The sequence below is a fragment of the Mirounga leonina genome, unplaced genomic scaffold, assembly GCF_011800145.1.
Source record: "Mirounga leonina isolate KUSES-001 unplaced genomic scaffold, KU_Mleo_1.0 Mir_53, whole genome shotgun sequence".
NCBI lineage: Eukaryota > Metazoa > Chordata > Mammalia > Carnivora > Phocidae > Mirounga > Mirounga leonina.
This window is the reverse complement of record NW_023270807.1, coordinates 97,918,490-98,024,311: the sequence shown is the minus strand read 5'-3', so window position 1 is coordinate 98,024,311 and position 105,822 is coordinate 97,918,490. Positions and strand designations below refer to the sequence as shown.

The 105,822-nt window shown below is 40.4% G+C and overlaps 1 protein-coding gene across 2 annotated transcripts; it reads right to left on the bottom strand.

Annotated features, from left to right (window-relative positions):
• Positions 1-9,015: 9,015 nt before the first annotated feature.
• SAMD5 (sterile alpha motif domain containing 5) lies at positions 9,016-70,414 on the bottom strand. Of its 2 annotated transcripts, XR_004676611.1 has the most exons (3): positions 69,817-70,414; positions 13,696-13,925; positions 9,016-12,871 (listed from the first exon to the last, which is right to left on the bottom strand). XR_004676611.1 is itself a non-coding variant. In XM_034990963.1 (2 exons), the coding sequence occupies exons 1-2, from the start codon at positions 70,270-70,272 to the stop codon at positions 13,863-13,865; spliced, it is 519 nt and encodes a 172-aa protein (XP_034846854.1). In that variant the 5' UTR covers positions 70,273-70,414; the 3' UTR covers positions 13,049-13,862. The 2 variants fall into 2 exon arrangements, 1 of the variants encoding a protein (XP_034846854.1); XM_034990963.1 differs by lacking the exon at positions 9,016-12,871 and having other exon boundaries at positions 13,049-13,925.
• Positions 70,415-105,822: the final 35,408 nt, after the last annotated feature.

Sequence of the window (105,822 nt, the reverse complement as noted above, 5' to 3'; positions counted from 1 at the left end):
AAGGAAGGAAGGAAGGAAGGAAGGAAGGAAGGAAGGAAGGAAGGAAGGAAGGAAGGAAGGGAGGAAGGAAGGAAGGAAGGAAGAAAAGGAGAGAGGGAGGGAGGGAGGGAGGAAGGGCTCCATAGTTTGAGGCAGCAATTCTAATGTTTCTCAAAACTCTACCTTCATCAATTATATCCATCAAGTTATTGACTGAACTTCTTTGTCTTAATACATATATAAGTATTACCCTATTTTGTATTTAGTGAAGGCAATGTAATAATCTTCCAAAGGGAATATGTCTAATGCAGACACTGGGATTCTATTCAGATCAGACTATTACAAGTTATGGTTTGTTATGTATCCAACTGGATGATTATGATTTTTAAAAGTACAGAATATATTAGGTTGTCTCACTCAGAGGTCCACTAAAAAATATTTGGCCACTAAATTCCTTTAGTTTAGTCATCATGGAGAATATTTCCAGGCAGCAGGAAGTATTAGGCATTGGTATGAATCTGCCTACTGGTTTTTCTAATTAAAAAAAAAAGAAAACAAAAAAACTTTTTTTTTTCTCTTTCATTACTTGTTTTTTTTCTTTTTTTATTATGTTATGTTAATCACCATATATTACATCATTAGTTTTTGATGTAGTGTTCCATGAAAAAAAAAAAAACAACTTTTAAACATTATCAATCATTTAAGACAAAACAGGGAGATTCAATTTGTGTAACAGATATTGATTGGGGGTGGGGGGTTTTCAAAAATTCCAAAATGTTAATTTTCCTCTTGGAATCTATAAGGCAATTTCAAATGGCAATTTAATACTCATTAGAGAAGGGAAGAAGAAAAAGTAATTTAAAATCAGTGTGATAAAAATTGGTTTCCATTTCCAGCACCTGATATATGCAATATGCTATATCTATAATATTGCTGATACCCATGGCAAGTCTACCTCTTACAATTATAAAGACACCTAGGATAACAGAGGTGAAGTCAACTTATACGGGATTTATACTTTGAGCCTTAGTTCCTTACCTGTAAAATGGAGTAGTAACAGTAATACATGAAATGTGTATAGAACTTGCTCTGACTTGTGAATGTACTTAGTATTTTTTTTTTTTTTTACCAAGGCCACCTAGTAGTGAGGAGTATAGAATTTCTTTCTTACTGGTCTCAAGGGCCCACCCTCTTTCCACTATACCACACATACTCTGAGCACAAGGAATGGGAGCCTCACTCCTGAAGACATTTAGAAACTTCAAATACCTTAACAAGGATTCCAATATTTAAAGGCCAAATAATAAATTTTTAGCTGTCCCTTGGAATTCTAATTACATTATAGAGTTTCTCTTACCCTAAAGCACTAGTGACAATTAATTCCTGCTTCCAACACTGGGCAGGTATACTGGTGCTCTGTGATCAGGCATCATTATTAAAAATTAAAATACCTAACACATGCATGCATGCACGCATGCATGAGCGTGCACACACACACACACACACAGAGGAATATTACACAGCCATAAAAATGAGATCTTGACATTTACAAAAATATGGATAGACTTAGAGGGTATTATGCTAAATGAAATAAGTCATACTGAGAAAGACGAATATCATATGATTTCACTCATAGGTAGAATCTAAAAAACAAATGAATAAACAAATAAAAAGCAGAATCAAGCCTGTAAACACAGAGAACAAACTGACAATTGCCAGAGGGAAGGGGTTAAAGTAATGGGCGAAACGGTTGGAGGAGACTGAAAGATACAGGCTTCCAATTATGGAATGAATAAGTCACAGGAATAAAGGCACAGCATAAGGAAGATAGCCAATGATATTAAAAAACCATTGTATGGTGACAGATGGTAGCTACACTTGTGCTGAGCATTGCATACATATAGAGAAATTGAATCACTATGTTGAATCACCTGAAACTAATGTAACACCGTGTGTCAACTATACTCAAATATAATTTTTTTTAATTAAAATACCAAAATAAATTATTATCATTTGCTGGGGCAAGGGGCTAAATTCTATAAAATAATATTTAAATCATTGTTTAAAGACTCTCCACAAGCCAGGGATCTCCATGAAAGACAGAATACAGTGAGCCAAGTATTACCAATATGTAATATGTGTCTAAGGGATAAATCATGTCAGAGACCCACTGGAGGATAATGCTAGCACAAACTCACCCACAAAAAGAAACAAAACAAATTCTTATTCTGAGTCCAAGGTGGTTGGAGACAAAATTACTACTACATAATTATCAACAAAGTAGAAGGACAGAAGGTAAAATGAGATGGGTGGCCCCAACTTCCTTGTAACTTGACAGGCAAGCATATTTCATGGATTTGAATGCACACATTTTTACATCTAAACACATGTGAAACCAGGGTGGAGAACAAGAGGTGGAGAAATACAGTTGAATTTGACTGACAGCCAGTGATGTTGTTACCATGCGTGTACGTGTGCAAATGTGGCTGCCATTATGGTGGCAAATGTGGCTGCCATTCCTGGTGGCAGGACGGCTGAGCTGCAAGCCCACAACATTGCAGCTAACAAACCACGTCACGACCATTTGAAGAAAGAATGAGTTCCTGCCTGAAAACCTGCAGACAACTTCAGGTAAGACCCGGAAAACGCCAGCATCCAAACTCACAGAAGGGTTTGGATGAGATCCAGAGATGAGGAGGTGCTCTGGGACCACTGCATTAGCAGTGGTCCTGCTGGCCAGATGGTGACACCTTGGGGACCACAGGAGCAGGGATGAGAGGGACTGGAGTCGAAAGTGATTCAGAAGACTCTGCCTAAAACAAATCATAGGATTACCTCACGTTTACTTAGTGTTCTTTTATTTTTATGTATGTCTGAGTGATAAATCATAAACACCTGTATATAAATACATCAAAGATAGTTCTTTCGAGAAGTTGAAAACAAGAATCCTAATTGAAAACCATGTTGTATAAGAGTTGAATTGGAAGCATTCTTCATGCTCACTGGTGGTTTTGCCCTCTAGGGTCTCTTAGACTTGATGGAATGGAATATATTTCATGCTCTGCTGACCTCTCAAGCCCTCTTTTAGGACAAACCCTACCCTTGTCAATCTGTCCTCTCCTACTTCTTTTTTTAAAATTTTTATTTAATTTTTTTTACTTATTTTTTTTCTTTATTAACAAATAATGTATTATTTGTTTCAGGGGTACAGGTCTGTGATTCATCAGTCTTACACAATTTATCAGTGCTCACCATAGCACATACCCTCCCCAATGTCCATCACCCAGCCACCTCATCCCTCCCACCCCACCTCTGCTCCGGCAACCCTCAGTTTGTTTCCTGAGATTAAGAGTCTCTTATGGTTTGTCTCCCTCTCTGGTTTCGTCTTGTTTCATTTTTCCCTCCCCTCCCCTATGATCCTCTGTCTTGTTTCTCAAATTCCTTATATCAGTGAGATCATATGATACTTGTCTTTCTCTGATTGACTTATTTCACTTAGCATAATACCTTCTAGTTCCATCCACGTTGTTGCAAATGGCAAGATTTCATTTTTTGATGGCTGCATAATATTCCATTATATATATACACTACATCTTTATCCATTCATCTGTTAATGAACATCTAGGTTCTTTCCATAATTTGGCTATTGTGGACATCGCTGCTATAAACATTGGGGTACATGTGCCCATTCGGATCACTACATTTGTATCTTTGGGGTAAATACCCAGTAGTGCAATTGGTGGGTCATATGGTAGCTCTATTTTCAACTCTTTGAGGAACCTCCATACTGTTTTCCAGAGTGGCTGCACCAGCTTGCTTTCCCACCAACAGTGTAGGAGGGTTCCCCTTTCTCCTCATCCTCGCCAACATCTGTCGTTTCCGGACTTGTGAATTTTAGCCATTATGACTAGTGTGAGGTGGTATCTCATTCAGGTTTTGATTTGGATTTCCCTGATGCCAAGTGACGTTGAGCACTTTTTCATGTGTCTGTTGGCCATTTGGATGTCTTCTTTGGAAAACTGTCTGTTCATGTCTTCTGCCCATTTCTTGATTGGATTATTTGTTCTTTGGGTGTTGAGTTTGATAAGTTCTTTATAGATTTTGGATACTAGCCCTTTATCTGATATGTCATTTGCAAATATCTTCTCCCATTCTGTCAGCTGTCTTTTGGTTGTGTTGACTGTTTCCTTTGCTGAGCAAAAGCTTTTTATCTTGATGAAGTCCCAATAGTTCATTTTTGCCCTTGCTTCCCTTGCCTTTGGCAATGTTTCTAGGAAGAAGTTGCTGCGGCTGAGGTCAAAGAGGTTGCTGCCTGTGTTCTCATTCAAGGATTTTGAAGGATTCCTGTCTCACATTTTGGTCTTTCATCCATTTTGAGTCTCTTTTTGTGTGTGGTGTAAGGAAATGGTCCAGTCTCATTCTGCTGCATGTGCTGTCCAATTTTCCCAACACCATTTGTTGAAGAGACTGTCTTTTTTCCATTGGACATTCTTTCCTGCTTTGTTGAAGATAAGTTGGTCATAGAGTTGAGGGTCCATTTCTGGGCTCTCTATTCTGTTCCATTGATCTATGTGTCTGTTTTTGTGCCAGTACCATACTGTCTTGATGATTATAGCTTTGTAATAGAGCTTGAAGTCCGGAATTGTGATTCCACCAGCTTTGCTTTTCTTTTTCAACATTCCTCTGGCTTTTCTGGTTCCATACAAATTTTAGGATTATTTGTTCCATTTCTTTGAAAAAAGTGGATGGTATTTTGATAGGGATTGCATTAAATGTGTAGATTGCTCTAGGTAGCATTGACATCTTCACAATATTTGTTCTTCCAATCCTTGAGCATGGAACGTTTTTCCATTTCTTTGTGTCTTCCTCAATTTCTTTCATGAGTATTTTATAGTTTTCTGAGTACAGATTCTTTGCCTCTTTGGTTAATTTATTCCTAGGTATCTTATGGTTTTGGGTGCAACTGTAAATGGGATCGACTCTTTAATTTCTCTTTCTTCTATCTTGTTGTTGGTGTATAGAAATGCAACTGATTTCTGTGCATTGATTTTATATCCTGCCACTTTGCTGAATTCCTGTATGAGTTCTAGCAGTTTTGGGGTGGAGTCTTTTGGGTATTCCACATACAGTATCATATCATCTGCAAAGAATGAGAGTTTGACTTCTTTGCCAATTTGGATGCCTTTTACTTCTTTTTGTTGTCTGATTGCTGAGGCTAGGACTTCTAGTGCCCTCTCCTACTTCTTAATTTGTGATCCTTATGTTTGGTCCCATATTGAGTTTGGCCCCATAAAAAGGAAATACATGTTAAGAGAACAGGCTTGGGGCACCTGGGTGGCTCAGTGGGTTAAGCATCTGCCTTTGGCTCAGGTCCGTGACCTCAGGGTCCTGGGATGGAATCCCACAATGGGCTCCCTGCTCAGTGGGGAGTCTGCTTCTCCCTCGCCCTTACCCCTCCTCCCGCTCCTGCTCTCTCTTTCCCTCTCTCTCAAATAAATAAACATCTTAAAAAAAAAAGAAAGAGGACAGTCTTAAAGTTATACTGTTGAGATTCAAGTTCCAGCTTCCCTGATTAATGGCTGCATGGCCTTGGGTCAATCAACAAAACCCATTTTCACCTCAGCTTCCTCATCTGTAGAATGGAAAGAATGATGGCCTCTCCCTCACAGGGTTATTTTGAAGATTAAATGAGAAAAATACATGTAAAGTATCTTAAACAGCCCCGGGCACACATTAAATGTCTTTTTAAGCATTGGCAACTCTACTTTTTAATATTGTTGTTTTGTAATCCATTCAGGAAGGTCAGCTTTTTTCCTAACATATCTTGAAAACAAATCAAGCTCATGAGTCCCAAACCTGTCCCCTCTGCCCCATCCCTCCCCTTCCATCCTGCCCATATTGCCTAGCTGATATGTGGGAAGAACTCCTGTTGCTCCAACTTATATAAGACCCTCTGGGTTATCTTACTTGTTAGTGTGTTCAACTTCCACAAGATTTCTTCAAGGGGGTGTCTAAGGTCACTATGCCAGGTGGTGGGGGTTGGGATTTGCATTCCAGATTCTGGGAGTTCGGATAAGGCATGCATATCAGCAGAACTAAAGAAAGACAAGGCATGTAATCACCACATGCTTGCCAGTTTCCTCATGTCAAGCCATCATGGCAACACTCAGCAGCCCTGTGGGATTGCAACCCAGGTCTGAACACCTTGGACAGACATTTCTTCATTTCTCCACTCTTTTTTTGCCATTGCTTTGGTTAGAAAGTGGAATTATTTCTTTAAGAAGAAATAAGTATTTCCAGGGACAAAATCATGGGTTCATATATTTATATTAAAAATATCTAAAAGGGAGTGTGTCTAAAATGCAATCAAAGAGAGAAGTTAATGTTTGTGTAGGGAGTGTATCCAAATATGTTTGTATTTTGTCAGGCAGCATTACCATCTGCCAGCATGTATGCCATAAATACATTAATCATAGTTTGATTAGTTTTAATTACAGGAATTGATTGCTATTTTATTAGCTTTAATTGCAGGAATAGATGAAATCCCTCTCACAATTCAGATGAGGAAAATATGGCCAAAAGAAAATTGTAATTCAAATAAGTGTATCATTTTAGTATTTTCATGTGCCTTCACAAATTACATTTAATACAATCCTGTAAAAGAAAACCTACATGAGTATGTAAACTTTTATTTTATAAATTATTTGCATTTATAGTTTTATACGAAAGACAACAGAAAAGTCAGAGGACCTGACTAACAACACAACCATGTCCCAAGGTGATATTCTGATCAAGAGAAACCTGGTTGGCAGGGTTTTGAGATGAAAAGCACAAACATAAAAGCCACAGCATTCCTCCGGGTTCTCTGAAACCAGGAAATGCCTTGCTAGAACCAACTCACACAACTTCAGGGTTCGGCTTCCTCAGGCATGTGAGAAAGTTCACTTAGTCCTTCACTCATTCGACAATATTACAGAGTCAGAAAATGCACCAGGAATTAGGGAAGGACTAAGTGGGGAACCAAATGAGTGGGGGCAAACCACATGGGCTCAGGGCCTCGTGTGAGTCACAGTAAAAACCAGACCATAGCACTCTGTGATTTTCTTCTGGAGAAGGTGAAGTTACTCAGATTCGGTTGCCCAAGCCTTTCCCAGGTGTGTCTAGACAATGCTGTGCACTGGTCACATTCACAAACAGGACAGCCCCGAAGGTGTAAAAGTGCATGACCAGACAGCTACTCACCAGGAAAGCCGAGCCTGCCTTGAGGGCTTCTGATTTATAGGTCAGACTTTAGAAAAAATTAAATGTATACTAAAAAAAAAAAAAAAAAAAAAAAATTAAATGTATACTCTTCACTCAGAATGGCTCTTTTTATAAAGGTGGTTATGTAGATTGATTAATTTCCAAAGTTGAAGTTAAATTGATGGAGCTCAATGGATGTGAAAGAATGCACTCTGACTATATACAGTTTGCAATCGGTGCTCATTATTCAACAGGGAAACAGATGACATTATGCAGACATCCTGTTAATGGTACATGGATATATTTTAAAGTGGAGGAGGTTGGCCAAAAAAGTGTCCATAATTACACGAATACACTCTGTCCTCAGGGTAACTCCAGGAGGGGGAAAAGGTTAAGTTTTTCATTTAAAATTGTTCAAGAGTCCTCTTTTAAAATTAAAAAATCCTCAGTGGAGCAGCATATGGTCTGGAATGAGACTGGAAGGTATTCATTTTCCAGATTCAGATGAAAGACTTTAAAAGCTGCCTTACGTGAAGTGATTTTATTAATGATATAAACCATCCCATTCCTTATCAAACACTCCTCTCTCTACTTCATGCATGCAACTCCCCATTTTAAAAAATACATTTTAGTGCTGCCTGCCAATATCATTGACTTTTCTAAATATGCTTGATAGATCAAGGAAGACTTAAAGCATCAGATCTCCAGGCTGAAAGCGGAGGTTTTCAGCGTGTGCTGTGGGCTCGTGCAGAGCCCCCGGGCTGCTTGGAGTTTCAGGGTATGAATCAGCCTTCTGAGGCTGTGACTCGAAAACCATGGATCTAAGTTGAAATTAAGGCCGGACCAGAAAGATGGGTCTCTTTTGAAAAATGCCACAAATCCCGTTCGGTATACTTTCTAGAATCTGAGACAAAAAGCCGGGATTTAGAGAGTCTGTCACAATCCAGCGTGTGATTGCGGGCACGCCACAAACTCTTGGCCGCTCAGTGTCTTAACTACACAATTTCTGAATCAGATTATGTTTCCCAGGGTACCTTTTTACTTCTAAAGTCCTCACTTGTACATATTTCTTCCTAATATTTACTCTACATCTTTCTTGCTTTAAATTTATGTTCTGCTCACCTTGAATTCGGTGAGAGTAAAAACAACCTTTCGTCATCACCAAACATATCATACGGGATGCCATTTACGCAGAACCCGCAACATTACTACAAAACTGTTTTGAATTAATTTTGGGGGGCTGATTAGCCTGGGCTAATTATTGTGCTAAGGTCAATATTTATTTATTCCATTTGCTCAAGGTCCAGAAGCCAGAAAGTGGTGAGGCCAGCATGTGAATCCAGTAGATTCCAGATCTAGTGACCCCTGAGATGCCGCTTATCTGTAGACAAATCACAACCACGTTTGAGTGATGGATATTCAAGGCTGCGGGAGCCACGGCAGAAACTCCACATGTGACCCCGCCTATCACCTAATATATCTCACCACCCCCACCTCCCGCTCTGCGAGCAGCAATTACTGGCACAAAATTACAGCCTATCACCCTCGGGAGGACTTTTTAGTCAGAAGTGGGGTGGGCTGGAGAGGAGAAAGCCACAACATACACATGTAACAATCACATGAAAGCATCCAAGCACACATCGTAATGATTTATTTGCATTTTGCATGGAGTGTGGGGAGACTTGCCTTCTCCTTTCTTTCAAGTTGGAACTCTGATTTCCCATGTTAACCATAATGCTCCATTACTATAAACATTTATACATCGTCAATTTAAACAACACACATACTCTATGCCATTCATCGGAATGGAAAACGATCACAAAAGAGGCCAAGGTGGAACCGCTGTGAAAGCTGTAACATTTATTGAAGAGCGGACATATGTTTGCAAATCACAGCGCTGCATGGGAGTACGATGTTCGTAATACTGTTCCAAGTAAGCTTTTAATAGAGCCTTCTCATATAGTCCCTTTTAAAAACAATTAATGAAAGGGGGGGAAAAGGTGTCAGTTGCAATTACATTTACAAAAAACCAAACTGCAGCTTTTATTTAGAATGAATCTGTGCTCGGCTACTTAGATGTACACATGTTAATTATTTGGACCTATGCACACGTCTCTGTAAGGCAGAACTTTTCCATTAATGATGACTTTAGGAACCCAAAGAGTATCTCAGAATAGTCTCAAGCTTAGAGAACAGGGCAACAACTGCAATAGAATTTCTACCATTTGCCCCAATTACTATACCACTTTGCCCTCAAGATATTCAATTCAGCATTTTATTTTCGGAGCAATAAAGGAAAATTCATCAGACAAAGGGCATGATACAGAATGCTTCTATAAAAGACACATCTCATCTTAATGCTGAAAAGTTGACTTTCTTTTGTTCCAATGGAAGAAATGCTGGCCAAATTGTCAAAAAAAATACCACCCAGCTCTTAATGTGGAATTTAACCTCCCATTTTCCTCTAAAAGTTATCTTTTAACAGCAACAATAAAAAAACCAAAACGTCATTGCAGGCATTTAAACAACTTAAAGGAAAATTTCTGTGTTGGTAAGCAAAAAGAAAGAAAGTTATGTTATTCATTTTTCTGAACTACTGTGGGTTTTTTGTTTTGTTTTGTTTTGCTTTGTTTTGTTTGCCTTTCACGGACATATCTAAAACAGTGATCCTGGAGTAGAAATTTGATTTTATATTCTTAGAGATTAATAATATGAAGCTAAAGAGTATTTTCCAAAGAATCTAATAGTGTAAAACATATGATGTAGGAATATCTAACCAATGACCACAGAGACTGCTAAGAGTAAAATTAGAAGATTCTAGAAGAGAAAACCTAGCTGATTTGCTTTGCTCTGCACAACTTCCTTTGTTTCATATGGCATCTAGTATAGCTTTATTCAAAGCACAAGTTGTCAGCTGACTTCTAAGCATCCCCTGAACTTGGCCCTTGGTCTGAACAGAGAACTGGCAATTTCGTCAGATTCTTGCTCATGTCTTGTATATGTCTCTGGACATATTATTCTATTCTTTATCCTTTATTTACTTGAAATTCAGAAATCTTCTACCTGCCTGAACATGGTGTTTTGATACCTAATTTAATATTACATGTAAAAAGTTTTATGAATCAAATATTTTGTCTAAAAATGTAATTCTCTTTAACCTCTCTTTTTCTTATTCTTCAATGCCCACGCAAGGAACCTGTTTACGGTGCTCGACTCTTCACAGAGAACAATCCAGATATGCTCATCTCAGTTTTCTGGCAGGTGCTTCCTAGTCACTGGTACATCTGGTTTCTCTTCACATAGAAAAGTTTGCTGATCCACCATCATCCGCTTGGTATCTTGGCTGGATTTATTGCAGAAGAACCTATGCGGGAATGCCGACTTGCACTCCTAATTTGTAAATCACAGTCATAAAATCCGATGAAAATGCACATATGCTACTCACTAATTTGTACACCAAGTTTTATCAATCTAAAGCTGTAAGAAAGAAGAAAGTTGAAGAAATACCTTCATATGTATCTGTGTGACTATTTCCCCAGCCTTGAAAAGTGCTGGCTTTACACATTTGCTCATTGTTTTTAAAAATCACATTCCTTTCATTCAACCAATAAACATTTAGAGCGTTGGTGGTATAGTGGTGAGCATAGCTGCCTTCCAATAAACATTTAGCGAACTCCTGCTGAAAGTGGCCACTGTAACCTTTCTATCCTTTCTAAAAGAAAGCAAAGGGGCTTTATTTAGTGGGTTTAAGGCAGCAATAACGACACGTCAATTTATGCTTGAGTTTTCTAGTCAGTTTTAAGGTAATCTCTTTCATGTAGGAGGAAAGAAAGAAGGTCATGGTAAAGAAGGGAAGGAAGGAAGGCGCGTGGCACCTACTATGTGTCAAGCACCAGGCCAAGAACTCTGTGGCTGTTTGATGTAGTTTGATGCAGAACTATAGGAAGTATTCATTTTCCCCGTTTAATGGGCAAGGATAAAAAGCTTTTGATGAGTTCAACAACTGTTCAAGACCATTCCCCATGCTACATTATAGCTTATGTCTAAACAGATTCACTACCTGAAGAGGCAATCGACATGATTCCAAAATTTGGACTTAGATCCGGAAGCCAGGACTCAAGGTTTACTGTTTTTGTCGTTGATTTCACACCACCAAGATGCTGTAAATTTCTTGGGACTGAGAAACTGCTTGAGTACAGCTATTCTAATTTGCTTCAATTCCCTTGGTGGGAAGGAGCCCTTGCATTGCCTGAACCAAGAAATATTTTATGTAAAGAAAATCTTTCTTTCCTCACCCCCAAAATTTTGTTAAAAGATGAACTGAAGAAAAATTTTGCTATACTCCTCCAAATTCCTCAGTGTTATGAAGTAAAAATCTCTACTTAATGTCTCTTGAAGTTCTAGGAAATACAAATCAAGATACTCCTCTAGTTCTGATAACATACTTGTTCCTTAGCTACTTCCTTTACCTTTACCTATTAAGGATATTATGAATGTTAGATAAAATTTTAGAATACTATAAAAAAATTACTCATCCTAAGAGTAACTGTCTTCAGATACAATTCATGGTAAGACTACTTCCTTTCTCTTATATTCTAAGCTCTTACCTGACCTTGATTTAATGCAAAAGAATTAGGGGTTCCTTTAATACCTCTCTGCTTAAAGCTTTCTCTCTCTGGCTTTAGGTAAGAAGTCTTTCAAGTCCTTTGGCTTTCTCACTATTCTAGATTGTGACTCTTAACTTAAGTAGGATATCATTATTTTCAAATTCATATAGCAGACACCAAGAAATTTAAATTCAGCAAGCTAACTGAAGTTAGACATTACACAAGTAGAAAATAAAACTTGAAATGACCATAGTCCCTTTTTTTTGGTTGCAGTAGATTACATTATAATGCCAATGGTGAAATAATAGATTTTTCAGACATTGGGTTCTTTCTAGCAACAGTTCAACAAATGCATGGAAATGCACATCTGTGAAATAAATCTGCCTCAGATGCTGCATCTGGAAATGAGGTCTTGAACAGGAAGCCATTTATTATCACAATAAATTCGATCTGTAATCTATCCAGACCCCCCACTCCTTAAGAAAAATCTAGCTTGGAAATTTGAAAGACTCTGGTTCACTTGGGAAAAAAAAAAATGATGAAAGGTTGATTGGAGTCTAATCCTTACTTATCTGCAAGCTACATATAGTTTAAAGGACAATTTATACATGCTCACAAGCTTAATTTCCTTGCATTTGCATTTAAGAATGAGACTGATTTTACAGTATCGAAATTAATCTCTAGAAGTAGATAAACTATGTAAACCTTAGATTTTTAAAGCAGTATTGTAATAAAATTGCCCTTGGAGACCTTAACTGCTCACCTGGGGACCGGCATGCACCAGGAAGAAAATGCACATAAACTGCTTTTCCTTTGAGAGTTTCCTACTCTTGAGCATCACAATGCTGAGGCAAACTTTAGCAGATCCTGTGTACTTCCAAGTAGTGCAGGAAAGATTCTGTAACAGGACTGACGGCTCATGGGCTCTCAGAAGCTGCCTGCCCCCGAAGCCTGTGGCAGACTTGGACCTTCTTTGATAATTTCCTTTCAATTAAGTGTTTGGTCCCATCAACTTGGTTGTATTTTCTAAGCAGGAAATAAAACTACCCGCAGCCAAAGGCAAGAACAGTAAGAATTAGAAAGACTCCAGATGTGTCTTGATTTCCTTCCCCCACTCTAACCTACTCTCCTTTTGGGCTGTGGTTATATAAGGTTTGTAATGGTCGCTGCCACTGCCAACTTCCCTGCTCCCACGGGCCTGACATCAGAATCTTGGCGGGGGGGGGAGGTGGGATCCGGCACAGCACTGGCCAAGACAGTCCCCAGGGAGTGAGAAAAACTAGAGATCAAGTTACACAGCAGATCTTGCTCAGTTGACAGTGAGAGCAAGACACCCTTCCTGGTGCTAACACTACACTTCAGCCAGGTTAAATTAAACATGAGAAATTAGAAAAAACTCTCTCCCCTTGCTGATGTTCCTCAAATTCATCAGCTTTATGATCCTACCTATATACGAAATAACTATGAAAGCACCTTAAAATAAGGAAATTCCATCACCAAACTATTCTATAGAGAATTATATAAAATATCTCAGCCCATAAAAACATGGTCCCATATGAAGTGAAAAAAAAAAAAAAGATGTATCCTAAAATATTAAATTAAAGCTCCTAATTCTCAAGTTAAAGGCTCCTATGGAAATGATGTAATGATGAGCTAATGCCAGAAACCCGCTTTTTGTCTTGTATTACACTTAAAATTAGTTATCACCCAAATGCCTCGGCCAACCTCATTTATTTTCATCAAGAATTCAGAGAATGGAGGGGAGGATCCCCAAAATAGGCACGAGACCTGATCTCAAAACCAGACTCAGTACTTCTTTATGTATGATGTTTCACTGCCTCGTTTCTAGCTATTATAAGTTAGTTACCCAGTGTACTAAGTTGATTATTCCAGAATTTTTCCAAGAAAAAAGTTAAGCTGATGAGTATTTCCAGGGTCATCATCCATTTCCCTTTGTGAAAGAAGGTTCTAAATATGCCCATTTCCAGTCTTCAGGCACCTCATGAGTCCTCCACGAGTTCTCAAAAATGATATCTAGCGGTTCTGTGATGACTTCGGCCAATTCATTAAGTACTCTAGGATGCCAGCCATTGGGACCTGTGGATTTGAACATATCGGGGTTATTGAGGTTCTCCTTTACCCATTCTTCCCCTAGTCCATCATGGATTCCTGCTCCTATTTTTTTTTTAAGTAAACGCGACTCCCAATGTGGGGCTCGAATTCACGACCCTGAGATCAAGAGTCACATGCTCTACCAACTGCTGCTCCTATTTTTAAGTCACAATTTTCCTTTTCTGGTTACCACATGGACTTCTGAAAAAAATATCTTTTTAAAAGATTTTATTTATTTATTTGTCAGAGAGAGAGAGAGAGAGAACAAGCAGGGGGAGCGGCAGGCAGAGGGAGAAGCAGGCTCCCCGCTGAGGAAGGAGCCTGATGCGGGGCTCGATCCCAGGACCCTGAGATCATGACCTGAGCTGAAGGCTTAACCAACTGAGTCACCCAGGTGTCCCTGAAAAAATACCTTTAAGTCTCTGCTTTTTATCTATCCATTTTTTCCTTGAAGCTACTAAATGAAAAATGTATTTTATTCTTCTCCAGCCTGTCTTGTTTAAAAACGTTCTGTTTTTCCTTTTAGTTTCTTGTAAGAACAGGTAAAAAAAAAAAAAATAATGAAAGTATATCTTGCAACAGTTTGTCTCCCTAAATCACACCACTCCCTACCACCCTTGAGCATCCTTCATAACAGAGTAACAGTCGACACACTTGGAGACATTCTACAGGCCACCCATCTGGTGCTCAGAGGGTAGAGATCTATGCAACTTGTATCTGCAAGTGCTAATTCAAAAAGCGCTTTCTGAAATAAAAAAGATTCACAATCATCTTTACCCAGAATCATCCGTATGCACAAACAGTAGCTTTCTTCACATAGGCATTTAAAAAACATAGCTGTGCCTGAGCTGGAAGAGATGAAGGATTCTCTACGAAGCAGGACCCCAGTAGAATTCATCTACTGTGGTGTGGTCATCTGTGCCAATGTTCTGGGACTGCTATTACACTAATTATCGCCGAACTCTGATAGGTGTTGACAGTTTTAACCCCTTCATTGTCACAGTGATGCCTCTGAAACTGAAAGCCAGCCACAGATTACAGTTTCCTGCCCATACGTCGCCGTCTGCCCCAAATCCCCTGACAGATCTACAATAGACAGAGGGGAGGAAGAAAGAGAGACAGCGCAAAGGAAGAAGGAGGGCCCCCGAGTCTTCTGTGTGATTTCTGATCTGACAGACCGACTGTGCCACTTGGATTCAACTGTTGACTTGTTTCGTTTTGTTTATCAATTCAAAAAGCTTTTGGTAAAGGTTGAATCAATTTTGTTGTCTTTTATTTTGTTTTTCTCAGTCTCTATCTCTCCAGCCTTACCCCCAGTTTCATCTCTCAAAGCTGCGTTAAGTAAAAAAAAAAAAAATCATGTTGCACACATCATTAAAAAACTCTTTTAAAAAATAATTCTGCACATTTCTCTAGGGTACAACAATTTGTTTTAGCACATGCCATTTTCATCCCTGCTCAAATAGCCACCTGCTGATGGCAATATGTTAACTAATGTGTCACTATTAATTAGTTTGGATAATATCATCCAACAATTACATCTAAATGGAGAAAGAGTGCTACTATCCATGTTCAGGAAGTTTCTTTCTCCAGGGAATCAAGCTCTTTCTGGGCCTTTTTTTTTTTTTCTATATTACTAAATAATAATATTGTACCACTAATTATTAAATGCAAATAGTCCCTCGAATAAACTCATATCTAAGCCAATGCCTCTATTTAAATCGCCTTCTGTTACAAACTGTGGAAAAGTAATGTTCAATCTGTTTTGACAAACTAACTTTTTTGGTGGGGAAGTTTGTAGAGGAGGGAAGTCACGCTAATATAAAGAAGGTAAGACTATTTTTTTACGATTTATTTATTTATTTATTTATTTATTTATTTATTTATTTATTTGAGAGAAACAGAAAGGGCATACAAGCAAGGGGAGGGGCAGAGGAAGAGGGGGGGAGAGAGAGAGAGAGAGAGAGAGAGAGAGAGAGAGAGAGACTCCACACTGAGTGCAGAGCCTGATGCAGTACTCGATCCCACACCCCTGAGATCATGACCTGAGCCAAAATCAAGAGTCAGAGGTTTCACCCACTGAGCCACCCAAGCACCCCAAGACAGTTTGGTTTCTAATGCTGAAACAGGTGAATGAATGAAAAGGCATTCCACCAAAAACTATATTGACTATATAGTGCAAGAGAATGCATTTCAAACTGAAAAAGCAGAAAGTGCCTCAGGTTACAGCGTTACAGGTTTCTGAGATGGTGGGCGGACCACAGCCAGGCTCAAGGAAGAGTCACAGAGGGAAGGAGGAGGCTGCATCGTGAGGACATTCTTATTAGAACGGAAGATTCTCACATGCCTGCCCATGCTAGATACAGCTCTGCAAGTCAGAGAGATGGCCTCACCTACCTTTTAAAGGTCATTTTTATTCAAGGAACCTCTGAAAGTAAAGAAAATGCCTTTGGACAGGTTATCACCTGCACGCTCAGGCACCGGCCGTATTAAACGCCTCCAAGATGTGGAGCACGGCATCATTCACAAATCTAGCATCACGCTGACAGCCTCCGAAACCTCCTGTGCCTTTGGTTCAACAAAAACAAATCACATTCGTGAAACAAGCCCAGCCTTGCAGTTTGCTATTTTCCGTTCTTTGGGGGAGAAGCTAGGAGGCAGACAAACGGGATTGCTGCCACCGGGTCACGGAGAGTTTCCCGACGCGAGCCGCCACGGAGAGCCAGGCTTAGCCCAACACGGTGCCTTCACGCTCGCAAGGGAACATCGCGGAGCTCCCCGTTACAAACGCGGCTTCCTGCTCCGGCAGACGACATGCATCGTGGCATCCCTGCTCCTGCTGCGAGATCCCACTCCTCGTGTCAAATAGAAATGAACAGACTTCTAAAGTTCTGGCCAGCTTTAAGGAGAAAGCGGCTGTAACGCCTACATCCAGTCACTGTATCCTTTTAAGATGAGGACAGCACACAGGCATCACCAGTCTGGCCTCATTTCGCAGAGCTGCTCTCCCCCCACCACGCTTTTTTCGTATTTCCCTTCCCCCCTAAATTATCTGGCATATGCCTACTCTTTCTTCACTACACCAAGAAAAAGAATAATCTGCTTATATGTGTCTATCGGCTTCTTTGGAGACAGGGCTAGGTTGACAAAAAAATCATGCATGGCATTGTCTCAACTCTGGTCCTTTCTCGAAAATCATGAAAGCCAACCTCGGGTACAATAAATAGCAGGTTATATTTTTGTTTCTATTAATGCTCCTGGAGTTTTGCTATTACTATGTGAAAAATGAAAGCCAGTCATTTGCTTGTAATGTGCCAAATTATATCTCCCTATTTCTAGGGAAACACTGCTGAAACAAACCAAAAAAAGGTGTCTTAGTTGGCCTAATTCTCCCCCTCCCTGCCTTTGATCAAGACCAGTCTCAATCAGAGTTCTTACATTAGAGCCACATAAATCTAATTCTTGAACTGAACTGTGACTTTCTCAGTTTTATTTGTTTTAGGCTCTTATGGGGAATGGGAAGGGTAGGGGGAAAGTCTTTCATTTCACAGATATTTGGCAATTCTCATCTATGTTACAGTTCCAATCTGAGAAACAGAGAGGGGCAGCAAAAGTTATTGAATGAATAAAGAGACTCTTGTCCTGTGGTTAAAAATGAAGATTTATGAGATTACATTTTTTTTCTCAGTTGATTATTCTGAGTTTTAACTGATTTCAAGTCTGTTACTCTTTTTAGCTTGTGATTTTTCCCCCCTAATTAAAGCCAATCAGAGTTATATGGAAGCTACCCCATATAAAAATTATTTCTCTGTTGTGTTATTATTCTAAAGGATATAGCTCCATTGCAGATATAGAATCAAGAGACAGAAAATCTCTACATTTGGTTGCTGGGATAAACACACAGAACTAATGAGTGTACATTAATAGCCCACATAATTCCTTACAATGGGGGGTGGGGGTGTGGACAACTGTCTTATAGGGAAAAGCCACATCTCTTCATGGTACAAATACTACCTTCTCTCCTTCTGGATGACACAAGGGGCACGAAGCTGAATCTATGGGTGGTCCGGTGACAAGATAAAAAGGGTTTTTAGGTCATGACTTTCTCAAGCTAAGCTTACCAACATTCAGCCACATCACATTGTCTCTCATTATGGAATGGTTAGAATTTGCTTTAGAGAGAGGTTAGAATTTCCTTTAGAGAGAGGGGGCTTAAATTCAGCCTCATTTTAACTGTAAACTTCTCCAAGGGCAGAAACCACATTTCATACTTCTTTGTATCTCCAGTGGGAATACACACACACACACACACGCACATACACACACACACACATAGTTGCATATACTACTACTGCTGATTGACTGAATCATCCACAGTATAATTTTTACATATAATTTCTCAGTAAAATAAGTTCCTATTGGAAAATATTAGTCTAGCAAGTCAGCTGGGAGTATATTTTCCTTTGCCTATCCAACAGAGAAAAACTTTTCAATATATATCCACTCTACCAGTATGAATCCTAACGGTCACCTTTCAGTTCCTCAAAAGGCTTCTGAGGGTCCCTTAGGGAAGGCCAAGGCTGCCTCCCAGACCCCAATAAGCTAGAGGATGCACTCTGATGTTATAAAATTAGCTGGCATCCATGTCCTTTTTCTGCTAAAGGAGTCTTACAGGGCAGATTTCCCAGGGACTTTTGTCTAAGACGAAAAAAATGTTTGACCTACTCCAGAATGATCTACGTATATTTTCTTTTTTTGACTTTAAACACCAACACCCAAATGCTATATAAACTCTTCTGTACAGTTCTCCTGTCTGTCTTCATCTGTGGTGTGTCCTTGCGAAGAACCGATTTACCATCTAGCCCCTGGAAAAAATTCAGTGGGATACAATAAACTGCACAAGCATGCTTCTCACTTCCTCCACTGGACCCACATGGGTTCTAAACTTCACTCAGGACTTATCCGCAGGTTTTCAGCAAATGGGAAGTATGCCAGAGAGGCTTGAAATTTTCTTACCTGCTTATTAGTCGGCAAACTCTCAGGAACAAATTCAGAGGTTAAAACACAAAAGTGTCTTTGTTTATCCTATCCTCAGGGCATTACCGATTTTATAATTTTTCCAACAGAACAGCTACGTAAATTCCCAATTTCTTTCTTTCTTTTTTTTTTTTTTTCAAAGATTTTTATTTATTTATTCATGAGAGACAGAGAGAGAGAGAGAGGCAGAGGGAGAAGCAGGCTCCCAAGGAGCAGAGAGCCCGATGCGGGACTCGATCCCAGGACCCCGGGATCATGACCTGAGCCGAAGGCAGACGCTTAACCATCTGAGCCACCCAGGTGCCCAAATTCCCAATTTCTTAAAAGCACTTTGTGAGACTCATCACTGAATATTCTGAATATGCTAAATTCCCACACTGAGAACAACCCCCAGGGTTGTGGTCTGCAGGGTGGTAGCACGCCCCAGAGACTAGGTGCAGAGGCTCTAGACCTCCTCACTGCTTAGAGATGGAGCCACATCTTATCTCTACCAGGAAGAAATTATCAAGATTTAACTATTGGGAGTTCTGTATTGTTCTTTCAATAATTTTATAATCATTAACAGCTATCACAACATGCAGCTGGGGCTAGGTCACTGCACTTTGAAGAGGTTGACTAGTACAGTTAAAGAAGGAGAAATGGTGGCTGGAGGGGACAGTGTTTTTAAGAACAAAGAGGGAGCTTAGGCATATTTACAGACTGCGTAGAAGGATTCCATGGAGAGAGACCAAATGCCCGAAAACAAAAGGATAATTATGGATCAAAATTATTACTTGGGATAAGAGTAGATACCCAGGGGAGGGATTAGTCTTAGAGGGGAGAGGGGTCACTCATCAGAAATAGAGGGAAAGAACAGATGGGCAAAGATGCCAGTACATTCTGATGGGAAGAACAGCAAGGGAAGGCGCTCACGTGCAGATGGACTACTAGTTCTCAGGAAGGACCAAGCCAAGGCTATCTGAGGAGCAAGGGGTGAGGGGGCAAGGGTAGGGCTGTAAGGAGAGGGGAGAAGTCAGAGAAAGCCACCAGGGGGACTGTGACATGGGGTCAGCATGATAGCTGCAGGAGGGCAGGCTCAGCGGGATTGGACTATATATGGAATTAGAGTAAAACAGGCTTTTAGAATTTTTCTGTTTATGCTTCAAAGTCTCCAAATATCACCCCAAATAGTGATCAAGACACAGGCCTAGAAATGAGTGATACAAATCCAGAACAGAAATAAGGATAAATGCTAGAATGTGCTGAATATCAGCATTCTGTCCTCCAGTGCAGCTCTTCCAAACACATTTGGTGGGTCTTTTTTTTTTAGATTTTATTTATTTATTTGACAGAGAGAGAGAAAGGGGGGGAGAACACAAGCAGGGGGAGCAGCAGGCAGAGGAAGAAGGAGAAGCAGGCTCCCCGCTGAGCAGGGAGCCCGAAGCGGGGCTGGATTCCAGGACCCCAGGATCATGACCTGAGCTGAAAGCAGACGCTTAGCTGACTAAGTCACCCAGTTGCCCCTTTGGTGGGTCTCTTGATGAAAGTCCTGTTGATGACTGTTTCAGTCCGAGTGGGCCGATAGGACAGAATACCAGAGACTGGGTAGTTCATAAACAAAAGAAATTTCTCACACTTCTAGAGGCTAGAAAGTGCAAGAGCAAGGCGCCCACAGATTCAGTATCTGGTGAAGGCCCTCTTCTTGGTTCACAGACACCATCTTCTTGCCATGGCCTCACATGGCAGAAGGGGTGAGGGAACATTATGGGGGACCTTTTATAAAGGCACCCATCCCATCATAGGTGCTTTACCCTCATCACCCAACGACCTCCCAAAGGCCCCACCTCCAAATACCATCATACTGGTTATTAGGTTTCAGCACAGGAATTTTGGAGAACATATTCAGTCTACAGTAATATCTGTCTCTAACCAAACTTAGAGCTGCTCTTTTAAGGGTTCTCATCTCTCTGTCTCTCTCTCCTGTCTCTCTCTCTCTCTCTCATCTACCATGTCACAGTAAAATCATCCATGATTATGTACTGATGGTCTTTGAAGACACCATTAGCTATAATCTGCTAACCCTTTTACAATTAACACCAATATAGTTGCCCTTAACAGTATGTTTATAGTAAATACTATGATTATTATTACCTTCCTGTCCTGGCAACAGTGAGCAACTACTAATATTTATTAAGTGACTTTCCTCTGTGCCAGGCACTGTGCTGAGAACATTAGGCATGATCTCCATTACTTCTCATCATAAGCCAATGTGATGCCTAACATGGACCCAGTTTTTTATAGATGAGGAATCTGAGGCTTTAAAGTGTAGATAACCTGGCAGGGTCAAAAGGCTCATTGGTGGCAGATGGGGTCTGTCCAACAGCAAAGCCTCCCCTTATCAAAGTATGTCTGAATTCCCCATCACTTTTGATTAGGAATGTGTAATAAATGAATAGTGTTCCCCAAAGTTCACATCACTCAGACCATGAACTGAGAAATATGGCCTCTACAGAAAGTTCGGGCTCGCAAGATATAATCATCCTGGATTTAGGGTGGACCCTACATCCAGTCACTGTGTCCTTTTAAGATGAGGATAGTACACAGAGCGACATCAGAGGAGAAGCTCATGTGAAGACAGAGGCAGAGAACAGACTTCCGCAGCCATAAACCAAGTCACGCCAGGAGCCACCTGAAGCCAGAAGGGGTGAGGACGGATTCTCTCCTAGAGGCTTTGCAGGGAGCATGGCCCCACCATGACCTTGATGTCATTCTTCTGGACTCCAGAACAATGAGAGAATAAACTTCTGTTGATTTAAGCCACTCTGTTTCTGGCACTTCATAGCAGTTCTCAGAAACTAACAGAGAACCCTTTTGCAGAAATACATAATTTCTCAAATGTTCTCAGGAATATTCTTAATCACTTCATTGTTTTTGGCATTACATGCAAATGTGACTTTAGGCAAAAGGTATTTTTATTCAGAATATTACACGCTGTGCAGATTGCTTACTTAGATGTTATATTTAATGTCATTCATAATATATAAGGAAAATTTTACTTCTTCATGTTAAATAAATGATGCAAAGTATTTAAATTAATTATGTAAGAAAAATAGGACTTACAAAAAATACATTAAAAACTATACACCGTGTTTATACATGGACTCCGTATATATTAAAGAGCAGACTGAGATTTAACCATTGTTTGTTACAGCATCAAAAATAGAAAATAATCAGAATTTGAAACGGTTGCTTTCCTTTTGCTTAATGTCCAAGACTTTTTTATTATTTATTTGAATATTTATGATTTGCTTTAAATTACAGGACAAGAGAAGGTTTCAGTGGCTATTTGCAACCATTTCTCTACTAATAACACACTATGTATGTGGATATTTGTAATTCTAGTAAGTTCAAATTGAATATAATTGCCCATGTTTTTCTGTTTTGATATCAGTTATTGATGAATGAGAATTTAATGTGCAAGGTAAGCATATTTGATCTCTACGAGGTTTTCATTTAAAGGGAAAGATAGTTAAATAATTTTCATCAATACATTTTTTTTAAAGATTTTATTTATTCGACAGAGAGAGACATAGTGAGAGAGGGAACACAAGCAGAGAGAGAGGGAGAGGGAGAAGCAGGCTTCCCGCCAAGCGTGGAGCCCGATGTGGGGCTCGATCCCAGGGCCCCAGGATTATGACCTGAGCCAAAGGCGGACACTTAACCGACTGAGCCCCCCAGGTGCCCCTCATCAATACATTTAAAGATATATGATGAAACAATCACTATTCCTAACCTACAAGACTTTTGACTCCTCTGACAGCTCAAAACTCTTTAGCTGGAAAACACTACAATATTCTATATTAGCAGTTCTCAGAACATTTGGTTCTAGGATCCATTTGCAATTTAAAAAACCATTGAGGAGGAGGAGAGCAAGATGGCGGCGAAGTAGGAGACCTAAATTTTGTCTGGTCCCAGGAATTCAGCTAGATAGGGATCAAACCATTCTAAACACCTATGAACTCAACAGGAGATCAAAGAAAAGAATAGCAGCAACTCTCTGAGCAGAAAAGTGACCACTTTCTGGAAGAGTCATATTCTATCCCTTCATTGTAGTTAACCTTATTTTTGGTATATATATAAGTTGTTCCCTCTTTAAAATTTTGGGATAGAGTTTCTTATAACATACCAAAATATACCCTAAATCTCTAGGGTGTGGCTTTGTTCTACTCTCCTGCCTTATCACATTCTCTCTCTCTTTTTTTTTAATTTCTCTTCTTTCTTTTTTCAACCAACTTCTTATCAATTCCTTTTATAAAATCTTTTATAATTTTCATCTTTGATCTTTACAGTCATATTCCATCCCTTCATCATATTTACCCTTATTTTTGTACATATAGAAGCTTTTCTTTCTTTAAAATTTTGGGAGGCACTTTCTTCTAACAGACCAAAATATGCCCAAAATCTAGTGTGTGGCACTGATCTATTCACCAGCCTGATCACATTGATCATATCCTTTTTTTTCTTTTTTCTTTTCTTTTTTCTTTCTTTTGCTTTCTTTTCCCCCAGTTTCGGGTCTCTTCTGATTTCTTTAGTGTATATTTTTCTGGGGTCATTGTTACCCTGTTAGCATTTTGTTCTCTGATTCATCTATTCTCCTCTGGACAAAATGACAAGACGGAAAAAATCACCTCAAAAAAAAAGAACAAGAGGCAGTACCGACTGCCAGGGACCTAATCAATACAGACATTAGTAAGATGTCAGACCTAGAGTTCAGAATGACAATTTTAAAGATACTAGCTGGGCTTGAAAGAAGCATGGAAGATATTAGAGAAACCCTTTCTGGAGAAATAAAAGAACTAAAATCTAACCAAGTTGAAATCAAAAAGGCTATTAATGAGGTGCAATAAAAAATGGAGGCTCTAACTGCTAGGATAAATGAGGCAGAAGAGAGAATTAGTGACATAGAAGACCAAATGATGGTCTTCCATAAATAAGCTGAGAAAAAGAGAGATAAAAAACTACTGGATCACAAGGGCAGACTTCGAGAGATAAGTGATACCATAAGATGAAACAATATATTGGAAACAATATTAGAATAATTGGGATCTCAGAAGAAGAAGAAGAAAGAGAGAGAGGGTCAGAAGGTATATTGGAGCAAATTATAGCAGAGAACTTCCCTAATTTGGGGAAGGAAACAGGCATCAAAATCCAGGAGGCACAGAGACCCCCCTCAAAATCAATAAAAATAGGTCAATACCCCGACATCTAATAGTAAAACTTACGAGTCTCAGAGACAAAGAGAAAATCCTGAAAGCAGCATGGGAGAAGAGATCTTTGACCTACAATGGTAGAAACATTAGATTGGCAACAGACCTATCCACAGAGACCTGGCAGGCCAGAAAGGACTGGCATGATATATTCAGAGCACTAAACAAGCAGCCAAGAATACTATATCCAGCTAGGCTGTCATTGAAAAGAGAAGGAGAGATAAAGAGCTTCCAGGACAAACAAAAACTAAAGGAATTTGTAAACACGAAACCAGTCCTACAAGAAATATTGAAAGGGGTCCTCTAAGCAAAGAGAGAGCCTAAAAGTAACATAGACCAGAAAGGAACAGAGACAATATACAGTAACAGTCACCTTACAGGCAATACAATGGCACTAAATTCATATCTTTCAATAGTTACCCTGAATGTAAATGGTCTAAATGCCCCAATCAAAAGACACAAGGTATCAGACTGGATAAAAAAACAAGACCCATCGATATGCTGTCTGCAAGAGACTCATTTTAGACCTAAAGACACCCCCAGATTGAAAGTGAGGTAGTGGAAAACCATTTACCATGCTAATGGACACCAAAAGAAAGCTGGGGTGGCAATCCTTTTATCAGACAAATTAGATTTTAAACCAAAGACTATAATAAGAGATGAGGAAGGACACTATATCCTACTTAAAGGGTCTGTCAAACAAGAAGATCTAACACTTTTAAATATCTATGCCCCTAGCATGGGAGCAGCCAATTATATAAGGCAATTAATAACAAAAGCAAAGAAACACATTGACAACAATACAATAATAGTGGGGGACTTTAACACTTCCCTCACTGAAATGGACAGATCATCTAAGCAAAAGATCAACAAGGAAATAAAGACTTTAAATGACACACTGGACCAAATGGACTTCACAGATATTTTGAGAACATTCCATCCCAAAGCAGCAGAATACACATTCTTCTCTAGTGCCCATGGAACATTCTCCAGAATAGATCACATCCTAGGTCACAAATCAGGTCTCAACGGGTACCAAAAGATTGGGATCATTCCCTGCATATTTTCAGACCACAATGCTTTGAAACTAGAACTCAATCACAAGAGGAAAGTCAGAAAAAACTCAAATACATGTAGGCTAAAGAGCATCATACTAAAGAATGAATGGGTCAACCAGAAAATTAAAGAAGAATTAAAAAAAATTCATGGAAACAAATGAAAATGAAAACACAACTGTTCAAAATCTTTGGGATACAGCAAAGGCGGTCCTGAGAGGAAAGTATATAGCAATACAAGCCTTTCTCAAGAAACAAGAAAAGTCTCAAATACACAACCTAAATCTACACCTAAAGGAGCTGGAGAAAGAACAGCAAATAAAGCCTAAACCCAGCAGGAGAAGAGAAATAGTAAAGATCAGAGCAGAAATCAATGAAATAGAAACCAAAAGAACAGTAGAACAGATCAATGAAACTAGGAGCTGGTTCTTTGAAAGAATTAATAAGACTGATAAACCCCTGGCTAGACTTATCAAAAAGAAAAGAGAAATGACCCAAATAAATAAAATCATGAATGAAAGAGGAAAGATCACAACCAACACCAAAGAAATACAAACAATTATGAGAACATATTATGAGCAACTATATGCCAGCAAGTTAGATAATCTGGAAGAAATGGATGCATTCCTAGAGATGTATCAACTACCAAAACTGAACCAGGAAGAACTAGAAAACCTGAACAGACCCATAACCACTAAGGAAATTGAAGCAGTCATCAAAAATCTCCCAACAAACAAGAGCCCAGGGCCAGATGGCTTCCCAGGGGAATTCTACCAAACATAATACCTATTCTTCTGAAACTGTTCCAAAAAGTAGAAATGGAAGGAAAACTTCCAAACTCGTTTTATGAGGCCACCATTACCTTGATCCCAAAACCAGACAAAGACCCCATCAAAAAGGAGAATTAATTACAGACCAATATCCTTGATGAACATGGATGCAAAAATTCTCACCAAAATACTAGCCAATAGGATCCAACAGTATATTAAAAGGATTATTCACCATGACCAAATGGGATTTATCCCTGGGCTGCAAGGTTGGTTCAATATCTGCAAATCAATCAATGCGATATAATACATTAATAAAAGAAAGAACAAGAACCATATGATCCTCTCAATAGATGCAGAAAAAGCATTTGACAAAGTACAGCATCCTTTCTTGATCAAAACTCTTCAGAGTATAGGGATCGAGGGTACATACCTAAATATCATAAAAGCCATCTATGAAAAACCCACAGTGAATATCATTCTCAATGGGGAACAACTGAGACCTTTCCCCCTAAGGTCAGGAACATGGCAGGGATGTGCACTATCACTCCTGCTATTCAACATAGTACTAGAAGTCCTAGCCACAGCAATCAGACAACAAAAAGAAATAAAAGGCATCCGAATCGGCAAAAAAGAAGTCAAACTCTCACTCTTTGCAGATGATAGGATACTTTATGTGGAAAACCCAAAAGATTCCACCCCCAAACTGCTAGAACTCATACAGGAATTCAGTAAAGTGGCAGGATATAAAATTAATGCACAGAAATCAGTGGCATTCCTACACACCAACAACAAGACAGAAGAAAGACAAATTAAGGAGTTGATCCCATTTACAATTGCACCCAAACCATAAGATACCTAGGAACAAATTAACTAAAGAGGCAAAGAATCTGTACTCAGAAAACTATAAAATACTCATGAAAGAAATTGAGGAAGACACAAAGAAATGGAAAAACGTTCCATGCTCAAGGATTGGAAGAACAAATATTGTGAAGATGTCAATGCTACCTAGAGCAATCTACACATTTAATGCAATCCCTATCAAAATACCATCCACTTTTTTCAAAGAAATGGAACAAATAATCCTAAAATTTGTATGGAACCAGAAAAGTCAGAGGAACGTTGAAAAAGAAAAGCAAAGCTGGCGGCATCACAATTCCGGATTTCAAGCTCTGCTACAAAGCTATAATCATCAAGACAGTATGGTACTGGCACAAAAACAGACACATAGATCAATGGAACAGAATAGAGAGCCCAGAAATGGACCCTCAACTCTATGATCAACTTATCTTCAACAAAGCAGGAAAGAATGTCCAATGGAAAAAAGACAGTCTCTTCAACAAATGGTGTTGGGAAAATTGGACAGCCACATGCAGCAGAATGAAACTGGACCATTTTCTTACATCACACACAAAAATAGACTCAAAATGGAGGAAAGACCTAAATGTGAGACAGGAGTCCATCAAAATCCTAGAGGAGAACACAGGCAGCAACCTCTTCAACCTCAGCCGCAGCAACTTCTTCCTAGAAACATTGCCAAAGGCAAGGGAAGCAAGAGCAAAAATGAACTATTGGGACTTCATCAAGATAAAAAGCTTTTGCACAGCAAAGGAAACAGTCAAACAAAACCAAAAGACAACCGACAGAATGGGAGAAGATATTTGCAAATGACATATCAGATAAAGGGCTAGTATCCAAAATCTATAAAGAACTTATCAAACTCAACACCCAAAGAACAAATGATCCAATCAAGAAATGGGCAGAAGACATGAACAGATATTTTTCCGAAGAAGACATCCAAATGGCCAATAGACACATGAAAAAGTGCTCGACATCACTTGGCATCAGGGAAATCCAAATCAAAACCTCAATGAGATACCACTTCACACCAGTCAGAATGGCTAAAAATAACAAGTCAGGAAATGACAGATGTTGGCGGAGATGCGGAGAAAGGGGAACCCTCCTACACTGTTGGTGGGAAAGCAAGCTGGTGCAGCCACTCTGGAAAACAGTATGGAGGTTCCTCAAAAAGTTGAAAATAGAGCTACCCAATATGATCCAGCAATTGCACTACTGGGTATTTACCCCAAAGATACAAATGTAGGGATCCGAAGGGGTATGTGCACCCCGATGTTTACAGCAGCAATGTCCGCAATAGCCAAACTATGGAAAGAGCCAAGATGCCCATCGACAGATGAATGGTAAAAGAAGATGTGGTATGTACACACACACACACACACACACACACACACACACACACACACACAATGGAATATTATGCAGCCATCAAAAGGAATGAAATCTTGCCATTTACAATGACGTGGATGGAACTGGAGGGTATTATGCTGAGCGAAATAAGTCAATCAGAGAAAGACATGTATCATATGATCTCACTGATATGAAGAATTCTTAATCTCAGGAAACAAACTGAGGGTTGCTGGAGTGGTGGGGGGTGGGAGGGATGGGGTGGCTGGGTGATAGACATTGGGGGGATGGTAAGTGCTATGGTGAGCACTGTTAATTGTTTAAGACTGATGAATCACAGACCTGTACCTCTGAAACAAATAATACATTATATGTTTAAAAAAAAAAAAAAGATAGTAGGAAGGGGGAAATGAAGGGGGGGAAATCGGAGTGGGAGACGAACCATGAGAGACTATGGACTCTGAGAAACAAACTGAGGGTTCTAGAAGGGAGGGGTTGGGGGGATGGTTTAGCCTGGTGATGGGTATTAAAGAGGGCACGTATTGAATGGAGCTGGGTGTTATACACAAACAATGAATCATGGAACACTACATCAAAAAAAAATAATAATAATTAAAAAAAAAAACCATTGAGGATTCCAAAGAGCTTTTGTTTATGGGGTATAACTATTGATGTTTACTGTATTTGAGATAACTGAGAAATGTTTAAAATATTTAATTCATTTATAAATAAAAATAGTAAATGCATTACATGTTAACCTATGTAAGATTTTTATGAAAAATACATTCCCCTCCCCCCAAATTAATAAGAAGCATGGCATTATTTTACATTTTGGATACTTCTTTAATGGCTGGTTTGACAGACTACTGGATTCCCACGTCTTCCACATTTGATCTGTGGCAATGTTTTTTTAGGTGAGGTATCTACACAAAATCTAGCATCACACAGATGTGTCATCAGAAAAAGGAAGATTATTTTCATAGTTTTAGAAAGATAATTGTAGGTATTACTTTTGATGACATGCAAAACTTGACAATAGATAGTTGTCAAGCAACTTGAAAGTCAGTTGCAGTGTGAAATCTGAAACCACATCAACGAACTTTTTGTACTCTGTCTCCTACATTAACATCCCTGGTCTATTTTCTATTAACGGATCTCTTCCCACATATGATTTTCCCACATCATGCACTGGTCATTTGGAAAATGGAGGGGTCCCGGGTTACGCAGATCTTCCAAACGTTAACACATTGCATTATTCGATATCAAAAAAGCAAATTTGTTAATGTCACTGCCCGTGTCACCAAAAAAAGCCTTCAGGTACTGGGAAACTGTCAACCTCACTATAACAGATACAGGTTTTCCAAAAGGGAATTTTTACTTGAATATTCAAATTTTATCATTAACAACAAATATTCTTCAAGAAGCTGTCTGCTAAATACCCAAGTCAGATGTGGTTTGCAAAGAGACAAGGTTCACGCACACTTGCATCTGCAGAAGAAGCCTTTATAGGTATCGAGGGGAGAGAAAATAAATTTCCCCCTACCCTCTAGGTTCTTGGCTGAGAAACCCCCTGTAATAAAAGAGAGACTAACGAGAGAAAAACTAATTTAACTTAATTTTGTGTGTATGAAGGCCCCAAAGATATGAGACCCAAAGAAGTGACAAAAGCAGGCAGCTTTTATACCTTTTAGACAAAGAAACAATAAATGTGTAAAGAATTGACAAGGAAAGAAGTTTGGGCTTAGGGTAGAAACTTAGTAAAGAAGTAACAAGGTTTGTTTATAGAGCCTCTTGGCCTTGAACTCCCAATCTCTGGTGATAAGGATGGCTCTTTTCCTCCTGCCACAGAGAGGGGACCATTCACATGGAGATTTATTTTCTGCTTTCAGAGAGACAAAGGACACTCAGAGCATCCTTCTTGCATCAGCTGTTTCTTATGGAACTTTAATTCAAAGTAATCAATATATCAACACGGTACTATTTTGAGGCACTTTGCAATCAAACAGTTCTCCTTTTGTTACACGGAATATTTAAAAAAAAATGTACTCAGAGAGTGTGATTTAATAAACTTGTTAATTTCTATGGCTTCATCAAAGACATTTTAAGGAAAAAGGGCTTTTTGGGGGTACGTATAGGCAAGGAACACAATAAACCCTAATAATACTGCTTGGTGCCCCTGCCTTGATTGGCACTAATGTGCCAGCATTTTTACTCACTCTTGCTTTTGTGTTACTGGTACAAGGTGAAAAGGACAAAGATGGTCACAGTGTTGCTTTGAAATAATTATTACCTCGCAGACACCTAAAAGGGTCTCGGAGACCCCTTGGGGTCTGTGGGCCACACTTTGAGAACCACTGTTCTATACCACTTACAGATGCAAGAGACAAGGCAGATATCACAAAATCAGCACCGGCAAATCTCTGACCAACTCAGCAATCTGGAATCGAATTCCGCCCTTTGAAATAAAAGCTCCTTCCTAATAATTGCTCCGTTTTTATCCTCCTGGCTCATTGGCCTCAGCGCCATGAAACTGGAAAGACCGGAGCCTTCCTGCCATGAAAGCAAGTTGACTTTCCTCTCCTGTCTGGTGAGAGAGATGGCAAAGATAACTGGCCCGAGGGGGCGGGGGGGGGGGGGCGTCTCTAAGGGACTGTGCCTGCCAGCTTTCACCACAAGAGCTTTTGAAGTGACTTGGGCAATCGTGAATACAGCCAGCCTGCCGCATCAAAATAACTGCGGTCTCCTGGCATCCCATCCCGGCTTCCCGAACACTGAAGCGTGCCGTCCACTGGGCCCTGACCTCACCTGCCAAATTGGAATGGGCAGGGAAGCAAGGCAATTGTCATAATCCTCTTTAGCAATTCCTTGCAAAGCATATTTGCATGTTTAGTGGCAGCCAGAAGGAAGGACTACCCAGGGCATCTGTGCGGTTTGCTATTGCTCTACCTCTCCTCTGGTTTTGGCAAAGGAAAAGAGGGATGCTTTCAAATATCTCACAAAGGCCACATGCTCTGATGCCATCATTCAGAGTCTCCGTGACCATCAGCTGATTGCTTTAAAGGAACAGGACTTATAAAGTCATCGGAATAATCCTCAAGATGCTGGCCTTGTCCAAATGAACTCTGAAGACACATATAAACGGGTTACCTGACGCAGCAGAATATGTCAACAGGACTGAGTTCCATCATACACTGGAGGTCTTTTACCACAACATACTTGCTATGTGAAGTGATAGTTGCAGAAGGTTTGGGAACAAAGCCCAGATCAAAGGACCTCACAGTTATAGTACAAGGTAGCCTAATGTCTCTGTGTCCAGCAAGCCCAGGTGGCTGTGTATGTGTGTGTGTGTGTGTGTGTGATGTTGAGGGTTAGGGATGGGGAATGGAGAACACACGAGAGTATCCTACCTCAAACCAAACCAGCCTGCCCTTCAGGTATTCCTCAGTAGCCATCTTTCCCTTTCTTCCAGGAAAGAAGTGACATCTTCTGTGGGAGCGGGGTGGGGGTAGGGGAGGGAAATAGTGCAGGACCAGAGTCAGAACCTGAAATGAAACCCCAGGTTTGCTAACTTCCTGGATGGGTGGCCTTGGGCACAGAACCTAACCACTCTGTGCTTCAGTTTCCCTTCTATAAAATGGGAACAACAGTACCTAAAGCTCAGAGTATTGTTATAAGCATTAAACAAACTAATATTTTAAGATGATTTCAGAACAGTATCTGGCACAATGTAAGCCCATATAAGTGCCTGGGTGTTTTTTCTAACACCTACCTCATAAAAGGCATGGAATTCTATTTCTCCATTTAATCACTGAGTCATATAAACCCACCCCTAAGGAGGCACAGATACTTAGGCACATCTCCAGGAAAAAAACAGAATGGATGTGTGGTGGCATTAAGTTAGTCATCCACAAATGTTATTAGAATAAATCATGAATAATGTGTATGCTTTAAGCACTGTCTAGCCATTAACTTTTAAATATTTCATTTAGCTTTGTGAAGCATGCCCTATAGAACATAACTACCATAGTAGTAGTTCTTAGCTTGTTCAAGCATAAAGACATCTTTAATTATTTTAAAAACATAATACCCCCCACACACAAGGCATGTGAATAAAAAAAGAGTAATCTTACTGTTATATTTTTCTTAGTTTCCTACTACCTTTTGAGAAAAAATATTGCTTTAAAAGTGACCAAGAATTTAAGAACACCTTCAAATACATCTAAACAAAACATATTATTTATGTAGAGATCCACTGAGAATGTTTGGTACCCAAAGAGGTCCCAAGACTCTTGTATTAATTCCTCAAGGGTGTGCGTTCTTCGAATCAGGAGCCACTTAGAATCATTAGAAACTAAAATCGCATTCTTGAGAAGATTCAAATATATTAGAATGAAAATTGGCGAACCAAAGGAAAGTCAAACCCCAGAAACCCAACTTCAGTATAACACTGGTGGTCACCACATTCTTGCCTCGGTTACCATATGCCAGGCAAGACTATAGAGCAGTATTTCAAGAAGGGAAAAGGGCAACATTTTTTATGTCTTAAATCAGAATAGCTTGCTTTCCTCTCCACACAATCTGCCACAGTTGGGCCTTACAATTTTTCATTGTTTACTCCTTCAGGAATCCAACCCACTGCAGCAAAGACGTTCAACAGAGAAACAGATAATCCCATGTAGTTTCTGCAGGAACCGTGCCTGTTTCCAGAGATAATAGAAAGGACCCAAATTTCCTGGAACTAATACAGTTCCATGGAAACATCCCCAAGCAAAAACACAGAGGCTCAATGGATTGGATATTTTTCAGAAAACTCAAAACCAGGATAACAGGGGATTTTAGTATTCCCTCTCCCCCTTTGCTGATAGGAGTTTCCCCTACATGACCCGGAATGCAAGTCCAAGAGCTGAATTTTGTCCCCCAGATAAAAACAGTATTTAAAATAGACATACACATCTGCTGAAATCATGTTTAGGAACAGCTTCTTTTCTTATGTGCTGCTCATTCTCTTTGAGACCAAATGGAAAATAACCTTTCACATTACTGCATTTTGCTATCACTTTAAAGGAGGAGTTGTTTTTTTATTTTAGGACATAATGTGCAAAATCATGCTATTTAACACTACATTATATTCACAGATCATGAAAGTTAAATAAAGACACCTTGCTGATTTCTTAATATAGATTCAGCTAAGATTAGTTATGCATCTGCCACCTTAACATTCAGATTGGGGGGAAAAAAAGCCTTAGTTAAAAATCACACTTGCATTGTAAGTGCTTGGATTTTCATGGTTCATTTAAGAGCATCACAATCAAGAATTTAATTATGTCAAAAAAAAGAATGGTATCTTTTTTTTCTTTAAAGATTTTATTTATTTATTTGACAGAGAGAGAGATAGTGAGAGAGGGAACACAAGCAGGGGGAGTGGGAGAGGGAGAAGCAGGCCTCCCGCAGAGCAGGGAGCCCGATGTGGGGCTCGATCCCAGGACTCTGGGATCATGACCTGAGCCGAAGGCAGATGCTTAACGACTGAGCCACCCAGGCGCCCCAAGAATGGTATCTTCTTAACAGGCAAGATTATATTCCCCTCCATTTCTCCCCACCCCCCAACCAAAATGGATCATTTTCCTTAACCTCTATGGACTTGTTTTCTGACCTATTTGGTTAGATGATTTTAAGATAGCCTCTGGTTCTATCAGGCTGTAATTTTAAGATTTATAAGGAATAGGCTGATAAGGAGGCCAAGAGGAAACAGCCAACATGCTATGGGAAACCTGGCCAGTTTGATTCCTAAACAAGGTGATATTTCTCCTGATGCCAGACAAATGTCCCACAGGGCACCGTCAGGGGACTGAACCCAGGCTGAAGGGCAATACGGCCCCCCGAGAACAAGAGAGACCCCCAAACCTTAACTCTCTTTTACCACTTAAACATTTGCCTCACGATATGCTATTCCACAAATCACCAAGTCTCAAAAAAACACGGATTCCTCCCAACCAAGACCTGCATGTTACGGCACCTGGGTGGACTGAGAACTAATAACAAGAGGTTAATCTGGGGGGAGGGGAAGGTCTTATTTTTGGATCAGCAAATCTAACAATAACTTCCAGGCTGAGTAACAAAGTGTTTGTGCCTTGCAAGTCTCTATAAATGCACAGTATAACCCTTTACACTGCTGAATTACTTAAATAATTCAATCCGGTGGTGGACAGTGTTCTGATTGGTTCGATTAAATGAAGGTCTGACGGGTGAGGAGTCCTGTTCCCCCACCAAACAGAGCCTGACACAAAGGCTTGCAAGCTGGTAGTTTATTTGGGAATGTGATTCCCGGAGAGTAGAAGAGCCAGGGGAAAGGGAAATAAAGGAAGGAAAGCCAACAGGAGGATTCATCATGGAGCAGGCCGCTTAGGTTCAGTTCTGCAATGGAAATGCATCTCAGAACCATGCATGTTGAGAAGAAAGAGGGAAACGTTCATCCCGCAGAGTTTATTGGTCGTTTGTCAAGGTTTGCCTCGTGGGTGTTCATTTCCCTGCAATTCCTGTCTCTACACATGAGTCCTGAGTCAGCTCCCACAGCAGTGCATGACAAAACCAGAGGAGTCCCTGGACATACAGGAAGATGCTCAGGCTTCAGCCACTGAGCCGTCAGGCTGCACCAAAGTGCTGCTAGCAGAAGCCTGGGCAGAACTGCTTGCTTAGCAGTGCCTGGAATGCACACTCAGGCCAAGATGATGGGAACTGGCGCACACAAGTATCAGGCACGTGTATCAGTCAGGTGGGGCCAGTTACGCTACGATAAAATGACCCCACCATTTCCATGGCTTACAACAACAAAGGCTTATTTTTCAGCCATGCCACAAATCCAATGTGGGCCTGCTATGGTTCTGTACCATGTTCTTCGCTCCAGGCCAGAAAGATTACATTTGTGAACCATGCACTGCTTTGTAAAGCTTCTGCCTACAAGAGATCCACCTTCTACTCACCTTTCATTGACCCAAACAGGTCATATGCCTGTGCCCAGTTCAGAGGGCTGGAGTATGTAATACTCCTGTGGGGCGGGGGGGGGATGATTTAGAGTAGAGTAATACAATCTCTCATACTCTGCTTTCATTTTCATGGGAGAAAAGCCAGAGGTAGGAGGAGGAAACCACTTCAGGGAACCCTATGCAAATTCTCTTACACACCATCTTTTCTTCGAGCATATGGCCAGCCAGTATTTAGAAATGCTAAGTCCCAATCAAAGAAAGCACATTTTTTACCAATGAGAGAGAGAGGGGAAAAAGAGGATGGGTGATTCCTCAGGGGGAAGCATTAGAAATCCTCGACTTCTTATGCCATAAATTTTTTTTTTTTTTTCATTTCATAGAGGCTGAGATGGGTCAGCTCTCAGAAATCACAAATGAAGTGACTTCTGAGCAGCTTAATGACAGAGCTGAGACTAGGCCTCAGTTATCCATATTCCCTTTTCAGGGCAAAGTTGGTAGGAAACATTATGGCTATAACTTTATATTCAAGTTCCCTGAAAAGCATATATATTTCACAGAAAATATCTTTTTTTTTTCAAATTTAACAACCTAGCCTAAACAATGAGACAATTTTAAATAGCTAGGTTAGCACTCCACTGACAAGACAAAGTCCAGCTTACTTTATGAAGAAGTATTACTGTGAGTTTGCATCTTAGAGCGCTTATCTACCAGCCTGCTGACCAGAGACATCAAGTTCTTGGCAGACACTCAAGAAACATCAGAATTGTGTCAGATGAAATGACCAAGAGGGAAAAGGTTAGATGGGCCTCAATGAAATAAAGGGAGTCCATATTTGGGAAAGAAAAATGTAACCCTCCAGGTCTCCCCTAACTTGATCCACCTCACAGGCCAATGAGGAAAAGGGGGCAAACCACTGCATTCCTGTATTTAATCAGTCCACGCTGAGTGCCCACCACATGCACGGCATAGTTCTAGCCACTGGGCTGGGAAATCAGAGGCATCCAACGTCCCCCCCTCCACCCCTCACAGAGTGTGCCCTTTAGGGAAAGGTAGGGAGAGCAGAGGTTAGACAATTAGACATGCAAATAAACAAGATGATTACAAATTGCGACATGTCTGTAAATATAATAAAGCAGTGACACAGTAGTGAGGTCTGGGGTGCCAAGCTGTTAAATGATGTTCTCTCTGAGCAGGCAGTATGTAAGAAAATTATGAAATCATTTACATAAAATCACAACATGGTTTTCAGAAGGAGTTAGCAGCATTATCCCATAAGGGCTATTGTTACTCTATTAAGATCCTTGAATGAATTTTACCTTCTGTGCTTTCTCTCCACTTCCCATTCCCCACCAAAGCTCTCACTTAATTGGCCATTACTCTATTTTTTCTTGTTGTATTTATTAAATGCAATTTTATGATTATCGTGTTCTTAATTTAAAAATTAAGCAAGTGCGTTTTTTATGTGCCCATTATCTAAATTAAGTTGCTTTTTAAGTATTTTCTGTATATCACAAAGCCTTTGAAAGAAAATTCATCCTCTCTCCTCATAAACTCCCCCCCACCCCCTTCCCCAGCCCGCATCTAATTCTTGTTGTAGAAAGATTTCTTACCTTTCAAAACAGTAGTTGGGCAAAAATACAGGTTCTGCTAAACAAAAACGTCCTTTCTAACCTCCCCTGGGCAAAACACATAAGAGGACACAGAATTCTAAGAAGGACTCCGATGACCCATGCCTTTGTCCAGTGCCCTCCTTTCCAAGTATGGGTGGACCCTGTGCATACATGGGAGGTCACTCCCATGATTAGGTTACATTATAAGACAAAAGGCAGATGCTTCGGGTTGGCCTAATCTAATCCTAGTGTTTTCAAAGCACAGTGTTTTTCTGGCTGGAAGAGAGGAAGTCAGAGAGATTGAGCCCAAGAAGGCCCCCGAGCCACCACCACTGGCTTGAAGATGGAGAGGCTACCTGAAAAGAAAAGCACTTAGCCTCTCGATGCCGAGTGGTCCACGCTTAACAGCCAGCAAAAAAAAAAAAAAAAAAAAAAATGGGGACCTTGGATCTACCGCTGCAAGGAACTGAATTCTCTCAACAACTTAACTAAGCTTAGAAACAGATTCTCCCCCAAATCTTCCAGAGAGGGGCCCAGGCTGGCTGCTACCTTGACTGGCCTTATAAGATCCTGGGCAGAGAACCCAGTGCAGCTTGCAGAACTGTTGATCTACAGAACTCTGGGATAATAAAAGTGTGTTATTTTTAGCCTTTAAGTTTGTGGTAATTGGTCACACAGCAATAGGAAACTAATATCCAGATTTATCAGCTGAAGTGTTCTACTGATAAACAGCTGCATGACTTGTCCAGCCTTCAGGATGGGTACAGTTCATTCAACTAAAAGGAAGGGAATTCTCTGGGAGAAAAGAGGAGGAGGGTCAGTGATGGAAAACCAGAATCCAAAGCAGAACAGACCAATGGAAAACATTGTATCATTCTACCTGCCCAGTTGCGTGCTACACTTCTGCCCGGCCCACCGACTACCCTCAAGGAAGGAAAGGGGTAGAGCAACAGGATAAACTAAAATGCACCAAACCACAGGTGATAGGGATTTGGACACAACCAACTGATTTTCTTTCCAATTCTTAGCACATGGGGTGGAGGAGAGAGGGGAGATCCTGACATCGTTTACCATGACATCTTTGTCATGCCTTTATGGCATTTTTCCAATTATAAATTCACATGATTACATGCAAAGAGTTCAAAAGCATTTACACAATGCAGCAGGGGAAACGCTGAGTGTTCACCTAATACCCTCTTATCTTCCCTTTTCTTGGCACAAAGGAAGGCTATCGTGCTCAGGGTCCCCTACAAATAGGCGGGAGGCATCTGATGGCCTTCTGGCCAATGGGATGGAAGTAGAGATAACAGAAGTCATCTCCAGGCCACACTTTTAAAACAAGATCGTGAGTCAATATCCAGTTCTCTTGTCCCCGAAGAGGCCATGTGTTGAGGTGATAGGTCAGGAGATGGAGGGAGCCTGGATCTCGGAATCACCGCATGGAAAAAAGCCTCCACCAACATACACTGGACTTTGCAGGAGCCAGAAATAAGTATTGGTTATATTCAGGTTTTGAGATTTGGGGGGAGAGGAGGGGTATTTTCTTATTACGGCATAGCTTAATAATACAGCAGTGCCTCTATCCATTATGGGGATGTGGTCTCCCCCTCTCTCTCATGGGACCTTATTCTACTGTGCTCACTCATCTTGTGATGAAGTGAGATGCTACAATGCCTGCGTGAGGAGGCGAAGTGAGGGGCATGACAAAGGCACTGTGACACAGCTGTTAAGTGGCTACTGACCTCCCGAAGCTACGTCCGAAGGAGGATCAACTGCCTCCAGACCGTGGTTAACCTTGGGTAACTGAAACCGCAGAAAGCAAAGCCACAGGTAAGGGGAAGACTACTGTCTTAACTCACCCCGAATAATACACGTATATTTTCTCACTTGATTCGATTTAACAGGTCTATACAGAGTCTCTTTATCTTAGACTTTTTCTTGATTTGGTACAACACTCAAGCATTACACAAGAATGTTAACACAGGAATTTGAATATCATATTTGATTACTGTAACAAGAGATTCATATTCTGACACATCTGATATTTACACTGGATGATTTCTGTCTTACATAGGACTATAATGAGAACCATATAAATCCTGATCTTTTGTATATATGTGTGTAAATTGACACAGGTGTATACACATACATAAATTTACACATTTACAAGAATTATTAAAGATAGGAATAATGGAATAACAATAGAAACAATGATGAACTCCTTGCAATGCCAAATGAAAGTGAGCTCATCCAGGGGTGCGTGGGTGGCTCAGTCGTTAAGCATCTGCCTTCGGCCCACGTCATAATCCCAGGGTCCTGGGATCGAGCCCCGCGTCGGGCTCCCTGCTCCGCGGGGTGTCTGCTTCTCCCTCTCCCACTCCCCCCTGCTTGTGTTCCCTCTCTTGCTGTGTGTCTGTCAAATGAATAAATAAAAAAAAAAAAAAGAAAGAAAGAAAGTGAGCTCATCCTTAACTACCTCGTTGTCTCCCATGGCTCCCACCCCCCCAATCCGGAGAGGGGCCTACCTCTTTGATCTTTTCAGATTAATTTCAGCAACGTAAACCAGGAACAAGGACGAGTTTAAAATGAACACAAACATTTGTTTCGCAGGGAGGAGGACTCACAATGAGAAGTAAAAATTCTTCCTTAACATTCAGAAAAGTGTTAACTATTTATACACCAGGAAGCAGAAGTGAATACACCAGGCTGTCCAACCCAATCACCCATTTCTCCACTTACTTGAAATGAATTTCAAAAGACCTAGGAAGTGACAAAGGGCTAATACATATTCTTTAATGTACAAGATTATAATTAACCTAACGTCTGTTTCAAATTTACTATTATCTATTAAAGAATAAATAATTTTACAGCCCTCTAATGTAGTTCTCAAGCTTTAAATCACTGACCATAACTAATAAGTAGCTTAATAGCAAGAATACCCTAAATAGAACCATAGACCGCAATTTCACTGAGCATAAATCATCATCATTTTTAATGCAAAGGCAACAGCAAATCTCTGTAATTACTGGGTGCATTCTGAATCACTTTTATTATTACTGCACTAGCCCCATTAAAAATCCAAAACACTGAACTGAATGGAATATAAAACTGGAATTATGATACCCTACAAACTCTAATTGAAATCCATAAATTTTCTACTAGTATTCAGAATTATTTTGTTGCCAAAGAATTTCAGCTATTCAGAATTAACTTTGAAAGCATTTGCTTTATCTAGAGCAATAAGTAAGAGCATTTTACACTGCTAAATCTGGGAGGTCAGTTCTGAAGCAAAACTCTGTGGATGCTTTCCTAATCATTCAGGATTTTACATTTCTTGAGCAAACCATAATATGCCAAGAAAAAAAAAGAGTAGAAAAATAAAATAGAATACACCATCCACAAAAAAATATTAATTAGTGCCACACCCACCTTCAGCCAATGAAACACTCCCCCGATGGGACAACGGGGATTATAACAGACCCTGCAACATCAGCATTAATCTCCTTACTAAAAATGACAAAGGTATGTCACTAAATTCATGAAAGGGTAATAATGGCAACATTATCTGTGTGCATATGAGAAATGAACACAGGATGGACCACTAGCCATTGTGAGGGGTGAAAATACTATGCACCTAACTTTCTGTGTAAGATTAATGGCTAATGATGTAATAACTGCCTCTTTTATGTTCCATATGTATTCAAGTTCACGTGAATATAGGTATGCAGATATTTACTATTTACATCACCTGGCTGAACACACAATGTAAACATCCTATTAACATCAAATTTTCTATATATTGACTCTTACTAATTTGCCTGATGTCCACAATAGAGGTTACAGCCCTGAAAAACCAACAATTTCCTTATAACAAGGTTGTGCCACCATAGGGAGTCTTTCTGTAAATTATATGTCTTATAATTTTCTATTCACAGTATGCTGGCATCTTAAGGGTCTTAATCTCCTTTAAGTATCTGAATTTTAAATATTCCTTTCCTATTACTTTTAGAAAGAGAGGATTTCACTCCTTTGAACATTCCCATCCCACTCTGCAGGTGTGCTTACATTTTATACTCTGCAGCTTGCCTCCACTGCACCTCCCCACTCAAATCTACCTCTGACTCAAATTCCACACTTTCTGTTATAATGCCTAGATCTCCCCAATCCTAAAAAATTCATTCTCCTTATTCTAAAGATTTTTTATTTTTTAATTATCTCCACACCCAACATGGGGCTTGAACTCACAACCCCGAGATCAAGAGTCACATGCTCTACCAACTGACAGTCAGATGACGCCCATTCTCCTTATTCTAAACTTTTCATTTAACAACCATCCTGATGCCCCGTCCTTGCTGCCTTAAGCTCTCTTTTGACTTATGCATTTAATATTTCACAAATTTCTCTCTTTCCTCGTCAATTATAAGTTCATCAACAGAGACCATATCTTTGTATCAAAATATTAAAAAAAAATGTCCATACTACTACTAACACTTGCATAATTTCAGAACTAAGTATCCTTTCTCAAGTTATTTAGACCTAACTATTGTGTATTCTGGTCATTAGACCCAATTTGGCTCCAGAGAAATCAAACACACCAACACCAGTACAAAGATGTAGAGAGTAACTTTTAAAAATTAAAATTTTCTTGCTTCCATATAAGTTCAATTAATGTCTTTAATTCAGATTTCGCTGCATTAGAACTTTCTCCAGAGCAGGCTTCTCTGCCATGAGTTCTCATTTGAAACTGCAAAAATGTTTCTAGATGTTAAAATGTATGCATGTGTTAAAGCAAAGCAATGCAAGCGAGGGCAAACTATACCTTTCAATGGAGAAAAACAATTTTGCAGCCAGAAGCAATGTGACTTCAAATCTTGCTTTTGTCATTCTATGATCTTGGGACACTGGTTCATTGGCTTAAAGAACCCGGATGGGAGATCAGGGTTAGAATCAAAATCGATGATTCTCACACCTGCTGGAGGTGGGGGGGGGGGGCAGTGAAAGGGGGAGAGAAGGTGGTTCCTGTTGCTTGTCCTCACCAGTCACTCAGACAAGCTCCTTCTAACTCTGTTTTCAAGGTTGAGATTCCTTGTGAGATTCTGCCTCAAAAAACTTATCTACGGGAAAAAAAACACAAACAAACTGAAAAGTCCAGTCTTTTCACCTCTGACATGCATGTCTCTGCAAATGCTCTCATTTTACATAGCACAAAACCCAGGCTGGAAAAGTAAAAGGGCTCATCTCCCTCAGGACCCAAAATTAAAGTAGCCAATGGCAGAGCAGGGACCTGACCACCATACTCCGCCTACAGTCCTTCTCCTCCATTCTGGGGGCAGCAGGGCACCTCCACAGTGTGGCAGGAGCTGAGCTGCCCCCCTAGCCCTTTGTCATGGTCTAGGCAGAGAACTTGCCCTCAGGCTTGTGATGGTTAATTCTATGTATCAACTTGGCTTGACTATGGTGCCCAGGTTTTTGGTCAAAAAACAGTTGACAGATGTTGACAAAAACAGATGTTGCTGTGAAGGTATTTTTTGCATATGGGTGGGCCTTATCCAATTAGTTGAAGGCCTGAAGAGCAAAGACTGAAGAGGGAAAAGGGAGGGATTCTGCCTCTGGACAGCATTTGGAGACAAAACTTAAATATCACCTCTTCCCTGGGCCTCCAGCTTGCTGGCCTGCCCTGCAGATTTCAGACTTGCCAGCCCCCACAGTGATGTGAGCCTATTTCTTAAAATCAATCAGTCAATCTCTCTTCTTACCTTTCTTTCTCTCTCTACTGGTTCTGTTTCTGCAATAAGGGCCCTCCCTCCTGCTGGATTCACTGTGACTCCCTCACAGTCTTTTGCCACCACTGATGTTCCTGAGAATCCTGCTGGTCTGTCTTCCCATCTCGGTCTGCAAGCTTGGTCTCTTAAATGCTCTGTTTCCTTGATCAAAGTCAGATCTGTCATGAAGTTGAAGCCTCAGGGCTTCTTACCTGGGTTCTCTCAGGCCGTGTGCCTCACTGCGTACTCTGTTCCTTAAACAGGGCTCCCTCAATTTACAAGCTTCATCTCCGTAAGACCTGGCTCCACCACTGGGCTCAGTGGCTGGATGTGGGCTCTTACACTGGCGTCTGAGCTATGAACGGGACAAACTTGCCTTTGGCAGTGCTGCTGGATTCCTTCCCTGCCCGAGGCCTGACCATTCCTGGGGCCAAGCTCTACTGCAGATGCATACAGCAAGGAGAATAAAATAAGATCGCTCCTTTGAATTTCAGCTCAGAAGAACGAAAGTTAACCTTTACGACCCAAAATCCTAGAAGTAACTATAATAATAAGACCTCCTCAGTGGGGCACTGCTAAATATTTGAAAACTGACTTGCTGAGGGAGGGGGTATACGCACACATACATGTTCACATACTTACAAATTTTACTGATATAAAGGGTGTGTAACACACATTTGACAAAACATATAATAAACTACAGAATACCCTTTATTGTGAAATCCATATCGCCAACTGATTCCCACAGAGTGCTTTTGTTGATCTGGGCTGAACTCTTGTATTAGAAGCCAACCTCTATGATAATGAGAATAGTTGTGACATGAATATTGGTTGATATGTTTGTTCACACTAACGAGCAAGATGAAAACGGACACAAGTGTCCTCTTAGTATACATTCCACTCAGTGTGACACTCATGGGGTGTCTGCCAAGTATCAGGCATGGTGTCTGGCCTTGAAACTGAAGAGATGAAGGAGACCTGGGCCTGCCTTCACATCTTAAGGAACTAAGAAGACTTAAAAAAGCAATTATCCTGCTAATAATCTAAGATTATAATTACCTGCAATTTCAGGCAGAATATTACAAATGCTTGGCCAAATTCACTCCTCTAATTTACATGATCATAACTGACTATTATGACTTTAGTGTAGATCTCACATGTGGACTGAACTTTATTCACATAAACAAGAATTATTTTTCTAAGACATTAGAACAAAATGAATTGAGCATTTTAGAGCCTAAAGATCCTCTTTGAGCTCTAAAATTGAAGGATGGAAGGAAGGAAGGAAAGAAGAGAGAGAGAGAGAAAGAAAGGAAGAAAGAAAGAAAATTATTTTTAAATCCCTCAAAGTTTCAATGTCTGGGATAATTGAAATATATATTCTGGTTTTCTTACATAGACTTCTCAAGCCAGAAATGATCTACAGCAGGAAAAGAAAAAAGGCCCATGTGTTATAAACAGAGCACTATTTAATGTGCCGTAGTCAAGACAGTTTACAATTTTAAATAAGACTAATTCTGGATGAAAGTAGGCCAAGTTCAGAGGTTAACTTGGATTAACTTGGATCTGTGTGCCATGACTTTGTAGTTCTCGGAATAACAGATTAAGACATCACATAGCAGAAAACTGCAAAGAAGGCTGATGATGCAAAACGCCCAGGGCTCCGAGCCCAGAACCTGACGCTTCTCCCAGTGTTTGGGAACCACTGGGCTGGCCTGCACCTCACTAAGACCTCACCTCCACCCAAACACTTGGCACGCCTACTCTCTGCCTTTCAGTTGGTCCTTCTCGGCATTCACAGCAAGGCCTTGGTCTGCAAGGTTTGCATCTCACTGGCTGTTCTGCTTATTAAATTGATTACGCGATCCTCAATAATAACCACAGGGATTTTAAGACAAAACAAAAACAAAACCGCAAGCCAGTTGTGGTTGAGGAGGCAGGGGCTGGGGCTCCATGGCATGCGTGGAAGATCCCAGCTAGAGGAAGGAGTTGCCTGCGCCACAGGGCACCGTGGGCTGCTTCACTTTGGACTTCCCTACGGAAAGGAAATGAGAGCTGACATGCCCTATCACTTAGAAAAAGCTGTCTGCACCTGCCTCCTCCCACTGCACACAGGCCCTGCTCCCAGGTAAATGCCGACAAGTCAGCTGTGCGTGCGTGCGTGCGCGTGCGTGTGTGCGTGCGCGCGTGTGTGCGTGCGCGTGCGCGCGTGTGCACACGGCACGGTAGTAAGTGACTGCATCACCAACAAACATTCCTCCGCTGGTATTAATGCGATTCCTGTCCATGACGCCGCTATGTATAATTAAAATTCTTTTTTTTTTTTAAAGATTTTATTTATTTATTTGAGACAGAGAGCATGAGAGGGAGGAGGGTCAGAGGGAGAAGCAGACTCCCCGCCGAGCAGGGAGCCCGATGCGGGACTCGATCCCGGGACTCCAGGATCACGACCTGAGCCGAAGGTAGTCGCTTAACCGACTGAGCCACCCAGGCGCCCTATAATTAAAATTCTAAGGTTAATTCTGACTAGAGAGAACTCTCGAATACAAACAACAAAGATTTCCCTTCCTGCAGCAAAACTTCTTAATATGCTTGATAGGTCTGTCTGTAGTTTTTTGAACAGAACCTAAATATTGGAAAAATATCTTCCCCGTATATGTAAAAACTAAACCACTTCAAAGAAAAAAAAAGACCACAGTAAGAAAAAATGCTGAAAAATCCCAACGGTATATATTTTTAAATGTCCTCTCAACCCAACTCTAATAAACCTTTTTTTTTTTTTTTTTTTTACTAACTTTATTCCTTTAAACGGGGCAAGATAAATCATATTTCAGCTACCATGTGCATTGTATAAACTGGCAAACCCTGAAAGAATTAGTTTATGACAATATGCAAACAACCTTATATTACAAAGTGTTTCTAAGTGCCCAATTTGGTTTTTTTTTTTTTTAAGATTTTATTTATTTATTTGACAGAGAGAGAGACAGGAGAGAGGGAACACAAGTAGGGGGAGTGGGAGAGGGAGAAGCAGGCTTCCCGTGGAGCAGGGAGCCCAATGCGGGGCTCCATCCCAGGACCCTGGGATCATGACCTGAGCCAAAGGCAGCCGCTTAACTGACTGAGCTACCCAGGTGCCCCTCTAAGTGCCCAATTTGGTTTTATTGGATACTTCAAAATATTCTAAAATGAGCATTAATACTAGCAAAATGGTAAGGAAAGCACTGATAATAAATCGTTTTATTCAAGGTAGAGATGGAATAGGCAGAAAGCACAAAAGGTCCAATAAAATCATTACTGATGAATTTATTCAGCATTTTCTACGAATGCTACCCCGTTTTTATAGGAAACTCTTGTCAGGCTTCCTAAGAGTTATCTGCAGTGAAGCAATAATGGCTTCCAAACACTCCATCTTGACACAAAGAAGTTAACTTTGATACAAAGTTAACACCTCATAAGACAGTTAAAGTTTATACCATTAAGAGAATAAAATGTTCAATTCTAGAAGATAAATCCACCTAAATTACATTTAAATTGCTATTCATCAAACTGTTGGGTTAAGGTGGAGGAAAGTATTCTTGAATATTACTGGGGTGTACACAGGAATAAAAAGTATACTTTATTTGATAAGGCTATAGAATAGCCTTACAAAATAAACTAGAGGAATAGTTATGATATTTTTTAAACACCTAGAATATATGATTGACAACTTGAGAAAAATTATTTCTTCAATTTGCAGCAACGTAACTGCCAAAGATTAATACTTTGCTATAGTTCTATAGCTAACATGATTGTGAACAGATCTACCATTTTGTCTTTAATAGCCAACACTGAATACATATTAGATTAGTTAATTTACTGAGTGCTTACTATGTATTATGCACTGTGGATTTTCTCATTTAATACTCAGAACAATCCTATGAGGTAGAAAGCATTATTATCTTCGATTTAAAGATAAGTGAAGAGTGGCAGAGAAGGGTTAAGCCACCTGCCCGAGGTCATACCGATCAAAAGTGATGGAGCCGGGGGCATCTGACTAGAGAGCCTGAGATCCCATGAATCATACTTGTTTAGTTGGTTATTCTCTAGCAGATGTCATACAACTATGCTATGCATTTGTGTTCATCATTTCCAAACTTACTTCATACTAGTATAATAGACTGCTCCTGGATTTGGTAGAGACTGGGGTTTTCAGAAGGGACCACCTTCACTAGGCAACAATCTAGTTTCATCAATTTCTGAGCAACTAGCCCCCTTAAGTCTTAGATTCAAGCTCAGATTCCAACCATATGTAACCCCCACTGGCTTAAAACCCAACCTCATGACTTCTTGCCCGGTGATACAGCATGAAATTAACTCACTGGGTCACTGTAATGGGCTGAATTGTGTCCCCTCCAAAATTAATAGGTTGCGATCCTAAGACCTGGTGCCTCAGAATGTGACTGTATTGGAGACATGGCCTTAAATAGGTACTTATGGTAAAATAAGGTCATATGGGTAGGTCCTAATACAATATGTCTAGCATCTTTCTAAAAAGAAGAAATTAGGAGATTAGGACACAGACCACACAGACTGAGGGGCAACCATGTGAGTACAGAGCAAGAAAATGGTCATCCATAACTGAGGAGAGAGACCTCAAGAAACCAGATCTGCTGATACCTTGATCTCAGACTTCCAGCCTCCAGAACAAGGAGAAAATAAATTTCTGTTGCTTATGCAACCTAGACTATGGTATTTTGTTATGGCTGCCCTAGCAGACTAATACGGTCAGCAAGTAAATCCACATTCAACCTTTGCAGGATACCCTCTTCTTGAGTACATGTTCTTGACCAATAAAAACTTTGATTACCACTGGAGCAACGTACCAAAGTTTTATAAACCAAAGCCAGAAGATGGTGGGTGGGGTGGGACACAATAAATGGGGTATCTGTGAAAAAAAAAAGAGATTAGGAACTCCCGAGGAGAGAACGGGAAAGAATTCAAAGGACATGAAAAGTATGAAGGAGCTTGGTAAAATAAGTAGGATGAAGTAACTCTCCAGGTCAAATATATCTGACAGGTCCCAGTGAGTGGAGAAAATTCTAAACCCCTAGCACCACAGGAACATTCCTCAATAATTCAGCCCAACCATATGCTTCACTCTACACCATATAACCACTGGCCCCCAACCTACTACCACCCACGGTGGACCACTCACCAATCCATATCATATACTTTCTTTACTCCGAGACTTGTTTATGCTGTCTCCTGTATTCATTCGTTCAACAAATACTTGCAGCAAGGTACCAAATATATTATAAAAATAGACAAAAATAAAAAAAAAACAAAACAGACAAGATCCTTGTAGAACTCAATCCAGTTCCCTCAGCTTCTAGTTCCTAGCCCACACTGTGGCTCTGCCTAGTGAAATCCTACTGATCCCTCCCTTTCTAGTTGTTCTCCAAAGTTCCTCCAAACCCCCAATCAAAACAAATAGTCTTCTCGCTGGTGCTCCCATAGAATTCTGTCTATATCTCACTTTGGCATTCACTCCATATTAAAATGTTATGTATACTTACTTAATTACATATTTATTATGTATGGATCTGTGAATGTATTTGTGTGTGTGCACCCATGTGTCTAGATACTGAAACTGATAAAGATCTCCCTCCAGATTATAAATTCCATTAGGACATAATTATACTTTAGTTATCTTTAAACTCCCTATGTAACACCTAACCTTTGTGGTCAATAAGTATTTGCTGAATGTAATTAGTAATATTAATTAAGAATAAGCAGTAATATGCTAAGGTGCAGAACTAGACAAAAATATGAAACTCCCCAAATCTAAGCCTAAACATTTCTCTTTTTTTCTTAAGATTTTATTTATTTGAGAGAGAGAGGGAGAACATGAATCGGGGTAGGGGCAGAGGGAGAGGGAGAAGCAGACTCCCCACTGAGCGGGGAGCCTAACTTGGGGCTCCACCCCAGGACCCCAGGATCAGGACCTGAGCCAAAGGTAGAGGCTTAACCAACTGAGCCACCCAAATGCCCCTAAGCCTAAACACTTCTAAGTTTACAATGTTTTCTCTGCAAAACACTGTCCCCCATTCTTTCTGCAATTGTTCATGCTTTTCAGCTGAACTGCACCAAGCCTATATCATCACACTTGAACTCTGCCCCAGGAATTCATTTCTAGCAGGCCATTTGAAGAGTGTGGTGTGTAGGTGACACAAATGAAATGTCAAAAAGCAGCCAGGTGCGGTCTCTGTGGTATATCCAAGAATAACGGCCAGAAGGTTGGACCTGTATCTGCTTGTTGGGAACTTAAGATTGGTTTAGAGATTGATGTGTTATCGCCATCATAAAACCATCTAGCTTTCCAGAAGGCATGCCGGCTTTCTCCATCGTGTTTTCTTCTACCTGTAGAGAAGCGTATCAACAGATGGATCCTGCCAAGAAGCAGAATTTGTGGAGCACATTCAGGGACACTGACAGTCACCAGTGCTTCTCTCTAACACAGTCTGGCAGATGTTTCTGTCTTCATCAGACTGTGACACAGGGACTGGCTGATTTTGCCTCCATAGGAACCAACCATGGTGGTTCACACCTCAATTAAAATCTTAACGGCTCTCTTTAGGAGGTTGATGGCTGTGGTTTAAGTTTGACCTTTCCACTGTGACTAACAACAATGCCAAGTCACAAATGGGAAAAAGTTAGAGTCATATCCCTTGGAACCTCTAGCTACCTGTACTTTGTATATCAACTGAGTAAGAGATGAAATACTATTTACACAGATTCAGGGGGCTTCTTTAGGGTTTTTGTTTTTTCCCTTTTGTTTTAATGTTCCATGGACTTTAAAAAATGTATTCCCAATCCAAACAGGCCAAACTGATAGCCAACTTGCCTCCAACACACACTCCTTAGGGTTCAGCCACATCGTCACCTCCCCCATAAAATCTTTCCTCCAGATCAGATGCCTATCCCATAGACTCCCATTACATGCTCCCACGCCTACCCATGCTGTTTATCACAGTCTGTGCATTATAATCCCCTACTGCTTGGTCTGTCTTCACAATAACTTCCCGAGGGCACAGACTGAGTCTTATTTAAGGTAATTCCACCTCTTAACACACTGTCTGACATACAAAGAGTGCTTAATAAAAAATTTTTTAAAAACGCTTTTTTTTAATTTGAACTTTGAATGATTGCAGAAGTGATTCTATGCAATGGTACAAGCAAACATCAATTTTGAAGTAAAATACTAACATGCATCTAAGTTTTTAGTTCAGGTCATCAACAACGCAGGGAGCCCCGGCATCTCACTCAGCCCACTCATACACACAGAAGCTATAAAGCAACATCCACATCATCACAGAGAGCATCATTTGAGTACTTGCCAAATTCTGGGAATTTTTCTAAGGCCTGTAAGTGTACTATTTAATTAATGCTCTCAAAAAAATTCAACCAAGATGTAGGACTGGTATCTCATTTTATAGATAGGAAAATAAAGCACTAATAAGTGAAGTCACTTATTCGAGGTCACTCAGAGAGGACAGCATTATCCGAGATTGTCAAAGTTTTTAAAATTCCATTTTAAATCATTTTCTGAAAGCCTACTATATATTTTCATAGTATGTTTTGGACGGGTTTGTTGACATAATTTGCACACAGTAATTTGCTGGTTTTATCTCAATGAGATTTGACAAATGTATATATTCATGTAACCATAATCACAATCAAGATATATAACATTTACAGCTCAAAAATTTTCCACCTGCCCTTCTGCAGTCAGTCCCCTCTCTCTAGCCTAGCCCATGGCAATCAACAGATCTTTTCTGTTACTACAGTTTTGTCTTTTCTAGAATATCTTGTAACTGGACTCATATCCCATGTATTCTTTTGTGTCTAGCTTCTTTCATTTTGCACAATGCTTTTGAGGTTCATCCACATTAGGTAAATATCAGTGATTTGTTCCCCTTTTTTGCTCCATAGTATTTCATAGTATGGCAATATGACAATCTGTTTTTCCATTCACAAGTAGATGGAGGTTTGAGTCGTTTCCAGTTTGGGGCTGTTTTAAGTAAAACTGCGATGTATATACACATCAAGTCTTTGTAGCGACATCTATTTTAGTGTCTCTTGGGTAGACAGCCATGAGTGGGGCACCTTGGTTGCCTAGGTAAGTTTATGTTCACCTTTATAAGAAGGTCCCAAACTGTTTTCCAAAGTGGTCGGATCATCCTGCAACCACACTAGAAACGTGTGAGAGTTCCACTTGCTTTCTATTCTTAACAGTACTTAGTTTTAACAGGCTTTTTAATTCTAGTGATTCTAATGATATCTCATTGTGGTTTTAATTTATGTTTCTCTAATGACTAATGATGTTGAGTGTCTTGTGCACAACTGAGATCCATGAATCTTCTTTGATGAAGGTCCAAATGTTTGTCCATTTTCCTGTGGACCTGGTTTTCTTCTTATTAGTAAACTGTAAGAGTTCTCCATATATTTTAGTTACCAGTCCTTTATCAGATATGTGCTTTAGCAAATTCTTTCTCCAGGTCTCTGGCTTGACCTTTTATTTCCTTAACTATATATTTTAAACGTATCCCTTAACAAAAGTTTTAAAATAAACTTTATTTTTCAAAACAGTTTTAGATTTAATTGAAAAGATAGTACAGAGGATTCCCTTATAATCCCTCACCCAGTTTCTCCTACTATTAACATCTCACATTAGTAGGGTATACTTCTTTATAATTCATAGCCATTGTTTAAGTTTCTGTCTGGCAGTTTCAACATCCTAGCCATTCCTGGGTCTAGTTCTATTGACTGCTTTTTCTCTTGGTAGGTCAACTGTTGTTTTTTTGTTTGTTTGTTTGTTTCCTTTTTCTTTTGCATGTCTTGTAATTTTTTTATTAAATACAAAACACCATATGTAAATGGACAGCCAAGACTGAGGTAAACTGAATTTACTTCTGGAATGGGCATATCCCTTCTGCTGTCAGGCTATTTTTGTGAGTGGTTGAGTCAAAATAAAAGTAGTTGAGGTAGCTTTGGATTTCGTGGTTGCTATAGTAATCTTCAGTTCAGCAAACGCCATGAATTCATCTAGCAGTGGATACCAGCTTGTGTTCTGTGTGAAGCCTGGAGTGACAGAGGGTTTTTCTTAGTGTTCCTCCTCCACACTTATAGCACAGAGGGGGCCTCTCCCAGTGCCCATGTCCTTCCCTCAGCTTTAGATTTTTACTCCATGCAAGTCACATAGTTGGGTCAGAGAGGTTTTCTTTATTCTGCTGCAGCCTCTGTCTTTGATAGACCTCATGGACCTGAGCTTCAGCAGTAAGGCTTTCTCAGCATTCTTACCTCATTCAAGCATGAATGACAGCCAGTCTCTACCTAGTATTGTTGGTGGGTGTTGGGCTCAAGCCCGCTCCTCCCCAGTTACAGCAGATCACTGGGTATATCAGTTCAGATCCCAGGCATAAGTGATTTCTCACCCCTCCCCTGGTACAGATGGGATTTATCTAGTGTCAATGCAGGGTGCAATAGCATGTTTTCTATTGCAATCCCAACAGCTGACAACCTTTGCCTGGATCCAGGTGTCTGGGCAGGTTTCTTGCCCGCCCCCTGTCTGTGACAGCCTCTGTGTCCTATGACAGAAGTTCTGGGACACTAGCAGATTGTGTGCCTACCTCCCAAAGGTAGTTGTCATCATGAGTCAGTCTGTGCCACTGAGGGGCTCTCTCTGGCTTCCTATTCCACTTCTAATCTCTTTCATGAGCATCTAATGGAGGCCTGTGGTCAAGAGCTGATAAGTGGATACAGACCCTCGTTATGTCTGGGGTTCCTAAAAATTTGAAATGATCATGCCAGTCCATACTTGGCCTTTAAAAAGTCACAAAAAATTTTTAGTTGTTTTCCTTATATTTGTTTTAATGGTTGCTAACCCTCCCTCACCTGGGCTCTGCCAAAGATAAAACAACGATGTGTCCCTTCTCTCCTTGGAATTTGGATCACCTGCCCCTTTTAGACCTCAGGTCTTTGATGGGATGAAAAAGGCAACATATTGTAGGTTAAAGTGGGAGCAATGTCTTCTTATGGCTTTCTACACCCTATGCGAAAGGAGAATTACAGAGTTCAAGATCATTTAAAACAAGGATCCTATAGGAATTATTGATTCTATAGAACATTACAGTCTAACCAAATACTTTCTCATTATTTTGAAACTCCCCTTTCCTTTCTTCCCAACACAATGAAGCCACTATTCAGCGTATGACCTTTTTGTTCACACTCAGATGATCTAAAGATATCCTAGACACAGTTCCACTAAAACCCACATGATGTTCATAGATGTAACATGGGCCTCCATCTTACTGGAACTGTACAATATGGCAACTAATTCTTCAGAACAGGGTTACTCCCCCTCTCACAATTAAGGCCTAGAAGGGAAAGTGTGTCCCAGGTTTATATTTGCTAGCCACTGAATTTCAAATATTTATTCTCAATTTTAATAGCAAAATAAGACCATTCAAAGGAGATACTTATTACAAAAGGTTAAGTAGTTTTTTTAAGCAAACAAATCAAGACTTATTTGCCAAAAAAGTATCTCTAAAAGTACTTTTTGTTGGGAGACTATGCTTATTACAACAGTGAAACCACCTACATGATCAAGATATTAATGAACCACCTCCCCCTGGAAATGCCCACTTCTAAGAAAACTAGCCTTATCACTTTGTAACCATATTTTTGTTTTATTTTTCTTTGCCTGTTTGGGATGTGGCACTAAAAACAGGACTACACACGAGCTATCATCTATCAAAATGACTTTCAACTGTTTCCAAATCTTACCTCAAACACCAAATATGCCATTATAGATACTGAAAAACTGCTGGAGGCTAAGGAAGCAACCCCAATTAGCTTCTAGAAGTAGTCTGTGTAAGAAAAAGAACCACTCAGTTAAATGCCTGGTTCCCATATTATTCTCCTCTCCATCTAAAAGATAGAAAGCTTTAGATATTAAGAAGTTATCTTAAACTAAAGTTGCAAGGTATGGAGTTAGCAAAGACATTAAAATGGTAAAAACTCCTGAGGAGCTGAACCACAGAGAACCAGTATTTGTTTGCACCCTGCAACACAAGCAGCAATCACACACAGTTGATGGTTGCTAATCACTTTGTCATCCTATAAGAGAATACAGGACAAGACGCTGGATACCCAAGTTTAACAGGAACTTTTTTCACCAAATTGGTGTGACTTAATCTACATATGACCTTCTTTCCAGTCTCCTTCTGTTGATGACTATTTGTAATACATGTTGAAAGAATGAAGGAATTCTCTTTGACTTAAATCAGATATAAAACATGGATTCATTCTAGCATAACGTCTTTGAAATCTACACTAATCGGTATGCCATTAAGTTTAAAAAAATAAAAATCTCAAGACATACCCACTCCCTACCCCACAGCTGTTTTTCACCAACTGAAAGACAGCTGCCAAATCCCCAAAGCAAGGTTTGAGGCAGAATGGCACAGTGATGATGATGATGGGCCCTGGGGTCAGTACACCTGGTTTCCAGATAAGATGTGCTAGCTGTGACTTTGGACAAGTTACATAAGCTCTTTAGGCCTCATTTTCCTCATCTGTAAATCGGAGATGCCAAAAACATGACCACAGAGGGTTGTAATGAGGACTGAATGAAATGCTATGGTAAAGCACTCAACAAAAATAATAAATAGCGACCATGATCAGTCATTATTATTAGTCTGTGTATTTCAAAGCTGTTTCTTTATGTTCTATCTGAAAAAGTTACCAACAGCAAGAAGCTTATCCTAAGTTGGGGAAGTCTGACTGAACAAGTAAGGTAGGATGGAAGATTATGTTTTAGCTTTCTGAACTCCACGGGGAGAATGAGGGAGGAGGTTTAAATAAGAAGTCTCCTCCAGATGTGAAGAGTAAAATCAAAATATCCATAACTAATGACCATATGGTTGGATTAAGAATAAATCTAATTTTCACAATTAATGAAATCAAAGCACAATGAAAAGGTTTTCAGAGTATGGATTGAATTCACTACCTTAGGACCTCTTGCTTTTTTCCATTTTCCTGCCTTCAGAGGAACAACATCACTCCCCCTCTTTCCTCAGAAATCATTTTTAATATAATTTAGCATGTTCATCCCACAATACTGGGGGTGACAAAGAATGTTGTACTTCCTGTCAGAGAGAGGGACTGATAGGGCTCAGTAGGCAAAGCATGTTACTGTCTTAGTGTTTTAATAAATGATCAGAAAAAGATCACAGGATTCGGTTCACCACCATTTTCAAGATAAGTATATCAGTATAACGGGTCATATTAACAGAGATAATATACACTGGTCCAAACTGCTGTGTCAAGAAGTGGCAGTAAAAACTCTGATTGAGGGCGCCTGGGTGGCTCAGTCGGTTGGGCGACTGCCTTCGGCTCAGGTCATGATCCTGGAGTCCCTGGATCGAGTCCCACATCGGGCTTCCTGCTCGGCGGGGAGTCTGCTTCTCCCTCTGACCCTCTCATGCTCTATCTCATTCTCTGTCTCAAATAAATAAATAAAATCTTAAGAAAAAAAAAAAAAAGAAAAACTCTGATTGAAAATGACACAGCAATAAAACTCAAAGTTAATGCCACCGACCTAACTCCAACTCTCTACCACCTCTCAGTAATGAAGTAGATCTCAAAAGAGTAAAATTACTTTGCATACCCTTTGGCACAACTCTAATCTATAATGGATGCAATACGCATTTCTTGAATTTTCTCCCACTATATAAACCTAATCAAGCAGAGATACAGTGGATTTGTGTGATCCCAGATAGCACCTAATATCATCTTTTCTTGAGATGACTTATAAATGTCACGGACTAGAGCACCAACCTTGGATGCAATTAACAACTTATCAAATTACCAGTTTTTTTCTTTCACATTTAGGTAGAGCTACTTTTCGCCTGAGCAGGATACCACAGGAAGCAAGTCTTGAGATTGTGTGGCAGTTCTTTATGTAAAATATTTTCTCTTCATAAATATTATCTATAGCTTTATTACTTTCTGGCCATGAAAATATTGCTATTACTTAATGCAGCACTACTTTTGTCAATCAAGAATGTCCCAGAAGAGCATTTCATCACATAGCAGTGTTCCATTCTGTGTTGATACATGGTTACTTTAAAGTGGCTCTATCTTTATTGTGAGATTGATGGCTAGCTTGGGAAGTGCTGGGTGGCTCCATTTCTGCAAACCCAGCTGAATTCAGCACCTGATAGAGGTATTTTCTCCAGAAACATTACATTCCTGTACTGCACTGTTAATTCTTGCTTCAATGACCTTTCAAAAAAATCCTTCTATTTGACCTGTCAAGGAATGTTTAAATGTAAATCAAGGACTTGTTACAATATTTCTTATTGCATCTTCCCATTGTATCTTTGTTACACATGGGGCTGTTGTTTCTATGCAAAGTCAAAGACTCAAATTAAAATGAATGCCACAGAAATTTCTTTTATAAGGGTTTTCAATTTAACATGGCATCTGGCAAGCAGCCTTCATTTGTATTTCACACTAAAAGGCCTGGTGTGGGCGGGGGTGGGGGGGCGCAGGAAGGGAGCAGGTGCCTTGTGTCGGGGTGGGGGGGCCGGTGAATAGACAAGGGGAGAACTCTTCAAAAACAGTAAAATCAATAAGGATTTGAGTTAAACCCCACCCCCCCACACCGTCCTCAGAGTCTCTACCCTGTGGTTCAAACATAAAGTGTCTACACAAACCAGAAGATGGAGTAGATCTAGTCTTCACAGCTATGTGGTTGCGACCTACTGAGCCACAGGTCTGCGCTGCTCGTCCCACGTCTCCCCACTGTGGCCACCTCCTGTGCTTATGTAGCCAGAGACCACAACTCCCACAAAGCTACGGGCACAAAGTCCATGTAATAATGTCATGACAATAACCGTCGGAGGGGTTACCAAACTGCAGGTAAATGTCAACCGTTGTTCATGAGAGAAAAGATATGGAATGTAAAAGAATGTCATCATACACTGGGAGTAAGATGACATGATCCCTCCTCTCAAACTCTGGTTGCTTCGGAAGACATCGCTTCACAATTTCCTGCATCTCAGCGACGTAAGGATGGTGCACTATTAGGAAGTCTCTTAACTCAGTACTGCACCATTAAGCCCAGGAAGAAGAGCGCTCTCAGTTACTTTTAAGTCGTTGAAAAGATATTTACTAGAATCAGATATCCATTCCCAGTAAAAATTCCCACAAAATTAGAAAAACGAAGGTGATTTTTTAACATCATGAGGAGTATCTTAGACTGACAGCCAGTGGCAGTGTAACAGCAAAATACCTGCAGCATTTCCGTTAAATTTTGGAATAAGACAAGATGCAGAAATAGAAGCTGGAGTTCCTGTAAAGCACATAACTGTCATGTATGATTACGTAGAGCATTAGAGCTCTACCTTATGCCATGTGCCAAAATAAATTTTCAGGTGGGTGAGAGAGCGAAATGCAGAAATGAAACAAACAAGAAAAGAATAATGGGAGATATAGGTAAATATGAACTGATTTTGGACTCAAGAAAGGGATTTATAAGGATAAAAGTGATCACAAAAATAGAGATTAACTCTATTTCTCTATTTTAAAAAAAGGAAAACCTAAAAAGCAAACGATAAATTGAGCAAAATATTTTTTTTAAAGATTTTATTTATTTATTTGACAGAGACAGAGACAGCGAGAGCAGGAACACAAGCAGGGGGAGTGGGAGAGGGAGAAGCAAGCCTCCCGCCGAGCGGGGAGCCCGATGTGGGGCTCAATCCCAGGACTCTGGGATCATGACCTGAGCCGAAGGCAGCCGCTTAACGACTGAGCCACCAGGCGCCCCATTGAGCAAAATATTCTTGATGGTGATAGCAGGCAAACAAATTACATCTGTTGTGGTGATTTAAAGAAATTAAAAAAGAACATTTAGCCTCAACAGAATGCTAAGGATGTGAACTAACAATCTAAGATAAGATCTTCGTCCTGAGAAGAACGTAATAATCATAAGGTTAAGAAGTAGGTAATATTACACTCATTTTATAGATGAGACAACTCAGGTTTAGAATGATTAAATAACTTGTCCAAGTAAATGGTAAAAAATAATTCAAACAATTCTGACTTTGTACCTTTTTATTCCTCCAGTCTGAAAGAAATTGCTAAAATTATTGATAAGGTAGAATATATAAGGGTTTTAAAATTCGGTGCATACAAAAAACCCAAAACAAAATTCTAAGGTAAACCACACTCTGGGAAAAATCTCTGCAACCTCTGCAATCATGATTATTTTCTTTAATCTATAAAGAGCTCTTGCAAAGCAACTGGGAGTAGACTGAGACCACAGGAAAAAAACAGGCAAGCACCATGAACAGGCAATACATAATTATAAATATTAAAAGCCACAAATATGAAATTATGTAACCTGGTAATCTAAGAAATCTAATTCAAAGAATGATGAAATACTATTCCTCAAACATGACATTTTCAAATGATAAAAAATTATAATAATCAATAATAATATGGGTAAGGTTTCAACCCAATAAGAAATGATTAGAAGTTAAATTGTGGTGCTAAACTAAGATAGACTATGTCTTAGTATTAAAATCATTTTTCTTTTTTTTTTTTAAGATTTTATTTATTTATTTGACAGAGAGAGACACAGTTAGAGAGGGAACACAAGCAGCGGGTGTGGGAGAGGGAGAAGCAGGCCTCCCAAGGAGCAGGGAGCCCAATGCGCTTCTCCATCCGAGGACCCTGGGATCATGACCTGAGCTGAAGGCAGACGCTTAATGACTGAGCCACCCAGGCACCCCTAAAATCATTTTTCAAGTGATACTTGAGACTTAGGAACAGCCTTCTTCCCCTTACTCACTAACAGTATACTACGAGATTTGTGCACATGCACAAAACAAATATTCTTACGTATAAATTATTTTTAAAAAAATACATTGAAGCATTAGAAATTGTAATGTAGACCATTTTCAATTTCTTCTAGATCTGCTTCAGTGTTCTCCAAATTTGCTCAATTCAGTATGATTGATTTTCAGTCAGAAATGTTTTCAAAGTTTTATGATAAGCATAATGACTTATCCACTATCAATAAGAATACCTTAAATCTATAAAGTTGTTTTAGAACTTATGAAACCACTTGATAAATATGATCCCATTTCATTCATTCTACAACCCTGTGAGAGAGATGTCAGCACCACTTTACAGAAGAAATAGCTTTTCTTAAACTAAAATGATCACATTTCTTTATGTCTTCCAGGGCAGGGCAGAGGAAATGGTTCACCCCAGTTGCAGGCAATAAAAAGGTCCCTAAAAACAAAATAAGCCTTTTAATTATAAACATGCCCTACAGACAATTCTAAATAACATGACTGGTAAGACCCTCCTCCCTAAAAAAAATCATTGGTCTAAATTGTGGATGCTGTAGTTACTTACTGCTGAGTTTTAATGGTATGTGTATTCACTTCTAATTATCTTGTTATTACCTGTCCTTTTAATAAGCACTGTGTTCTGCACGAGAGTTAATTCAGAGAACTCATGGTTACACAGTTGGCACCAACCCACAGACTTGGTTTACAAGAGTCCTTTCCTAGAATAAGTTTGTGAAAGTTGTCACATCTTTCTTATAGTATAATATATTCCTAGTAAACAGTAGGTTTGAAATAAACAATGACAGAACCATGATTTACAAAAAACAAACAAAACTTGAAGTACTTCAGTTTTATTATTCTTTTGTGACCACTTTGAGTTTTTATTTGTGTTGAAAATTCAAAAACAGTGAGACAGCACAAACTGCAAAGTATGATACTTTAGTTTGGTTAAGTGCAAATTTTATGTCATAGATAAAATACGTTTACTAAGTTTGAATACTTTAATATTAAAATGTATTCCTTATTTTCATTGTTAATTGCTTTAAAACTAAAGAAGTAATCAAGAAAATATTTATTGTATTTTATCCCATGACCATTACTTAAGAAAATATTGTCAAATAGAAGGGGGGTATTAAAAATTATACACTCTGCATGTCAAACAGAGTAGGTATACCTCTAGTCTTATTATAGAATTATAAGTTCTAGGGAAAACATCTTAAAACTTAGAAGTGCTATTTGTTATGATTTGGGCAAACAAAAAATACATACCAATTGTCTTCTTTATCTTTCAAACATGTTCCAAATGAAGTAGGTCTTATTCCGTTTGTATTTATAACTTTATGGAAACCCAACAGTAAAGTTTTTGGAGCTCATCAGACCATTTATTTCAATTAGCAGCAGTAATGAAATCTCTTTAAACTATTAGATGTCATTTAGTCTCTATGTAAGACAGATTGTATCCTTAATGCCTTTTGGCATGACCCACGGTTATTTACCCTTAATAGCTTTTATATTGACTGAAAACGAGAATTTCCTTCCTATCCCTCCCAGGCCTTCCAAGTCCGAATCGGCAGTTGATCTGAAATAACATTTTTTCATAAAACTTAGAAATTAACTGTTAAAAAACCATCAACTCAAGCTCAGGCAGTAGCAGTAATAAGACAAGAACTCAATGCTGCTTCTAACTCTAAACAGGCTATACCCTTGAGAGGCTATGACTATCATGGTTTCTGGTGAACTTGTCCTCGCTATGGGCAATGTTGTTAGGACCTATTTCGAGGACCAGCTCTGGTCAAGTCCATGTCATCTGACTCATCTTATTTTAAGAAAATTCATTTCAGAACATACTTCCAATGAACTGAAATCTGAGCAGTTCTATAATCTAAAAAGAATGGCATTTTTATCAAAACTTAATTCTTCTTTCTTTGTCATATATACCTTAGACAACTACTGAAGTGCATACAAGGTTCATGAGGGCATTCGTAACACTGGTATTCCTGCCTTTAGCATCTTTTTTCACTCAAGCGTGAGAGGGGAAATGAGGACTCTGACTTCTCTAAGACTTGAGAAGGCAGCGTAGAGCAGAGCTTTCTAAGAACAGCAGAAGAAGCAAAGGAAAAGCTGTAAGAACACCAAGAGACCACCCAAATCCAGATTAACCCATCGAGTGCTGCAGTTTACTAATATCTATGCCCAGTTTACTTAAGTCCTGCCCTATAGGGCCATAAGCACCTTTACACTAATTATCTATTGGGAGAGTCCATGACTAGTGCCTTACTCTTTGCAGATACGTAGGGAATTGACTTTTGTGTTTTGTTGAGGCATTCCATACGGATGACGTAAATACACAGTAAGAGCCTATTTTCAAGGATTCAAAAGTAGGAAAAGAGTGATAAATATCACAAAACTTAAAACCACTTTAGAAGTCATACCAAGAAAAAAATATCCATTTTCTTGTCAGATTCTGTCTTCCATTTCATATTTTATTGACTGTCATTAGTCATAATTCTCAGATTTGATTCCAAATCACTTTAGGTGTTTACCCCAAACCAGGTCTACCTTAGAAGAATGAAGGCTCGTCCCCACTATGTTCTAAAGAGTGTTCTGCAGGCACTAGACCTTCAGAAATGTTTTGAGTAACGGAAACGCTGTGATCTACCAAGTGACTGTTTTGAAGATTACAACATAATTTTGAATGTTTAAATTCTGAAGTGTTTATATTTTTATTTATTTTTTTATTTTTAAAAATTATTTTCATTATTGTATCCTCTGGCAAGAAATGACTGGGCATCATTTGTAGTAAAAATCTGCCACTGACTGGGGCACCTGGGTTCAGGCTGTGTCAGTTAAGCGTTGGCTTTTGGCTCCGCTCATGATCCCAGGGTCATGGGATCCAGCCCCACACTGGGCTCCCTGCTCAGTAGGGAGCCTGCTTTTCCCTCTCCCTCTGCCACTCCCCCTGCTTGTGTGCTCTCTCTCTGTCAAATAAATAAAATCTTAAAAAAAAAAAAATTTGCCACTGATTAATTACTAAACACCCCTATCATCAGGAATGAAACCTGAGCCAATGGACTTTTCTATACAAAGCTGATGTAAGACTACTCTGATGGAGGCTGAAATATCTGAACACGATTAGGTATGGCGTAATAGGAGCTAACACAGGTGAGCACTTACCATGAGCCAGGTTGTATATCTGGCCAGTGCTATTTCCTCGATGTCTCAATATGCACCAAGCAAGGCCAGCAGCATACCTTCACTGTCCTACCTCCAGGGGGTATATCAACTCTCCAGCCTATGTCATAATTTAGTTCAGAGGCTTCTTGATCACCTTTCCCTTTCACTGGTTCATTACATTGACATTATGCTGCTTGGACCTAGTGAACAAGAAGTAACAACTACGCTAGACTTAATGGTAAGGACTTTGCATGTCAGAAGGTGAGACATCTGACACAAGCTGAGGGGTCTTCTACCTCGATGAAATTTTCAGGGATCCTGTGGTGGGGACCATATTGAGATACCCTTTCCTAAGTGAGGATAAGTTGTTGAATCTGCCCCCCCCAACCCAAAAAAGAGGCACAACGCCTAAATGGGCCTCTTTGGACTTTGGAGGCAACCTATCCCTCATTGGGATGTGCTACCCCAGCCCATTTACCAAGACACTAGAAAAGCTGCTAGTTTTGAGTGCGGCCCAGAACCAGAGAAGGCTTTGTAACAGCCGTGCGGCCACGTGGACCATACGCCCCAGCAGACCCCGGGGTGCCTGAAGTGGCAGGTGCAGATACAGAGATGGCCTTTGGAGGTTTTGGTGGCCCCTACTGGTAAATCACAGTGCAGACCCTTGGCATCTTGGCGCAAGACCCTACCAACACCTTAAGTTGCAACTTGCAGCCTCCAGAACTGTGAGAGAATACGTTTCTGTTGTTTTATATACCTACCTCATGGTACGTGAGGACAGTAGCCCCAGAGATCTGATACAAATTATAGCCTAGGAAGTTCCCAGCTCATCTCATCTCCATAAGGACCTTATAAAGCAGTCCCTAGCGTTGTCCGCTTTGGGCAGAGGGGCCCGAGGTGCCCTAGCATGGAGCAGAGCTGGGACCTGCACCCCGCAGTATACCCAGGTGAAGAGCCTGGGCTCTTCACTGCCGCCGCACGGGGTCGGCAGACGGGACTCGTCCGGATGCACAGAGCTGTCCCACCTGGAGGAGCTCCCCGAGCTGCCATAATGCACAGAAAAGCATGCCGGCCTCGTGGGGGAGCCTGGCCCGTTTCCGCCCACAGCACACGGCTGCTGCCGACAGGGCTGACGCGTGGCAAGGGACTGCTAGTGTGTGATCGGAGGGCTGTTGGCAATGCCCGCGAATACCTGACAGTTCACGATGATGGATTTATTGCGTCAATGGCAGCCGGCCCACGAGCAGGGCCCAGACTTGCACACTCCCGACGAGGAGCACCTTCTTAAATCTTGCACCCCAGTTCTGGCCCTGCTTCAGAGGTCTGCTTTAAGATTTTACTTATATTCTTTTATTTGACAGAGAGAGAGGAGGGGGGAGAGAGCGAGCGAGCATGAGCAGGAGGGAGGGGCAGAGGGAGAAGGAGAATCAGACTCCCCTGTGAGCCGGGAGTCCGATGCGGGGCTCGATCCCAAGACCCTGGGATCGTGACCTGACCTGAAGGCAGCCACTTAACTGACTGAGCCACCCAGGCGCCCCCCAGAGGTCTGCTTATTAAATGACCTGCCCAACTAGCATTTTCATTCCCAGTTCTTCGATAATACTTAATGAATAAACATACTTTGATTTTAAATTTTATCACTGGTAATCTTCATTCCAGTTTTGACCGAAGTTGATCTTTTTTTAACATTTGAAACAAACACAAGTGCAAAATTCACCAATCCTCGGCATCTGTTCAAACAACATTCAATTGTTTTGTTTGTTTCGAAGGGCAGACTGCCAGGTGCAGCACCTCATTTGGATGTGTCTGGAGTCTTGGAAGCTTGAGTACCCTACTTTCTCCTACAAATGGACCTTGAGAGCTTGTTTGGAGGTTCTAGCAGGGGAGTGCAGCTTTTTGTATACACTCGACCAAAGAACGGTTCTCCTTTATCTATCAGGAAAGGTCATCCTCTTAGACCAAGTGCGGGTGGCTTTAGGAGGGACGCACGCGGAGCAGTGAGTGGGGGAGGGGACACCCGCCTCACCAGCCAGAGCGACCGAATCAACCCTGGCGATCAATGGGGTGACATGTTGCAGCCAGATCACCTTCACATCCTACATTCAACTTTTATATGACACTCCTCCTGTACATCAGATGCGGGGTTAGGCCCTCCGCATACACATCCATTAACTGTAAGCAGGAACCACATCTGTCTGGTTCATCTGTCTGATTTGTCTGTCTGGTTCGCTGTGGTTATGCAAGGGTCTAGCTGTTGAAGAAGGTCAGTGAGGGGACCAGTTGACCCAAGAGCTGGACCCTAGCCATCAGGGGCTCCTCACCCCCTCCCCTATCCTTGGAATGAGTATTACTCCCACTGTTCCCACAGGGGGAGGCACTTCGAGAACGCAGCCTTGAGAGCCTAATGTGATACCGAGATCATCTGAATGACAATCGGGACTATACCCGGTTAAAACCTCTCTATAAACCTTTAAGATTCTGGCAGGCAGGTGCAGAGAGCTCTTCACTGTGCAGCCGCCCCAAACAAGCCTCCCACGTCAGTTCCCTTGCTTACCAAACCTGCCACCTGTCAGCCTGGCCTGGTCTGCCTCTCTCTCTGGTCTCTCTCTGCCCTCGGTGGACAGGGGCCAGTTTCCAATTTCTCCTGGCAATTCTGGAGGCTGTAAACCAACATGGGCACATGGTGCCCAGTGTTCCAGAAGTAGGTGGATGGGCTAAGAGTCTGCATGTTGGAAACTCTCCAGAAAGTCAACTACAAAGAGCATGAGGAAAGTCGCCTCCTTCCAGGCCCTTTCTTTCCACCATGTTCCAATCAGGGACTAAGAACCACAAAAGCCTAGAAGGATCTTCATTTGCCTAGGCTGAGGATGCTTGAGGATGATTTGAGTTGGGAGAACTGAACTTTGCCAGCTTCCTATCTGTCCCTGATAACTCCCTGAAGGCAGAGGAATTCTGGGGGAGGAATATTTATTGTCATTTCAGCTCTGCCAGAACCCACGGCAAAACTCAAAAGTTTTCTTCCCCAACTTCTGTTTTTCTAAATACTTCTATATCCTCACCCTGGCACAGACATAGAAGCCCTCGTGCCACCTCTGTCTCCATATTCCTTCATCCTGTGTCTCCCGAACACCCATTCCCAGACCTATTACCACGGGAGTCTTGTCACATAATTAGATTCACGCGGAGGTGGAAATGAGGCCTAACACTCTTACAGTGTTATTAAATAAGGTTATACTAACTCAAACAATGTTAACTGGTAATGTATGGCAAGGAGATACGTTTCAAGTGAAAAAGTCGAGAAGCCTGCCCCATCCACTATCCACCCTAAGGGCTGCTTTTGGCTTTGCCAAGTCTGCTAGTGAACAGAATACCTTTATAGCCCTCTAGCATTCCCACCCAGCACAAGCTCATGCACAGCCTGTCACCTGCACCCCGTACATATGAACAACAAGGGCGCCATCTCCATTCGTGCACTTACGTATACCCTATAAACACTACTGTGTGATGTTTATGTTTATGCAGAGCCATAAGCACCAGATCAGAGCACCCAATATCTGCATATGAACACAACCTTCTCCATAAACCTCTAATCCCTCCACTTTACCCCTCCTCACTGGTATCAGATGGTCAAACAGACAAACGAGGGCTCCTCAATGTCACCCCCACCTCAGCCATCCTTCCTCTGCTCTCTCCTACTATGGAGGAGGCACCCCCTCCCCCTCAAAGCAAATCCACCTTCTCCTTCCAGTGCTTTCGGCGCAATTCCCTCCCACCTCCTCCAAGACCTTGACCTGTGGGACGCCTCCCTATCTCTGGTTCCCCACCACCAACACTCAGACATGTTTCATCTCCTCTCATCCTTAAAAAACAAAACAAAACAAAAAAAACACATAATCCCGCAAAACCCTTCCCTGACTTAGTCTCCCTTCTCCATTGCCTTAGTTCTGTCTTCTCAGCCGTACTTCATTAGAAGGCTGTCAGTGGTACATCCAGACAATGGAATGTTATTCAGCACTCAGAGAAATGAGCTGTCAAGCCAGAAGGAAACATGCAAGAACCTTAAATGCACATCACCAAGGGAAAGAAGCATACTATATGCTTCCAACGGTGGGATGTTCTAGAAAAGACAAATCTATTGAAACAGGAGAAAGATCAGTGGTTGCCAGGGGTTTTGGGGGAGTTTGAATAGGTGGAGCCAGGAGGATTTTTAAGGGAGTGAAAATGCTCTGTATGTTTATACCCGAAGGCAAAATCTTTCTCCCTAAACGTGCTCTTCTTTCGGGTCCCCTACCTCGTCAGGGAACAGCATCGTAATCCTAACCCAGAAATCTGAAGGTCACCCCAAGCTCTCCCCTCGCACCCCTGGCAGCCAGAGAGTCATCAGTTACCTCCACTGCTCCTCCCCCACTGTCACCACCCAGTCCCTGCCACCAGCAAATCTCCCCACACTCTGCAACAACCTAATTGTTCACCCTGTCTCTGCTCAGGATCCATCAATAGCCCCCCTCTCAAGATACACTCCAAATTCCTAAATAGGAGTTCAAGGCCATCCAGAACCAGCCACTGCCTGTCTCTCCATCTCTTGCCTTTTCCTCCGAGCATTCTGTGCTCCAGCCAGACTGAATTCCCTTCAATTCCTGTTGCCCTCTTGCATGCTCAACTTCCTGCCTTCCGGGCCTTTGCACATACTGTTCTGTCTAGAACATTCTTCCCCTTAGGACCCTGCTCTTCCTCAGGCCAAACCCTCCCAACCTTTGGTTCTCTGACCAAACGCCAGTTCTGGAAAGCCTGCCCCGACCCACCTCCCTGCAAATGAAGTTGGATGCACCTGTCCATGGCATTCTGCGCTCCCCACCGAAGTAATCATCACACTTTAGTATGACTGTTTGTTCCCCTTTAGGTCTTCCCTGAGGGCAGGGCTTCTGCATCTTGCCAAGCACAGCAACCTGGAGCCTAGGGGCTTGTAGGGAAGCCTGGTGAAGTACTGAGATCTCATGTATAAAGCTATATCTAAGTCCCACCCTATGAGAACATATCCCATCCCACTAAGGCAGAAATCACAGCAGTCACAGAAGTTAAATACAGGACAGAAGAGGGACTCCTCCAATGCTTTTTGATTTCAAGCAGTGTTCTTTCCAGGCTCCTGGTTTTCCAAAGCTGCAGACTTGCTTTGGAAAACAAAGGGAAACTTACTTTGAACTTACATTTTAATTACTTTCTTTGGAAAAACAAAGGGAAACTTACTTTGAACTTATATTTTAATTACTGTCTTTGGAAAACAAAGAGAAACTTACCTTTTACTTACACTGCAACTCACCTAAGAGGGGAAGGTGGCAGCAGTCGGTAAGATGAAGCCAGAACAGCACCCCAAACATTAACTGTTCCTGAAGCAAATCCTACAATCCTGAAGCCCTTTCTGGTATTCTTAGGAAAACTCCTCAATTTATTTTCCTCTATAAAAGATTTGCTATTCCTGCCTTGACCATCCATGGTATAAACTCGCTTTCAAGCCATCTTACATTCTTACCAATATACCAAAAAAAAAAAAATCACAGGGATCAATGATGCAAAGGACTATAAAGGAGACGTGAGGCTCGCTCCAATAAGCAGAATCCCAAATGCACATAATGAACACCTACGCATTCTGATCATGACAGAGCCAAGGAACCTGGAGATATTATAACGTGGATCACATTTTAAAGAAAAGTCCTAGCACTATCTGCACAGAAACTAGCTGCGTCAGAAGACAATTCTCAAATAATTTAAAACCCAAAACTTTAGAGGCAATGTACACATAAGCAACAAATTCAGAATGACCAGCGTGATCTGGCACTATACACTGAGATGCTCCGTTTGGGATACAGTCATTATATTTCAGTTCCTATTGTGTGTTTTTCTTGTAACAAATATATAAAAATACAGGAATAGAACTTTTTCTTTACAATTTAATTTGTCATCTCTGTTTTTCTGGTTCACAGGCGGAGTATCAATGGAGGTACAAAAACACTTCTGCCCCCACTCTGTTCTTTCATCAGTTCAAGAACCAGAATTAAATGTGTATGGGAAGTGAATGGGATGTATCTTCATTCTCAAACATTGTTAGAGGATTTATATAGGAGTTGACTGAAGTAATCATTTACACAGAAAGTAAACAGTATTACGACATAAGGTGAAACTGTCTTCTGTAAATCACACTTGCTCAAACGCACTACCATATCCCACACTGATCTAGGTCTGAAACCTACACCCACACATTTCATGTCCACACAAGAATCTTTCTCAGCCTCTAAAGTTTGATATCTATGCCTGTGTTTTTAAGTATCAGAACCAAAATATGATACTTCCTGCACACCACTCTCCCCTCCAACCCACCCTCTCCTCTACCCTCTTGTCTGGACGCAGCTCTGTTCCTGAAGAATAAGCAAGCCCTAGGGACACACCTTATTCTCGGTAGCCCTTTCTGGCCAGACCTTGACCTTCACCCTCACTGCGTGCCCACGTGCTCACATCTTCTCAGCTCACACCCAATTCACTTCCTGGGATGTAAATTGAAAAGTCTGACCCGACTGAACTCCTCTGACCCGCTATCTCCAGGAATGAGCCTTTATACTAATGGTCCAGTCCATCTATCCACACCAAACAGGACTAATGCTACCTGCCTGGGAAAAGTGTGCTTTCCTCTCTATTCCTCTGTCTGGGGCACACATCGGTAACACAGCGTGGGTAACCGAAATATGTGTTTAATTTGAGGCAAACTGTCCTTCAGACCTGCCTTATAAAACAAATTTATACTCCCAAGCACGTTATCTGAATTGCCTATCTTTCTTGCAAGATAACCTACGGACAATATTAAACCCTTCATTCTCATCTACCTATCCACTTTTTAAGAAAGTTTTCGCTTGCCCTTCCTTAAATCCAGACATCATGATCTTTACTTAAAAATATAAAGCAACTCAAGTGACTAAGATGAGCACAAAACATTTAGATAACCCATATTTCTCTGTTCAGGTGCTGTTTACAGCTGTCCCCCACCCCCACCCCCAGCTGCAGCTTCTTCACCACCTTTTCCCTCTGGGCTTCTCTACATGATTTCCAGCTGAGGGGCTCCTTTTCTTGGGTAACTCCACGCAGGCTTGGGGATTACCTGTGCTGCCTACTTCTCCCTTTCAAGGCAGGACCCTCTACTTGGATGGCTCCAGAAACCTAAACTGAACACTCGGCTGGAGGGACAGACCTTGTACGAAAACAAGACTTTGTTACTTAGTTATTCCACGCCCAAGTCCATATTTCAGCTTTCCGCACATGGTCCTTTCCATAACCTCCCAGCTCCTTCCCTGTGATGTCTCCCTGGGGATTCCTCACTGGCCACTGAAAATCACACTTCCTTGGGCTGTGCTCTCTCCTCCCAAACAGGAGTCCACTCGGACTTTCTAGAACCCTTAGTTGTACCTCCTTCGTCTCATCTGGATTAAGAGTAAACTAAACTGATGACCCAGCAAAGACCTCAGCAGAACACCCTCACTGGCCCCATTACCTCCAATGTCTTTAGCACCGATTCCCTCTCTGCACTTAAGTTGAAGAAACTCATCCCAAGGACTGACATTTAACTTTTCCCCCAGAATGGCCATGTCAGTGGTTCACTTTTCAAATGTGCAGCAGTGAAGGCATTCGACTGTATGGAACTGAGAGCAACAGGGCGTGATTTCCCACTCTTTAAAGAGTTAGCCAATTTCCCTTTGGACGTTTCTCAGAAAGAGAGGGAACCCACGTGGCATTGACATTCTGGTACCCTTCCGACCTAATTACTACTACCGGGGGTATCAGGAGCTGCCCTCTGCTCCTGGAGAAGGGCCGCTCATCCAGGTCTTGACAGGAGAGCACCAGGCACTAAGCGGAGACTTGGTCCTAGTTTAGAACTGACATCGGGGTGTGGGATCTCGTCTTACCAACCGCTGGTGACACCAGGAAAGAAGGAATAAAGAGCGAATGCAGAAAGAACAGAGTAGAGAATCCCAAATACCCAAAGCATCCTCGCCTCCCCGTCGTCACCGGGAACGGGCCGCAGCGGTGGGGCCGAGTCCCCTCCCGCCGCGCGCCGCGCGCCCCGCGCGGTCCGGGCGGCGCCCGCTTACCTTGCGGGAGTACGGGGGCTTGCTCAGGTGGATGCCGTCGCGGACGAGCTTGTCCCTGATCATGATCTTCAGCTTCAGTCTGGGGTAGCTCACCAGCTCCCTGCTGCGGGGGGCGGTCGTCTGGCCGCGGGGGTCCCCGCGGGTGCCCGGGGCCGGGCTGCCACACGGCTCCCCCCGGCGGCCGGTGGGGACGGCGACCGCGGGCGGCGCGGGCGGCGGCTGCGGCTCGAGCGTGAAGTAGAGGCCGGCGGCGGCGGCGTCCTGCTCCCGCAGCCGGCGCACGGCCTCCAGGATGCGGCGGCGGTGCGCGGGCAACAGCACCCCGATGGCGTCCAGGTCCGGGTCCCCGATCTGCTTGCACACCTCCAGATCATCGTAGCCGTTATCCACGAAGGACTCCGCGTACTGCGGGAGCTGCAGCGCTTTCAGCCACTCGTAAACTATGTTGGTGCACATGGTGGGACCCGAGCCCCCCCGGCGAGCACCGTCCCAGCGCCCGAGCCGCACGGGCGGCACCAGTTCTGGGAACTTTTAATCCTCTCCTCCAAGGGGAAAAAAATAGCAGCGAAGTTTTCCGTACAGAGGAAAGGAGAGGGCCGGAGCCAGGGAGCCACCAGGAGAAGCCCGGGAGGGAGAAGCGGAGAAGCGGCGAAGTGAAGTCCCCAAGCAGCCTGGAGCTCGCAGGCACTGGCGGCTGGGCTAGCCTCTCCGCGCCGCCCCTGGATGCGCCGCCGCCGCCGCCGCCGCCGCCGCGGGGAGGGGCGCGCACGGGCGCGGGAGGGGGCGGAGGCGGGCGGGGCCGGCACAGCCCTCGGACTCGCGCGGGGTCAGCGGCGCGCGGGGCGCGCCCGGAGTTTGCCGGGCCGGGGCCGGCCGGGAGCCGCGCGCCACATCTCGGCTTCTGGCCGCCGCCGGCGTCTGATGCGCGCCCCACGCTGAGGAGGCGGCTCTTCCGCGCAGACCCGCGGCCGCCCGGGAGCGCCTCGTCTTCGCGAGCGCCAGTCGCCGCCGTCCTGGTGCGCAGGGGGGTGGCTTCTAAGCGGCCGGGCTCGCGCGGTGGCCTTGGATCGCTTTGTACATTTCTTTTTAATCCGAATCATCTAGCGCGTGGACATCTCTGCGCTCACTTCTTCCCGAGCCTCCCCGACTTCAGCCGGCGGGCTCGCTCGCCGCCCCAGGGCACGTCCCCCCCCGACCTGGTCGGGCGAGGCTGCGAGGCCAAGTTTCCCTCCTCCTGGCCCAAGCCGAGTTGCAGCCCCTTCCTCGGAGCCGCCGCGCAGGCCGAGCGGTCTGGCTGCTTCTGTGCAGGCCGGCCCCGAGCCCCGCGCGGGGGCACTTGAGCCCGGCGGGTGGGCGCGACCAGGGACCGCCCGCGTCCAGCCGGCGCTGCGTGCCGCCCCTTCTCGCTGCAGCTGGGCGCGCCGGGCGGTGGAAGAAGCTGGTGCTTCTGCCTGGCTCTTCCTTCGTAGGGCCCCAGAGTCTGCGAAAGTTTGGGATGGGTCACACTTTCCCCTCGGCTGGCGCGTTCCACCCGGCCCCCCACCCTACTATCGGCCGGGTTCTTTCTCCCTAGTCTCCACTGTGCTTCCACGCCGGTCCGCCCACCGTGAATTCTGCCCGAGCTCGCCGGGCAGCTGTCCCCAGGGTCGCTTCCAGGCGCTCCGTCCCGGAGCCTGGGAAGCAGAGCTCACTCCTCCCGCCCGGGATCGCGGGGACATGGATGCTCCACCACCCAGCTCGCTTTAGAGGAGACGCTCGGACATCTCTGCCCGCGGCACCTTCTCTCTAGGGAACGGGATCAATCGAGTTTCTCCGTCTTGCCGGTGCCTGGCTGGGGAAACGCCTGGGGGTGGGGACCCGAGCGGCAGGGGGACAGATCGAGTACATGGCCTAAATTTCCTTAATCATCTGACTCTTCTTGGGGCTGAGAGAATTTTGGTCCAGGTACCTGGTGGGGCAAGTTCACCGTCTTCTCCCCTTTCGCAGAAGGGCGATTCAACTTCGCAGCTGAGGTATTTCAGGACCTAAATTGGGCGCTGTTCCTGAAGGAGTCCCGGTGGGGAGTGCCATCCGCTGGCCCGGACCTTGGCCACAGACAACTGGTGATTTCAAAGTCGTTTCCAGAACCGCGCAGTTGGCCTTTTTTTTTTTTTTTTTTGGTTTTAGGGAGAGGAGGTCCTCTTTTCCTAAATCAGAAGAGCTTAACCCCTTTAGGGACACAGACCCCTTAAAGAATCAAACGACAAACAGCTTTGACTCCTTTTGCTTAGCAAAACACCCGACGCAGGTACACCCCAAATGTTCCCTACAGTTTGGGGGGTGGCAGAGGAAGGGTGTCTGGCTTCCCAAGCTCAGGCACTAGCGGATCCCACATCAAGAACAGCTAGCCGCTAGGAAGAACCTGCCAGGAAGGAACCTGTTGCGGAGTGGGAGGGGAACGAGCGCGTAGAGCTGTCGGGCTACCTGTAGCCCCCTCGTCCCCCGCCCCGGCTGGGTCATCAAGGCCACTCCTTCCGGAGCCCGAGCTACGGGGTGCGTTTCTCCTGGGCGCTGGGATGCTAGAAGCGTCCAGCCCTTTCCGCCCCGCGCTGAGGGCGCCTCTCCCACGACAAAGCAGACTCACAGTGCCCCCTTGCGGTCGCGCTGGCGAATTTTAAGGCGTTGTCCAAACACATTTTATTCAGCATAAGAAAGTGAGCTGAATCAAAGCTTTATATTAGTTCCCCGCGCCCCTTTTAAATCAGAGATGTTACATCACGTCTACCTTTATTCCCCAACGGTCTTTCATCAGAACCTGTGATTTTGAGGAGGAAAATATTCCAGCAGTTTGAATTATGCTGCTGAAGACAGAAGAGGTATTTATTTGGAACTCACTGTATGTCAGGCATCTGTAGTTGTGTCTCCATGTCTCTACATAGTATGATAACCAGTATCTTACAGAAGAAGACATTGAGGAAGCAGAGCACTAATTTCCCCCCCAGGATGTTACTGTTCACGATGGAGCAAGGGTTAGAACGCTGGAGGAATGAATTCCGCGCCTGTCTCCTGGCGGCTGACCTTCCCAGGCTCCAGTGTATGCTGGAGGGAAAATTGGACCATTTGTAAGAGGGGCGCCCCCCCCCCTTTTTTTAGACTAGGAAACTTAAAGCTCCAGGGTTTTATTGTTGCGGATTTTTTTTCTTTCCCAAGTGGTGTGGAAAGTCCTGCACTTCTACTTAGCAGTTCTCTGCTTACTTATCTACAGCCTTTTACCCCCTGGGAGCTGAGACATTCACCTTGTCTCATTAATCCTCTGTGAAGGCAGCAAGTATTTTTATTTCCATTTTGTAATTAGTAAAACTGGTTTGGGGGAAGATAAATGACTGGCACGAGGTCATACAGTAAATCAGGACAGAGACAAGAACAAACCTGCCATGTCAAACTGTCTCCCCAACAGGAAGCAGTGATTCTCTTTTATTTATGGGCAAAGTCACCATCCAATTAGGAAATAAAGCATTCTGGTGCTCTCGTTGGAAGCGAAGCCTTTTATAAATTAATCAGTTGTTAATCAGTCATAAATAAAACTTGCTGTTACCTCTAAGAAAACCTGTTATCTGGAGACTTGTGAACTATGATGCCTTTTCTAGATATCCTTCTACTTCTCTTGTCTCCTACACTTGCTCACATCTCTTATGTGTGAACCCTCAGGCTTCTGTCTTTTTTTTTTTTTTTTTTAAGATTTGATTTATTTATTTGAGAGAGAGAGGGAGAACACAAAGTGAGAGGGAGAAGCAGACTCCCCACTGAGCAGAGAGCCCGATGTGGGACTCGACCCCAGGACACTGAGATCATGACCAGAGCCGAAGGCAGACCCTTAACCTACTGAGCCACCCAGGCACCCGGGCTCCTGTCCTACTACTTGCCTTAGCATAGTGAACCTAAACAGATTTAGTTCTAGAGGCTACTACATGTGATTTCAAATGCAGAGGTTTTTTAGCCTAAATGTGTCTCTACCTATGGCTAAAGTCCAAAGTCAAACTGGCAAGAATGATTGGCTAATTTTAAGATCTCAAACTAGGGTTTGAGGGGTAGGAGGCCCTTCGAGATTATCTCAGACATCCCCATTTACGTGGAGGAGGTCAAGGCTCAAGAAGGTCAAGTTACTTACCTAAGATCACACAGCTAGCCCATGACAGAAGCAGGATAAGAACCAGATCTGTTTCCTCATATGCTCTTTGCAAGGTTGCTATATTACCTCATTTTTTCTGTAAGTGCCTGGCTCCTGTCAAAATCATTCATTTACTCATCAAATGTTTATTAGGTTGGCATTCCAGTGCCAGTCACTGAAGTAAAAAGAGAAGAGTTTTCTTCATTACTTGGAACTGGAGAGATTTCAGCATTTTAAATATGTAGAGAATAAATGGATAGTTTTTTTTTATATATTAGTTCACAAATTAGGAAGATTACAAAGGTGACATTTTCTAATATCTTTAATTAATTATCCAAATTCTATGAATTATAACATTAACCAAAATCTAAAATTAAACTATATTTCACATCCAGACAAAAATGTACTTTAAAAACAAGTGGCTATTATGCTCCTAGGCATAGCCTTAGAACAAATTAATATACTCAACACGCACTGTCAAGTACCTACAATTTTACAAGTACTTCTGAGTGGTATTGCTTTATTAGAGGTTTTTTTCCTTACATAGAAATTTATGCAACATTCATCATGCTGTTAATTATTTAATTTGTTTGGGGCCAGATTTATTTATTTATTCATTTATTTATTGCAGAAAGAACTTCTCGCCTAATGAAAATCAATGGAAAAGTAGGTTGTGAAAAAACTTTCTTTTTAGGCACCATTTTAGAATTGTTTTGTGTTGGTAATAAGTCTGGCAAAATGCCTATTGATACTCTCAGTGTAATAAATTAATGATAATTATATTCAGGTTTTAAATTCTAAATATCAAGAAACAGCTTTTCCACTTTGCTCAGACTCTGTAACTTGATTTAAGGATATAGAGTAAAAAATAATGTGCTTTGAAATTTTCATGGTGCCACGTAAGGTTTCACAGCATTTTATTTCAAAGATAAATGTTCTCACAAAGGGTGTGTAAAAATTAAATTCCATTAACATCTATTAAACGTCAGTCCCTAGGGTGTGCTAGGCTTGTAAAAGTCGACTGTACATAATATTAATCTTAAAATGCAGAATATGTTTCGCCTCTCCCCAACTATGAGCTCAAAAGCATCCAGAAGGAACATATGCCATAGGGAGAAATGAGAACAATCCGCTTGAGTGATGTAACGGGCAATCTGTTCTCCAGTGACCGGGAGTGAGGTGTTGGGTTGGCAACTACATTCAGGGCAGGCTGGGTAGAGGCGTCTGTTAAGATGTCTGAGCTGTATACATTATACTTGTGTGTGACAACACGTATATGCAAGAAGGAGAGACAAGGAGCCTAGCTGTGGGGAGTAGCAGCTGGATACCATTAGATTATTCATTTCTATTATAACAGGCCTTTTTTTCTTTAAGGAAGGAACAAAGGGTAAAAAGAAAAAGTGTTCACAAAGTCAGAGACCGGGAGGTCACTCACAGAAAGAGAGCCAAGCAAGAAGCTCATAGTGATAGACAATAAAATGAGATTCATTTTTAAAAATTCTTATCCTCTTATCTCTGGTAATCCCCAAACAGTCTAGTTTTTTTTTAAATGCACCCACAAAGAGGGGGAAAGTATTAGTCCAATGTCTCCTAAGGTAAAAATGATAGGTGGAGTATTTTGTTAGATAATAATAGGCAGCTCTTAGGATTTTATTTCTTCTTCTTCTTTTTTTTAATCTAAGTCAGCAAAATTACCTTAAAGTTAGGTTGGAGAATCTCATACAAGTGAAATGATATTGATAAAAGCTCTTTCAGACAAGTGCAAGTTATTTATGGAATCACAACAATGGAATCACTCCATTTATGACCAGGTGTACAAACTGAAAAAATATTAGTTGTCCCCATCTAACAGTTGCCTTCCATTCAGGACTTAGGACAAACAATTTGATGGAGACTACTTCCTGATATACACTTGGTTCCAGATGACTGGGAGGTTGTAGGTCATCTCTTTGGAGGCAAAATAATTTCATGTGTGCGTGTTTTTTTAAATCTTTATTCCTTCTTATTTGATTTAAATTTGCTATTGGGGGACATCTGGCTGGCTCAGTCGGCAGAGCATGTGACTCTTGATCTTGGGGTTGTGAATTTGAGCCCCATATCAAGTGTAGAGAGTACTGAAAAATAGATTTTTTTTTTTTAATTTGCTATTGGAATATATACTCTAAAACTCTTAAATTCTCGACTTACAAGAAATTGGCACATAATTAGAACTTCTTGTCACTTTTCCAGCTTTGGAGATAGGTAGTGTTCTTTGCAGTTTTGAAACTCCGACCTTTGAGATCACTTGTGATATGTGTATGAAATCTCAGACTTTTATTTATGAATATGTCACCATAAAACCTGAGTGGAGCATCAGATCCTTAGAATAGCAAAGCCCCATTCCTAAAAGAATGGTTGACAAATCTAGAAATAGTAGATGTTCTAACTACATCTTTAAAACTTTTCAGTTTATCCGTTTCACCAAAGTCATGTTTCAGATTCTCTCTTGGGGTTGTTCAGCTCTCTTGTCTGAGTGAGCCCCGCCCCCTTTGGATGGTCATGGTCTTGGTAGCATGCTCTTAGTCAGGGTGTTCTGACCTCAGAGAGCTTGCTAGTGTCATGAGCAAAGAAAGGGGGTCTTCAGGGACCTGCCCAGAAAACAATACAAATGACACATTCTTTATATTGTACACCAGGAGAAATTCCAAATGGATCAGAAACTTAACATAAGTATATTCCTCTATAACCCAGGCATGGGGAAAACTTTCTTAATTTTGCTTCAATTTCCAGAAGCAATGGGGAAAAGACTAATACCTTTGATTACATAAATATAAAAAAATACTTGCATGGCAAACAAAATAAAAATGAAAAAATCAACTGTCATTAGCAAAGTAAAAAGACAAATGACACCCTGTGGAAAAATATTTAGAACTTAGATGACAATCAAGGACTGATACACTTAATATAAAAAAAAAAAATCTAAAAATAGAGAAGGAAAAAGGCAGAAGACCTATGAGAAAATGGGACAGACAATTCTGAATAATAATGCAAATGGATATTCATTTGACCTATTCTCTACCTTCTCCCAATAAAAGAAAAGCACATTCAAACTATACTGAGAAACCATGGCTTACCTAATAGAGTAGCAAAAACCTGAAAGTTTAGGAACAAACTCTGTTGCCAAGGCTGTAGAGAAACAGACATTCTCACAGATTGAGAGTAAAAATGCAAGATGGTAAAGCTTCTATGTTAGTTGGACTCAGAAAAATAAAGTTCACATTATCTAATTAAAAGAGAACTGTTAACCAAGTATTGAATCTAAAAGACAAAAAGTAAACCCTGCAGTATCATTATGTAGTAACTCCAGGAAGTAGCTATTATCCCTAAAAGTTGAGGAAACCAAGGAAAGAGGTTGGGATGGTTAGAATGCAGAAACTTGGAGGGGAAACCCTGCTAAACTGGAACCCAGAATCCTAAGAAAGGCGTGCTGCCTGATTGGTTAGGAGGAAGCTGTGCTACCTGATTTGTTAGGAGAAAGGACCCCGCAAGCTAGGATCAGACATTTGAGGAAAGGGCACTGTCTGGCTGATGCAGGTACCCCAGGAGTTCAAAGAAGGCCCCACAGAGCCTAGATTTCTAGGATGGATTAGAGACTGGCTGGGGCGGAAACCTCAGAGAGGCTTCTAGGAGTATAGAAAGTTAGAAGTTGTATCCTATCCTTACTGGATGAAAAACTGTTTGGGGGTGACTCTGACAGGAAGAGGCTGCAAGTCTCTCCTCCTTTTTCCTGCCTCGCAGTCTACTTCTACCACACTGTTACCAAAACTCGACAGGGTGCCTGCTGGTACAGCAGAAATGTGGTGTGCTGAGTCCCAGGGCCGGCATCTCAAAGTGGAGGATAAAATGGTGGGTGGAGAGATGAAAACAAAACAAAACAACAACAACAACAAAAAACAGCACAACCCCAATGGAGGGAGATTTGACAATGTCCAGCAAATCTCATGTTCATTTACCCTTCAATTTAGCAGTCCTACTTTTATGAATCTGGCCCCAAAATAATATTAGTAAAAAAATGTTTTTAATTATTTATGGATAAGACTATTCATCCCAGCACTGTTTTTATTAGCTAAATTTTGGAACCAGGCCAAATGTCCATCAATAAGGGACTGATGGAATAAGCTATGGAATAAGTTAACACAGTGAAGTAGTTGGCAACTGTTAAAAAGAATGAAGGCTATCTCCACATACTAGCACAGAGCGATCTCCAGGATATATCACTATTTGGGGGAGGGGGGGAAGCAAGATGGAGGAAAGTACTTATAGTATGCTACTCTTTATTTAAGGAAGACGAGGCATGAATATATGCCCTATAATTTCAGAAATGGTTACCCAAGTAGAGATGGATGAAAAGGGTAGAAGGGATAGGAATAGGACTTAGACTTTAAATAATTTTGTTTCATAGATTTGACTGTGAAACCATGAAACATAATCATAAAATTAAATTTTAAAAGGTAACCTCCACAAATTAGAAATAAAACAAAATAAATGAAATTGTTTGGTTTGTAGTGGTATAACTACATAGACTGGAGCTATCCAGGAGTCTTTTAAAAGTAGTAATTTGACCATGCGTGTCTGATGGGATTACCCTGAGGGAAAAAGAACAGCAAAGATAGTAAATTGTTTTCAGTTATGAGACTGTTGTTGGTAGTATTTGAATTATTATGCAGAGATTGTTATGTGTATAATGTGGCATAAATCAAATGAGTAATTTCTGGTGTTGAGATCCAATATTTTTGGCACGACTGAAAGGAGATAGAGTTATAAGATCAATAAATTAAAAAAACCCCAAAGAACTCTGTAGTCCTAAATTTTAATCTACAATGTCAATATGATGTATTTTATCTTAAAAAAAAAAAACAAAAAAAACCAAAAATATTTTCTTAGCTCTGTCTACAAAATGGTTTAGAAAAAAACTGACCCTATAGTAATGAGACCTCTAAAACCCAAACTGTGTTTTCTAATACTGTTTCTAGCTAAAAGGAACGATGGTTCTTTAAAGAAATGCATGAAAATCAAAACAAAACAAAACAACAACAACAACAAAAGCCTGACTCCGGATTTGGGGAAGGAAATGATTAAGATTATTCTGGAGAGTTTTGTCATATCAGAAGGCAAAGTATCTATCAAAGACTGCTAGACATGCCAAAAGGACTCAGGAACCAACTGAATAAGCTCGCACCAAAGATGGAATAATTTGAGCATTATCAATCATGATCATAAGTGTAATGAATTAAAACTGATCAAATATGTTTAAATTCATAAGTTCCTATGATATTTTAATAAAACCCTAGTTGGTAGCCTTTAGAGGATGTTAGAGAAGCACTTCATTATTTTAAAAACTGGTACATAAAGGGAATGAATCTAGTTTCCTGCTTTTCCTATGGGATCTGTACCTCAGGAAACAAAATAATTAATGGGGGGAAATTTCTTCATAGAGCATCCCAGCTATGAAAATGTAGAATATCACTAATGTAACTGCTAATAAAATAATGTATTTACCAGTAAATCTCAAAGATTCCCTGAGACGCTTTTAGGGGCACCAGAAATTCAGTATTATTTTCATGGCAATATGAAGACATTATTGACCTTTTTCACTGTCTTAATATTTACACTGATGGTACCAAATGTAACAGTGGGCAAAACTACTGGTGCCTCAGCACCTACCTATCAAGGAAGTGGCACAAACGATACTAATAGTCTGCATGCTCTACTACCACACACTACAAGAAGAAAATAAGCCAGTTTCATTTAAGAATTTCCTAATGAAGCAGTAAAAATTATTAATTGTATTAAATCTTGACTTTGAGTATATAAAAAAGTATTCCATGTAATAAAATGGGAAACATAAATAGAGCACTTAGGCTCAATACTATCTCTGATGGTCATTGCCTTGAAAACCACTTGTGTGATTGTTTGAGTTGCCAGCTGAACTAGCCATGGAACACTATTTTCACTTTAAGGAATGACAAGTGGTTGTCAAGACAATGACTCTGTGGCCAATGGTTAGATTTAGGCTTTCCAATAAAAATTTAAATTTGGGAAACTTGAATTTGCCACCATAAGTTTGGAGAGCTTCCCAATACTTACAGGCTTTAAAAAAAAATCAATGGTTATATATGAATTTTTTGGATATCAAATAATGAAATATGTCCACATTTAGAAGATCTACATATATCAGTGACTCAATATTTTCCAAATATTGTCACAAAATCATGCATGGTAAGAGATCTATGAAAAGAACAAGATAAACCAGTGTATTTTAATATAACAGAATATGAAAAGCTCATTGACATGGTTTCAGATTTCACACTGTAACTAACCTTTAGAAAATGGCCATTTGTCAAATTTTGGTATAGTGTCTAAGAAGAATATCTACAATTATCTGAAAAGGGTATTAAAATAATCCTTCAACTTCCAACAACACATCTTTGTGATGTTAGATTTTTTTATGTACGTCAACTAAAGCAACATATCGCAACAGATTGAATACAGAAGCAGAGAGAAGAATATTGTCTTCTTTTTTATTAAACTAGACATTAAAGAGATTTGTAAAAATGTAAAACAATGCTCCCTTTCTTACAAACTTTTTATTTTGGAAAATGTAGTTATTTCCCTTGAAATGATGTCATTTGTGCTAACATGTAAGGGTTTATTATTGTTATTTTAAACAAATAACTATTTTAAAGTTTTCTGAGTTTTAATTTCTAACACAAAATATCAGTAGATAAAATCCACATAAACAGAAGCTCTGTAATGTCAATGGCTGACAACATCACTAAAAGAGTGACATTCACACATTATTATTAGTTCCTATTGGAAGTAGACACTATCTATGAAGTAGTCTTGCCAAAAGTGATATGGAGCCTGATTCTGATCAGAGCCTCTACATCTACTGATTTATAAGAAATGCACCACATGAAAATGTGGGAGATGCAATCAGCAAAATTCAGATTGAGGGAGACTCTGCAGAAAAAAAATGACCAGTTTCCTTGAACAAAAATGGCAGCATAGGGTTGGGGTGGGGAGAGGAATTGAGAGAGAGAGAGAAAGACAGAGAGGATTTGACACGGGAAATAAGCAAATCAGCCAATTTTAAAATATGGAATTTTTTTTTTCTGGAACCTGATTCAAGTAAGCACAGTTAAATGTTGTTATATGAAAATGAGAAAAATGTGAACACTGACTAAAAATTTGTTGATATTAAGAAATTATTGATAATTTTTAGGTGTGATATCGGTACTGTAGTTATGTGCGTTTTCCTTTTTTTTTTTTTTAAATGTAGACATCCTATAGAGATGAAAATTTTAGAAATGAAATGATATTAAGCCTGGAATTTGTTTCAAAATAATCTGGAAAGGTAAGATGTGACAATACATGAAACAAGACTAACCATGAGCTCATTGTTGACGCTGGTTGATAGTACATTTGGCTCATTATATTATTTTCTTTTCTATTTACATTTTTTCAAATGTCCATAATAACAAGTTAAGCAAATACATAGGTGATGCAAACTCCACACCATCCTGTGGGACGACCTGCAACCCTGCAGACAGACACAAGATGGCCTATTGTAATTAAAACACAACACTTACCATCTCTCAGAGGGTGAGATGGGCAATGACAGTGACAGAGATCAGAGATATTATGTCGAGGTCAGATTTGTCAAGGACTGGAACCAGAACTGTTGAAAGCAGCTTTATATACAGTCCATGTTCAGTGTACCAGTAGGGCAGAACTAGAGTTTAAAAGTTAGAAAAGTACCTTATAACACTATTTTGTTTGTCATTTAATATTTCTTAAATGCCTGTTGTGTATCAAGCGCCATTCTAAGCTTGGAGATACAGCAGTACCTAAGAGAGACAGAGTGTCCATCCTCACAAAGCTTAAAACAATAGCTCTATATTTCAGATGAAGATAAATAATATGAAGAAAAATATAGAAAGGAAGAAAAAATACCCTGAAATACCTGGAGGAAGGAGTGTTCAGGGTAGAGGGCACCACAAATGCAAAGGTACTGAGGCAGCCAAGCATACTGCATTTGGGGAGAAGCAAGAAGGTCTGTGTACTAGAGCAAAGTGAAAGTGGGGGAGAGTGGTGGCCACTGGAATAGAAAGAGAGATAGGACCAAATCACCACAAGGACATTGGAGATTGTTTCAAAGTGATGGAGAGCCACTAGAGGGTTCTGAGCAGGGGACCTTGAGCTGTTAGTGATTTAACAGACTACTTTGGCTGCTCGGTGGAGTAGAGACCACAGGGACCAAGAGCAGAGGAGGTGAGGCCATGCAGGAAGCTACTTCAGGGGGTCCAGCAAGGCCTTGGGCTAGGCTACTACCTGGGCAAACATGATCAGAAGTGTTCAGACTTTGTGATATTCTGATAGTACTTGGTGGATGTGGACTGTGAAAAAGAGAGGAACCAAGGCTGACTCCTGAATTTTTGACATGAGCAACTAAGAGAATGAGTTGCCACATTCTGAAATGGAGAAGACAGAGCAGTGAGTCTGGGAGTGGTGGTGGAGAGGAAGCAAGACTCTTCGTCTGGACACATGGAGTTTCAGAGACCTAACACATCTAAGTGGAGTTGTGTGTGTGTGGGGGGGAGTTGTCGCTAGGGGAGAAGAGTAGGGAAGCAATGCAAATGGGCCATTTTGGCCTGTAGTTGGTATTTAAAGTCATGAAATGAGACTGGATTAAGGAAAGTGGAGGATGAAAATCTAGGGCCCCCCCAACATGGAGAATCTGGAAGAGACTCTGAGGAGCCCCAGGAGAGAAGCCAGTGAGATGTGGCTCTGGGAGCTGTGAATAAAGCCATTGCGAGAAAGGAATGAGTGACTGTGTCCAGGGCTGCTGAGGGATCCAGAGAGGTGGGAACTAAAACCGACTCAGGTTGAGAGGCCGGTTTCTGGTTTGTTGGGAACAGTGTCAGCCAAAGTGGGCTCCAGAGAGACTGAGGGAAGAAAGTAGAGGTGGCAAGGTAAACAGCAGCTTCAGAGGTGTAACTGTAAGGGAGCTGACAAATGGGGCTAGGGCTAGAGCAGGATACCTGGTAGAGGAAGGTCTTGCTCAGTGACAGGAGACATTGCTACAATGCGGGGCTACGGAGAAAATGGTCCAGCAAGAGGGGAAGCAGCAGATGCTGGAACAGAGCCCTTGGGTGGCTGGGGGGGAGGGGAAGGAATCCATGAGTGGAGAGTCTGGCCTTGAAGGGGAGCCCAGCTGGTTCACTTTATTCATTAGAGGTGTGAAAGCAGCGTCTGTGGGGACGGACGCAGGGAGGTGAGTAGATTTGGTGGTGAGGGGATGTGGAAGTTCTGATTGATGACGGAAGGCAAGGTCATCTGATAAGACAGGGGAGGAAGGCAGGGGAGCTAAGAAATGGTGTAGACTCAGTCATGCTAGAGCATGGGAGTGTGACTTGACTAGAGAAATACTGCAGGGATGCTGGCAATCCTGGGGTCCTATTTGAGGCTGATGGTCATCAATGTAACGAGACCAGTCAGCAGGACTGTGTGTTCTCCTTCAGCTGCGTTGAGATGCTCAGGTGCAGGGGCAGAGCTGGTGGAGCATTTGCTTTGAGCAAACCTGGACTTAAGAGAAGAACAAAGAGTAAAATGCAATACAGTATTTACATATAAAGAAAGAGACTGAGAAACTGGGACAATCAAACTTAGAAGCTGGACAGTCTATCTGTTATCTGGCATAAAACAAAGAAAGAATTGATCTACTTAATCAAATGATCTGACTAATAAAAAACTTTGTAGTACAGGATTATACTTTTTTTTTTAAAAGATTTTATTTATTTATTTGACAGAAAGAGAGACAGCGAGAGAGGGAACACAAGCAGGGGGGATGGGAGAGGGAGAAGCAGGCTTCCTGCGGAGCAGGGGGACTGATGCGATGTGGGGCTCGATCCCAGGGCCCTGGGATCATGACCTGAGCTGAAGGCAGACGCTTAACAACTGAGCCACCCAGGCGCCCCAGGATTATAAATTTTTAATGGATTATTATAAATAAAATACCTACCACAACCATCCTGGCAACCTTGATTCAGAAGGCAATGTGGTACCTTGGGGTTATAACTATGAGCATCAATTGCTGTATTAGTAAAAAAAGTATTAGTCTTGATGGTAGAGAGACAAGGAAAAGATGATTATACTTGATAGAGTTCCAGATAACCCAACTTACATTCTAATTGAAATTCCTTAATATAACCTATCACCCTGAAAGCGCTGCAGGAAAGGAAATCACAGGACTCAAAAATCTTTTTTCCAGGGCCCGAGATGAGTGGCATAGACAAGGAAAGACGATTTACAAGTCACTGTGAGCACAGAGGGACATAAACTTCAGGCACAAAGGAAATAAAAGAAATGAGCACCAAAGCTACATGAAAGGAAGAGTCTGTTCTTTAAATTTTATTGCATTAATTTAATTCTATACATAGAAATAGTGAAAATGACTTAAGGCAATTTTTTTTTCTTTCCAAAAAGTTCTGAAAGATTATGCTTTTGGTAGGTAGAAGGGGAATAACTTACAAAAAATACCATGAAAGATTTATAAAATATAAAAGCTATAAAGTAGCTTTTTCCAAAGACACTGAAATTTAGGATCTTTGAAAAAACTATGTTCTCCAACAAGTTCTATGAGATTAATGGAGAAAGTGTTTAAGTTTTTTTGACAAAAATCTCAGTATGTCCATTAAAAAATGGGAAGTCTATGAGGAGAACACTAGGTGATAAATAAGAATATAACAATAAATTGTGCAACCCTACAGGAATTTATGCCTGTATATCTTCTAGTGCCTATGGAATTTCAGATAAGGCAGATTTCTCTAACACAAGTGGTATCAAGGTTAGCCTGTGCTAGAAAATACCACTGTGCCTTTCTTCAAAACACACAGAGCTCTTACACTTCCAAAGGAACTCTTACGTGCTATTGTGAAACAGGGGATTAGTTAATGTTTTGTTTTTTTTTTAAAAAGGGGCCTCACAAAGTACAGAGTAATCTATAAGCCAAATATTTTAACATGACTTCTTTTAGTAAAATTCCATTTTCCCTATAATAATATTGCATTCCAAATTTCCCTTTAATATAGCTATCTCTTTTTTTTTTTTTTAAAAGATTTTATTTATTTATTTGAGACAGAGAGAATGAGAGAGAGCACATGAGAGGGGGGAGGGTCAGAGGGAGAAGCAGGCTCCCTGCCGAGCAGGGAGCCCGATGCGGGACTCGATCCAGGGACTCCAGGATCATGACCTGAGCCGAAGGCAGTCGCTTAACCAACTGGGCCACCCAGGCGCCCCCTTTAATATAGCTATCTCAAGTGTCGTACAACAGTTAAGACAAAAGGAAGTTCAAAATATTCTCTATAGGTAAGTAGGAGAAAAGGTCACACGTTTCTTAATATTAGCACAAATTAATGAGCTTTATCAAAGATACCAGTGAAATACGAATTTTCAGACCCAGCAGCCCTGCTTAGTCTCATTTTGAGCCTACTGCCTGCCCTATGGGACACTGGTCCCTCCTCTCATCCCTACCTCCTGTAGTTTTGATAACACTGCACTGATGCCCTTCCTGCTGGTAAGCCTGTCTTACGGAGCCTCCCCTCTGGCCCCAATTTGGCAGCCACCATCCTTCCCTGATTGCCAAATAAACCTGTGCTCCCTCACCCACTCAATACCCTTCTATGCCACGCAATCCACTGATCCTCAGCTCCATCCCCAAACTATCTCTTTTGCTTTAAATCCAAAGTTCTAGATTCTGCTGAAGGACAAGTGCACATAATGTCTCACTACCAATTAAATTGACCTTTAATTCCATCTGCTACAAATAGAATCATCTTTCTTTGCAAGTTAGTTCTTTGTCCTCTGTTCTCTGTTTGTTTGAGTCAACAACCTTATACTAAGTACCCCTACACAGGCGGTGGTGAAAAGCCCTAGGGACATGAAAGACATTCACTCAGTACCTTGGAGGCCCTGCTGCACAATGGTAAGCACAGAGGCCTAAACGCTGACATTAACATAATAAATAAGTGCTAAGCTGATTATAAGAAAGGAGAGCTGCAGGTGCCTAGGCAGTTCCAAGCTGAGCATCTGGGCCTGCAGCCATAGGTAATGATGAACTATCTGACTTGTGGTTTTTAGCTTGGCTACATTGACGCCAAAGTGAAGAATCAGCTAGAGAATGCCAAGTATTACCTCGCCAAGTAAATAAAATGTCAAGTTTGATACCTATGCTATATATTGCTATTAATTGGTATACAGAAGCCTTCATGCCTTGCTGGGGGGCAGGGCAGAGTTTGGTTCAAGCATTCAGCAATTCTACTCCAGTGTGTGTATCCCCCAAAAACTCTCATGAGGGTCTATAACGATGTTCCTTGCAATGTTATTTGTGATAATAGGGCCTTGGGAGCAACCTGTTACTCATATTGGGAAGGGGGAAAGGTAAAAACACGGTGGGTACAACAGCATATAATGGAGACACAAAACGAGGAAGTAGGGATGCAGCCCTCTTCAGAATGGAAGGCGTACTTGAGAAATGGGGGGGAGGAAGAGTCATCTCTAACACAGGCTTAGGACAGAAAGGGCGGGGAGAGGAAGCCTACTATGCTCCCAATATACCTTCCAATTTGAATAGGATTTGTTCGGAGGTTAGGTAGAGATAAGTCTGTGGCCCAAAAGTCTTTAGGTCTGAAGCTAAGAATTACTTGAGAAGGTTGAAATGTGTCTTCCCATTACCACCAAATCTTGTCATTCCAGACTCAGCTCTCTGGGAAGCCCTTGCCCATAACCCCACCCTCCCCACGGTGTTTTATTATCCCTGATCAGAGCATTTATCCCACAGGACTGGAATCTCTGGGGAAGTGGTATACAGAGCAGTTAAGTCTCTGAGCTTTTAGTTACACTGCGTGGTTTCATGTCCTGACCCTGAATCTCTACGGTTGCATAGCCTTGGGCAAGTTATTGAACCTGCTGAAGCCATGGGATTTCCTTTTTAAAATGAGATAATGCTTATAGTACCTACTTCATAGGGCTGCTACAGAATTAAATTAGATAAATCAGATAAAGTGCTTAGAATATCATTTGGCACATAGTAAGAGTTCCATAAATGTTGGTGAATATTATTTTATATATATCTTTGTATACAGAGCACAGAGCCAAGGTCACTTAACATCTGTTGATGAATTTAAACTTATTTGTATATTACCCGAATGGTATATAGAATTTATGCTCATTTTTCTCACAATATAGTTTAGGGTACAGGAGGCCTTAAGAATAAGTTAAACATCAACCCCACATGCCTTCTTTCAAAGTCACCTGCTTCATTTTTTGTACCATATAATTTCAATGTCTTGCCCTGGAATGATATTCCCCGTTCCTAGACATTTTTGAATGGGTATAATCTTATTATTTTACGAGTCCGTAACTACCAAAAATTTACTTATAATGTCACATTAACCACCAATTTTTAACAAATACTGGCATCAACAGTTCTCTCTATGTGAACGTGGATGACTAGGGCAGGAATTAACAATTTTTTTCTGTAAAGGGCCAATAGTAAATGTTTTAGGCTTTGTGTGCTACATAAATATCTAAAAATATTCGGCTTGATGATTCCAGAGTCCATAATTTCTCCCTTTAAAAAAAACCCGTCAGTCTGCATACATTTATACAATATACTTTAAACAGAGGTCTCTGATGTATATGAAGGGGCAACATGTCACAGAGTTTCCATGAACACCGTCTGCCTTCACTGATAAGCCACAAGGGGATTTACGGGGAACCACCTTGAGAACTGGAGTCCTTGCACATTTGACATTTCTCTTTGCAAAACCCAAGACCATGCCTGCTTTTGCATTATGATAGAGCTAACTTCATTCATTTTACAGTTGAACTCTGTGGCTTGATATTCACTAAATAGAATTCAGGAAAATAGATATGACCAAGGAAGGATAGGTGATAGGCAAGATGTGACAGGGAATTCTTTTTCCTATTTGCCCCTGAGTGGTCACAATGAAAATACCTTGAGGTATACCAGGAAGGAATGTGAAAAGGGGAGCATTAACAGGGATAAACAGAGCCTACTCTGTCAGCTGTTAGAAGCATCATCGCTAAGCCTGTTTGAAATCTTTGAAACATGAAAGTTTGTGGTCTTCCCTTCAAATCTGACAAGTTCTTTACGCACCTGAAAGATGAAAGTGGTGAGAGAATGTGGATATCCAAATGCACAGTGCATTCCCTGGGGCGCTGTGTAGGACTGTTCAGTCCTTCGGTGATTCTGAGCTCCAGTAGAGGTACTGAATGGGAAAGGGCAAGTTGGAATCCCAGCGGTTTCTTGGCAGCAAAATGAAAATAGATGTGGTAAAATTAACACTTTTCTTTTTTTTTATTATTTTTTATTTTTTTTATTTTTTATTATTTTTTAGAGATTTTATTTATTTATTTGACAGAGACAGAGACAGTGAGAGCAGGAACACAAGCAGGGGGAGTGGGAGAGGGAGAAGCAGGCTTCCCGCTGAGCCGGAAGCCCGATGCGGGACTCGATCCCAGGACCCCGGGATCATGACCTGAGCCGAAGGCAGTCGCTTAACCAACTGAGCCACCCAGGCGCCCAAATTAACACTTTTCTAACAAAGAAACACACTTTTAAATTTGCAAACTTTTAAAAAATACAGTAGGTTCAGATCTGCCATGTTTATAAAAACAGGAAAATAGGTTAAAAGCATCACCAGAGACAGTAAGCAGAGTTGGATAGAAATGTTAACTTTTTAAGGCACCTGGGTGGCTCAGGCAGTTAAGCAGCCAACTCTTGACTTCAGCTCAGGTCATGATCTCAGGGTCATGAGATGGAGCCTTGTATCAGGCTCCGCGCTCAGCGGGGAGTCTGCTTCTCTCCCCCCTCTCTCTCCTTCTCCCTCTGCCCCTCCCCCTGCTTGCATGTGTGAGCATGCTCTCTCTCTCTCTCTCTCAAATAAATAAATAAATCTTAAAAAAAGAAATGTCAACTTTTCTATTAAAAAGTTTGAAAATAACAACTATACCACAACTTCGATGAGAAAAGGGTAAATGTGCTGAAAAGTACACCAGAAAAAAATTTGTTTTAATTTTTTTGATAATTTACTTTTTTTAATTATCAAAATAATTCTTAGAGGAAGGGATGGCAAAAGTGTTAACTGGTTAACCGAGATTATTTTAGGATGATGAGGTTATAAGTGAACTTTAATTTCTGTTTTATACTTTCCTGTATTTTTTCCATTTTCTATAAGTACAATGTATTTATGAGCAGACACAAACAATAAATAATAAATGAATAAAAAAATTCTCCTTTCTTAATAATCATGTTATCTCTGACATTACCTTCTCCAGGAAAGCTTCCAAACATTTAGAGGACCCTACTCCTCTAAAACTGAATTTGTAGCTATAATAAAGAGTCAGGCTCCAGTTTTGATGTTTGCCCACAGCTTTTAGGCCTCACCTCTCCTTCCTTTGTGTGCCACATCCTGACAAGCTGGTCAGAAAGAGCAGGTGCTCCCTCCTTTGGATCCAGCGCAAGATTTAAACCACACAAACCCCTGCCCTCTGGCAAGAATTCTCACAACAGCCCCACCCAACAACCACAATAAAAACCCAGAGCCACTTCTTTCCCTTGCTCTCTCAAGCCATTTATATGAAATTGTACAAAAGGCAAAATCAATTGTACAGGGCACATCAGTGGTGGGCTAGGGCTGGGATAGGACCAGAGCTTGACTGCAGAGGAAGAGGGAGGCACTTTCTGGGGTCAGAGAAATGTTCTATATCTTAATCATGGTGCAGGTTTAAGGATGGTACATGTATAATGAAATTCATAGAACCAGACAATTCTGGTGAGTGAATGTCATTGGATATAAATTACACCTGATTAAAGCTAAGTTTAAAAATTTAAACAGAAAGAAAACCCTTCCAATATATAAAGCAAAATAGCAAATGTTGGCCTAAATGACACTACTTATCACAATAAATGATCCTATCTTTTCTCTCTACTATGGCAGCACTAAAAGCAGAAAATTAGATTGGGTTAAGAAGTTTAAGTCATTAACCAAATACATAAAATGGTTAATAAAAAACATAAAGGAACTAATCAATAATACAATAATAGTAGGGGACAATAACACCCTACTCACATCAATGGATAGATCATCTAAACAGAAAATCAACAAGGAAACAATGGCTTTGAATGACACACTGAACTAGAAGGACTTAACAGATATATTCAGAACATTTCATCCTAAAACAGCAAAATGCACATTCAAGTGCACATGGAACATTCTCCAGAATAAATCACATGTTAAGCCACAAAACAAGCCTCAACAAGTTCAGTAAGAGCGGTCATACTCTGCATCTTTTCATACCACAAGGCTATGAAACTAGAAAACAACCACAAGAAAAAGTCTGGAAAAACCACAGATACCTGGAGGTTAAATAACACACTGCTGAACAATGAATGGGTCAACCAGGAAATCAAAGAAGAAATTAAAAAGTACATGGACATAAATGACAATGAACATACAATGGTCTCAAACCTCTGAGATGCAGTATAAGCCGTTCTAAGAGCAAAGTTTATAGCAACACAGCCCCACGTCATGAAGCAAGAAAAATCTCAAAACCAACCTAGCCTTACACCTAGAGGAGCTAGAAAAAGAACAACAAACAAAACCTAAAACCAGCAGGAGGAAGGAAATAATAATTTCTTAGAGTAGAAATAAATTATATAGAAATTTAAAAAAAAGAAGAAGAATAGAATGGATCAATGAAACCAGGAGCTGCTTCTTTGAAAAATAATCAATAAAATTGATAAACTTCTAGCCAGACTTATCAAGAAAAAAAAGAGAAAAGATTCAAATAAATAAAATCACAGAAATACAAACAATTATACAAGAAGATTATGAAAACTATATGCCAACAAGTTGGACAACCAAGAAGAAATGGATCAATTCCTAGAAACATAGAAACCACCAAAACTGAAGCAGGAAGAAATAGAAAATTTGAACAGACCAATAACCAATAAGTAAATTGAATCAGTAATCAAAAACTCCTAACAAACAAAAATCCAGGACCAGATGACTTCACAGGTGAATTCTACCAAACATTTAAAGAAGAATTAATACCTATTCTTCTCTAACTATTCCAAAAATAGAAAAGAAATGTTCTATATCTTAATCATGGTGCAGGTTTAAGGATGGTACATGTATAATGAAATTCATAGAACCAGACAATTCTGGTGAGTGAATGTCATTGGATATAAATTACACCTGATTAAAGCTATTCATTCTATGCAAATTCATTCTATGAGGTTAGCATTACCCTGATACCAAACCAGTATAGATACTACAAACACACACCAAAAAAAAAAAAAGAGAGAGAGAGAGAGAACTACAGGCCAATATCCCTGATGAACATAATTTCAAAAATCCTCAGCAAAATACTAGCAAACCAAATCCAATATTCACCATGATCAAGTGGGATTTATTCCTGGGTTACAAGGGTGGTTCAACGTTGCAAATCAATCAATGTGATGCATCACATTGATAAAAGAAAGGATAAGAACCCTATGGTCATTTCAATAGACTCAGGAAAAACATTTGACGATGTACAAAATCCATTCATGATAGAAGCCCTCAAGGGGTGCCTGGGTGGCTCAGTCAGTTAAGCATCTGCCTTCAGCTCAGGTCATGCATGATACCAGGGTACTGGGATTGAGCCCTATACCAGCACAGCATTGGGCTCCCTGCTTCTCCCTCTCCCTCTGCCACTCCCCCTGCTTGTGCACACACACTCAGGTTCGCTCTCTCAAATAAATAAATAAAATTAAAAAATTAAACCCTCAAGGTAGATTTAGAAAGAACATACCTCAACAAAATAAAGGCCATATATAAAAAACCCACAGCAAACATCATACTCAATGGTAAAAAAACAGAGGTTTTCCCCTAAGGTCAGACAAGACAAGGATGTCCACTCTCAGCACTTTCATTCAACATGGTACTGGAAGTCCTAGCCACAACAATCAGACAACAAAAAGGGGGAAAAAAGCATATAAATCAGTAAGGAAAAAGTAAAACTTCCACTATTTGTAGATGACATGCTGCTACATATAGAAAACTCAAGACTCCACCAAAATACTGGTGGAACTGATAAATGAATTCAGTAAAGTTGCAGGATACAAAATCAATGTATAGTAATCTGTTGCATTTCTATACACTAATAAGGAAGCAGCAGAAAGAGATATTAAGAAAACAATCCCATCTGCAACTGCACCAAACTTGATAAGATACCTAGAAATAAACCTAACCAAAGAGGTGAAAGACCTGTACTCTGAAAACTGTAAAACACTGATGAAAGAAATGGAGGAAGACACAAAGAAATGGAAAGACATTCCATACTCATGGATTGGAAGAACAGATATTGTTAAAATGTCTATACTCCCCAAAGCAATCTACACAATTAACACAATCCTTACCAAAATACCAATGGCATTTTTCACAGAACTACAACAAACAATCCTAAAATTTATATGGAACCACAAAAAGACCCCAAATAGCCAAAACAATCTTGAAAAATAAAAGCAAACCTGGAGGTATCATATCTGGACTTTAAGTTATATTACAAGCTGTAATAATTAAAACAGTATGATGGTGGCAAAAAAAAAAAAAAATAGACACATAGATCAATGGAACAGACTAGAAAACCCAGAAATAGACCCACAAGTATATGGTCAGCTAGTCTTCAACAAAGCAGGAAAGAATATTCAGTGGGGAAAAGACAGTCTCTTTAACAAATGGTGTTGGGAAAAATGAACAGCCACATGCAGAAGAATGAAACTGGACCACTTTCTTATACTCTACACAGAAATAAATGCAAAATGGATTAAAGACTTAATGTGAGACCTGAAACCATTAAAAGTCTAGAAGAGAGCACAGGCAGTAACTTTTCCAACATTGGCTGTAGCATGTTTTTTCTAGATAGGTCCCCTGACACAAGGGAAACAAAAGCAAAAATAAACTATTGGGACTAGTCAAAATAAAAATCTTTTGCACAGTGAAGGAAACAGTCAACAAAACTAGAAGGCAGCCTACAGAATAGGAGAAGATATTTGCAAATGACATAACGGATAAAGGGTCAGTATCCAAAATATATAAAGAACTGATACAACTCAATACCCCAAAACAAATAATCCAATTAAAAATGGACAGAACACATGAACAGACATTTCTCCAGAGAAGACATACAGATGGCCAGCAGACACATGAAAAGATGCTCAGCATCACCCACCATCAGGGAAATGCAAATCAAAACTACAATGAGATATCACCTCACATCTGTCAGAATGGCTAAAATCAAAAACACAAGAAACAACAGGTGTTGACGAGGATGGGGGAAGTGGGGGCGGCTGGTGGAGAAAGGAACACTTATGCAACATTGGTGGACCACGATGGAAAACCAGTATGGAGGTTCCTCAAAAAGTTAAAAGTAGAACTACCCTATGACCCAGCAATCACACTACTGGGTATTTACCCAAAGAATACAAAATCACTAATCCAAAGGGATACATGTAGCCCTGTGTTTATTGCAGCATTATTTACAATAGCCAAGATATGGAAGCAGCTCTAGTGTCCATCGATTGATGAATGGAGAAAGAAGTGGTGTATATATAGACATTCAGCCATAAAAAAGAATGGAATCTTGCCATTTGCAATGACATGGATGGAGCTAGAGAGTATAATGCTAACTAAGCGAAATAAGTCAGTCAGAAAAAGATAAATACCACATGATTTCACTCATATGTGGAATTTAAGAAACAACAACAACAAAAAATGAGCAAAGGGAAAAAAAGAGAGAGAGTCAAACCCAGAAACAGACTTTTAACTCTAGAGAACAAACTGCTGGTGACCAGAGGGGAGGTGGGTGGGAGGATGGGGGAAACGGGTGATGGGGATTAAGGAAGGCACCTTGTCATGATGAGCACCAGGTGAGGTATGGAAGTTTTGAATCACTATGTAAAGATAAGCACATTCTTGCCACAAGCAAAAACAAACAAAAAAAGGAATTGAAGTAATTTATTTTTCCTTATTCATTAAACAATTATTTGTAACAAGGTTTATTGAAAATTAAAAAATTAATTGCTGACCAAGAAGATAAGCCTTCTCCCTCCCACACACAGTTTGCTCCTTTCCCAGCTTTAATTTTTCTCCCTAGAACTTACTATCATCACACATAAGATTTAATGTCGATCCAGTGAGAGCAGAGATGGGGCGGGGACTGTTTTGCGAACTGCTCATTGCCTAGACTGCTTGGCACGTGGTGGGTGTTTAATGAGTATTTTTGGAATGAATGATGAAATGATAAACAGTGGGAGATGTTCTTAAAAAATCAGTAAAGACAGGCTTGTTGGAAAAAATCCACAAGGCACTTCTAGACCTAGCAAACTTTTCTTCAAGAGTCTGCAACATTGCTGCCAATTTTTGGTAAAGAAAATCTCTTCATTATGTGCATCACCGGAACGATATACATTACTCCAGTTATTTGGAAACACACACACAGTGGAATTCAAAGACATTAGGATTTTTTAAGGCCTCTATTTAAGTTACCTGGCTCCCTTGGGTTGTTCCTCTGGGTTATTTTATTTTATTTTTTTAAAGGTTTTATTTATTTGACAGAGAGAAAGACAGCCAGAGAGGGAACACAAGCAGGGGGAGTGGGAGAGGGAGAAGCAGGCTTCCCGGCGAGCAGGGAGCCCGATGCGGGCTCGATCCCAGGACCCTGGGATCATGACCTGAGCCGAAGGCAGACGCTTAACGACTGAGCCACCCAGGCGCCCCTCCTCTGGGTTATTTTATTTTGAAACATTCAGTGTCTACCGTGTTTGCAGATCTATAGCAGAATGATCCTAGCAGCCTCAAAGAACTTTGCAATAAAATGAAAATTGGGGGCGCCTGGGTGGCTCAGTCATTAAGCGTCTGCCTTCGGCTCAGGTCATGATCCCAGAATCCTGGGATGGAGTCCCACATAGGGCTCCCTGCTCAGCGGGAAGCCTGCTTCTCCCTCTCCCACTCCCCCCCTTTGTGTTCCTGCTCTCGCTATGTCTCTCTCTGTCAAAAAAATAAATAAAATCTTTAAAAAAAAAAAAAAAGAAAATTGGTCTTATCCTTACTTGCTCTTCCGAACACTTTGCTAATTTATCTCGGTCCTTCCTTTGTTTGAAGTCCCATGTGCTACATCGCACACTCCTCTGCCTAGAACAGTGCCTGTACACTATAGATAAACTAGGAAAGAATTGGGTACTAATGTGTGGGCTCCAGAGCATGGTAGCATTTAGGTTTTTGCATAAACTTAGAATATTAACAAAGAGAAAATAGCAGATTCAATTATAGATGTGGAAAGCCTCAGAGACACTAGGAGGAAAACAAAGACAAAGTCAGAAACATTAGAGTCTTAAAATAGTGATATTGTTAGTATTTCACTGTACAAAGCACATTGAGAACTTTATCTTTTGTGCACCTCATTCACTACAAGCCTTGAAATGATTTTTTTTTTTTTAATCGCTTTAAGGATGTGGAAACCAGGGCTTGGAGAGGCTGTGGGTCATTTATAGTCACATTAACTATTAAGTGACAGACAAAGGATTATCAACCCCGCGTCTCACAGCTCTAAATTATATGTTTTTTTTTTTTTTTACCACATCAGGTGAACATATTAACTGGTCCTTGATCAAAAATTATCAGAGCACCTGAAATAAACGGATTTTAAAAAATATCCTTGAGGCACCTGTATCAAAGAAATGGCATAAGACTTTGCCTAGATCAGTCTTCCATAATCATTTTAATTAAAGAAAGAGGTTGAGATGCAGAAAGTAAACCAGCGGTCAGTATGCATCAAAAGAAATGTCAAGGGGCACCTGGGTAGCTCAGTCGGTTAAGCGTGGGACTCGGTTTTGGCTCAGATCGTGATCTCAGGGTCATGAGATCAAGCCCAGTGTTCAGCACGGAGCCTGCTTGGAGTTTCTCTCTCCCTCTGCTCCTCCCCAACAGCCTCTCTTTCTTATCTCTCTCTCTCTCTCATATAATAAATAAATCTTAAAAAGAAAAAGGAAATGTCAAAATAAATATCAAAATATAAATGTCAATGTCAAAATATAAAATATAAAAACTGGAGGTACTGGCTAAATGGCCCCTCCATGTACTGTGAGCGTTTGTGGGGAGCTATTGGGAACAGGCAAGCTGCTGGGCTGAAGAACCTCCCGACCGCTCACAATTAATTGTGGTTACTAGGAAGGGCATAAGAAAGAGCTTTCAGTTCAGAGGGACCCTCACAAGGTTGGTTGTGAAGGAGTCTTAATAATGTCACAATCTGTTGTGCTATTTCTTTATAGCAGTCTTACAAAATATTTCAGATGCTCTTTAACATTAGAAAGATTTTTGCTTCGTTTTTGGCTATCATACTTGAAACCAAGGCTCAGAAAAATAATGGACGCATGTTATAAGTTGGGACATAACCAGATTTTTAAAAAATAAAACCAGTGCCTTGAAGATGTGAAAATATTTCATTCATGAATTGATGTCATGTGAATTTTTAAAAATACAAGAAAATAAATATATTATAAAAAATAAAGTAGCAGATCCTGCTGTTGTAGTCCATTATATACCCAATATAACATCTTTCTTCTTTAATATTTCAGGGAAAAAACAGTTGTTCTAGGAGATAATAATGAAAATTAAATTAAATATAAAATCGTTGTGTTGTTTGTGAAAGCATTTATAATAGAAAAAAGTTTTTGAGATATATATAGGCTTCTTTCAAAATTTACAAAGCAGAGAATATCATTAATTATACACAAGGATAAATTGGACATTAGTATTCTATGCATCTATTTTGTCATCTGCTTGATTAGATTCTAATTATGAATTTTTAAGTTGGACAACCTGCATAAGAATTATTACACTTAAGATATAAAAAGAAGTATTCTTAAACATTTGGCTTACACACTTAACTTACCACGAGGAATCTTACTTGATCATAATTCATACACCTAATGCAAGTTTTGTAAAGGTGCATAAATTCACTTGATTGAATTGTGTATTCATATGTAATACTTGCAGGTCTAGCAGAGAGGTAAACAGTTCCTTTTTTAAAAAAAATAAATATGGCCTGTAAATTTTATTTTTAAATTTTTAAAATTATATACTAGGTCTGAGAATAAATACTCTTGTCTTAAAATGGTGAATCTAAAAAATAGAAAATCTTATAGACAGATTTTTTTTGCCTATACTGTGCTTTCAACCACAAATAAGAATATCCTTTTCCTTAATCAAACTATATTTAGGAGATAATTATCATGAGAAATAACATCTTCACATGTCTGATGGGGCTTTTGACACATTCACCTATCTAAAAAAATGTTTTTTCTTAAATGTATTTTAAGAGAAATATATACTCACATTGAAAATTCAGAAAATTAGATAATGAAGAAGAAAATAATACTTATTCATAATCTCATCAACTGTGGATAACAGCTGTTAACACTTTGACACATTTCCTTCCCACTTTTATATGTACATATAAAATTGTTTTCACTCTTATTAACAGGCATACAATGAACATTTTTATACCTTCCTCTTTGTTCACCTTTTCTTAGGTCAAGTTCCAGGAAGAGGCAATCCATTACCGAAGTGGTTGGTATGTACTGCTATAATTACTTTCCATGAAGATTCTACCAACTTCCCCTTCACCAAGGGTATTTGTGTCTTACCAAGTTGTAAGTCATATAAAGATTTTTTTCCTATTTTGATAACTGAAATTAGCATATCAATATTATTTACATTTTCATCTCTTTACTAAAGTTATATATTTTCAGATATTTCACAATAATTTTTTTCATGGTAAACTATCTTTTCATATACTTGGTTCATTTACCTATTGGGACTTAGTATTTTCTTACTGATTTTAATGAGTATTTTGTTTATAATAGTGTTTCTCCATTTGTCTTTTATTTTGTTTCTAATTTTTTTAAACAGAAAATTTAAAATTTTATGTTCTCAAATCTTTCGTTCTCCTTCTTTGCTTTAAGATTAGTAATTTACTCATCAAAGACGAGCTAATCAGGTAAAGACTCTTCTAGTTTTTACATGGTTTGATTTTTTTATTTATTTATAATTCATTTTTAATTTATTTAGAATATATTATTAAGTGGGAATATGAATTTCAAAAGAAATAACTAGCCAGTTTCTTAGCTCTCATATTGATTGATCCTTCCTTCTCCACTAGTTTGTGATGCCAACACTTCCAAATCTGGGGGTCCGTTTCAGTTTATTTCTTCTTATGCCAATATGACACCAACTTAATTTTCATAATCTTTCAAGATGTTTAGAAACTGGCCTCTTTTTTTTAATAAAAATTTTAATCAAGCCTATCTATTCTTCCCAATGCATTTTAGAATCATTTTGTGAAATTCCCTTAAAAACTAAGATTTCTGAATATGATTGCCTTAAATCAATCTTGTAATTCAGGAAGAGAATATGTCTATCTCACTTGTTGTTTTAGTCACTTTCAGTAACATTTTAATATATATTTTTTTTAAAGATTTATTTATTTGACAGAAAGAGACAGTGAGAGAGGGAACACAAGCAGGCAGAGTGGGAGAGGGAGAAGCAGGCTCCCTGCTGAGCAGAGAGCCCAATGCGGGGCTTGATCCCAGGACCCTGGGATCATGACCTGAGCCGAAGGCAGACACTTAACGACTGAGCCACCCAGGCACCCCTTAATATATTTTTTCATATGGCTCCCTAAAATTTCTGGAATGAGTTGATCTTACCATCTTGCCATTTTTCTCTGTGGTCAACAAAACTGACCTCCCTAAGATAGTAACCCTCAAACACTGTTGAATTTATCTTACTATGTTCTCTCAAATTCATTCATTTCTTTGCCCCTAATCATTTGTATATAGAAAAGGAGTTCTTGCCAATTATAGTAACCAATTACTTATTTAATATTATATAATATTAATCTATGATAATACATTAATCTATAATAATACATTAATCTATAATGATATATTAATCTATAATAATATATTAACCTATAATATATTAATCTATAATTATATAAATTAATTCCTCCTTCTTAAGTATTCGCTGCTTTTTCTCTTATAAGCCTCAAGTACTAAAGCTTAGAATAGTGTAGGTGTCTTCCTTGCTTCCATTAATTCCTTGTGAAAATAAATACAATTAGCTGAGAACCTCCTCATATAACAAAATGTACCCAACTACCTCACTGCCCATCTAGTTCAGTGGAAGAAGTAGTCATGCCTGTAGCTCCACCCACCTTGCCACAGGAGCAATGGCATCCCTGTCCTCCACTTTCTCCGTGATTTTGATCCTGCAACTGTCCCTTCTCCCTCCTGTATCAGTCTCCCCATCGCCACAGGATTGTTCTCATCTGCACACACACCTCTCTGTTATTTCCCTTCTTAAGAATACTTCCTTGACCCCATGGCCATCTCCAAGTACCTCACTATTTCCTATTATTCTTTATAGCAAACTTACCGGTTATCTTTACACATGGTCTCCACTTCTTCATCTTTCCTCAGCTTCTTGCAGTCAAACATCTTTTCTCTCTACATTTTTGAATGGTCACTGGTGACTCTCACTGTCAACTCCAAAGGATTAAGAAAATCACAAGGAAGAGAAAACACATGTACAGTAGTGTTCCGTATTTATTGAAAAAAAATATGCATAAAGTGGACCCGCAGTAGTTCAGGGTCCACTATACTTTCTTTTCTTGGTTTCTGTATCACTAAACCATCCTGGGAAATATACAGTAGAATGTACATTGTGCTTTCCAAATCTGGGCAAAGAGGGATACAATTTAAGAAATGTCCGTGTCCCTTCCCCTCAAGTGATCACAGAGTGTAGGAACAGAGTACATCAACATTAAGTAGGTCAGAAGCCCTCCTATATCTCATCCTCAAATTCTGAAGGTTGTACCAGCTCTTGAGTAGCTCAGTGAACCAGGCATGGCCCTGCCAGCAACAACAAGGGGACCTCAAGGCCTACAGTGGTGGGTGTGTGGGAGAGAGGACAGGAAAATGGGTAAATCACCTTCCTTCCAGAGCCTCTCATATTTGTTGAGAATAGACAGGCTCTGCCAAAACCACATCGGAAAAAAAGAAATTTCAAACTTTTACTTTTGTCAAAGGACTCATTGCCACCTCAACATGGCGAAATGGGTCTTTTAAAGCTTTATATATGGGTGACAGTCTTACAAATATAGGGTAGAGTCATAGACTTCATCCAGGATGTCCTTTGGGCATTGGCCGTAATTTAGCTTCAAAGTCTTTCACTGACACTTTGTAGCATTAGACCATCATATTAAACTATTTATATTAGATGCTGTGATTGCACTAATATATCCTAGAAGCAAACTAATTAAATGCCTTTTGATTTGAGCAAAGTGAGAACAGTTAAAGAAGCTAAATTCTAATTTGTTTTTAAAGTTAATGGAGTCTTAGACTGGTAGGAAACAAAGGTGTTGAAGGAGAAGCTTAGCAAGGACAGAGAGCAGACTCCCACCCTCCCCCAAATTACTTTCTTTGTCAGAGAGGAACACTTGTTAATTATGAAATAGTCATAAATCTGCCTCAACTTAAGTGCCCAAGAGCCAAGGATAATGGAAAGAAAAACAATTTAAATCACATTATGTAGCAAGCAACTAAATAATGTATTTTTGTACTATCTCAGTGCATTTCATTACTTTAAGGCCACAGATTTGCTCCTGCAACTTCAAACAGCAGAAGGAAAACACACTTTTGGGTTATGTTGCTCTCTGTGATTCATGGGTTCTCAGCAGTAAACAGGGTGTTTGCTGCTTCAGAGGATTTTTCCTTTTCAATGCCTGCTGCCAATTATGGTTTGTTTTATTAAAAGGCTTCGAAAATATTGAATCTGCTAAAAATACAGTTATCCCTGAATTTTATCAGAAATTTAAAAAAGTTTTTTAAAGAAAATCCAAACTGTATCTTAAAAACAAAACAAAAACACATCAACAAAATAAGTAGTAGTTTTGAAATATCTTACTTTCAAGGGCACAACATTGTTATTTTACCTTTTCTGGGTACTATTAAAATCCATGTGAAGAAAAATAACAAAATTTTACTTTGGTACATTTTGTCTGACTCTTATGATATTTTAAAGTGGAATTATGATAGTAATCAATCAGGTATACAGGCCCCACTAGAAGAACTCCCACTATCTGAGAGAAAATAAGCCACTCAGGTCAAAGAAAAACTATACTTTTGAGTAGAACTATCTCATCCTCGCTGATATAAAAGAACTCCCTGAATATGATTAATAACTATCGAAGTTCATGTATAATTAGGAATTATTGAACATGAGAGTCATGGACATTTACAGCTGAAAGGGTCCATAAAAATAATTTAGTCCAATCTCCTCATTTTTCACAAATGGAGTCCCTAAAGCACAGAGAAAGTGAAAGACTTACTAAAGGTCATGTTGCTAGAACCAGGATCAGATTCCACACCTTCTAACTTCAGTTGGAGTGAAATTAAAAAGACGTTAACTAGGTTCCATTGCAAGCAATATTGCTGATTAAATGTACAGAAGAAAGGAAAATTGCTGTATAAATCTGTTTGAAATATTTTATAATGCATGGTTGAGCTGGCAGAAAAGTACAAATAATAAGGGGCAAAAATGGTAAGAAAGTACACATTTTAAAGTGGCATGTAAATTCAATGTAAATTCTGGAGTGGTGTTTGTCCACAGTATTTGCCATCCATGGGGGCTAAGAATTTGTGATTTAAAGATCCACATACAAAATCTGAAGCTAGAGCAGAGTGGGGATTTGGACAGTTGACCCCCATATAAAGTGACAGCTTACAAAGGATGATGACCTCAGTGATCGGGTTAAATAGAAAACTATCCCCACATGAAGGGAGAGTTAGCCAATTTATCTCAAATTTGGCTGAGTGACAGAGAAAACACAGGTGTCCCCCAGAAGATTCCTAACATTCAGGTAGGTTGGAACAGGAATGTGTACTTCTTGTGTGGTAAAACTCTGCCTGAAAATTCAGTTCCAAGTGATCACGGGACCTGGCAGACGCAAACCCACATGCTCTCTGACCACCTCCAATCTAAGCCTTACACTATTGAAGTCAAAGAACTAAGCAAAGGAAGAAAGAAATTTTCATGAGAGAGACATGGAAGAGAATAAGGGGAGAAAACATAACCTGGAGGCTTCAGGTATTGAAATAATCAGATACAGAGTAAGTTCTGTATCTGATGGTTCTGGATCTGGTCATTCTTTGTGTTAAAAAATACATTACACACCTGTCAGAATGGCAAAAACAACAACACAAGAAACAACAGGTATTGCTGAGGATGTGGAGAAAAAGGAACAGTCGTGCACCATTGATGGGAATGCAAACTGGTGTAGCCACTGTGGAAAACAGTATGGAGGTTCCTCAAAAAGTTAAAAATAGAACTACCTTATTATCCAATAATCACACTACCGGGTATTTACCAAAAGAATACAAAAACACTAATTCAAAGGGATACATGCACCCCTGTGTTTACTGAAGCATTATTTACAATAGCTAGGATATGGAAGCAGCCCAAGCGTCCACTGATTGATGAATGGAGAAAGAAGTGGTATCTGTATACAATGGAACATGATTCAGCCATAAAAAGTAATGAAATCTTGCTTTTTGCAACATGGATGGAGCTAGAGAGTATAATGCTAAGTGAAATAAGTTAGAGAAAGGTAAATACCATATGATTTCATTCATATTGTAGAATTTAAGAAAGAAAACAAATGAACAAAGAGGGGAAAAGAGAGAGAAATCAAGAAACAGACTCTTACCTATAGAGAAAAAACTGGTAGTTACCAGAGGGGAGGTGGGTGGGGTGGGGGGATGGGTGAAATAGATGATGGGGGCTAAGGAGCACACTTGTGATGAGCACCAGGTGATGTATGGAAGTGCTGAATCACTATATTGTACACTTGAACCTAATATAACACTGTATGTTAACTAACTGGAATTAAAGTTAAAAACTTAAAAGATATATATATATTAAATCATGAATAGCTAGGCCAATATGAAAAAAGACACAAACAGGACTTCTAGGAATTAAAAATAGAGTGCTTGAAGTTAAAATTCAATGGATGCAAAGAAACAATGCAAAAATGAAATTAAGAAAAAAGATCACATTTGCAATAGCAAAAGAAAAAATACTTAGTAATAAATTTAAATCTTTTTTAAAAATATTTTATTTATTTATTTGACAGAAAGAGAGGCAAGAAGCAGGGGGAGCGGGAGAGGGAGAAGCAGGCTTCCCGCTGAGCAGGGAGCGCAAAGCGGGGCTCAGTCCCAGGACCCTGAGATCATGACCTGAGCTGAAGGCAGATGCTTAATGACTGAGCCACCCAAGTGCCCCAGTAATAAATTTAATAAAAGAAGTGTAAAACTTTTACTCTGAAAACTATAAAAGATTGCTTTAAAAAAGTTAAAGAAGATCTAAATAAGTGGAAAGACATCCCATGTGCATGGTTCAGAAGACAACGTTAAGATGGCAATATTCCCCAAACTGATCTACAGACTCAACACAATTACAGTTACAGCTGGCTTCTTCGTAGGAATTAATAAGATGATCCTAAAATTGGTAGGCACATTCAAGGAACCTAGAATAGTCTGGAAAAAAAAATCGAGAAAGAACAACATTGGAGAAGTCTCATTTTCTGATTTCAAAACTGATTACAAAGCTACATTAATAAAGATGGTGGGACTAACATAAGGATGGACACAGAGATCAATGGACTAGACTTAAGAGTCCAAAAATAAATCCTCGCATTTACATTTAGCAAGGATGCCAAAGCTTTTCAGAAAGTAGGGGAAAGAATAGTCCTTTCAACAAATAGTGCTGGGACAACTGAATATCCAATGCTAAGGAATGAAATTAGACCCTGCTTTATACCACATACAAAAATTAACATTGTCTAAAGACCTTAATGTAAAAGCTAAAACTATACAAGTCTTAGAACATAGGTGTAAATGCTTCATGACCTCACTTTTGGTAACAGTTTCTTACATATGACATTAAAAGTATAACTAACCAAAGAAAATAATAAATAAGTTGGATAAGTTGGAAAAAATAGATATATTCATCAAAATTAATTTTTTGTGCTTCAAAGGATACCACAAAAATGAAAAGACAACCTAAAAAATGGGAAAAATATATTTGCTAATCACTTACCTGATAAGGGACTTGTATCTAGAATATATAAAAAATACTCACAACTCAGTAATAAAAAGACAAATGACATTGGGCAAAAGATTTAAATAGGCATTTCTTCAAAAAAAGGTGTATGACAGCCAATAGCATGTGAAAAGATCCTACATAAAAAACATTAGCCATCAAGGGAATGGAAATCCAACAATGATATACAACTTCATACCCAATATGATGGTTACATATTTTTTAAAAAGGTAGATAACAACAAGTGTTGGTGAGAATGTGGAGAAATCCAAATTAGACCCTGAAATGTTCAGAATAGGAAAACTTACAGATACAGAAGTTAGATTAGTCATTGCCTAGGCCCAGGGATGGAGAGATTAGAGGAAATAGGAAATGATTGCTAATGGGTATGGGTTTAATTTGGGGGATGATAAAAATATTTTAAAATCGATGGTGTGGTGGTTGCAAACTCTGAATATACAAAAACCATTGGATTGTACATTTTAGCTAGGTGAATTTTACAGTATGCAACTTATTTGTTGATAAAGTTGTTTTAAAAATCCATTGGCTGTGGAAAGGCAAAGAAGATCCAGCTCCAGGCAAGATGAAGGAAGCGCATGCAACTAAAACAACTGGACAAATGCATGAAGAATCTATGTAAGGACTCTAAAAATAAAGAGTGCCACGTGGGTTGGAGAAAAACACAGCATTCAAGGTATTGTCAAACAGACAGTTTATAACATTTTTCCCTCTGGTACCTTCCAGCCTGGATGAAATGCAGCATGAAACCCAGAATTAGGAACTGAGGCTCAGATGGAGAACTCCAGGAGAAACCTTCTACTTCTGTCTCCGGGAGCAGAAGGAATACAGTCATGTTTATTTCTTTTTCTTTACTTCATTCAGTCATGCTCACATCCCAAACTGACAATGAGGTGGCATATATCTGGGATTGATGTGAATGGAACTGCAAGAGCTTGAAAGATAGAGCTGACATTGGAACCCACCCCTCAGGAAGCAGATTGGACCTTGTCACCTGAACCTAACTGGATCAACTACCTACTGCAACAAAAATGTCCACATTCTCCGTAGGATTTAAATGAGACCCAAAGTCTCATAAGATAATATTAGAATGTCCAGGGCACAACCTAAATTTGCTTAGTATATGAAGAACCAGGACAATTTCAAGTTTCACAGGAAAGGAGAATCAACAGATGCCAATGGTGGGATGACACAGATGTTGGAAGGATGTGACAAGGACTTGAGCAACTACTAAGCAAATATTCCAGCCAGGAATTATGAACATTCTGGAAACAAGTGGAAACGTAGAAAGCCTTGGCAAAGAAACAGAAGATATAAAGAAGAACCAGGCTGAAATTTTTAAACTGAAAAAATAACTAAGATCAGGAACAAGGCAAGGATGTTCACTCTTATCATTCCTATTGACCATGGTACTGGAAGTCTACCAGTGCAATGAGACAAGATATGGATGGATAGATAGATAGATAGATAGATAGATAGATAGATAGATAGATAGATAGATAGATAGAT

Excerpts from the sequence above, each read along its gene's own strand:
- SAMD5 (XM_034990963.1), bottom strand. The coding sequence starts at position 70,272 with ATGTGCACCAACATAGTTTACGAGTGGCTGAAAGCGCTGCAGCTCCCG. Across the intron at positions 13,926-69,816 it reads AGCCCCCGTACTCCCGCAAG|GTCCCAATGGCTGGCATCCT; the intron begins GTAAGCGGGCGC and ends TCAAATCCACAG.